The sequence below is a fragment of the Camelus ferus genome, chromosome 22, assembly GCF_009834535.1.
Source record: "Camelus ferus isolate YT-003-E chromosome 22, BCGSAC_Cfer_1.0, whole genome shotgun sequence".
NCBI lineage: Eukaryota > Metazoa > Chordata > Mammalia > Artiodactyla > Camelidae > Camelus > Camelus ferus.
The window spans coordinates 26,333,302-26,462,452 of NC_045717.1; the positions used below are offsets into that span (position 1 = coordinate 26,333,302).

The 129,151-nt window shown below is 59.5% G+C and overlaps 5 protein-coding genes and 1 long non-coding RNA gene across 10 annotated transcripts; 4 read left to right on the top strand and 2 right to left on the bottom strand.

Annotated features, from left to right (window-relative positions):
* Nucleotides 1–46,879: 46,879 nt before the first annotated feature.
* On the top strand, nt 46,880–80,920 carry TCF3 (transcription factor 3). The gene is given in 20 exon segments (XM_032466080.1): nt 46,880–47,164; nt 49,102–49,241; nt 52,514–52,586; nt 64,034–64,107; nt 64,217–64,295; nt 66,869–66,936; nt 68,178–68,307; nt 68,893–68,942; nt 70,145–70,201; nt 70,203–70,248; nt 70,327–70,493; nt 70,577–70,709; nt 71,134–71,192; nt 71,299–71,377; nt 72,183–72,256; nt 72,544–72,705; nt 72,784–72,886; nt 75,767–75,902; nt 76,065–76,300; nt 78,720–80,920. Coding segments are annotated over 19 exon segments (1,941 nt in total). The 5' UTR covers nt 46,880–47,164; nt 49,102–49,169; the 3' UTR covers nt 78,863–80,920.
* LOC116659075 lies at nt 61,263–65,995 on the bottom strand. Its single transcript, XM_032466084.1, has 2 exons — nt 65,854–65,995; nt 61,263–62,158 (listed from the first exon to the last, which is right to left on the bottom strand). Exons 1-2 carry the CDS (start codon nt 65,889–65,891, stop codon nt 61,348–61,350), a joined length of 849 nt encoding a protein of 282 aa, XP_032321975.1. The 5' UTR covers nt 65,892–65,995; the 3' UTR covers nt 61,263–61,347.
* On the bottom strand, nt 67,813–91,878 carry LOC116659076. 3 transcript variants are annotated; one of them, XR_004314379.1, is made up of 7 exons: nt 91,744–91,878; nt 89,818–89,917; nt 88,391–89,280; nt 86,860–88,131; nt 69,630–69,806; nt 68,773–69,112; nt 67,813–68,007 (listed from the first exon to the last, which is right to left on the bottom strand). It is a non-coding gene; the product is annotated as an uncharacterized LOC116659076 (long non-coding RNA). The 3 variants fall into 3 exon arrangements; XR_004314378.1 differs by lacking the exons at nt 86,860–88,131; nt 88,391–89,280; nt 89,818–89,917; nt 91,744–91,878 and adding an exon at nt 84,990–85,137; XR_004314380.1 differs by lacking the exons at nt 69,630–69,806; nt 86,860–88,131; nt 88,391–89,280; nt 89,818–89,917; nt 91,744–91,878 and having other exon boundaries at nt 68,773–68,967; nt 69,049–69,617.
* On the top strand, nt 85,235–88,571 carry LOC102505913 (cytochrome b-c1 complex subunit 10). The gene is made up of 3 exons (XM_032466085.1): nt 85,235–85,391; nt 87,726–87,873; nt 88,411–88,571. Exons 1-2 carry the CDS (start codon nt 85,342–85,344, stop codon nt 87,844–87,846), a joined length of 171 nt encoding a protein of 56 aa, XP_032321976.1. The 5' UTR covers nt 85,235–85,341; the 3' UTR covers nt 87,847–87,873; nt 88,411–88,571.
* Nucleotides 91,879–92,613: 735 nt separating the features above from the next.
* Nucleotides 92,614–102,750, top strand: MBD3 (methyl-CpG binding domain protein 3). Of its 3 annotated transcripts, none has more exons than XM_032466081.1 (7): nt 92,614–92,955; nt 97,403–97,562; nt 98,194–98,331; nt 99,104–99,194; nt 99,610–99,787; nt 101,074–101,277; nt 101,394–102,750. In XM_032466081.1, exons 1-6 carry the CDS (start codon nt 92,846–92,848, stop codon nt 101,270–101,272), a joined length of 876 nt encoding a protein of 291 aa, XP_032321972.1. In that variant the 5' UTR covers nt 92,614–92,845; the 3' UTR covers nt 101,273–101,277; nt 101,394–102,750. The 3 variants fall into 3 exon arrangements, with proteins under 3 accessions (XP_032321972.1, XP_032321973.1, XP_032321974.1); XM_032466082.1 differs by having other exon boundaries at nt 92,618–92,859; XM_032466083.1 differs by lacking the exon at nt 92,614–92,955 and adding an exon at nt 93,271–96,662.
* Nucleotides 102,751–110,958: 8,208 nt separating this feature from the next.
* On the top strand, nt 110,959–120,157 carry MEX3D (mex-3 RNA binding family member D). Its single transcript, XM_032466086.1, is given in 3 exon segments — nt 110,959–111,863; nt 117,906–118,381; nt 118,383–120,157. Coding segments are annotated over 3 exon segments (1,473 nt in total). The 5' UTR covers nt 110,959–111,766; the 3' UTR covers nt 119,283–120,157.
* The last annotated feature ends 8,994 nt before the right edge of the window (nt 120,158–129,151 follow it).

The window sequence follows — 129,151 nt, forward strand, 5'->3', positions numbered from 1 at the left end:
TTACGGATGTGGAAACTGAGGCACGGAGCGATGAAGCCTACTCAGGCTCACAGGCTGGCTCGTGGTGGACCAGGCGAGGATCCCGGGTGTCCTGTGTCGAGCTGCCCGCCAGTCCACGTTTCCTCCCACTCCCCGGACAGCAGGAGGAGGGCACGTGTGAGCTCACACTAAAAGGAGCCTAGTGCACACACTGCTTCAGGCTCCCTTGGCAACGGAGACTGCGCAGCTTCCCAGGTTCGTCCACACGTAAGGCAGTGGCTCCACAGCGGCCCCCCCGTGTGTGTGCGTGCGTGCGCGCGGGCGTGCGTGCCCTGTGGAGAGCGCACACATCCTTGTATTGATGAGCGCCGTGCTGGGTGAGTGCTGTCCTCCCTCCCAGACCGTCCCTCCGCCCTTCTCCACACTCTGTGCCCCAGGAGGCTGACCCATGAGACCCCTAGCTTCCCGACTTCCACTTGGGTTTGACGGACACGGAGCTTTTGCAGGAGGTCAGAGGGCAGGAGGAGAAGTTCGAGGATGCGCCTGTCCCTGGGGACCACGCCGCCCTTGTGAAAGCAATCACCACCGTTCTTTGCTAGACTTGCCCCAGTCTCAGCGTGCGTGCCTCTCCTGCGGAGACGCTAACTAGCCCAGGCCGGACCCTTCATCAGGTGCTGTGTAGCGGACACCTACCGCACGTCTGCAGGACACAGCCGTGTGGCTGTTACGCAGTACGTGGCAGTGTTCACCCCTCTTGTGATCAGGGCGGTCACTTGCTGGTCTCAGCAGGGGCTGAAGAGCTGCCAGCTGACCCAGGTGGGACAGCCTGCACAACTGGGGTGACGCACCTCCCTCATGCCACTCCTGTGACCAGAGTGTACCTGGTGTGGCCGACACCCCCTAGGTTAGGTGCTGGGGATTGAACCCAGGACCTTGTGCATGCTAAGCATGAGCTCTACCTCTTGAGCTGTATGCTCCCCCTAGGGTCACTTGTTACGCGGCAGTGGGTGACTGATACACGGGAAGACATGGTGCGTCGTTAAGGTGACTTCAGGTCTCTGGTTGGGTTGCAGCTGCTAACACCTCTGGGGTGAATGCAGATAACAGTGTTGAGCCCAATTAAAAAAAAAAAATTGAAGGGAAATTCACAGAACACAATTAGCCATTGTAAAGCGACAATTCAGTGTCATTTAGTGCATCCACGATGCTGTCCAAGCGTCACCTCTCTTCAGCTTCCAAACTTTCCCTACATTTCCTATGCCACTCACAGAACAATTCACTTCTTTTTTTAAATTTATTTTTATTTTGTAATATGTATCTTTTTTATATTATTTTCCACTATGGTTTATTACAGGATATTGAACATACATAGCTATACCTTGTCGTTTATCTATTTTACGTATAGTAGTTTGTATCTGTTAATCCCAAACTCCTAGTTTATCCCTCCCACTCCTCCCCTCTGGTAACCATAAGTCTGTTTCCTATGTCTGTGAGTCTGTGTCTGTTTTGTAAATAAGTTCATTTGCGTCCTTTTTTTTAGATTTCACATATAAGGGATATATATTTGTCTTTCTCCGACTTATTTCTCTCTGTATGATCATCTCTAGGTCCATCCATGTTGCTGCAAATGGCATTATTTCATTCTTTTTTATGGCTGAGTAGTATTCCACTGTGTGCACGCTATCCAGTCATCTGCTGGCGGCCCCTTAGGCAGCCTCCACGTCTTGGCTGTTGTACGCAGTGCTGCCGTGAACGCTGGGGTGCACGTGTCTTTTGAATTAGCGTTTTCCTCATTTCTGGGTATGTGCCCAGGAGTGGGATTGCTGGATCACATGACCTTACTTTTAGTTTTTAAGGAACTTCCAGACTGTTTTTGACGGTGACCGCACCAGGCTGCGTTCCCACCAGCAGTGCAGGAGGGCTCCCTTTTCGCCAGCCCTCTCCAGCACTTGCTGTTTGTGGACTTTTTCGACGGCCATTCCTGTGGGTGTGAGGCGGTGCCTCCCTGCGGTTGTGATTTGCATTTCTCTGATGTTAGGGATGCTGAGCATCTCCTCATGCGCCAGTTGGCCATGTGTGTGTCTTCTTTGGAAAAATGTTTATTGGCGTCTTCTGCCCATTTTTTTGGATTGGGTTGTTTGGGGTTTTTTGTTATTGAGCTGTATGAGCTGTTTGTATATTTTGGGAATTAAGCCCTTGTCAGCTGCATCATTTGTGAATATTTTATCCCAGTGCCTAGGTTGTCTTTTCACTTTGTGGTTTCCGTTGCTGTGCAAAGGCTTACAAGTTTAATGAAGCCCCTTTGTTGATCTGCAGCCTTACTTCTGTCGCCTGGACAGGCCGCCCTAGGAGGCCACTGCTGAGATGTATGTGAGAGAACGCTTTGCTCTGTTTTCTTCTAGGAGGTTTATTGTGTTATGTCTTATATTTAAGTCTTTAAGCCCTTCTGAGTTTGCTTTCGTGTGTGGTGAGAGGGAGTGTTCTAGCTTCCCTGACTTCGTGGGGAGGGTGTAGCTCGAGTGGTGGAGCGTGTGCTCAGCACGCAGGAGGTCCTGGGTTCAACCCCCAGCCCCTCCTCTAAGAATAAATAAATAAGCCTAATTACCCCCCTCCAAAAACTCCCCGACGAACTAACCTCAGCGATTTACACTGCGCTGCCCAGCTTCCCCAACACCACCTGCCAAAGGGGTTGTCTTTTCTCCATTGTGCGTCCTTGCCCCTTTTGCTGAAGGCGACGTGGCCGTCGGTGTGCGGGTTTATTTCCGGGCTCTCTAGGGTAGTTCACTTCTTATCAGCAAATGTGAAGAGGTGTCCCCCCCACCAAGCAAGTCTGAGACACCAGCTGGGTGTCCCAAACATGGCTCCATTGCGACAGCACCTGCCTGGAGACCAGGCCCCACAGGTCAGCCCCAGCCCCACAAGGCCGGCCGGCTCCAGATGCACTGAAAATCCCGATTGTCTCCTGTGCTACAAATCAGAGGTTCCCACGGCCCCCTCCTCAGGTTTGATTAATTTGGTAGATTGGCTCCCAGAACTCAGGGAAGCTGCGTACTAGCTCACTGGTTTATCATAAAAGGATCCAGCTCAGGAACAGCCAGGTGGAAGGGATGGCAGGCAAGGTGTGGGGGAAGGGGCGGAGCTTTTTGGCCAACCCCTCCCCGCACCTGCACGTGCTCAGCAACCCGGACGCTCTCAGCCCTGTCCTTTCAGCCACGATTGATGTTGCATGGCCACAATCGATTAAATCATTGGCTGCTCAGAGGTCTGGGGGGTGAGGCTGAAGCCTCCCACCCTCTAGCCACGTGGCTGCTTCCCTGGCTACCAGCCCCCACCTACCCTTTAGGGGCTGTCCTACTTTCCTAAAGGCACCGCGCTATCATAAACTCAGGTGCGGTTGAAAGGGGCTTGTTACGAGTAACAAGAGACCCCATCATGGCTTATCACTTAGGAAATTCCAACGTTTTTTGAGCTCTGTGCCAGGAACAGGGATAAAGATCAGATATACATGTAATTTCTATACCACAGCACCCCAGCTGAAAACCCTGGCCCCACCAGCAGCCACCCCTCATCCTCCCCAGCCCCTGACAGCCTGCTCCCTGTGTCTGCGGACTGGCCTGTTCCGGACGCCTCACATCCATGGACTCACACGCTGTGTGTCCTTCTGTGTCTGCTTCTCTCCCTGAGCATCGTGCTCTCAGGGTGCGTCCCCATGGTGGCGGGTGTCAGGGCTACTCTCCTGGCCATGGCTGAGTGATGTCCCGCGTGTGGAGGGACACGCGTGTGTATCCGTCACGTTGATGGGAGCGTAGCTGCGGCCAACATTCAGGAGTGAGTGTTTCCTTAAACATCTCTTGCCCATTATTTTGGGTAGAGACTTCCTGCATCATCTTAAGACAAAGCCCTCTCATGTTTTTCCTTAAGTGTTCTGCTGCTTTTGGGGTCACTCAGGGTAGTTTATGCATCTCCTACAGAACCATCCATTTCACCCTGGTTTTCAGGTTCGTTAGCATAGACTCCTCCACCGTTCTGTCTTTGCACATCTAAACGTCCCTGCTCGCGCTCCCCAGCCTCTCCCTCCTGATGTCCATCGGTTCTCCTCTCTGTCTGTCTCTCCCCCATCCCCGTCTCTCTCTCGACCCCACTAGCTGTTTATTTAGTTTCGGGGGTCTCACTTTGTTCTCTTTTCGGAGGCACAGCTGTGGGATTTACTTATCAGCTCTGCTGTGTCTCCCTTTTCTGCCTCGTTACTTTTGGCTTGTATCTTTATTAATTTGTCCCTCTGCTTTCATTAGCTCTGTTCCGGGGCTGTTGTCTTCTTGAGCTGCTGACGACTTGCATCCGCTGTTCCTTCTTTTACCAATGGGCTTGTGCCGCCGCCGTCTGTTCTGATGAGGGGAGCTTCAGCGCCATTACTTCTCAAGCGCCCCGGGCTTCCTCTGATCCGGGAGCTAGTTCTTTTGAAACCTTTGGCCTTTATTTCCAGTTTTATTCATCGTGGCTGACAAATGCAGCCAGCACTTTCCCCACCCTTAGGAAGCTGTTAGGCTTTCTTTGGCCACCTGTCGGCGGCTGGCTTTTGAACCATGGGTCCTGGAAAGAAGTCCACCCGTTGTCCCGGGGTGTCTGTGAGCGCAGCCTCACCCTTTAAGCCGTGCTGAGCCGCCTCAGGCTCGCTTCCTGTGTACTCCTGTCGGCAAGTTCTAGGGGAGGTGGGTACCATCCTCTCACGAGACATCTGCCCACTTTCGTTTCTAACTGAAGGCCAGGTGATTGACCCCGTTGTGCTGGTTTCGCGTGCACGGCCAGGGGACGCCGCTACACAGCTGCTCCTCCCTCACATGTGTCCCCGTCGTGGGCGCGGCCCGCCGAGAGCGGAGCTCCCCGGGCCGCACGGGCGGGGCCGCGCTGCTCAGCGCACCTGCCGGCTTTTCAGTGTATTTCTGCCGCTGCTTCCTTTACGTAACAGTCATGCCGTCGAGGACCCTGGGGCACACTGAAGTTTCTGACAATTTTGTTTCCCTTGGTCCTATATTCTCAACCACCACCCATGGCCTTCCTGCCCCCTCCGTTCTCTTTACCCTAAGCTCACGTTTGTCTGATGTCGGGGTTGTGTCCCGCTGGCCCTTCCGGCCCTCGTCTGCCTGCGATGGCTCTACTCCTCCTTTTGCTTTTCTTTGTGTATCTGTTTGCTTGTTTTTAATATATTTTACTTTTTTAGAGTAGTTTTAGGTTGATCGCAAAATAGAGCAGAAATATGGGATGCCAAATTATCCCTGCCCCTACAAACACACACTCACACACACTCACACACACACGGCTCTCCCACTGTCAACACCCCGCACAGGAACATTTGTCACAAAATCCACGAACGTACATCAGTGCCCAAAGTCCACAGATGACCGTAGGGTTCACTCCTGGGGTTGTACCTTCCAGGTATGGGTGTGAATTGCATATCACGTTTCCGCCATGGCAGAATCATGCAGATTCATTTGGCCACCCTAAAAATCCTCTATGCTCTGCCTCTTCCTCCATCCTTCCCCCCAACCATTGGCAATCTTGGACCTTTTTACCATCTCCAGAGTTTTGCCTTTTTCAGAGCATCACATAGTTGAAATCATACAATACGTAGCTTTTTTCAGATGGGCTTCTCTCATTTACCCATATGCATTTAAGCATCCTCCATATCTTTTCACGGCTTGATAGCTTGTTTCTTTTAGCACCGAGTGACAGCCCATTATCTGGGATTCCACAGCAGTTTATCCACTCACCTACCGGAGGACAGCTTGGCTGTTTCCACATTCTGGCCGTTTTAAATGCAGCTCTGCTCTAACCGTTCACGTGCAGGTTTTCACGTGGACGTGAGTCCTCCGCACACCTGGGTAAATCCTAAGGAGCACGGTTTCTTCATCTGAGGGAAGTTTTCTTCTGTCATATTGTGGAATACAGCTTGGTCTGGGACCACCAAAGCTCCGTTTTATTTATTTTCTGTTTGTTTTGTTCTTTTTTTTTTTTTTTACTTACAATGTTATGTTAGTTTCTGGTGTGCAGCACAGTGATTCAGCTATACGCACACACATATGTGCATATTGTTCTTTTTTTCTTTGTTTCCCCCTTGTTTTTCTTTTTTTATTTTCTTCTTTGCTTTTTAAAATTTTTGTTATTTTTTCTCTTTTTCCCTTGATCTTCTGCCCATTATTTTCCTCCACCTTCTGGAACAATCCATCAAACCAGTGACCGCCATGGTGTGAATTTCTGTCCCCGTGACTCTGATCTGTACCGCTTCTGACCGGAGCTGAGGTTCTGTCCTGTGCATGGTTTGTTCATCAGCCCTGGCAGCCATCCTTTGATCTTAATCTCTTAGCTTACTCATCTTTTTTCTGCAAAACCTGTCTTCTCTCTTTTCCTTGAGATGATACCGAACACTTGCCCTCTGTTTCTGGGGGCAGGCCTCTGGGCCGCACAGACCCTAGGGGCACCGCTCAGCCCCTTTGAGGTGTGAGATCTCCTCATAATCCTCACTTTCTAAGTCCTTATTCCATTACCTCAGGTTTGTAAAACTTGAGTTTTATTTATTTGTTTAGTTGAGGTATAGCTGATGTGCGTCGTTACACGGGTTCCAGGTGCGCAGCAGGGCGACTCGCGGGTTCTGAAGGCCACCCCCCCCCACCACGTGGCCGTGAGCCTTGGCCGCGCCCCGCGCCCCGCGCCCGTGGCGGGTTTGCTCCCCCCCTCCCCGCCCCTCCCCCCGCCCCCTCCCCCGGACCGCCGGTTTGTTCCCTGCGCCCGTGGGTCTGCTGCTTTCCTGCCGCAGCCACTGGTGTTCTCGGAGTCCGCTGGTTTCACCAAGCACAACACCCGCAAGCGCGTGCGCGTTGCCGCGGACGGCGGATTCCCGCTCCTTTCCCTCTCGCGCCGCTTCCCGCGCGCAGCTCGAGGCTCGGGGCCTCCGCGAGCCCGGCGCGCGCGTCCGCACGCCCCGCCGCCGCAGCGCCCCCCACCCCCACCCCGCCCCGGGCTGCCGCGCGCAGCTCCCCGCGCCGCGCGGCGCGGACGCGCCGGCCATCGGGCCGCCGGGCCCCCTCCGCCGCCTCGGCTCCTCCACCCCAAGTTTCGCCTCATGTCCGAGTAATTTTCCGTTGTACACGTACACCCCATCTTCTTTAACCATCCATCTGCTGATGGGCATTTAGGTTTTTCCACGTCTTTCCTATGAATACTGGGGTGCAGGTATCCTTGCGAATTAGCATCTTTGTTTTCTTCGGATATATACCCAGGAGCGGAATTGCTGCATCGTGTGCTAGCCCTGTTCTTAGATTTTTGAGGCACCTCCATACCGGTTTCCCCAGGGCCGCACCAGTTTACATCCCCACCAACAGGGCGGGACCGGCCCCTTTTCTCCACATCCTCGCCAGCATTTACTGTTTGTGATCTTTCTGGTGATGGGCATCATGCTTCCTGTTCTTGTTTTTAATCACCGTAAGTGAGGGCAGGTCTGAGATGACTGCCATTTGCTAGAAAACAGTGTTTGTGGATCTTGTGAAGTCTCTGACCGCGGCTCCGTCCTCCCTGGAGGAGGAGGAGGAACGCCCACCCGCCGCTTGTGGGGGCGTAAGCTGGTCCCGCCGTTTGGGAGCCTTGCCGTGTCTCCTTACCCCGTGTCCCCGCAATCCCGGTCCTGAGTCAGTGCCCCCGGGAGGTGGGGGCTTGTGCCCATAAAGACAGACTTGGACGTTCAAGATCATTCATAGCTGATTTGCTCCTGAGAGCCCCAAACTGAACATGTTACAAATGTTCATCCAGCCCAGACATCCATAGTAGGAAGGGTAAATGTCACAGGGCAAGGAGAAAGCAGAAGCCACCAAGAGGTCCTCTGTCAGGTATGGTGTCAAACCAAAGAACTCAGACACAAAGGAACACACGTACGTTCCATTCATATGAGTTTCAGGAACAGGTGGGACTACCTCCTGGTGGTGGAGGCTGGGCTGGGGATGACCTCCAGCGGGCGTAGACTGGTCGGGGGCACGACAGAGCCTTCAGGAGCGATGGCAACGTTGAAGGTCTTCAGTGGGATGGAGGCCATGTAGGTGTATCTGTATGTAAAGGTGTACCTGGCTATAAACAACATAATCCTCTGATGACTCTAAACTGAGCATTGGAGGTTATGCCTTTTGGCCCCAGGATGGGAAAAGGGGGCAGAGCTGGGGGAGGGTTTGGTATCGGTGGTGCTTTCTCTGGATGTGTTGGTGAACTCCTGTCTTGGCTTTCTGTTCACCCCAATAACCTAAACAGTCCTTTCAGGCATGGCTGTATCCAGCTTCTGACCAGAGCTGGGGGATTGCCTTGTCTCAGTATGGGGATTCCTCCCTGTGTTCAGCAGGATAACAGCCCCACAAAGACATCCCTGCCCTGGTCCCGGGACCTGAGGATGGGTCACCTCATATGGCAGAGGGGACTTTGCAGGTGGGGTTAAGTTAAGGCCCCTGGGATGGGGGTGACCCTGGATTCCCAGGGGGGCCCTTGTCATCACAGGGTCCTCATCAGAGGGAGGAGGGAGGTCAGAGTCAGAGACAGACGGGAGATGCTGCGCTGCTGGCGGTGAGGATGGAGGGAGGGGCCGCGAGCCAGGGATGCGGCGCCTCTAGAAGCCAGAAGAGGCAGGAGCCACTTCTCCCTGGAGCCTCCAGAGGACCAGCCCTGCCCACGCCTGGGTTTGCCCCATAGGGCCTGAGTCAGACTCCTGACCCCAGGACTATGAAGTTTTAAGCCACTGCGTTGATGGTGATTCGTTACAGCAGGCAAAACCCCTGGATTGAGGGCAGTCCCCTGTGCTTGGGGGAAGGGAAAAACTTCATTAGCTACAGACCTTTAATTCATGGTGCCCTCACCCACCCCTGTGCTCTCCCACTGGACAGCCTCCAAAGGCCCCGAGCTGCATCCCAGCCAGCTGAGGGGGTCTCTTTTTGGCCCTGGAAGATGCCTCCAGCTCCTCTCCAATCTCTGTTACGAGGAAACAGGTTCCCGGCTGTGCCCCCTCTGGTCCCCAGGTCAAGGTGGGCGTCCTGGGCAGTGGGCTGGACTCAGGAGGGACAAGGGCAGGCCCCTTGCCCTGGGCGTTTGACCTGCAGGCTGGGCAGTGGGGGATGGGCCGAGAGGCTGGGGGTAGGGAGTCGGGGACGTGGGGGCTGCAGGCAGGCTGGCAGCATCCATCTCCCAGGCCAGTCAGCGCTCCCCAGCAGGTCCATGCAGGTCGATGCAAAATTAATTAGAGTAATCAACTCAGCCGTACCACCGAGAGGACCCACATGGGTTTAGGCCACTAATTGGTAGGAGCTGACAGTCTGTCCCCCGTGTCTTCAAGGTATTAACACTCCTCCTCCCTCCGTAGATTAATTACCTTTTTACCTCTTCCACCCCATTTGCTGATCCTAGACCAGCCCTTCCTGGGGAGGAGGAATGAAGGTGTTGTGGGAAGGAGCAGAGAAGCAGACTCTGGGTCCCCGTGTCCCCTCCCCTAATGTGGGGAGAGACCAAGACCCAGAGGGCAGCAGACGGCTGCATCCGAGCCTGGAAGTGCAGCAGCCATGAGCCAACTGGGCCTTGGAAGTGGTGGCCACCAGCCCTGCTGCATGTGGGAATCACGAGGACAGTTGTCCACGTATCTGTCTCTCCTTATGTTCATCCATCCTTGTGTACGGTCATCCATCCATGTATTCATTCCTCCACTCACTCATTCCACCCACCCATCCATACTTCCATATATTCTTCACCCAACCACAGACCTATCCACTCAATCATCTATCCATTCATCCATCTACCGTCCACCCTCCATCCATCATCCATCATTCATCCACACATCATCCGTCTATCCATCCTTACATCCATCCATCCATCTCCCATAATGTGGTCTTCTCTCCACCCATCCACATATCCATACACCACCCATCATCCGTTCATAGACCCATAGACTTGTCCATCACCCATCCTCCATCCATCCTTCCACCCGCTCAGCCAACCTTCCAACTGTCCATTCCCCCACCCACCCAGCCATCTGTTTCCACATTGATGTGTGCACTTACTTATGTGCCTAGAGTACCTATGAATTCATTTGTCCATCATGGCTTCAATCATTCATTCATTCATGCATGCATCCTCCTACCACCTAGGCTTGTACCCATTCCACTGTCTACCCACTGGCTCCGTCCTCCCACCCTACCACAAGGTGACACTTAACTCATCACCTGCTATGTGCCAGGTCCAGTTCCAAGACCTTCACGTGCTTCCTTTCGTCTACCCTCCACCCACCCTTCCATCCTTTGAGCCGTCTCTCCATCCATTGTGTCCCCGTCCATATGTCTGTCTCCCCATCCTCCAGTCAACACTCACCTAGCCCCTCAGTGCAGGGGTGAGTCACAGCTGGGAAGGGACCCTCAGTCCTCTGCCAGGGCAAGGGCTGAGACTCAAAGCCCAGGAGACAGAATCTGAGAGGTGGGAGTGGGGCAGGGGGAGACAAAGTGGACATTTCAGCCAGAAAAGAGCCTTCATCACTGGGCGGTGGGGGGTGGGGCTCTGCTCTCAGGGGACAGTGGCAACAGCAGTGAGTTATAAAGTACAAGCGTGCTTACTTTATGATATGCAGTGGCAAATGATGTTTTCAGCCATACCGAACAGACTGCCATCTCGGTCCCCCTCCCCAGGGACGTGCGTTACTGGGATCAGGGGTCTCCTTCCAGACATAGGCTGGGATTGTGCAAGCGTGTGTGTCATCCGCCGTGTCTCTCCTGATATACTGCCCGACCCTGACATTGTTCCTGGACACCTGGTCCACGTGAGCAGAGTGTCTGTCCTGGAGCCGCCCCCCGCAGTGGACCAGCCTCCTCACTTGGGTTGCTTCTGGTCCTTGGCGACAGCATACACCCTGTTGCAGTGGACACAGACCGCAAAGAGGAGGTTCCCATGAGGGGAAGCACAGATTAACCACTAACACAAAAAGCCGGAATTCATGAATTAGAACCACAGCCTGTCAGTGTGGTAGAATGCTTTTCTCACAATAAGAGATGCATTTGTTAAAATCCATCAAACTTGGCAAAGATCTGTACGTTGCACTATATGTACATTTTACCTTGTTCTTTTTTCCTATTTAAAAAAATCTGGTGACGGGGGAGGGTACAGCTCGGCGGTAGAGCACGTGCTTAGCCTGCACGAGGTCCTGGGTTCAAACCCCAGCACCTCCATTAAAGTAAGTAAATAAGTAAACTTAGTTCCCTCCCCTCTCCAAAAAGATTTCTGTGTGTCTGTTGTTGTAAAATCTACGTAACAATATTTATCATCTTAATTATTTTTAGTGCACAGCTCGGTGGCGTTAAGCACACTCACACTGTTGTGCAGCCACCCCCACCCTCCATCTCCAGAACTTCCTCGTCTTCCCAAACTGAAGCTCTGTCCCCATGAAACACTCACTCCCAGCCCCTGCCCTCACCGTCTACTCTCTGTCTCTGTGGATGTGACTCCTCCGGGGACCCAAGAGTGGACTCAGACAGTAGTTTTGTCCTTCTGTGTCTGGTTCTCTCCCTAAGCATCACATCCCCAAGGTCCATCCGTGCTGTAGCAGGCGCCAGGGTTTCCTTCCCTTTTAGGCTCCGTGACGGCCTGCTGTGCGGGCAGACACATGGTGTTCATCGTGAACACTGGGGTTGTATCCCCGTCACGGCTGCTGTGAATCGTGCTGCTGCGAACATTTGTGTACTTAGGCTTCATTCAACACCTCTTTCCAAATCTTTGGGGCGCCACAGCCAGCAGTGGCGTTGCTAGGTCATGTACCTCGATTTTTCAAAGCGTAAGGAGTAACGACCCCCGTTGGCGTGCAGGACGGCAGACGCACACGCTGACACGAGGGAAGGCTGTGCACTTCGTGAAGGTGCTCTGGGGCTCGCCTGAGAAAACGTAGTGTGTGTCCGACGGGCTCTGACAAGGACGGCCCGCAGGAGGCCTGCAGGAGGCCCGCACCGCGCGCCCGGGCGTCCGCGCTCCGGGGCGTCCGCTGCCGCGCCGCCTCGAGGGAAGTGCGTCGGAGACCACCTCAGTGCCCCAAAGAAGACAGCTGGCTCAGCAGGCCACGATCTGTCCATGTCCCGGTGTTGTACGTGATGCCGGCAGAGCATTCAGCTACCTGGGGAAGTGCTCACATTGCACTCTTGCCAACTGACAAGGTCGGAGTGTCTCAGGTGAACCCGCAGACAGAAAGGAGAGGTCCCCAAACAGGAGAAGAGTGAACGGCCGCCCGCACGCGGCTCAGCTGTAACAAAGTGGCAAAGCCCGGGGGACTTAAAACAGCAGACGTTTATGCCCTCCCAGTTTTGGAGGCCAGACGCCTGAAATCTGGGTGACAGAGGGTAATTAGGATTATTTATTTTTCTTTTTTTTTTTAGAGGAGGCACTGGGGATTGAACCCAGGATCTCATGGATGCTAAGCATGCGCTGCGCCCTCCCCCTCCCAGCTGCTGGTGTCGCCAGCAATCCTCGGCTTGTGGCCACCTCTCTCCAGTCTCTGCCTTTGCCTTCACGTTGCCCTATTCCTTGTACGCTCCTGTGTCTTTTCCTGTCTCCTGTAAGAATGGTCTCAGGTGGGGGAGGGTACAGAGCTCAGTGGTAGAGCACGTGCTTAGCATGCATGAGGACGTGGGTTCAGTCCCCAGCGCCTCCATTAAAATAAAAAATTAAAGGAGCAATTTGAAAAAGCTAATCACCTCTCCCCTCAAAAAACTGAATAAAATTTTTTTTTAAAGAATAGTCTCGTTGGGTTCAGTGTCCACCCTAAACCCAGAAGGGTTTCCTCTCAAGACCTTTAACTAATTACATCTGCAAAGACCCTGTTTCCAAAGAAAGACATTTCTGAGGTTCCAGTGGCTATGAATTTGGGGGGACATTACATCCAACCCACGACAGATGGATAGGGCAACTCTCCTTTTATTTTCTCTGCCTTTACCACTATTTCCTTAAATGTGTATAAGGTAATATATTACTTTTGTAATGAGAACAAAGCTCAGATTCTTCTATACATAAAACTATATCACAGAGTTGATCTTCTATTTAAACAGAGGCTGAGGAATGGATTGTGGCTTTTCTGGGTAAATTAGGGTCCAGAGAAGACTGGTTTTCTGGGATGCAGTAATGTCTGGGGTTTGTAGAGCTTTCGGTCTCTGCATTAAATAGCCCCCAAGCACAGAACATCATTTGTTGCCCTTGGGTCTGCACTGTTTGCTCTTCCCTCACTGTCAGTGCCTGGTCTGGTTGCTTCCAGCTTCTCAGCACATACAGATCCCTCTCCCCTCGAACTTGCAGCCTGGAAACAGAAACTTAAACTTTGTCACAAACTATGTTTGTAGCCTAAGAGTCACTAGGACGCGAGTGAGGCTCCCTCCTTTGAAAAAACGTGTTTGTCAATTCACATGGGGATATTGCGGGCATGGAGTTTGTGTGCCTGGAGACTGTTAGCGGGTCCTTCCCCACTTTGGGCTCCTGTCTCACATTCAACCTCCCCCTCATACCATTTTCTGGCTGCTGCTTCCGTTACTCTCTAAGCTGAACCAGACTCAGAGGTTTGGCTGAGTCCCTTTTCCACACCAAGCCTCAGTTTTCATCTCTCTAAAATGGGGAAGGCAGCAGGACCCACCTCTGATGTGGCCATGGTGAGGAGTTTGGATCTGATCTTAAGAGCAATAGGGAGCCAGCGAGGGTCTTAGCCGGAGAGAGGCATGATCTAGCTGGCATTTCGGTCTCTCTGGCTGCTGTGACAAGAAAGGTGCAAGTTGTTGGAACTGCTGGGCAGGGCACAGCTGGGGGCTCCATCCAACAGCTGTGGATATGTTGACCCCTGGCTCTGCTGGTCAGCACACAGGCCAGGGCTTCTAAGGTAAGAAGAAACCTTTGCCCTTCAGACCACCCCAGGAATTAGTGCCCCTGAGCGGGCTTTGTTATTTCTGTTTCTATGTATGGATCTGTTACCCTGTTGGCCTGGCAGAGTCAAAGCTGATGGACAGAGAAGCAGGGAGACAGGGAGAGAGACACTGGGAAAGAGAGAAGCAGAGACTGTGAGCTGCCACTGTGTGACTCCAGATCACTTTCTCTCCCCCACCCTCTGGCCCTTCTCTCCCTGTCTCTGTCTCTGGATCCCCCGGCCCCAAACACTGGGAGTTGATTAAATGGCTTTGGAGGATGGTGGCTAGGCACCTACCCGGAGGCCTGCTGGTCTTATCCCATCCTGCCCACTTGGGAGGTGGAGGCAGACACCCCAGGACCACCAGCCTGGTGTCCACATGTGGACAGCTGAGCAGGAGAGCCTAGGAGAGCCCTCCGCCCTGCACCAGCAATTCCTTTGATTCCGGCCTCCCGCACCCCTGCTGTCCTGGCCTGCTCCACCAGGGGCCCAGGGCGATCTCTCCAACACCAACCGGCCACCAGGCACGAGACAGGGCCACAGGACCCAGAGGGTCCACCGCGGGGACACACACAGAGATGCTGGAACACACTGGCACACATCAGCACACACCACGCAGACGTCCACATCGAGGCACACACTGGCTGGCCGTCTGCACAGGCGGCCGGCTTGCACACACAGGTCCGGACGCCGACGCTCACAGGCAGATGGGCGCGCAGGTGCACGTGCGGCCCCGCAGCGGTCCGAGGGCGCACAGGCGCGCGCACGCCCACTGGGTCCATCCTCCCCAGCGCGCCCCTCCCGCCCCCTTCCCTGCCCGCTTCGATCTGGGCTGCGCCCGGCTCCTGCAAACACCGCGAAGCCATCGATCTGCGCTCTGGAGGCCTCGAGAGGGCTGCGGCAGCCAGCCGGCTGGGGTGGGGGCTCCCGGGGTCCCCTCCCCCGCCACACTCTTCCTGGGGAGCTCCTTCCGCCGGTTTCTGCGTGACCCGGGGCGGGGCCCGGAGTGGGTCTACGTCCCACAGTAGGTGCTGCATAAATGCGATGGAGGCGGAGCGTTTGGGAGGTCAGCCAGGCCCTGGGTGGTGAGAGGGGCGCCCCCGCGGTCAAGGCAGAGCCTGCCTCCCCTCCCAGTGTCTCCGGATAGAATCAGGAGGTTACATGTGAGTTCAGCTAAACAATTAATATTTAGTATAAGTGGGTCCCAAGTGCGCGGGCGGGGCGCTCCTCCTTCTGTGCGGATGGCGGCCTGTGCAGGCCCAGCCCCGCATCCCGAGATGCCCCGCGTGTGGGGGGCTGGGAGACAAGGCCCTTGTGGTCAGCTGCAGCTGCCTGCCAGCCCCCCTCCTGCGGCCCGGACACCCTCACGTGGAGACGGGGCTATATGCTAAAACTTGCACTGAAAACGTGTTTGCTGCTTCTCTGAAATTCACGTCTCACCAGGCCTCCTGTCTTTTTTCCCCTCTCTGGACGAGATGCTGGCTGAGAGCGCTCCTGTTCCACCCTCCAGATCTTCCCCATCAGTCAAGTCTTCAAGAGACTCTTACAGGAGGGGACACTGAGGCTGGCGAGGGACATGCCCCAGGTCACAGCCCAAGCAGGAGGAGGTGGCATTTACTTGAACAACACGTAGACAGTACAGAGGGAGGGGCAGAGGTGCCTTGAGACCTGCAGCCTTTAGGGGCAGGGATAAGCTCAGCCCTGTGTGGCCAGGGCCAGAAAGAGGGTTTCAGTCTGGGGAAATTCAAGGAGGAGGAGTCAAGGAAGGCTGCCTGGAGAAGGGGGCATAGGAACTGGAGATGGAAAGAAGTCGGGGCTGACCACCAGTGGGTGGAGCCTGTGGGCTCCGCCAATCCCAGCTGCACAAGCATAGCTGCCCCTTCCTCAGCTCCTCTACCCTCTTCCTCGGGAACCAGCACAGCTATTGGCTGCTGACGTCCGTAACTCCCTTCTCCCTTCCTAATAGCCCCTATTTCCATCCCCCCAAAAGTGCCATGACAGAAGCAGAGTCCATCAGAGCTGCCCATCCTGGGGCTGCAGGGATTAAATCTGAGTGGTCTTGTGACCCAAGATGATTCAATCAGAGCAAACCTCAGACCTTGAACTGCTTAGGAGCAATGAGGAGTGTGCCTCCCTCTGTCTCTCTCTCTCTCTCTCTCTCTCTCTCTTTCGCTCACTCGCTCACGCTCTCTCTCCTTCCGTCTTTCTCTGTCTCTCTCCCGCTGGGCCCGCGGGAGGAAAGAGGCTGTTGGCCACTGTCTTGGGGTTCTGCCGACCAGGCTATGCCCCTGGATCAGGCTTTACCTGCAGCTGCTACCTCTGGACTTCAGCCTGTAGGTCCACTCCATGGTTCTATTATTGGTGCCACTGGAATCCAGTTCCCTGTTTCTCACACGCACAAGCATCTACCTGCTAAGGGAGCCCCGCTTATCTTGAACTGGAGTCATTTTTTGAAATTCACTCCCATTGGCAGATCAGAGCCCTGAGACTCCAAGGGGCTGAGAACTCAGCCAGGGTCCCACTCAGAGGAAGATTCAAGCACGAAAAGGAGTAGGAGCTGTTGGGTCTGCTCATCTGTATGCAGACCCCACCCTGTGGATGGCAAGGGTCCAAACAGACCAGGCCCAGGATGCCAGGCTGCAGCAGGAGGGGCCAGGGGACTGGGACCCCAGCAGGAATGCAGACCAGAGCAAGAATAGAATTTTCCTGTAGAAATCTCGTGGCTTTTTCAGGATGGCAACTTGTTCAAAGTTGAACAAACACTCTGCAGACAGAGGACACTCAACCTGGGCCAGCGTGGGGGCCTCACGTGCACAGGGAGGTGAGGCCGGCTTAGTCCCATCCCAGCTGGGGGGTCCTGGGGGTGATTTCTGGAGGAGATTGCAGGTCCTAGTTTGGATTCTGAAGGGGGAGAAAGAGAGAGAAGAACAGAGACAGAGAGGGACAGGGACAGAGGGAGAGACAGACAGAGAAATGGAGACTCAGACAGAGACCCACACAGACTGACCCGGAGAAACAGAGACTTACACGAAAGGAGAGAGAAAGATGAAAAATCACCAAAGACAGAGGCAGAGAGAGAGACAGAGAGACAGAGAGACAGAGACAGAGACAGAGACAGAGAGACAACCGACAAGAGCGTACAGAGTGAGGACCGAAACCTGGCTGCAGGGGAGCCGGCCCAGCCTGCACGTCTGGCCGCAGCCCGCCTCTCCCCGCGCCGGCACCTCCCAGTCAGAGGAGAGGAATCCCCAGCCTGTCTGCCTCGCCGGCTATCGATCTGCCCTCGTGGCTGCGGCTGGGAGCAGGCGGGGCTCTGGGCAGCAGCCTCCATCCGGCCACGGGCCTCCCTCGGTGTGTTAATATCATTATGATTCACAGGGAGCACCCCCTAGATACCCCAACACCAGCAGGTAGGCAGGCAGGAGCCCAAAGGGGACCCAGCTTGTCTCTGTCCCTCAGGAAGAAAGGACCCGGAGATCCTCAGTGCCCCTACCCTGACTCACTGGGCTGCCTCAGGCAGCTGTCTCAGCCTCTCCGATCACCTAAAAGGTGTCTGCAGAGCCCCCTCCCTGCCCCAGTTCCAGGAACTGGGGGACCCAGCTGTCCACGCCAGTCTAGTGGGGCAGGGTTCTGCCACGTGGGCTGCAGCAGCAGTAACACCCGAATCTGTGCAGCTTTGGCCAGGAAGAACCTGGGCCAGGTGGGCTCCTGTCCCCCATCTCCATCCTTGGGGAGGGGCCCCTGGGGCCAGGCCACAGTCCATGCTCCACATGCTGCCAGGCATATCCTCCGACCCTCAGGACCCCTGGCCCACGGGCTCCAGCCTACCCTGGCATGTGCCATTAACCACTGGGCCCTCCAGAATTTTTTCCTGCTTCTCAAGTGTGATGCCTGGAGTGGGCAAACTCCCGGACTCTTCAAGTGGTTGGGCCCAACCTGGGGCCTTGGTGACCTCTGGCAATGGGTGACAGTCCCACCAACCCCTCCCTGGCAGCCAGGTCCAGGGCCTCGCACCTTGGGCCCTGGTTCCTGCCAAGCTCTCCAGTGCCTCTGTGGACACCCACCCCTGCATCCAACAGGTCTTGACACATGCGGGGGACAGGTCTGATCGGCCAGGAGGTGACCCAGGGACCGCCAAGCTCCAGTGAGCCGATACCATGTGTATGTGTGCCATGTGTGTGCATGGGGCCCACACCAAGACGGTGGCCGGCTGCCGGCCAGGACCAGGGCCTCACCGGCAGGTGTTGGGGGTTGTCACCACCCAGCCGGCCCCAGGGTCATGGGACTCGGCTCCAAGACACCCATAAAGCCTCTTAAACAGTCTCGTCTTGCCGGACTGTCATCTCCATTGATGCGTAGAAATCATCAGGCACCAGTCCTGCGACCCGTAAGCCAGCAGGTCCCCAGGCCGCGCCCGGTCGGTGGATGACACCCCTGGGCAGTCTCTCCCGCGGCCCCCCGCCCCGCACGCCCAGCCCAGCCCTGTGCTCCCAGCCTCTTCCCGATCGATTTTATGAAAGTAGTTAGGGGTTCGCAGGGTTTCCGCCAGCGCTTTTATGCCCCTGTTTAAAAATTCTTAATTAAGCAGGTTTTTTCTGTTTACACTTGAACTAATTACACTTTTAAAACCAACAATAAAACATTAGGCCCAGGCTATTAAAGGCTTCGGTGGAGGCCTGCGATGCGGCCCATCCGAGCAATTCAGGAACTGGGTCCTTCCGCGGGAGATAGGGGTGCCGGGTGGCGAGCCGGTGCCCGGCTTCACTCAAGAGGGTCCCTGAGTCTTATCCGCCTTCCTGGAGGGTGGGGTGGGGGACAGCAGGCGGCCGCCCGGGCCCGGCTTCCGCCCGCCCCCATGGCTGACGGAGCTATTGATCGCCTGGCCTTCCCCGCGGCCCATCCTTCCGGGCATCCCCGGAGCGCCACGGCCTGTGCCAGGCGGGGCACAGGGGGCGAGGGAGGCGTCAGGGGCCCAGGCGCGGAGCTCGGGGCCCGGCCCGCGGGGGCCGTCATGGCAGGCCCAGCCGCCCCCCCCCCCCAGCTGGGGGCCTGCGCAGCACACGGTAGGGGCCCATGGGGCATTTCCTGCAGGCTTAAGTGACCCCATGCTGTGCGGGAGGAAGTCCCCAGGCCTCTGGAGGTCGTCGGAGGCTGTGTCCCAGCTGGACCCAAGCCCTGGGCCAGCCTTGCCCCCCCACTGCGTGGGCACCTCTGCCTGGTCACTCACAGTGACTCTGCATACTCCAAACGCGCCCTGGACAGTGGCTCACGGGACTCCTGGACAGGGGAACCCTTCCTGACTGCAGCTCCCCCTGGCCCAGCCGGGAGGCCACCCAGGAGAGCTCCCACGCCTGACGTCGGCCTTTCCTGCAGGGCAGTTTCAGACCTGCAGAGTTTCTGCCGTGGGCCTCCTAGGCTGTACCCACAAGGGACCAGGTGACCTCTGGCAACCCTGGGGCCACTCTGAAAACAGCCAGCAGGGCCCCAGGGGCCCATTGGGAGCCTTAGCCCAGGCCCGCCAGGCCCCACGGAGAGTCCCAGGCCCACCCTGTGACTGAGCCCTCTCCTGAGAGCCCCTCTCCATTGTCCCGGGCCCCCGACTCAGCCAGCTTCACTGGCCTCAGGGTCCTTCTGTGTCCTCCATCAGCAGTGGCTCAGCAAGCCACTCATCTCTCAGCTAGAGACGCTGTCCACTTGCCCTCCTGCAGCTCCCACGTTCAGTCCTTCCAACACCCTCCATCCTGCCTCCTGAGTCTCCCTGGACCCGGCTTCCTCTGCAGCCTCCCCATGGTCTCACCTCCGCTCTCGCTCCTCTGGACCAGGCTGCAAAGGGCTAGAGAGTGAATAATTTCACCTTTGTGGGCCCACCAGTCTCTGTCAGGATGGCTCAGCTCTGCCCCCGGAGTGAAAGTATGTCACTGTCGGTGACATATACATGAGTGGGCATGGCTGTGGGCCAATAAAACTTTACTGATAAGAACAGGCCAAGGGCCAGAGTTGGCCCTTGGGCTATAGTTTTCTGACTCTTGATCTAGACCTCTGGGGGCTCTTTCTCACTTGCAGACCTAGTACTTACCTTCCCTGATCTAAGCCTTTCCTATGCCTCTTCACTGGTGGAGGACAAAGGTCCCACTCTCCTCGCTTGTCTTGGAAGGCTCTTCAGGGCTTTGGCCTAGCCTGCTTCCACCACTATTGCCTTTTACAGCCATGCTTTCTCTCTTAGTGATGTTGCTTCCTCTGCCCTCCAACTTCATCACGAAACTCCTACGCATCCCTCAAAACCCCAGCTCCAATGTAGTAGCTCCTCCCCCCAGCTGTGCTGATTGGTCCAGAAATGGGCGTGTGACCCACACTGGCCAATAAAAGTCCTTCTATGGGATTTTTCTGTCAGAGGCAGCAAGTAGGAATCCTTCCCTCTGTTGCTGAGAAGCCATTGGCTTAGCGCCATTGGGACACTTGCAGGGAGTCCAGCCTGAGGGACTGAAGCAGGCACCTCTGGTACTCAGACAACTTGAAAGCAAATTACTGTCACCACCAGCACATAGTAGGCATTTAATGGATGTAACAAATCCATAACTGCAGCTCCCTTTCCCTCCTCAGTCTCCCTCCACTTAATTTTTCTGCACAGCTCATGTCACTGTCTTGTACACCTTACATTTGAAATATCCTTTTGTTCCTTGTGTGTCTCTCCCACTAGAGTGCCTGTCTGTCCACAGCCGTCTCAGCACTCGGGATGCAGGACCAGAGGCGACACAGCTGGGGCTTGGCTGCAAAATGAAAATGCAGGACTGCTTGTTCAAGAAACAAGAACCAAAGTGTCATCGAAGCTACTAAAAGATAAAGCTTTCTCCTCTCTCCCACAGTGTCTCTCTCTCTCTCTCCAATTGTCATGTTTTTTTTTTCCACATGCTATTTCACGTCGTCACGAAATAAAGAAACATTAAAAGTTGGAATGATCAGCGGGAATGTTGCTGTTCATCTGCGCCATGCCACTCAGAAACGCAAACGGATACAAGATCGCGAACCTCATCTGTGCAGAATCCCTGGAGAGCACGCCGTTTGTATTGCAGAAATGGCACGTGCACACGTGTTTTGTTCTCACCGAGACTTTGAGACACAGCACAAAACCAGCCCAGCTGTTTGCATTTCCCTTCTGGACACGCTAACATCCGGCCGAAGCCACGGAGGCTGGTCGTGCACACGGAGCAGCGGAAACAGAGCGGGATTGTGCATGTGCCTGAGCTCACGCTCTGCTCCATTGTCCCAGACTTCACTGACGGAGCACAAGGTCAGAGATCAGATTATTAAGACTCTCAAGACGGCAGCAGCAGAGCGTTAAGCCAGGTGTGGAGCCCTGGGCAGCTTCATAAGTCGCCTGCCCACAAAGTCGGCCCTGCTAGACAGCCCTGGCTCACAGCAGGTGCTCAATAAATGCTGGTTGAGTGAGTGATGGGAGGAAGTTGGGGATGATCTAACCCCAGGGGCACAAACTGCTCCTGCAGCCTCAGAGGCTGTGAATGTGGCCTGGCTTCGAGGTCGGGTCAGGATGAGGGAGGCTGAATGAGGAGGTGTCCTCTGTGATGGGCTGAATAGTGGTCCCCAAAGACACCCTCCCCTAGTCCCGGGGACCGGTGGATACACCACCTCACATGGCAGACTCTGCAGGTGAGGTCAGTTAGGGCCCCTGGGATGGGGGTGACCCTGGATTCCCCAGGGTCACCGTGTCATCGCAGGGTCCTCATCAGAGGGAGGCGGGAGGGTCAGAGTCAGAGAGAGATGGGAGATGCTGCGCTGCTGGCGGTGAGGATGGAGGGAGGGGCCGCGAGCCAGGGGTGTGGCGCCTCTTGAAGCTGGAAAAGGCTGATTCCCCCCTGGAGCCTCAGGAGGGACCTGCCCTGCCCAGGCCTGTGAGACCCATGTCAGAGCTGTGACCTCCGGGCTTGAAAGAGAATGCATGTGTGCGGCTTTAAGCCCTCGGTTTGTGAGTCTGTTACAGCAGCAATAGGAAACCTGCACCCCACTGGGAGGAGAGCCCCCTATTCCGTCGGTCTGAACCACTAGCTTGCTATCAATCTTTGAGGAAAAGATGGTTCTGCCACTCTCGGCAAAGAGTGGGAACCCCGATCTGACCCCATCTGCCCCCCCGTCAGACGGGGAAACTGAGGCCAGAGTGAGCGTGGGGAATTTGAACGATGGTCTGGCTAAGCCGAACGCCACACACTCGCTGTTTCAGAGGATGCAGGTGAAATTCAGGGACTGTACTGGGCAGGCGCTGTGGGGAAGTTTAGAGGTTCCTCAAAGATAAACATAGACTTACCACGTGACCCAGCAAGCCCACTCCTGGATGAGTCCCCCAAAGAATGGGCAGCAGGGACTCGATAAATACTTGCACGCCCGTGTTCACAGCGGCACGATTCACAGCGGTAAGCACCCAAGTGTCCATCAGCGGATGATGTATAAACAGTTGTGGTCCCTCCATACTCGGGGACATCGCTCAGCCGTCAACAGGAGAGCAGCCCTGACACCCGCTCCCCCGTGGACGGACCCTGAGAGCACGGTGCTCAGGGAGAGAAGCAGACACAGAAGGACACACAGCGTGTGACTCCACGGATGTGAGGCGTCCAGAACAGGCCAGTCCCCAGACACGGGGAGGGGGCTCCTGGCTGTCAGGGGCTGGGGGGAGGTGGTGTGACTGCTCATGCAGATGGGCCTTCCTTTGGGGTGAGGATGGGGGAAAATGCTGGTGGAGAAGGGCCCTCCTTTTGGGGTGATGGGATGTTCTGGAGCTAGACAGAGGTGATGTCTGCTCACCCCCGCTATCGTAAATTATTGAAAACCACTGAATTGTTTGCTCTGAAATGGTTAGCTTTGCATTAAGTCAATTTTACCTCGATTTTTTAGAATCCAGGGTTTAAGCTGAGGCTGCAGCTGCTCCTACGGATCTTGGCCCTGGGGCTGGAACGGCTGGACCACGGGTTTAACCTCCCTGGGAGCCCCTGGCTGCCCCATCTCGCATTCCCCCCGGCAATGCCCCAGGACCCCAGTTCCTCCATGTCTTCTCCAAAATGTATTTCTCGCTCTCTCTTTTTTTTTTTTTTTGCCCTGTTTCTTAAAGCCATTCTGATGGATATGAAACTTGTAATATTATGGCAGAAATTGGAGGCTGCAGCTTTGAAAGCTCCTGTGACTGATCAGTGATTTCCTGGAAGGTAGGGATGCACCATCCAGAGGGGGAGTGGGTGGCAGAGCCTTCATGGAGGGGCCACCCCAGGGAGACCCTCCAAGTAGGGCAGAGGGACACCCGGTGGCCGGGCTGCAGATCTGAGTCTGACCCTCTCTCCCCCTGCCCACCTCCCCCCTAGGCTCTGGACTAACTGCCGGGGTCTGTGGGGAGGGTGAGCGCCGCCCTGGGAGCCGCGGCGGGGCGTGGGGGCGAGAGCAGGATGCCCCTGCTTTTCTTCTCGGCGTCGCCTCCCCACCGCCAGGGCAGGGCCCCCCCCGCACCTCGACCCCGACCACTGCCCACCAGTGTCCAGCGCCCCACCTTCCTTCTGTAGACACCATGGTGACCGGGGACACGCACGGACTCGGGAATGGACACTTGGACAAGGATGAGTACCTCACCTCCTGGGGGGCCTGGGGTGAGACCCCAGCTGTGCACCAGGAGGGGCTTGTCTGCTGGAACCTTGTCGTGGCCATTCCCAGGCCAACATCAAGGTGGCCCCGCTGCCCCAGGACTGACAACCATGACACTTGGGGAAGCGTCCACGGGGCTGTCTGATTGCTGGGGGAGGGGACCCAGAGATGTCCCCTCTGGAGGGGAGCTTGGGTCCAGTGTGACCTGGGGCCAGAGCAGCAGGGGAGCCTTTGGGGAGAAGGGGCTGCCAGTCAGCGTGTCACCCCCTCCCCAGTGTGGGAAGGGGACTGTGCCCGGACAGTGGGCAGGGCGGGCCGAAGCAGCCCCCAAATTTGTGCTGAGTGGGTGTGAACCCTGGACTCACTGTCCTCAGCCCAGAGCAATGAGTGTACCTAGAGAGGGAGGGGGTGGGGGAGGGGTGGCGGGGCTGTTGGCTCAGAGCCAGTAGGCACCTTGTGGCGGGGGCTGGTGGGCCCAGGGCCTGGAGGGGAAGGATGGGGGCCCCCAGGTGTCAGGCAGGAGGCGGGAGACCCTGGCCTGGGCTGGGGGGCCATGGCTGGAGAGGGGGAAGATGGGGGGCGGCCAGGTGGGGGGCAGGGGGCACAGTCAGGGGCTGGACGCATCTGCAGCCTGCAGCTGCCCACATTTCTTGTCCAGGCGTCTTCCCGAGTGGTGGGGGGAGTGCTTCTGAGAAAGGGAAGGAGTCCCTCAGGGTCTCAGGGTTTCTGAGAACTGTCTCCACCTCTTCTCAGAACTGCCTCCCCCAGACCCGTTCCCAGGCCCTCGCCCGGCACACGTCAAACCTCCACCTGCAGGCTCTGGGGAGGAGGTGAGCTCCCCGGCAGTTGGGGGGTGCAAGCAGCACGGAGAGGGGGGCCAGGCTGACCAGGCACGCCAGTCGGTGTGGCCATTTCAGAGCTGGGAAAACTGAGGCTCAAAGACACACAGACCTACCACAGGCCATTCCTGGGGCTTTAGAGAGGCACTGGGTCCCCTAAAAGGAAAGGACAGCCCCTCCGTCCTCGCCCCCCGCCTGTCCGCCTTCTACCCAGGCTCTGGAGGTGCCCCCGGGGCAGGGGCCCAGCCCCCGCTACAGGAGGTGACGTTCTAATGGCAGGGGCTCGTTTTACACAGGTAACCTCGTTCTCGAACCCTGTCTGCAAGCTCCGGGCTTCAGAAGTCTGCCTCACGGCATAAACCACCCCAGATGGGGAAACTGTGGCTCAGACAGCCCAGTGGCCTGACCAAGGTCCCCGACGGGCCAGTGGAGACGGACCGAGGACACAGGGCTGGCTGCCTCTGGCCCGTCTGCCCAGGACCCCGCTCAGCCACTCCTTGGCCATCATTTTCCAAAGTTGTCACTTTTATCTAACCACCAGCATCCTTCCTGCTGGACCCAGAAGGAGAGGCCTGTTGGCCCAAGTAAGCAAGATGCCTGGGAAGCCCCTTATGGCTGCCCTGGGCAGGTTTTTTGGGTTTTTTTTGGTATTGTTGTAATTGTTGTTTAGCCAGCACTCAGCCAGCCCCAGGTGGGGAGTCTGAAGCCCAGGGAGGGAGACTCCCTGCCCCGGCCCTCGGGCTGGGGCGTTTGTGTGCAGCGTCCCCGCAGAGGAGCTCGGGCGGCGGTCACACGTTGCTGCCCCTGCCTGCAGAGCCCCCACTAGCAACCTCTCTTCTGGTGTGGTCCCCACACGGCTCCACTGCACAGATGGGTAAACTGAGGCCAGTCAGGTGGGGGAGCCGGCCGCCTGGGTGGCTGTTTGATGCTGGGCCAGGAACAGTTTGCTTTGAGGTCTGGCCAGGCGCCCTGCAGCAGCCAGACGTGAACACGATGGCAGGTGTGCAGGGCTGGGCCTGAAATCTGTGTGTGAGCAATACCGCCAGGCAGCCCTGAGCCCCCGGGATCGAAGCTCCTGTCCGGGCTCAGGCGGCTGTGAAGGGGGTGGAGATGGGGACGCACTGCCTCCTGTGCCCCCCCGGGCTGGTTGGGGGATCCTCTGTGCTTCTTCCAACCCCCCTTAAAATTGAACCCTAATCTAGCCACTTCTCTCCACCTCTGCACCCCACAGTCCCACCTTGTTTCCTGCCTGGACCGTGGTCCCCCACCTCCTCCTTCCTTTCCTCCTGCCCCCACTCCCAGCTTCCATGTGGTACCCGAAGGGACTTTCCAAAAGACAACGGCATTGTTGTCCCCCCACCTGCTGGAAGCCCCCCACGGTTTCCTCCCTTCCCAGTAAAACCCAGATCCCCGCCCATCCCACCTACTTTTCCACCTGATGTTTGAGGCTCTGCCACTCTCCACCCCCTACTCTGCCTTCACCAAACAAGCCTCTCTGCTGTGCCTGCCTCAGGGCCTTTGCACATGCAGCTCCTGTCTTCTTGTCACCTAGCTGGCTCCTTCTCCTTTTACATCCTCTCCTTGGGGAGCCCTCCCTGCCCCCCAAGCAGAGCCTCCTAGGCCCCTTACATTCCTCCTCAACCCCCTGCCCCCACGCCTTAGGGCCCGATTCTGCCCCACAGGCCTCAAGGCAGTCCACATTCAGTTCTATCTGCCAGCAGCTTCAGGGACCTGGAGACATAGGTCTCTCAAAGCTCATTTCAGTCTAAATGCGCCCTGGGCGGGGGGTGGCTGCATTTGCTACATGAGCTCTGCCCTCAAAGAGGGGAGACCCCGCCTGAGTGCGCCGCGGCCCAAGCCGCCCTGCGTAGAGGCCACGGCCCCGCATAAGCTCTGCCTGCAGGCCACGAGCCCATGTGAGTCATGCCGCTCCAAGGCCACACCACTGCTGGGCTCTCCCCCTCAGCAGGTGCTCCAGCCCACTCTTGTGCCCCCAACTTCACAATGGTTCCAGGTTTGGAGCCTTTCTGGAGCCCCTTTCTACTTCCCCCACTCTCCAACCCTTTGTGGTGGGCTCGGTTTTCCCTCACCCACCCCTCCTCCCTCAGCCCTTCCTCCTCCAGGTCTCAGCCCAACACCCCACCTCCAGGAAGCCCTCCCTGAACCCTCCACCATTTTCTAATTAGACATTCATTTGTTTGTCTCTACCACAGAAAGAGGCCCCACCTCATGTTGTCACTGCAGGCTTCCCAGCGTCCAGACCAGGGGCTGGTGCTCAGGAGGTGGTCACAATACCTTTGTGTAGATAGGCAGGAATGCGGGATCACTCAGAGGGCTCTGGAGACCCCTGCCTGCCTCCTGGCCTTGGGAGGGCACAAGGTCTGCGAGGCTGGGCTTGTCCAGAGGGGTATTCTGGGAGCTGCCTGCACCCCTCACCTCCTAGGATGCCCCCAACCCTGTTCAAGCCCACTGACTCCTGTGGACTTGGGGGTGCCCTCTTCCCTCAGCAGAGTCTGGGGTGCAGGGCCTCCAGGGGGCCCTTCCCCTGATATAGCAGGTGTGCAATCAGTGCCACAGGTGATGGTCCCCAAGCAGGAGGCGCCTGGGGACACGGTTGAACTATGTTCTGGAGCTTGATGCCTGGTTCACACGACCTCTTCTGCCCTCAGCTGACATACCGGGAAACAGGTGCCTCAGAGCCCCTCCCTCCCCAGGATTAAATTAGGTGATATTTAGCACCAGGTGGTCCAATGACCCGCTGGGGGATGGTTACGTTATTGCCTTACTCCTTCCTCTGCAGTCTTATTGCCAGCCTCTCCTCCTGTGAGCACAGCCCCATTTCACAGATGTGGAAACTGAGGCCCAGAGAGGGGCTGCCCCCGCCCAGACTTCTCCAGCCGTCCAAGGCCTGGTGGGAGAAGATAAAGCCGTGAACCGTTATCAGCCAGCACGACGTGACGGATGAGCTGGAGAATCCTCACCACCGCTCAGCCGTGTATCGATCTGGTGCTCCAGCCTCCGTGGCCAGCCACGATTAATTTATGTGGGACTGGAGCACACTAATTAAGTCTGTTTAAGAGGAAGTTAACTTTAATGCCCTGGCCGCCCGCCTCACACACTGTCAGAGCTGCCGGAAGGGTCCGCAGGCCCTGGGGAGAGACACCAGATGTGGACCAGTGGTGTTGGGTCTGGAACAGTACCAGCGCTGGCCCCACCATGCACCCCCGGGCCACCGAGACCCAGCTCCTGACCCTCCAAGCTTCTGCTGTCTCCAGTGGTGCAAAAAAGGCTGGAAGCCTCCTGCGTGCGCAGTAGGAGCCTCGGGCTGGCCAGTGAGGCTGGCCCTGCTGTCAGGAGGTGATGCGGGCGGAACCACTGCTGTCCCGGAACCAGCATGACGTCACCTCTGAGCGCAAGGACAAAGGCTGGTACAGAGTAGGTGCTTACTTAATGCTTGGAGCATCACAGGTTCCCAGCAGAGCTTCTTGCTTCCACTTGCCCCCAGGGTGGAGTTATAAATCTGGGCGGCAAATCAGGGCCGCGGCCCTGCCTGCTTGAGGCTCCCAGTACCTTCAGGAAGAGCGCAGAGTCCTCTCTCCACAGCGGGTGGATTCCTGAGGGTGCCCGTCCACATCCCTGAGCCTTTGACTGGGGGTGCAGCTCAGTGGTAGAGTGTGTGCTTAGCATGCAGGAGGTCCTGGGCAGCACCTCCATTTAAAAAAAAAACAGCCACATCTCCCAGCTTATGCAAGCGCTGGTACCTCCGCCAGGAGTTCCCTTCCCTCTTCACTTAGAAAACCCTGCTTCCTGCCCTTCCCCTGCCCCCCCGCCCCACCCCCACCTCCCGCTCTCTGACCCCACCCTGACCTCAGCGCGGCTGGGAAGGCCTGCGTTCACCTCATCCCCACAGGGTCTGGGCTCACCATCCGGGGCTCCAGGTCGCTCAGTGACCACAGAGGTGCCCACAACTGACGCGATTCTCACGCAGCCCCATCGTGAGTTACCATCGTTGTTATGGCTGTGATTCGCACCTGCTGGGCAAGCCTTCGACCTTTGCTGAGCCTCTGTTTCCCCAGCTGTAAAACGGGCACTGCGGTCAGGGGCTGGGCCAGAACTAGGACAGCGGGCCGGGCTGAGGAAGCTGCGGGCCGGCCTCCCCAGGGCCCCAAGGACGCGCCCACTGAGGGAACCAGCTGAAACTTAGTTCGGGCCTAGGAGGGCTGAGTGCAGCCTTCAGAGGAGGGACGGGCAGAGGTGGGGGACTGTGTGCCCAGGCAGGGACATGACCCTGTGGGCAGTGGGGAGCCCTGGCAGGCTGTAATGCAGGAGAGGGCCCTGGTCAGAGGACTGTTAGGAAAGGCTCAGCTGGGGAGAGACGCAGACCAGGGAGCAGAACCCTGGCTTTGACATTTGCCTACTGCGATGCTTCAGTGTCCCCTTCTGTAGAAAGGGGACAGTGATTGTGTCCGTGACAGACAGTGACTGCGAGTACCGAGAGGAAGATGTCAGCTGTTGTTCTCATGACGACGGCCACACTCCGCCTTCGTCACCTCAGATGCAGCTCCCGCTGGCCAAGCAGGTCAGTGATGCCCTTGGGAGAAGGAGGGGAACCCAGTCCCCTGGGGCTGAAGGGACCTGGAAACTCTTCAGAGGAGAGGCGCCCGCCTCCCCCAGAAGCTGCTTTGCCTCCCTGGGGGAGAATAAAGGAGCAGAGCCTGAACATCACAGGATCCTGAGATCGTGAGATGCCCAAGTGCCCAGACCCTGGCACCCTGGCTGTGGGACGAGTGGCACCACTGGAGTTTGTGTCCCTTTACCTCTTGCCCCCACTCTCATTTCTGTGTCTTTGCCATCTCACTGCAGATTTTGAGAAATACCTTACTTTTTTATTATATATTTTTTCTTTAACGGTGGTACTGGGGACTGAACCCAGGACCTCGTGCATACTAAGCACACGCTGTGCCACCGAGCGATACCCACCTCCCCGATATTTTTTTTTGATGTAACTATTCTTCTTTTTTCTTTTTTTTTAATTGAAGTATAGTCAGTATACAACGTTGTGACAGTTTCTGGTGTATAGCGTAATGCTTCACTCATCCATGTACGTTTACAGATTCCTCTTCAGATTCTTTTCCATTATATGTTACTACAAGATACTGAGTATAGTTCCCTGTGCTCTACATTGGAAACTTGTTGCTTTGTCTTATTTTTAGATTTTTTTTTAAATAGTGGAATTTGGAGGAAGGAAGTGGGAGAGCTTTGCAATGTGTATTTCTTGTCCGTGGACCTCAGGCACTCCACTTGTGGTGTCTCAGAGTGGGGTCCTCAAAAGCTGAGCCCGAGACTAGGGCTGGGTGAGGTTATCCAGGAGGCCACGGGAGTGTGGCAGGGACAGACAGGAAGCAACGTCTTCGCAGGGCGGGCTGATGGGCTGTGGCCGTGCAGGCAACCCGGGAGGGGTCTCGAGGGACACACCTCCAAGAGGTCACTGCCAAGGACAAAGAATGGGCATTTATCCACCAGGTCATGGAGGGACATCGGGCCCTCACCTCTGGTCCCTCCAGAAGCACAGAGGCCCCAGGCTGGGAACAGGCGGCTACAGCTGTGCTAAAATTACAGGGCCCACGGAGCCAAGCTCCCAGAGTGTCTACTGTTGTGGGGCATTTGCTGAGTCTCACCCACACCCTGGAACAGACAAGGTCCCGTCCCTCGTTCAAATGAGGCTGCAGGGAAAACAGAAGACAAACAGGTAAACAAATACATCGCCAGAACAGGGTCACGGGTGTTAGAGATGTAACAGGGGCCCTTTGGTTGGGGAGGGTCAGGGAGGTCAGCAGAGATTTTCTCTGCAGGGCACTGGAGAGCCATAGATGGTTCTGGAGCAGAGGAGAGGTGTGATTGGATTTATGTTCCTAAATGCCCCCCACCCCACCAGCAGGCAGGGAGACTGGGAACGTGTAAGGATAAAGCCACCCTTGAGAATTTAGCCCTTGGCCACCAGGCTGGGCTGGTGTTTGCTTTCTAGAAGCAGGGCAGCAAGGAGGGGCGAGTGGTGGAGAGCCCAGGGGGGTCAGTTTGAGTTCTCCTCAGTCCTCCCTGATTGCTATGGGGCCTCCAGGCAGCTCACCTCCCACTCTGGCCTGAGTCTCCCCACTGGCCCAGGGGTGTTGGTGGGACTTTTCACTGGGACATTGGCTCCCCGAGCCCCGGAGACCCCCAGTCCTGGGCCTGAGCCCCTTCTCTGCAACCCCTGCCCTGCCACCCCTCGGCATCCCCTCTCAGGCAACATCTTCATTACGGAGCCGAGTTGTTTAAATAAATGAATTAATATTGACGAACCATCAGTGACCTAATAAATGATTAGTTAAGGCACACATACATCACGCCATGGGGAGGCCGGGAGCCCTTAATTACTGCTTCAGAGGGGCTGGAGGGGCCATGGCCACTGACCTGAACCCCTTCCCGGGCTTTGGCCCCTTCCTGGCTGCCAGCTCCTCTCTGGGTCTCAGGGGTGGGGCAGGAGGGCAGACCTGGCTGTCTCTCCATCTCAGCCCCCGCTCAGTGTCCACATGGCCACCCCCTGCCTCCCTGCCCACCCCCAACATCCCTTCCCTCCCAGCAAGCAGAGGGCCAGGCTAAACACATGGCTCTGTCCTCATCCTGCCATCACTCTAAAGCCACCTGTGGCTCCCCAGGGTGCCCCAGAAAAAACTCAAGACCCCACCAAGGCCCACAGGGCCTTCCTGCCACATGGCCTTGGCCCCTGCTGTCCCCTCTTCCTGGCACACCATCTCCCTCTGGGCCCAGGCTAGCGTGGCTCACCTCAGCCAGCAGCCCCTCTGGGTGGATCTAGGGGGTCTCTGGGATGGGGAGAGTCCAAGCCCAAGCCCGGGGTCAGCAGGGGGGATACCAGGCCCTCCCCAGGCAGCCCCGCCCTGCTGCTGCCTCAGTTTCCCCAGGAGGACATGAGGGGAGGTCCCTGAGGGAGGGGGTGATACCTAAAGGTCAGGTGGGTTTGTTTAATCTCTCCTCTCCCCCGGCTGGGGTCTGCTCACCATGGGTGCCTGCCCTGAGAGGGCCCCAGGCTAGGGGCAGAGCGGGACACAGATTCTCCCAGCCTGTGTGCTGGTCAGGGCTGGGCCAGAGGGAAGGATGGGGCCCCATATGAAACCCTCTCAGCTGCCAGAAGAGCCAGCTTGTTGGGGGTCTCCAGCCACCCAGTCTGGCAGTCTACAGTGGGATAACGTTGCCCAGAGAGGGCAGGGGCCCAGCCAAGGCCACACAGCACAGTGGCCACAGACCCTGCTCTGGGAAGGGTGGAGGGAGTCTGTAGAGTTTCTCGATTCTTTGCAGCCCTGAGATTGTGGGCCACCAGCCTCTCCTGCCCACCATGAGGCTCTTCAGGGCCGGGGGTTGGGGAACCGAGAAAGGCCATGGCTCGTGGGAGGGAGTTGGTGGGGGTGAGCCAGACCTAAAGGGTGGGGGAGACGTGTGGCTGCAGCATTGTGGAGACAGAGATGGAGAGGCAGGGGCGCGGAGAGAGACAGAGGGCCACGAGAGGGCACACGGTGGGCCCCTGGAGGAGCCCCACGCTAGGGGGTACAGGGGAGACCTGAGGAGGGCATAGTGGGCCCCTCCACCCCAGCCCTCCTCTGGCCCAGACCCCAAGGCATCCCTCACATGGTCACTCCTGGGCCGTCACTCTGCATCTGTGAAGACCCTGCTGCGTGTAAGGCCCTTCTGGCCGGCTGGTCCAGGATCCCTGCGGGAGGGCCAGGGCAAGCTCCCCTCCCAGGACCTCCCTCTACTGAGACCTCTCCTCCCGTGGGCAGGCCCCTTCCCTATGGGTGGCCCCAGTGACACTCTCAAGGTCACACTGTGTGGTTGTGGTCCAAACCCGGCTTATCTCCACTTTTGCCTGACACTGCTTCCTGGCTCCTCGTCAGAGCTCTGGCAGACACCAGACACCTCCTGGGATCGGTACCTCAGTTTCCCCACATTCAGAGCCTCAGAAATACATGTGGAAGCCCCTTCCTCAGAGACGACCCCGTGGTGAGACACGGATGAATGAGGGTTTAGCATCTCACCTTCTGGGCTCTGCAAACAAACCCCTCCACCTCCCTGAGCCTGTTTCCCCCTTTCAGATCAGATTAGTCACATTTCCTGCCTCACGGGGCTGTTGAAGGGAGGAAGGGGGTAGCTGGGGCATACAGTCGACACTCAGCAAGTGTTGGGAGTGACTGAAAGGTTTGGGGGTCTTTGAGGACGGGAGGGTAATCAAGAGGTGGAAGTCCAGCCTGAGTTGTTTGGATTTAATTTACTGCTATTATTATTATAGCTGAGTACTACTGTTCAGTCAATCGACAAACGTTCACTGTGGGCGCACTTGGAACTGGGCCTCTGAGGGCGTCTCTGGGGTGAGTGTGGGTGGATGTAGGAATCAGCTCGTTAGCTGCCGCGGCAGGTGCGCTCAGGTGAGGGCGGCCAGGGGTCCCCGCATGCGCACTCAGCAGGGGGACGAGGAAGCCCATGCGCATGCGCTCTGGTGAGCCTCTCCCCACCCGCAGAGGACTGTGAGGGGAGTGAGGGGAGCTGGTCCTGCGCGTGTGGGCCGGGCCTCGGGTGAGTGGAGCTTGCTCCCGACGCTTCAGAAGTCGGTGGTGTAGGGCGCCCCCAGCCCTGCACACGTCTGCGTGGCCCACCCTTCCTCCCGCCCGCAGGCCTCCCGGCTCGCCACCTTCTCAGCCCACTCTGGGCGGTACATCTGCCTCAGCCCTGCCCACCCGCCAGACTCAAGCGCCTCCCAGAGGCCCTTGCGAGTGCAGAAGTGGGTAGGGTTGGTGGAAGGGCTGGTCCCCCCAAACCGGTCCCGCCTCTTCCCTTTCCAAATGACCCACGGGGAAGCGCCCCGGGAATGATCGTGGGGTATGTGCGGTCTGGCTCAGCCCCTCTGGCTTGCGAGAGCTCACGCCTCAATTTCCCAATCTGTAAAATGGGGTCATAGACCCCCCCACACACCAGTTGTTGGGGCAACCAGAGAGGGCGCGCATGTAAAGTCTTCACAGGCATGCAGGGGCCAGTCACGAGCCACAGTTATTATTTATGATAATAATGCTACTTGATTACATAGGTTTCTGTATAGTTTTTCTGTATAGTGATTATTGGACTCACACATGAGGCACTCAATAAATGTGGCTGGATAAAGGCGCACCCGACTGTGCGCCCCAGTTTCCAAACTCACATAATGGGGGCACCAGTTATCCACCTCCTCGTCCAGGGAGCACTAGGCCTTCGGCACCCAGGAAGACCCCAGAAACGAGCCCCGGAGACCCAGTCCCAGCACCCTTCGGGGAGCCGTTTACAAGAAGCCTGCTTCCCCCGCGGCCCCGCCAGGCCGCAGTTCCCAGCCTGGATAATCTAATCGTGTTTCCAAGGCTGCAATCGATAACCAGAGGCCGCGCCAAAACGAGGCTCTTAAAGAGCCAGCGGCCCCGCCTAGCCGGTGGGGCAGGGGACCCCAGCTGCCCCTCAGCTCCTGCCACAGGAACCGGGAGACTCTGAGTAAAGAAAGGCTTTTGCTTCAGCAGTGCTTCCTCGATGCGACCCCCACCTGCTAGGCTGTGTGGCCCTGAGCCACCAGCTTGACTTCTCTGAGCTGGTGGTGCCTCCTCTGGAAAAGGGGGCCAGGGAGGCCCACTGCAAACCTCTTCCACATCTGCCCCTTCTCTGCCCAGGTATCTCCGGGACTCTGCTGCCCCCACCCCAGCCCTAGTGTCCCCACTCAGCCCCTCAAGTTCCCCCGAGGCTCCCTTGGCCCTGCCTCCCCTCCCTGTAGGCCAGGCTACCTGTCCCAGGATCTATACAAACACACTTAGCGATCAATGTCCTCACAGGCTGGGCTCATCGACCTATGACCGGGCCCTCTGTGGCCCCCCACCCCTCTGCCTGCTCTGCTGAGCTGTCCCCACTGCCGCTGAGGAAGGAAGAAAGCCACTTCTTCTTGGTGACTTTGGGGACCTTCCCCTTCCCAGTCCCAAAAGGGAAAAACCTGAAGGCCCCTGTGGGCTGTAACAGTGGACTCTTCAGAAGCAGTGACGGTGGAATATTCCAGAAGTGGTGATGGTGGCCTGCTCAGTAGTAGTAATGGAATCTTCCAGAAGCAGTGATGGCAGCCGGCTTAGGAGCTGGAATATGGACTTGCCCAGCCTGCCGTGGATGCAGCCCTGGTTTCCAGGGCCAGCTCTGACCAGTGCCTGGCCGGGTGGCCTTGTTCTCAGCCTTCCTCCCAGTTGCTTCACACTTAGTGAGTGCTCAGAACAGGCCTGGACCAGACTTAGGGTAGTGTGTGCCCTGGGCTCACTTGACCTCTGACCTTGCTGGCCCTACCCCAGAGACTCTGTCTCCCTCTCCAAGTCTCGCCACCGCACCCTGGCTGAGGGACCCCTGTCCTAACCCCCCAACCTGGACCCTCGGGCCTGACCCCACTTCCTTGTCATCTTTCAGGTCCAGGGTCGGGGCTGCCGGGGTGAGAGATTGATCGACCGGCTGACCCCGTGGCCACTGTTGCCAAGGAGATGGCCCATGAGGGCTGGGGGGGTTGGCCAGGGCTGGGGTGACAGAGGGACAGAGGCAGGGAGGAGAGGGAGGGAGGAGAGGAAGGGGACAGACAGACACAGGGAAGGACACAGGCACAGAGGGAGTTGGGGCACGGCTAAGGGGTACAGTGCTGACATCGGAGCCTCCGGGCAGCTTGTCAGCTCTGCTCACAGCTGTGGGGTGGGCCTGGGAACCAGCATTCTCCCCTCCCTGGAGTCCACCTTTGATGCACCACTGATGAGCCTGGACCACCCGAGGTCACACTGCCTTTCTCACCACGTTGGCCTCGCATCCATTCATGCCCAGGAGACTGGTCTAGGCGTCCTAGAAGAGGAGCCAATGGCACAGGGCCCCAGGGGATGAATAGGAGCTTGAGGGGTGGAGAGGGAACTGTAAGAAGGAGGAACACAGCCTCTCATCCGGCCAGGTGAGTAGAGAGGAAGGGGCCAGTGGGTGGGGTACCAGAGAGGGCCCCCACTCTGTGGGGCAGGCTCCCTGATGGTGGAACCGCTCCAGGGCTGGCTGACTGCAGCGGGGTTGTCGGAGCCAGGCATAATTTCTCATAATCATGGGGCCCATTAGGCATGCCCTTCAGCAGCCGGGCCTCTGAGCTGTTTGTCAGGTGCCCACCTGGATGCCCGCAGAGAGCACAGCTCCTCATGGGTAACAGGCAACATCCAAGACCAAGATCAGGGCAACAAAGGAAAGGAACTGGGGGCAGGGGTCTTGTCCTCAGAGGCAGTACTGATCAGAGGTGACATTGAGCCAGAACATGCCAGCAGATTCCTGGGGAGGCCTGGGGCAAAGGCAACAGCCACAGCAAAGGCCTAGAAGTTATTGTGGTCAGAAGCTCCCTGTGTAGGAGCCGGATGTTTGAAACAGGTGATACAGAATCTGTGGCCACCAACGAGGGGAGACTGAGTGGAGGCCAGAGAAGCAGGGGCGGGAAGGCAGGGAAGAGGCGGAACGGGCGTCAGGACCTCAGGGAGGACAGGTTCGGGGAGCAGCTGAACTGGTGAGTGGGGGTCTGGGATCTGTGGGACATCATACACAGAGTGTATCCTGCTTGGACCAGGGTCTCCAAGGGGGGACCCGAGTGTGGGCTGGGGCTCTGTGAGCACAGGTGCGCGCACGCGCGCGCGCACACACACACACACACACACACACACGAGCAGGCCTAAGCACACGTGCGGGTGCCCCATCTCAGTGAGCACGTGTGAGGACACGCAAGCAATAAACTTGCCTGAACATGTGGACCCCTGCTTGCCATGGCACGCACATGTGCCAGTGTGCCGGCAGCACGTAGAGCTGTCCACGTGTGACCACTCCAGAGCGCAGGCGAACAGAGCAAACGTCTGGACATGGCGTGTGTACATGCGTGAACAAACATGTCTCACAAGTGCAAACACAAATGTGCGCGCATGCGCACGGACACGCCCGTGTGCCAGAGGGCCCAAACGCGTGAGCACAGCTGAGAGCCACGTACACGCGAGCACAGTCCGCTCACACGTGCGAGGACACGCCGGGGCACGTGGGGACCTCCCCGGGCCGGCCGCAGCGCATGCGCACACTCAGACCCCCGCGGGGACAGTGCTTGCACGTGCGCAGATGGTCGCCGCGCTCCGCGAGCGCTCCGCGGGTTTCTGGGCGGCGGGCGCCCCCTGGTGGACGCCGCCTGTGGTCTGGGCCCCGCAGCACGTTAGTCCTCGGCAGCGCAGGGGAGGGTCTCAGTCCCGGGCGCTCCCACCGTCACCGGGTCAGGCCCTGGGTCAGTGTGGTCGTAAAGTGGTCAGATTAGGATGCGAATGGGACAGGAAGGTTCGGAGGGGTCAAAGGCAAGCCGGGAGGGATCAGCACGGAGTCAGGACGTGGCAGCCGGGTCGGGCCCCCATTTCTGACCTCACCACTGAAGCCTCTCCATTCCGCCCGTTGGCACCTACGCACCCGGGTCCGGGGGAGTCTGTCCCGGCTCGGTATCCCCGCACCCGGGGATCTCCCCGGGTCCCCCAGCGTCGGTGGGGGCCACGACGCCGGAGAAAGACCCGCGGCCCCTCCCCCCCCAAGGGACCACCAGGTGGCAGCACGCGCCCTAGTGCGCATCTCGGGCCTGAAACCCAGGACCCGGAGTACCCAGGGTCCAACCCTCAGCGGCCCCTGGGAGCGGAGCGGTCTGGGAGGACCTTGTGTGACCCTGAGCACCCGTCCTCACCGTTCTGGGCCTCGGTTTCCCAGCTTCGCGATGGGGACATAGACGTGACAAGGCTGGACACATGCGCGGGCTGGGTGGCTCCCAGAGTCGCTGGAGAGATTCTCCCTTGTAGGGGAAGCAGGAGCACACCAGACGGGGACACAGCGTGCGCAAAGGCCCTGAGGCTGGCAAGTGGGGGCTGGAGGGTGTATTGGGCTGGGCTCAGAGAGCCTGGGGGCCGGATGTGGGGTGCAGGGGGCCACGGAGGGCCCCCTGAGTTTCTGGCCTGAATGCAGGAGGTGGGGACAATAGCCGCATTCTGGGTCTATGATAAAATTCAAAGATTTTAAGACAGTGTCTGAGCCTAAATTCTCAATTGCCCACTGTGAAGTGCTGAGGATGGAACCACCTGAAGAAAATTCCAGTGTTCCGTTCCCCTGGGCTGCCAAGGCTGATGCTCCAATTTCAAGAGCAGAGACACTGAGACACTTGGGGGCCATGGTTCCCCTGACCCAAGGGGCAGGGGTGACACTGAAGGGCAGGGATCCTGTACCCAGAGACCCAGCCCCCCAAGCCTGTTAAGGAAGGCCCCCTCCTCACCCCTCAGCAGTTTCAGAGTTTCTGCTCCTTTAAAATAATGCAGCAAAATTAGCAGCTCAGTTGTCATTAATATGCAAAAATGCAAATCAGAGGGTGATTAAGCTGCAGCCCCGGCAGTGGAGGAGGGGGGATATATCTGCCAAGATGAATTCTGTTGTCAGCAAGGTTTGGCGGGATTGCTGTGCTGGCAGGGGAGGGGGAAAGAGTGATGTATCCTGGGCGGTGAGGGTCCTGGGGGTGGGTCACCAGCTCCCTGTCCCCCCAGCGCCCTCCTAACTGCCCACACACCCACTCCTGCGTCTTCCCCAGGGCCTGGTCCCTGGGGCCTCAATGGAGCACTGAGCAGGGTCAGCCAAGTCTGCTTGCTTTGTGACCTGGGGGTGGGGACCCAGGAACCTGGCTGAGGGTGGCCCAAGGCCTCAAGGCCTTTGCACAGGCCAGGCCCCCACCAGGATCACTCCTAGCCTCTGTGCCCTCTCCTTAGGACTCTCTCAGGCCACCCAGCTCGGACCCCCACGACAGGTTCAGATGTCTGTAAAGGGACTCCTTTATGCCTGTCACTCCTCTCGGACTGGCTGTGACCCCCTCACCACGGGGCCTGTGCCCAGACATCCTGGTGCAAAGAGGTGCCCACAAACGTTCTGCAGGTGGAAACTGAGGCTCACGATGGGGAGACTTGCTCAGGGTCTCCCAGGCTCCTCACTGGGGAAGGATGGAGACCACAGTGGGGGGAACAGAGGCACGGGGTGGAGGGGGGATTCTGATGCCCTGACGTGGGCCCAGCCCCTAGCCCGGACGGCCAGAGGAGGCAGACTTCCAGAGAGGGGAGCTAGAGAGAGACAAAGAGAGAGACAGAGACCAAGAGAGAAACAAGAGAAGAGGCCGGGACAGAGAGGGAGGGAGACACCAAGAGACCGTCCTGGCTCGGCCCCTCCCAGCAGAGGCTCCCAGCTGGCCCAGCGCCAACCGCCAGCTGCTGCCTCCTCCTCCCCCTCCCTCCTGCTCTCTGGGCGGGGGTTGGGCCCCAGGAGCCCCAGCTGCCACTGCCACACACGCAGGCCCCCAGGCCCGTTAGGCGCCCCACCAGCTGCCCTGGGAGCCTGTAGCCCCCTGAGCCGGAGGAAGTGCCTTTGCCTGGCTTGGGGCTGCTAAGTGGTTCTCTCCGTCTGGGCTTAGCCTCCCCCTCTGAGCCTCAGTTTTCTCACCATGAAATGGGGACCACTGTCCTCACCCAGCTCCTCTATTTAATGGGTGTCCCCTGTGTGTGCCAGACCCCGGTTGGGCTCTGGGGATGCAGGAATGGCCAGTCCAGGCTTGGGGGCACTGGCCTGAGGACCTGGGGCGAGGGCACTGAGCAAGCACATCAGACAGTCGTGGGCATGGATAGGGGTGAGGGGACAGGTCACAAACCAGCATAACAGGCTTGAGGTGAGCGACAGAGGGTGTTCCAGGCCAAGGGGCCAGCCATGCAAAGGCCCTGAGGTCAGGACGAATGGTGGTGTCCCAGGAGCAGGGGGCAAGAAGCCGTTGTGGCTGGAGGCGGTGCGTCAGGGGCTAGAACAGAGCCAGGCAAGAGCACACGCGCACGGTGGGCGCTTCTGACCTCAGTTTGCCCTTCTCCGGGTTCTCCCGTCCCTCCGGGCCTGCCTGGACCCCAGCCCCGGCTAGGGTCGTCTGTGCCCAGCCTGCCACTGCCACGCTCCAGGCGGGAAAGGAATTAGGAGCTGGTGGGTGAATTACTCCTTCTCACTCTTCACTCTGCAGACTTTACAGGTGAAGCACAGAGAGGTCGGGGCCCGCCAGGGGCCAGCTGGGAGTGAGAGGGGCCGACCCCCACCCAGTGGGAGGATGGGGAAGTCAAGGCCAGGAAACCTAGAGTTGGGTGGTTCTGGGGTTTGGAAGCAGCAGGCTCCATGCAAATGGGGAAACTGAGACCAGCGACCTTCAGAGAGGAGGCTCCCACGACCCAGTTCCTCTGCGTAGTCGTGGGGGCCGTCCCTGCTCTCGGGGAAGGGGCGGCCCCTCCCCACTCCCCTTGCACCTGCCCGTGCTGGGCGGTGGCCTCACCAGTCTCCTTTAGCTGATGAGAACTCACTTGGGCTCCGAGCTGGGAAGTAACCCCTGGACTCTCTCTGCAGTACTCCCGGTACTCGGCTCAGTCTCAGGATCACCCTGAGGGGGCCTCCCTGGGGCACCAGGGGACTCCCCCTGGGACCCTGGGGCCGCTGAGAGCCGGTCCCCTCCAGGGAACCCAACGAGCCTGGCACTGAGGGGGTCAGGGTGCCCCCCACCATGGAAACCCAACCCCATGCCAAGATTTCTCACACAGCTTCAGCCACGAGTTGAAAAACTAAACTTTCTTTTAATAATAAAAAAACAATACTGGCCTACACGCACTCACGTAGAAAATAAAACCCAGCCCCTCAGCGCCTCAGCCCACCTCTTGAGCACAAATACAAAGGAAGAACTGAAAGCGCCCCTCCAACCCCCCGCCCCCCGCCCCCGCCCCCGGAGAAACCGCTGAGCCCTTGGGGTTATTTCCGCCTGTAACTTTTCAATACGCACTTTTTTGCTTCACAAAAACTTTACTCCCAAAATGGCACTGTGAGTCTGGAACTTGCGTTTTATCTGAACAGTCCACTCCGACATCCTTCTGGCTCAGAACAGGCACGCACTCGGCTCTGCTGTCAGGCGGGACAGCATTCCTTGTCCCGCCCCCACCCCGGGTCGAGGTCTTCTCCCTCGCCCTCTTTTGGTGGGCAAGGGTTGTATTCGCTGCCCAAACCGTGTTCCGATGAACATCCCTGCTTGCGAGATAATTTTTATTAGATTCCTGAGTGTTAGGGCTGGAATGGGAGGGCAAGTTCAAAGGGGTGTAGGGTTTCTGGTTGTAGTCAGCACCCCTAGGGCTCCCCCAAACCCGCCTTCACCCTTGCAGGGTGTGATCAACCTCTTACAGTTCTGCCAACTATAAAGATGAAAGGTGGTTTGCTATTTATTTGTTTGCATTTCTTTGGTCATGAATGACTCCAAGCCCTTTCTTCCTTCCTTCCTCCCTCCCTTCCTTCTTCCCTCCCTTCCTTCCTTTCCTTTCCTTTCTCTCTCTCTCTCTCCCTCTCTCTCTCTCTCTCTCTCTCTCTCTCTCTCTCTTTCTTTTCTGGAGGTTCCTGGGATTGAACCCAGGACCTCGTGCATACTTAACACGCACTCTAGCACTGAGCTACACCCCACCCCCAAAGCTCCTTTTCTTCTTGTTTCTACAGTGGCCGTTTGATTTGCGTGTCTTCTTGTGTAAACTGAATTGTTCGTTTCTCTGCCCAGTTTTCCGTTTGGTTGGTTTTTTTTTCTTATTGATTTGTAGGAACCCTTTGTATATGAAGAACATGACTTCTTACTCTGTGACAATGTTGAAATGCTTTCTTCCCAGTTGTAGCACCTCATCTAACCTCATCGGGGGCTGTCACCCCTTGGAAGCTTTTGGTATTTACGCAGCCACACTTGAAGGTTTTGTCCCTTTACAGCGCTGGCCTTTGTGCCTTTTCCACCCCAAAAAGGCAAGGAGGTCGTGGGGGATGGAGGAGGCCAGCCTTGTCAGAGTCTCCTCCAATCCCTGGACCACAGGGAGGAGCTCAGTCGAGTCCACAGATCCCACCCAACACGCGCTCCCTGCCCACCCCACAGGACACACAGTGGACCGTCGGGGAGATTGTGGGAGGTGCCAGACATAAAAGCTGCATTGTGTTGACAGGTGACCCCATCGACCTGCCTCTTCTGTAAAACAGGCATGAACACTTCCTGGGGACCCTGCCCTCAGATGGTCCTTGGCACGGAACCCTTCCTGAGTTCACCACCTGGTCAGGGGGGCTTTACTCAAGTGACTGTGTCCCTCTGGGCCTCAGTTTCCCCATCTACAAAATGGGTGCCCCATGACCACCACCTCACAGGGCTGCGGTGAGATTCAGTGAGCTGACACCTGCAGGGAAAGTCGACTGGGCAGCTACTGGGTTCCTGAGATGACCCCGTCCAGTGCTACCTGTGGTCACACAGCCAAGACGCAGGGGAGTCGGGGCTTGACAGCGAATCTGTTGGTGAGTCAGGCCGAGGGGCCGGGGGCAGGATTCGCGCTCCGTCTCCTGCCTGGGACACCCACCTGTCTGGCCCCGAGTCTGGCCCCAGAACCAGGAGCCCGCTGCCCCTCGGCTGCCTCGCTGCCAGCCTCCAGGCCTTCGGAGCCCCTGCGGTGCACTTTGCCTCATGGGGTAACAGTGAGTGAGGAAACCTAGGCCCTGCCCTGGGGGCCCTCATCTGGCGCAAGTGACAGGGTGGCAGAAGCGGGGTACGGTTGCAGAAAAGACAAATGGTGACAGGAGCTATCAGCGGGACAGGGGCCTGGCCTGCTCTGGGTGCCCCGGAGGCTTCCTGGAGGAGGCAGCGCCCGAGCTGAGGGCTGGAGAATGAGGAGAAGGGAGCCAGGCACAGTGAGAGGAAGGGGGGTGCAGGAGGAGGGCACTGGAGGGCTGGGGAGCTGTGAGGTGGAAATGGGCTGAACTGTGGCAAGGGAGGAGGCTGGCAAGGGGACCCGGCTCCAGGCAGGGTGGCCGGGACTGGGGTCTGCGCTGTTAAATGCTAATGGCTCCCCCTGAGTAGAACCCACACTCCTTAGCGTGGCAAGATGCTGACAACTGGAACACCTCCTCCCTGCCACTTTTAGAAGCACCAGGGAACAGGTGAGAGAGCTTGGGAGGGCAGGCAGACCAGGTGTGGGAGGCTGGCCAGCCTCAGGCAGGGGCCTGAGCCTTAGTTTCCCCTTCTGAACCAAGGAGTGGTTCCCACTACCTCCTGCCTGAAGCTCAGGGGAGCTGCAGAGCCCTGGGGAGAAGGGAGTTGCCCCCAGTGTTCCTAGGGTGGAGGGGGCACCCCATGCGCCCCAGGCAGAGGTCAGTAGGGCCACTCTGTGGGTGGGTGCGTGGGCAGCGGGAATCTAGCCAGGCTCTGTGTCCCCTGCACTGCCCCCCTCATCCCGCACCCCAACGCCCGGAACTGGGCTGGACAGTGCCTGGGGGCTGGTCAGGGAGGCGCCCCATGTTTGCACAGGCTGCCCCGGAATGTGGCGGGACAGGCCCTGAGGCCCCTGAGTCAGGAGCTGTGGGCACCAGGCCAAGGGGGGAAGGGCCACCCTTGACAGGTGGCACCAGCCCTGGGGGGGATGGGCACAGGGCAGGGGGCAGACGGGTGGGGGCCAAGGCGGAGGCGGCTCAGCGTAGTCCGGCAGGGGCTCAGCCTGGGTCTGGGGTTCAGCCCAGGGCAGAAGCTCAGACCAGAATCGGGGCTCAGCTTAGGGCTGGGGTTCAGACTGGGCTCGGCGCTCGTGCATTCACTCACACAGCCCCGTGGGGCCTGGGCACTGCCGGGATGAGGCCTTCCTGCGCCCCATTCCTCCCCGTTACTGGCCCTCAGCCGCCCCTGCTCGGAGAAGGGCACCACTGCTGATGGACCCAGATCCCCAGCCCCACACCCAGCGCCTGTGGGTGGCTGCCTCCTCACCCCCACCTCCCAAGTGAGCCTCCAGTTACCCTCCACACCTACCCCAGCTCCACCCAGCTCACCGTCCCCTCGGCCAGCCCTTCTCTCCCCTCTGGACATCCCTCCTTCTCCAAATGCAGCCGCCGCCCCGGATCACACATCGCTCTCCTGCACGGATGGTCCCGTGGTGCCCTCACTGTTGGGAACTGAGGCCTCTGACCTTGACTCCTCTCCCCTCCATTTCTCTGGGCTCCAGCCTCACTGGCCTCATGGATAACTTGAGTACCCCACGCAGTCCCCCTCTGCTCCGGCCCCCCACCCCCACCCCACCGGGCTCCCTCCTCTTTGCCTACTGACTTCACTTGTCCTTCTGCAGACACCCAAGTGTTGCTGCCCCAGAGAATCCACCCCAGTGAAGGGGGGTGCCAGAGCCCCTTCTGCTGCCCTGACAACGGGAGGCATGAGGATGGGGTTCCAGCCTCCCTCAGAGACCTGCCCTCCAGGCTGCTGGGTCCCCAGGACAACCCTGGGGTGAAGGGATGGGGGTCAGTCAGTGGGTCCCCTCCGCTCTTCACGCCCAAGCTGGGAGCACCAGGGAGGGCGGGCTTGCGAGGAGCCGGTACGGAGGGGTCTCTTTGTCGTCCACTTTCTGCTGAACAGGGCTGGCACCTTCCCCCTCCTCTGTGGAGGGCAATAAGCCCCATCCCATACCCAGGGAGACCCAGGCCCCAGACCCAACCAGCAGGCCCTGCAGAAACCTCCCCCCCAGAAGCCAGGGAGGGCGACTGAATGAACGAGTGAACACCAGAGGGTCCGGGGTGGGGGTCACGGTGGGTGTGGCTGAGTCAGGGCCGGGCCGGTCCATCTGTGGGAGTCGGGTGAACCATGAAGCCCCCAGCTCCGGAGGTGGCTGCCCACCGCGCGAACACACGCTGGACCCATGGTGGAGCCTTCCTCCGGGGCTTGGAAAAGCAGGGAGGGGCCGGGATGGGTGGGAGAGCCTAGGGGGACCTGTTCACACACACCCCAGGAGAAGGTGCTTTGGAGACACACGAAAACAGACGTTGGGAGGGTGGCCCTCAAGGCCTAAGTCCAATTGCTTTCTCTCCGAGAGGATGACCAAGGTCTGCACACCCACTGTCTTCCAGAAGTTTCCACCACCATCCCCCCCCGTTCTGTTCCTGGCTGCCCCACTCACTGGCGGGAATCTGTCCTTGGCATTAGTTTTCCCAACCAGAAATAGGGTCATCCTCCTCCTGTGAGGTCCCCAGCCTGGGAGCCGTGCACAGTAGGTGTGGCTTGTGCTGAGGGAGGAGACGACAGGTGGGGGAGGTGGGTCTCCGGCTTCTGCCTGCCTGACCCCCGGAGGGCACCCATAGGAGAACAAAGGCTGCAGTGAGACGGGTGGGGGTGGGCGGGCTGTGGGCTGCCCTCGAGGGGCTGGGGCACCAGCCGCTGGCTGCCTCTCCCTGTGTCAGGACCCTGTAGGGTACACCCCGGCCTCAGGGCTGGGCAGAGGTGGCAGCCAAGTGGGGGCCCCCACAGGCTGCTCCACCCTGTGACTCAGCCCCACAGAGGGCCTCCCCAGGGAAGACAATGGTGGCTTGTGGGTGCTGGGAGGGCCTCCTGGCAGGTGTGAGCCCCAGGGTGGACTGGGCCCCAGGGAGGAGCTCTCTGAACCTCAGTTTCCTCATCTGGACAATGGGTTTAATCATTCAGGTGTGAGGACCTGGCAGCCAAACAAATGGATGGAAAGAACACATTTGGGACTAAAAGGGGGCCTCCGATGGCCCATCTTGCCTTGGATGATAGAGACAGGTCCCAGTCCCCACTATGCCCCAATGTCCAGCACCAAGCCTGGCACACTGTCAGTGCTTAATAATTGCATGGCCCATGAATAGATCATTTCCCCCCTTCAGTGAGTATGTCAACTCCAGGAACACTGGCCCTAACTCTATATGGTTTAGACCCTTAGCATTAGTGGGGAGAGGGTGTTGGCCTGCCCTGAGTCAGGCTGAGGACCCCAAGAGGCTGCATGGTCAGGGTTGGTACACAAGGAAAGGCTGGAGGCTGAGGGGGCCCTCACTCGAGAGACCCAGGCCTTCCAGTGGGGAGAGGCCACAGGAGGGAGGCACAAGCCCAAAACAGTGCCCTTCCAGTCTCCTGATGGGGAAACTGAGGCCAGAGAGTGGCAAGAATTTGCCTAAGATCACAGTGAGGCAGGGAGTGATGGGGGATTTGAACCCAGACCCCAACCATCACTCCCCTCCCAGACCGATGGCACATGGCGATGCTCTGACCCAGAGGGGAGTCAGGGTGAAAGTCAGGCAGTGCAGGTGGAGAAGGTGGGGGCTTTATTAGGAGACCACTGAGCTTCCCACCTGCTCCTGGGGTCTTTTGCACTCCCCTCTTCCCCCAGGACCCCTACTTTTCTTACTTCCTTTCAGCCCTGCTCCCTGGCCCTAGGGCAGCACTTAACTATGGTGACGAGGTGGAAGAGCATTCCAGGCAGAGGGCACAGCAAAGACGACAGCCTGGAGGTGGGGGACGAGCCTGGCAGGCTCTGGAACAGCCAGGAGGCCACGAGGGCCAGAGCCCAGTGGGCCAGGGGAATGGTGGCCTCTTCCCTGGTGGCCTGGGGGTGTAGCTTTCTCTCTGCAGACACAGAGGGGCCATGAAAGACTGTGCTATTTTAGTTTATAATAATTATTATTTCCTTTCTGAAGGGTCTGTGGTTCTCAAAAGCTGAAGGGCCCCTGGCTGTGGGAGGACCTTGAGGTCTAAGTGGAGACACAGACCACCGAGGGTCAGAAGGTCTGGCCCTGCTTTAGTCTTGCCCAAATACAGGTCCAAACCCCACTTCACAGATGAGTAAACTGAGTCTCAGGCTGGCAAAGGTAACCAGCAAGTCAGAGGCACAGAGTGGGTTCCCCGCGGGCCTCTCTGACCCTGAAACAGAGCTGGCATCGGTGGCCCCGCGGTAAAATGGGTCTGATTGAGTCCCTCTGGGACTAGGATGCCCGCTCGAAACACCCAGCACCGGGAACCGGCCCTTAGGAGCTCGGACACTACCAAGCCGAAGGAGGCTGTGCGGGCGGCCACGCAAACCTGAGAATAAAGCCCCAAGCCCCACCCCCACCGCGTCTCGCGGCCTCTTGCTCGGAGAGTCCCGCCTCTTTCTCTGCCAGACCGCGCGGGGGGCGGGGCGGGGGCGGGGCCTTGCCACGAACGGCCGGGGTCCCCGCCAATCAGGCTTTCAGATCCTCCAATTGGCTACAGCCACTCAGCCTTATACTTCCATCTGACGCCCCTCCCTCTTTCGTCACGGTATGCGCCCAGCCCGTGTGCGCCTCCGCGCTGGAAGATAGTCCCTGCCGGGGCCCCGCGCCATTGGCCAACGGACACCTGGTGCGCTCACTCTCAAGCGCCGGGCTCCGCGGTCCCGCAGCCGCGTCCCGCGGGATCTTGGGGGAGGGCGGCGGCGGCCGGGCGTGCGGGCGGCTGAAGCGGAAGAATCCGCGGGCGGTGACGGGGCGGGGCGGGAGCGGGGCGGGGCCTTGAGGGGGCGGGGCGGGCGCGGGGCGGGGGGCGGAACATGTCTCCCGCCGCAGGAAGATGAGGCAGCGGCAGTGGCCGCGGGCGTAGCGGGCCGGACCGATCCCAGCGACGCGGCCCTCGGACGCCGCGGGCTCCGCGCACGCCGCCTCCGTCAGCGCTTCGGCCGCTCAGGACCCGCGGGGCGGACACGCGGGGAGCCAGGCCACGCGCCGCCGCCCACGCGCGCCCCTTGGGGCCGAGACGCCCCTTTGTCCGGGGGGGCCGTTCATGCCGCCGCCCCCCGCGCGCTGCGGGCCGGGCCGCGCCGAGCAGGTGAGCGCGCCGGGACCCTCCCCCGCTCGGTGCCCGGCGGGTCGGTCCTCCCTGCGCGGCTCCGGGACGCGGGGCGGGGGCGGGCCGGGCGGGGGGCGGCGCGGCCGGAGTCATTGTTCTCCAACTTTGCGCGCCGGAGGGGGCCGGCTACGTGGAGGGCGCGCTCGGGCCCGCGCGCCCCCGCCGGCCGGCACTTCGGGAAACTTTGAGGATCCGGGCGGGGGCGCGGGGGGCGCCGCCGGGCCGCCCAACTTCGCTGCGGGGCAGCGGCGCGGGGGCCGCGGGCGCCCCCTCCCCCGGGGGCCCGGCCGGCGCCGGAGTTTGGAGGGGAGCGAGCGAGGGAGAGGGAGCGTCCTTTTGTCTACGGGGAAGGTGCGCCGGGCGCCTGCGGGCTCCGGCCGGGGGTCGGGAGCCTGGCCGGGCCGGGGGACGCATCTGCTCCGCGTTACGCGGGCGCGGGCGGCGGCTTCGGGGCGAGCAGCGCGGTGGCGGTGGCTGCACCCCGAGCTTCAAAGGGCTCCCGGGCCGCGCCGCCCGCACCGGCTGCGGGGGGTGGGGTGGGGATTGGTTTCCCGGGCCTCCTCCCACCACCCCTCCCCCCCAAAGGAAGATTTTCCTTGCTTTTCTTTTCCCTAAGTGGCTTCACACACCTTCCTAGTCCGCTTCGAGTCCCCAAAAGTCGCTGTGACACCCCAGAACTCCCTCAGCTCCCCTAGAAAAGCCTGTTTTAGCCCCCCCCGGGTCTGCCTTAAAATCGGTTTCAGCTACCCCACAAAGAAGTGCGGTTTCATACTCCTCAAAAAAGTCAGTTTCACACGCCCTCCAAAAAAGAAAAAGCCTCGCGAGGGAGGGGGTGCCCTGGGGCATCCGTTTCACACCGTCTCCAGTTGGCAAACAAAGCGGGGGTTTCTCCGCTTCTGAAGTCGGGTCTCCCTCCGCTTCTGAAGTCGGGTCTCCCTCGACGTCGGAACCCCCTCTACCCCCACGGCCTCCATGGTTTCTGCTTGCCGCCTCTGCCCCCACCTGGAGCCCCGGGAAGAGAAGCTGTCGGACCGTGGGACGGAGAGGCTGTTCTCATCCCTCTTCTGGTGTGGGATGGGGCCTGGCAGGTGGATCTCCCTCCCCGTTCTAGAATGGAGCCCCCTGCGACCATGTGGGGGAAACCCTGGTCTTGGGATCCCCTCCCCCCCAGGGCCGGGAGGCAAGGGATGTTTTCAAAGTTGCTTAAAAATAATTCCCGGATACATCGTGACAATAACTCTATGGTGTTTTTTTTTTTTTTTCGGAGTTCAGTTGTTTTTTGTTGGGGGGGTGGAGGTTAAGGGTGGAGAGAAGCGTCGTGGGTGAGTCCCTGCGCGAGGTAGCCGTCCATTTAGTCGTGGACCGGGAAAGGGGCTTCGCTGTCTTACTTGTGGATTTCTTTCACTTTGAGTTTGGGGGTGACTGGGCCTTCAACGTGCTCTGACAGCTGCTGGGGTGGGGGTTCAGTAAATTTCCCTTGGGGCGGGGCCGGGGCCGCCCCTCCCCCTTCCCGAGGGCGGGGCCAGTGGGAAGCCTGGGGGTGGTTGGAAATGGGAGATGTGGCGGGGAGAGGGGCGGGTTCTGGCCGGGCTGGGAAGGGCCCACTCCGCCCCGCATCCAGTTTAAAATCTGCAACTTGATTCCCTGGTGGTCGCAGAGGGAGTTCAGGGAATCTGCTCCAAGCGCTACCCCCACCCGTTGTTCAAACTCCCTGAGAGCTCTGGGGAGGGGTCTCCAGGGGCCCAAATCCTTGAATCCTGGCCTCCCTGTCCCCACTCCCAGGGTTTGGAAGGGACTCGCCTGGGAAGACCCCGGCCCTCAGAGCTGTTAGAGGGGCTTCTGAACAGCTCCTCCACTCCCATCTGTCCCCTCAACCACAGTCACTCATCCTCTCCTCTGCCCTGGCTGCTGCACAGGGCTGTCTCCAGGCCTGAGGAGCCCACCCACCCCGGCCCTGACCCCTGGCCCCGGTTGCCGCTGGAGGATGAACCAGTCGCAGAGGATGGCGCCCGTGGGCACAGACAAGGAGCTCAGCGACCTCCTGGACTTCAGCATGGTGAGCCGGTCCGCCCTCTCTGAGCCTCCTCCCCTCGGCCCAGCCCTCCACACCCCTGTGCCCCCAGGATCTCAGAAAAGATGTGTCTGCCAAGACACCCTCAATATCTAGACCTCAAACTTGCTGGGCTGGATGGGCTGGCGCCCCCACGTCAGAGTACAGCGCCAGGGGCCCTCGTCAGCTTCCAGAAGCACCTGTCACCCGTCTGTTTGCCCAGGCACAGGACGGGCCCAGCCCACTGCTTTCCAGATGGGAAAACTGAGGCAGAGTGAGGGAGGGGCTGCCCAGAGCCTCCACTTCTCCCTTGAGAGGGTCAGCCATGAGGCCCCAGCTTGGCTCTGGGCACGTAGTAGCCTTGCTATCTGACTATAAAACGGTGTAATTGGGGTTATTCACTCCACCATGGTGCAAAAATGGGGGTGCTCAGTGCCGAGGTGACCCGTGCAGGACCTTCCTTGAGTAGGGAGAGGGTGTGGATGGTGGGGGTGTAATTCCCAATGGTTTACTTACACGGCAGCCAGATGGTGGTGTCTCCAGGAGCTGGAGGCGCAGGTGACAGGAGGAGACCCCAGGAGCGGTGGGCACTGACCTGTGGGCAAGGCTGGCCCAAAGGAAGCGCTCTCTGGACAGTAGCTTCTACTGCGTATTGGGGTGCGGTGGCGGTGGGGAGGTTCAGAGACAGTGCTGGCTTCCAGAGGTCTCAGCTCAGATCAGCCCTGAGAGTCTGGGAGCTGGAGCACCCCTCAGAGGACTAGGGACCTTGATTTGCCCATCTGTGCAGTAGGCCACCTGTCACAGGTGTCGGGGTGGTCAGTATTCCTGGCAAACCGAGGCACCGTATGTGGACTCCCTAAATTCTGCCTGCCCCTCCCCCAGCGAGCACCATTTTGGTGTGAAACGGGGCTGGGAAGAATGCTTTCGGTCTGAATTTAATCCTCCGCTGGTACAAGGTCCAGGCCACTGTCGAAAACAAAAGTCCCCAAACTGAAACAACATCAGCCGCCCTGCGGAAAAACAGCCCATGGGACAGAGTGGCCGAGGCTCCGGAAGGGCCACGCTGGTATTTTTAAGCCCGTTTTATTTTTGCCTCCTCAGCTGAGTAACCAGGGGCGCAGCTCCGTTGTTTTTTGTTAAACTGACAAGTCACAGACTATTGGGCCGGAACAGACCAGCTTTGGGGGTCAGGGGAGGGGGCGGAGGTTCAGACCTGGCCCCTTCACCCCTTCCACCCCAGAACACCAGTTCCTTGTCTACCTGAGCCTTCTGTCCGGAGGGTCTAGGCTCCTCCCCCACCGCTCAGAACCGACAACCCATTTCATGGATGAGGAAAGCCAGGCTGAGGGGGCAGGGTGCTTGGTGTCTGTCCTCTGCGTAGACCCAGACCTGGATTTTCCTTCACCCACCTCATTGTTGTGAGCAGAAAGGTCGGGACGAGTCGTGGGGTCCAGAGTCAGGTTCCCCCCACCAATCATGGCTCATGTCCCTTCCTCCCTGCATGGCTGCCCCCGAGAAACTGAGTTCGTGTGTTTTCTTAAAACAGCTTGTTTTTGACTAAAAAGATTTTTAAAGGGAAGCGCTTCCTGGGGGCCGGTCCGTGTCGGGTAAACGGGGCGGTTGTCACAAGAACCAGGGCAAAGGCTGCACCTGGCTGTTCACATCCCACCTGTGCCTCGGCCCTGAGCTTCCTTACTGGGATGGTGGTTGTGAGGGAGCCGTGGTCCCCGGGCCTGAGGATGGGCGAGGGGCTAGGGGAATACCAGGGGCAGGGGCCCTGCTCCTCTGAGCCCTGCACGTGCTCAGCATGCCCATGTGCTTTTGGGTTTCACAACATCCCACGCAGTCTAAGCCCCGAGTCCATTTCACAGGAGGGAACACGGAGGCTCCGAGAGGGTGCAGGGACCTGTCTGGGCCGATCACAAGGCCTGCGGCGCCCACAGGACACGGCCCAGTGCCCCTCCGGCAAGTGCCACGTCAGCGGCCAGCCCCTGGCAACTTAGAGGGCAAAACAGAAACGAAATTGAACCCCTGCTTCCAGGGGGAGTTTGGCCACTGACGCCCAAGCCTGCTCCTCCCCCAGCGAAGGCCACAGTGTCCCCAGTTGGAAAGGGTTCCATCTTGAGGATAGGACTCTGGGTTGAACGAGTACAGCCATGCGCCCCGAGGGGACGCAGACCCAGGGAGCCCGCGTCCAGCCTGGGCGCACACCTTCCTTGAGCCTCTGCACTTCCCCTGCTGGGTGAGCCTGGGGTCTCAGTTTCCCCTTCTGCAGAACAGGGTGTGGGGGCAGAACCCCGCTTCCTGGGTCCCTCCTGGGGCTTGTGCTGTTGCCCTTAGAGTCCTGCCCACAGACCCCATGCCTATACCGCCTAGATGGCCGGGGAGGGTTTGGGGGGCTGTCACCCCCTCCCCAGGGAGCCCTAAGCCCCAAGCCACTTGGAATCAGTTGGGCTCGGAACAGAATCTCTAAAACGCAGGCCCATGGGGCCGGGCAGACGTATTTTGTTTTTTCGGTGGTGAGAGGGTTTGTTGATGTTGGGTTTTCCCAGTTAATGCTGTTAAGCTGTTTAATCTTGAGGGACTTAGCACCGTGGGTTTGGGTGAGCGGGCGGGGCAGAAGGGGAATGATGATCGCACACCCTTCGCACGCCCAGGAGGCCCACGCAGTCATTTATGAAGGGTGCAGCCTCCGACTTCCCGCCTCTCTGAGCCTTGGTTTTCCCTTCCGATGGGCAGCCCAACACCAGCCGCTGGAGGCTGCGGGAAGGGCCACCTGGGCAGCCGCTGAGCGCAGAGCCCCACATGAGGGGCAGCCTGCTGCCCTCCCAGGGGCGTGGCCTGGCTGTCCTCCCGCCACGTCCCTGCTACGCGGGGTCATCACGGGGAGGTGGACGCCGAGCCTGTTGGGGAAGGTCGTCCATGGCGGGACGCGTCTCCCGATGCTCACAGACCCACCTGGGAGTGTGAAAGATCTCGGTTCTTTGAAGCTGAAGCTTAAAACTTTGTATCGTTTTTAAGAGCAGATAAGCTGCATCTAGTGTCTGAAGAGGTTGGTTATTTTACCCTGAGAGACAAACGCAGTGGGCAGTAAATGGGGAGTTTACAATTCTGCCGGTTACTGCTGCCGCCCCAGGCTCTGCGTGGCGGGGCGGCCCGGGCTGGTTCTCGGGAGAGCCTTTTCCCGCCTGGGCCGTCAGGTCCCCTGGTCCCGGGGGCCTCCCGGGGACCAGGACCCCAGCAGAGCTCTGCCACCCACCTCTTGTTTCTCCCCACAGATGTTCCCCCTGCCGGTGGCCAACGGGAAGAGCCGGCCCGCCTCCCTGGCCGGGGCCCAGTTTGGAAGCTCAGGTAGGGCCCCGCTTGGGGCTTCACGCTTGTGCAGAAGATAACCGTGTTGGAGGGCCAGCTGGGGCAACAGGACGGGGCACAGGCTTGTGGCTGGGCGCCGAGGGAGATGTTTTAGGGGCTGACCAGGCAGATTGGGGTTGAGGGGTCTGGACAGTGTGTCCTGGCCCACATGTGGGCCTGGGGTGGTGAGATGGTGAGCCTGAGGGAACCCAGAGGACCAGCTGCTGTCACGGTCACGTGACCTGCCTTGGGGGGTTGGTGGGAGTACCGGGGCTAGTGTGGCGTCACCGGCCATGCTGCATCCACAGCCTGGGCCTGGCCCAGTGTGGGGGCGTCTGTGTCACTCATTAGGGGCCGGTGTGAGGTGGGGCTTGAGTCTCCAGTGGGATTCTGGGTCTCCAGTCCCTGGGAGGAAACTGAGGCCCAGAAGGGGCATGACATGACATCCCAAATCTTGCCTAGCTCGGGCTGTTTTTATTCAGGTATGTATTAGGCACTTACTGTATACAAGATCCAGCACTGGGATGATCAACCAGCTTGGTTTGCTGGGGATATAGCAGGGTGGTTCTGGGATCTGGGACTCCTAGCATTGTAACTGCGGGCATCCCAGACAAACCTGGGTGAGTTGGTCCCCCTACCTGGCACTGAGCGTGGATGACACAGCCCGGGAGGGCGGACAGCACGGCCTCAAGGAATACCCGGCAGGGGTCAGGCAGCAGAGCAGTGCAGAGAGGAGCCACACAGCCAGGCACACCTATGGGGTGCAAAGGCCCTGGGGCAGAACTGTGCCTGGAGTGTTGGAGGAACAGGAGGAGGCCCACGTGGCTGGAGCAGAGTGAGCGAGAGGGAGGTGGGGAGGGCCTTGTGGGCTCTCACCATGCGAAGGTGGGAGCCCAGGAGGGCTGGGGGCAGAGAGGGAGTCAGCTCTGGTTGTGGGGAGCATTTGGGGACCCCCTTGAAAGGCTGGCGTTCTGCACGGGCTTCAGTGTTTTTCTGGGGTGTCAGGACTGGGCCGTGGCCTTCCAGATCTCTGGGCTCCAATGCGAAGGGCCTATCTGGGAGTCTTCTCCAGGTTCCATTGGGGTGTCCACCAGGCTTTTGAGGGTGGTTTGTGCTCACTCATCCTCCCACAAAGAAGGGACACTGTGTTGCTGTCCCCAACTGCCCTGCACTGGCCTTCCTCTCTGTCTGAGGAAGTGGCCACAGGGTGGCCAGAGTCCTCCCCGAACTGTGGAAATCCCCACGGGCCACCCTGCCCCCTCACCCCTGGAAACAGCCCTTAGGAGCCAGCGGTGTTGCTGCTTCCCTGCCTCAGGCAGAGGTCAGGCCCCAGGGGCTTCCTGGAGGAGGTGGCACCGGTGCATTCTCCCCTTCCCCTAGGTCTCTCCCTGGACTGTTTTACCTTGTCCAGTGCTCACTTGGGGCCGGTAGCCCCTAGGGAGGGTGACCCTCCAGGACACCCTACAGCTGGTCTGGCCTGGCCTGAGTGGGACCTTGTGAATTTTGGGCGGAGGGGAGAACATGACTTGTGGGATCCACTAGCATTTGGAAACTCTTGCCCCCTTGAGGCGACACTGCCCATTTTGAGGAGGGGATAGCTCAGTGGTAGAGCACGTGCTTAGCATGTGCAAGGTCCTGGGTTCAATCCCCAGCACCTCTTCTAAAGATAAAAGAAAGAAAATTATCTACCCCTAAAAAAAAAAAATAATACCAGCCTGCTCTGCAGGCCCATCCTGACCACTTTAGATGGGGAAGGTCTGGCCTTGCACCCCCTCCCCTGCATCTGGCTGAGATTTTTAGCCCAGGAGGGTCATGATATGGTTGGTCCAGCCCAGGGGCCTCCTGTTCTGGACGTGCAGCCAGGGATTGCCTTCCGCGGTTCAGTTCAGGTGGTTAATGCTGCCTGAGCCTGCAGTGAGAAGGGGCCCAGGCCCAGGAGCCGAGACCTGATCTGCAGGCCTAAGTTTTGTCACGTGGAAAACAGGCGTGTCCCATGCAGGGATGCGGCAAGTTTGGAGGTATGGAACTGCTTGGCAAACGGTGGCAGGGCCCGTCTCAGTGTCTGCCTTGAGCTCCTGGTCGGGGGTCCTGGCTCCAGACCCAGGAGCCATTGGAACTGAGGCCCCTTTTGGGGGCTTTCCCAGCTCTGAGCTGGTTTTCCTTCCCCTCCCTCCCTGGTGGAGCTGGACAGCCCGGGATGGGGGCTGGGGAGGTCGCCCCCTTCCTGGGCCTGTTCTCTCTCATCAGTCAGCTGGGGCACCCTCCAGACGGGCAGTGTCGCCTTCAGGGGTTGAGAGTTTCCGAGAGCTGGTGGGTTCCACTGGCCACCTCCTCCCCCGACCCCATGTGCATCCTGGCCTGGCGTTTGCTCTCTACTCCTGTAAGCCAGGTTGCTCCTTTCAGTGTCCTCCAGAAGGGCGCTCTGTGTTCGAAGCGCCGCAGCACAGGCCCCCGTGGAGGGCTCTCTGGAGGTCAGCGACAGCGGGGGGTGTGCGGTTTTGTCCTCAGGGTAAGTTCCTGACTAGAACTGCTGGCTGCGGGTGAGCGTCGGGACAGACGTGTCCCTCTGGGGTCCCAGCAGCCGTCTTTCCAACCTCCTCCCGCTTGATGGGTGAAGAGGAACATGGGGCCCGTGCATGTTAATAACAGGTGATTATCTTTTTAAAAGCTGATCAGCCTGATGAGTTCTTTCTTGATGAATTTCCCATTACTGTCTCAAGTACCCCCCCCTTCTTTGGATTTGATCAACTTTTTATTTTGCAATCAGGATACATTCACGGGAAGTTGCAAAGAAACACACTGGGGGGGGGGGTGTCCTGTGCCCCCAGCCTCAGCCTCCCCGTCTGTCAGGTCCTGCACGTCCTAGTATGATAGCAGATCGGGAAGCGGACCTTGGTATGATCCATGGAGTTTATTCGGGTATTTCGTTTCATTCATGAGTTTCACCTGTACACATGTGTTGTTAGGTCCGTGCAATTTTCTCCTGTGTGTAGTGCCATGAAGCCACTGCCACAGCCGAGGTGCAGAACTGTCCCAGCAGCCGCCACCTCCCACCGGCTGCCCCTTTGTGGTCACACCCACTTACCACCCACCACCCCTCAATCTTCTCCACGACTTTCTCACGTTGGGAGTGTTGTATAAATGGAACCGTGCAGCACGCAGCCTTCCAAGGTCGGCTTTTTCTGCTGAGCGCAGTTCCCTGAGATCCAGGCTGTTGGCTGTTGCTGCAGGTTGTTCTCCTCCTCGCTGCCTGAGGAGCTTTTTGACAGCAGCAGTGATGGCGCTTCCAGCAGCAGCTCCTGCCACCGTTTCTAGAGCAGCATGTGCCGGGCAGCAGACCTGGGCCATTGCTTCTGGCCCTCGGTCCTTACAGGGTGGTGACATAGGCACGATCGTCATCCCAACTGCACTTACGATGAAGCTGAAACTCACAGTCCACCAGCCGTCCTGGCCAGCCACGCGGTGCTGCCCACCGTGGTGGCCGGTGCTCCTGCCCTGTGCCCTGCTGCTGGCTTGTAAGGGCTGTTTATGCAGGAAGGGTGCTAGTCTTTTGTGATCTTCCATTGCAGCTCTTCCCCTAAATTTTCATTTATAAGTGCTGCTGACAATGGAGACTCTCCATTTGTCTTGGTGGTTTGTAGGTTTAATTTTATGTTATCAAGCCTTTCTGTTTGTGGTGTTCTAGACTCGGTGCTGTCTCTGAGAAGTCCGTGAGAGCTGGGTGACATAGTCCATTCTGCGGCGCAGACGGGATGGTCATGCACGCCCCTGCTCTCATCCCGTCAGGCTGAGGAGCACACAGGAGGATGTGCTGGAGGGCAGGGGAGCACGGTTTTGCAGCTCTCGGCAGAGCAGGGAAATGAAAAATAAGTGGCAGTGTAGGGGGCGGGGACCTCAACAGTGACGGGATGAAGGGTGAGCTTGCACAGCAGTTCCTGGCAAGGGGTGCTTGTCTGGAACACACCCCTTGGGCCCTGGGCCCAGGGACACTTCGAAAAGCCTGGGAAGGGGCCTGTAAGAGCTTCTGGGTGATTCTGAGGGCCACCTCCAGTTAGAAGCACTTACCCTTTAAAGGCTGTGCCCTGTAAATGGTCACACTCCTTTTATAAAAATTGACTGCACACTGGGCACAGTAAAAGCTTGTAACATAAAAAAAGAGGCCAAAATATAAACCACATTCTTTGAAAACAGTCCAGTAAAACTAGAAATAAAAGACCAAAAAAGTAGAAAGAAGTAAAAGGCCTAACCACTTGGAAATAACGAAATTCTTTTTTGTCCACCTCTTGGGTTAAAGAGGAAGTTAAGGCAGTCAAGAAGGATAGACAGGGATCCGCAATAATGTAAACACATTGAGATTACGAGGCGCAGGCAAAGCCGTGCTGGGGGCAGAATCGTAGCCTGGCGGCCTCCTCCTCAGAGCAGATGCAGCGGAGAGAAAGGGAGCGAGCGTCCAAGTCAGGCAGTTCTAAACCGACGGAGTAATAAGTTCAAGAAACCCTTTCTTGGTTTGATATGCTTCAGAGCGTTTCCTAAATTGCCATTTAGCCACGAGTTTTTGTCCTCTTTGTCTGTTACTGCCCCAGTCCTACTGCCTCGCGGCAGTTACTGTAGTTTTGCGGTGTTTTTATAGTGTGACCTTAGTTGTTGTTTTTCAGGTCCCCCTGTGTTTTCCCACATGTTGATTCTTTTCCGTGATCTTTGGAGTAATTATGTCATTTCTCCTCCCACATCCCTCCAAAAAAAAAAAAAAAAACAACCAAAACCATTGGGATTTTGATGTTTTTATGTTAAACTTACAGATAAATTGAAAAAGAACTGTTTGTCTTTATAGTGCTGTGTTTTCCCACGTGAGTGCCTGGTGTCTCCTCCCTGTAAGCTTTGGCCCTTAGTACTAAGTTCTTAATAGAAATCTTGGAAACTGACGTCTGCGGCTGTTGGCCGCTTTGTGGGGCGTCCTCCTCCCTTGACCTGGCCATGCACTTCGCAGGGGAGCGCTCCGCCTGGGTGTCCGGGGCTCTCCTCGCTGGGGCTCGGGGGTCTTTCCCAGCATAGTCTCCACCTGGCTGCCCCCTGCATCTCTTGGATTGTTTTCATTTTGCCCTTGGCTTGGTTTTCCAGAGAAGCTGCCCCCAGGCAGCCAGCCCCGATCCTGGTGCAGACGCCGCGGCCCCTTCACGTCGGCCAGCGTACTGCTTGGCTTGTTGTCGGCCGGGCCGAGCCTCATACTGGCTGTTGATTCGAGATACATCTCTGACTGTCTGTGTTTATCACACTCAGGGCGTTCCTGTTGGTCCTGCACGGCCATCCACGCGGGCGGTTGGCATCACCGTGGTGCGTTTTGGGCCGCTCAGAGCGGCCTCTGGTTTCCCCCTTCACCCTGTCCTGACCTTGTCCGCTAATGGTTGTTCTCGTTGCGGACGTTCCCTGCATTTCAGGTCTGGTCCACATCCTTGAGCTGCCAGACCAGATCTGCCAGCATCAGTTTTGCGCCTTGCCTGCGTCCCTGTCCCTGCGTCGTGCGGGGTCGTCGTGCGGGGTCGAGGCTTCCTGCCAGGTTCTCAGGAGCAGCCCCCCGGCAGGCGGGACCCCTGCCGTGCGCCCCCCCTGTGCTGGGGGGGCTGCCACCACCCTGCTGGCTTCTGACGCTTTCCCCTGTGCCTTGTTTCTCGGGTGGCGGTTGGCCTTTTGAAAGTTTGTCCACTCCTCTTCTCAGTTCTAGCATTTTCTTAGGGGAAAAGTGCCCATCTCAGGCACATGTAAAAATGCCTGCTGTCGCGTTCTTTACTAACGTGTAAGATGCCCTGTCCTTGTTTTGTTGGGAGATTGAATCCACGTCAGTCCTGAACCTACTTAACCTTTTTGTTCCTTTGTCCGGGGCACTTTACCTGTTTATTGACTGTTCGCCAAGGATCTGCTTCATTGTCAAATGGTATTTATCAGCTGACTGCTTTTCCCTTCCTTCACTGCTTCTATTTTAATTCCTTCCTTCTTAAGTGTTTTTTCCTTTGACTTTTGAGTAGAAGTCCTGTCGTTTACCTCTGTTCTCTTGCTCAGTAACCGGCGTTGAGGGTTACAGGTCCCCTCTGAGGACCGCTCTGGCCACGTCCCGTTGGCTTCAGTAACGCGGACTGTAGTGATTTCTTAATGGAGGGTGTTTCCGCTCTCCCTGAAACGTGTGGACCCTTCTGTCTTTCCTGCTGAGGGCTGGTGGGACGCTTTGATGTGGAGCTGTGAGATGTTCGTCTCCTGCTGACCACGTTTAGACTTTTAATTTGTCCGACATCAAGGACCAAGAACGGTATGAGTTCCCCCATCACCACCCCTGTTGGCCTCTGTGTTATTCGGGGCAGGGGATGTTCTCTGTGGGTGCAGCCCATTGTCAGCAAAGCCACACCTCTTTTCCAGAGGAAGCTTGCCTCTGGAAGCCAGGCTTGTCTGTGACTGTCACGCCCTGCTTCCTCTGTGTCACTTGGTAGATCTTTGTGCATCTGCTTGTGTTCCTGAGTCCAGAACCGTTTTGCCGAGTAGGTGCTGAGTTTTCAAGGTTAAGTCTGCGTCTGTGTTACATTTTCAGCCTCTTTTTCTCCATTCTTTTCAGCTTTCCAGTCTGTATACTTCCCCCTTGCAGTCGTGTCTGGTGTGTTTTCTTGCACTGGGTTTGGAAGGTCTGTGCCGGTTTGCAGCTCTGCTGGCGGTCAGTCTAATGGTTTTAGAGAACGTGCTCTTTTGGCCCCAGAGATGAAACCAGGTCTTCTGTCCCGCAGGAAAGCGGCCTCCCACCCCTCCTGGTCTTCTGTCCCGCAGGAAAGCGGCCTCCCGCGCCCTCCTGGTCTTCTGTCCCGCAGGAAAGCGGCCTCCCGCCCCCTCCTGTTGGGTGTAAATACATTGCCACTTTTTAAAAACTTTGTCTTTGTTTGTCTCCTGCTGGGAAACACACATGTGCTATTGTGTTGATTCTGCCACTATTTGAGGAGGCTCAGTCTCTTCACCTGTAAAATGGGGACAGCAGCTATTCAGGGAATTCATTGGGACGAAATCCCACGAAGTGCCCGGAGTAGCACGGCACCTGCGGGCTCCGGTTCCTGCTATTGGGGGGATGGCGTCTTTAATTCCACTTAATGAAATTGAACCAGCAGGCCAGATGTGCTTACCCGCCCCACACCCATCACATTCTCCTGACTCGCATGGTCTGTGCTGGATTCTGCCCTCCCATCCAGAACGCCACCTCTGAGGATGTTTTCCAGCTAAGGGGACACTGGTGATGGGACCTTTGCACCTGCCTCTCCCATGAGCCGCAGTGGGTGGGGGACAAAATTCCGGGGTCCCCACTTACCACCCCCAAGTCGTGCCCTTCCAGGCTGTGCCGTCGTCTGCGCTCAGCGTCCCGGGAGCACACGTGTTCCCCCCAGCCTCCTTCGTGTCCCCGGTGGGCAGTGTCTCCAACTCTGGGCGGGGGCACCAGCAGACCCGCCCTCCGTGTGAGTGCCTCTTCTGCAGCATCACCGGGCTTCACTGATGCTGCTTTTTACATCTCTTGTGAATTTGCTGCAAAACTTTTCTTAGTTTTTCCCGATTTCTCTCTTCCTGAAGCCGCCTCTTTCTTCAGTCCCAGAGAACCCCCAAGTTCTGCAGTCTCCTTAAGGTTGCGGGGCGGGGGCCTTAGATGGGCCACAGTTCTCCGGGGTAAGCCCTAGGTCTGTGAGCGTGGTCTGTTCTGTGCTCGTTTCTTGCAGAGAGGTCCCAGGTGGGACCCTGAGCTCATATTTGGCAGTGGGGTGGGGGCAGGATCATCCCGTCTCTGCCCTTGAACGCTGCATGGGTCCCCCTAGAGACTGAAGCCGGAAGGGGTCTTTCTGCTGTGGCTTTGGTCACAAATCTGAAGCTCACAGGTGGGGACAGTTTCTGCAGCTGGGGGACCCTGCTTCTCTGTGAATTGCTATGTATTTGCGGGACCCCCACCAGAGGGGCCAGCTCTTCCCAGCAGGGAAGCCCCAAGGGTTGGGGGTTCAGGAGGGCTTGGGTTGGAGCAGAGCCCCTGGTTTGGGGGATCCTCTGCTCTTAGAAATGGTGAGGCCCACTTGAGGAAGGGCTGCGCCCCCTCACACTGGTGTCTTCCTGGCCCCTCATGGGACCCCAGGTGCCGCCGGGCAGTGGAGGGAGACCTGCCGGCCGGGGCTCCGGGGCCAGCCGGGCGTTGCTGGCGTTGCTCTGGATGCCGCCGGGGCGGCGCTGCTGCCTGTAGCGCTGCTGTCCTCGTTACTTTAGTCTTACTTTGGGGCCACTGTCCCATACAGCAGCCACTAGCCTCATGCGGTTTCCCAGACGTGCGTGAGTTGCAGCCTCCTCAAAGTGGCTGTTGGTCCCACCAGTGGCTCAGGCCACATTTCAGGTGGTGACTGTGTGTGACCACACGTGACCACAGGAGGATGGTGCTGGTGGAGAATATTGTGATCAGCTAGTTACTGGTGCCAGGAAGAGGCAAAAAACAAGTGTTTGTGGAGGCTGTTTGGGGGCCAGCCCGGTGTGGGCTGTGCTGGGGACAGGGGGCCAGTGAGGCGACCTCCCTGATGGGGGTGAAGGATCAGCTGGTGTGGGGACCCTGGGTGGGTGGGGGGATCTGCTCGCTTGTTGGGGCAGGTGGGAGTGAACTGGGGGGGAAGGGGTGGTTAGGGAGGAGTCTGGTCTTTACCCTGAGAGCAGTGGGGAGCCATAGGAGAGGTTAGAGAGAGGGAAGAGAGCCAAGTTTTCCTCCCAAAAGCTGTCAGGCAGCCCGGGGTGGAGTGTGGCCAGGGAACCTGGAAGGACACTGCTGCATAGACGCAGCTTGACCCTTGACCCCAGGCAGGGGACAGAGGTGAGGGCGGGACCAGCTCTGCCCTGAGGCCCCATGCGGGTGGGGGTGAGTGATGGAGAGGGGCTGGCTCCCCGGGTCTAGCCTGGGAACCTGGGTGAGGGGTGCTCGCAGAGCCGGGGCTGCAGGATGAAGCCCCGCGACCACTGTGGTCGTGCGGACAGGTCTGTGGTGGGGGTGGTGGGCAGGGCTGTGACCCCTTGGGTTTTGCATGTGCCACACCTTGGCCCCCTGCTGATACTGGGGTCTGTTCTCTGGCTGCTCGCCGTGGAGGAATCGTCCCCACACAGGGTCCGCTGACCTCCGTAAGGCCAGGCGTGTCTGCGGGCCTCTCGGGCTCTCTTGCAGCTGGTCTGCTTTCAGCAGAAGCTTCCGTAGACAGTGTGGGAGCCAACGCGCATGGCCGTGTGCTAATAAAACTTTATTTGTAAAAGCAGGCAGGGGCCAGACTCCGTCCAAGGGCTGCGGTTTGGACCAGGCCACTTGGTGGAGCCCAGGCCAGGCCAGGCCAGGCCAGGCCAGCCCAGGAGGGGACCCGCTGGGGCTGGGGCTCGTCCAGCTGTGCCGCCTTGTCATCGTCCCTGCTGCAGCCCGGGTGGTGGGACTGAAGCGGGGCCCCCAGCCCTCTGTTCCATCCATCTCCCGCCTCTGCTCCAGGCAGCCGGCTGGATCTGAGCAGAGGTGGCCTTTCCAGGTGTGCACGCCCCCCTCCACTGCACCTCTGGTATTTTATAAAGAAAGCAAAAGTTTACACTCCGACAGCAATGTCTTACCCTATTAGTACGTTTTAATTACAGTGTGAACAAGGGTTGTGTTACGAATATTCGTGATTGGGGTATTAAAATGCATGATTAGTCATGGGGGGGTTAATAACTATTAATGAGAGTGGTGGGGGAGGGGCTTCCTCTGCTTTGGTTGTTTCTAGGAGGGAGGAGGCTGGGGCTGGGTGAGGGGGTTTTTCCAGAAAGGGCAGAGCAGGGCTCAGTTGCCTCTGCCAGAAGCTTGTGGGGCCCTCATGGGGCGGGGGGTCCCTGGGTGTTGGACCCCAGAGCACCTCTCACCCTGGCCAGGCCCTGGGCAGGCAGGGAGGGCTGTGGGCGTCAAGATGGGGCCTGGCCGTGGTCTTGGACCTGACTCAGGGGTCCTGGTGCTCCAGGGGCATGTGGTGGTTGCCATGGGGGGGGGGGCGCAGAGGGGGTTGGGTCCCTCTGTGTGTGGGGGTGGGGGGTGAGGGGACTGCTCCAGAAGAAGAGGGGTGACAAGCTCGTGCATGTAGAGGGACACTGAGGCTCCCGGTGCTGGCACTTAGCCCAGCGTCACCCCCCTCACCAGCTGCTCTTTTCCCGAGCCCACGTGGGGCCCAAGACCATGGGGTGCAGACAGCCCAAAACTGGCAACAAATGCCCGATGGAGTCTTAAGAGACCACGGGAACTCCCCATTGGGCCCCCCCACCCCCCAGGGCAGCCCCCAGCCCCGCATCGTAATCACGCTGGAAATTTTCTATTAGAAAACAAAATCTAAACAAGATATGTGAATATTTATCAGATGGGGATGTTAATATGCACAATTATGCAAATTAGACAGCAATTAAACAGCAGTTCTCCAGGAGGATGATTAACACAAAGGCACCAAAATAGAAGGATGCAATTTGAGACAAGTTCCTGGTACAAATGGGGGAGCGCAGGGTGAAGGATTCTGGGATGTCCACCGTGTAGGGTCAGAGGGCAGGCGGGGCGTTTGTCCCCCTCCCCCCATCTCCCACCCTGCCTGGCTTGGGGAGCTTTGAGTCGGACGTGGACACGCCAGTCCTTCGGAGTAGGTGTGTTCATAACCCCATTTGCAGGGGAGGGAAACTGAGGCACAGGGAGGTAGAGGCCCAGGGCTGCTCCCTTTCTGCCTTTCCAGGCCCGTGCGCTGCGGCCCCTGGTGGGCAGTGTCAGAGCCCCCCACCCAGGAAGGGTGCGACCCCCTATGGCCTGCTGGGTGGGGAGATCCAAGCCCTGGGCGAGTGTTCAGGGAGATAAGGGCTCCACCCTGCCCGCCCTCCATCCAGGGTCCTGGTCCCCACCACGCTTAACCCTGCCACACCTCTGGCCTCCCGGCCGCTAGACGGGTGGGGCGCCTATCTTGCGGGGGATTGGATTCCACCTTTGGGGCGCAGGCCTGTGCCTGGCGGGTAGTCAGTGGCAGCTGCCGCTGTTACTTCAACAGAGGGGTGGCCCTGCCTCTGGAATTGGCAGCCATGCGAAGGGGGAGGCTCCTCATCCCTCATCCCTTCCCCTGATGCCTCCTGAGCAGGACCCAGAAGCCCCCAGACACCCCCGCCCGGGCCCACGGCGGAGAGACGAGTGCCAGGGAGGGCTTGGTCCAGAGTGGGGTGGGGGCCGGGGCCTCACTGGGCAGGAGGCGTTTGGCAGCAGCAGTAGCTGGTGGAGTTGTTCCTGAGCTTCGTGCCAGTGTGTGGCCATGGGCAGAGCCAGGGTGGGGTGAGGCCGGGCAGCCCCCGGGCCGGGCTGGGTGCAGGTGATGGGACTGGAGCCCATGTGGAGCGGGCAGGGGCGAGGGTGGCCCTAACTCTCCCTTCCTGCCCTGCAGGTCTCGAGGACCGGCCTGGGTCGGGCTCGTGGGGCACTGGCGAGCAGAACAGTTCCTCCTTCGACCCCAACCGGGTGAGGATCCCCTGGGGCCGGGGACCCTGGGTTTCCCTCCCCAAGCCCGTTTCGCCAGCTGTAAGTGGGGATGCCCCAGCACCCCTCACCCCGACCCGTCTCTCCACAGACCTACAGCGAAGGCGGGCACTTCAGTGAGTCCCATGGTGGCCTCTCTCCATCCACTTTCTTGGGACCCGGGCTCGGAGGTGAGTGCACACCCCGCGCCCCTCCCTCATGTGGTCCTGGAGCGCTGTCAGCACACCGAAGTGCCGGGACTCCCAGGCGGGTCACACACAGGAGAGGACACGGGTGGACACAACCTGGAGCCCCGGGTCAGTGGGGACCGGCCAGGTGCCTGCTGGAAAGTGGACTCGGGAGTCCTGATGACTTGGGGTGGTGGTCAGGGCCTGGTTTCTGAGGCCAGCCTGCCCACTCTCCTTGGGGCCCCAGAAGCCTGACTGTGAGTTAGGACTGGGACCTGGACAAGGCCCATCCCCTCTCGAGCCCTGGTTTCTCCACCTGTGGGGACAGGGATCTCCCAGAACCTCCTGCATAGGTGGTAGTGAGGACTCACCCAGCTCACCAGGCCCGGAGGCCCCCCTTCAACCCCGCCGAAGACATGCAGACTGAGGCTCAGTGGGAAGGGACCAGGCTCTGTCCTGGACTGCCAGGCCCTGGATGGTTGACTGTGTTCCTGCCCTTCTGCCCACGCCCCCCAGCCCCAGCCCCCATCCCTGTTCTGATTGCGAAGCTGGTGTCTCCGGGGGGTCGGGGGGCTGGGGGGGCTGCTGTGCACTGAGGGCGCTTTAGTTCCCTGCCCCGGTGGCCCTGAGACGTGAGGTCCTTCCATGTGAAGCTGGCCCACCTGAGCCTGTCATTACTGGTTCACAGGCTAAGGTGCGTCGCAGGGTGGGCGGCTGCTGGGGGAGACATGTGGACCACAGGTCTCTGGGTGGGACCGACCAGTGGGAAAGCTGGGCTGGGGGGCTGGGGGCCCAGCCTTTGTGGGCTAGACAGGTGAGGGTGGCCGGAGAGCAATCCTGTGAAGTCGGGAGTAGGGTGGCAGCACAGGCACCCGCTGAGTCCGACAGGCCTCTGTGCCCATCTCCCAGGCCACGAGGTGGCCTGGGGTGGCCTCTGCACCTGTAGTGACGCTGGCTCCCCAGCGGCTGTTCCTTCCTCCCGCCTCTTCCGGGCACGGGCAGTTCCCACGGCTGGGCCTGGTCAGCCCAGCCCAGCCCAGGGCCCAGCTGTGTCCTACACCCGCCACCTGCCCCTGTGGCCGAGAAGCTCCGAGAGGGCAGCCTGCTAGTGGGGAGGCAGGTTCGGTCTCGATCGGCTTCCCTGGGCCCCGGCTTTCTCACCACGGGTCGGGGTTGGTGTGGCCAGGGTGGGACAGCGGGTGGTGAGCGCCAGGGACCCTGAGGGCAGCGTCGCCTGTTCCCGTGGGGCCCCCAGCCTGGCCTGGCTCCTCGACGAGACCTGGTGGTTCTGCTCCTCAGTGCTTATCCTTATTTCACTCTCACACCCTGATGCACGAGCCCAAGTGCATGGGTTAGGGACCTGCTGTAGACCCACTGGGTCCCTTCCTAGAACTTCTGATTTCTCTTCTTGCTCCCCATCCTTCCTTTTAGGAAGCCTGTATTTGGTGCCTGCTGTTTGCAGGGTCTGAACCACAGCAGCCCCAGCCTGCAGGGAGAGTTACTTTCCTGGGAGGGTCCCAGAGCCCTGGCTGGGCCAGCCAGCTTTGCTCCCCACGCTCACCCTGGGAGGACGGGAGCATTGGTGTCATCCCTGTGCATTCACTGGAACGGGACGAATCCTCTCTGGCCTCTAGGTCTTCGTTTATTCATCATCCCAAGTGGTGGGCCCAGTGTCACCTGCCCAGACGGGTCATGGGAGCTTGAGTTGGTGGGCACAGCCTGTGGGGCATCCAGCGTGTTGGGAGGAGCACGGCCCCTCTTCCTGCCCTGCCAAACGGCATTTGCTCCAGGAGCCTAGTTGAAAGTGTCCTTTTAAAATAAAGGGGAAATATCCCCCCCGACACCCCCCCCCCCCCCAGTGTGAGTAAATCAAATTAGTCAAGCATTTTAATTCCCTGCTAACAGCAAGGCTGCTTAAAGTCCACCCTCGGTCAAGATTGGTGCTCAACTTAAACCAGAAACAGACTTAAATGGCTCAGGTACTGGTTGATCCAGAGAGCTGCTTCAGGCAAGGCTGGATCCAGGTGTTTGTGTAGCTGTAGGTATTTGTCCATTCGTGTCACCCAAAGCCTGGACCTTGCCCGCCCACACGGAGAAGGGGCCCCTTCACACTGAGTCGCTTGGATCAGTGTCCCCAGGGACATCACATGTTCATTCATGGCCTGACCCTGGCCGGGAGTTTGGTTAGGAGCCCAGGGCCTGGGCACTGAACCTTGCAGATGCCAGGGACCCCGGCCTGTCCCCCGGGAGCCCAGCACCCTGGGGCGTTGACTCTTCACGACCTTGACCAGAGGAACCTGAGGCTTGAGAAGGGAGAGGGAGCCAAGTGAGTGCAGTCCCGCCTCTGGGCGGGACGTGTGGGGCTGTGGTGGGCCTGCAGAATGCTCTGCAGGTCACTTGCAGACAGCGTCCGGCTAGACCCCCACTTGTCCCTCCGCCTGTTGCAAGGCCAACGGGGAGACCCACGTCCCAACACAGTTCTGGTTCTAGCGCTGTGCACAGTGGCGTGCCTGCTGTATTCAGACACGTGCTGGGCGCTAGGTCGGATCCAGGTGACCCTCCTTCCTTTCTTCCAGGCAAGGGTGGTGAGAGGGGTGCGTACACCCCCTTCGCAAGAGACGCGGGTGTTGGCGGCCTGACTCAGGTGAGGCCACTCAGCGGGTGGAGGGCGGGGGTCCCATCAGCACCCATTCTTCAAACCAGGGGCAGTGCAGGGGGTAGGGCCTTGGGGAGCCCCAGTGGGGGCCACGGTCACCGCGTAGCCCCTCACCCCCACCTTTTGTTCCCACCTACTTTTAGTTTTAAACAAATCCGTCCCAATCGCCTCCTGATCTGTGGAAGGTTCCTGGGCCGAGCCGAGTGCTGGTCACTCTCCAGCTGCAGCTAAAACAGGCCCAGGCCCTGGGCCAGGCTGGCCGGCTGGCTGTGGACGGGGTCGGGGGGGGGACACCGGGGAGGCCGTGGCCCCTGCCCCACGGCTCCCCTGCCTGGGGTCCAGCCTGTGGGCCCCAGTGCACAGCTAAAGGGGCTCCAGGAGACACCTGCCCACCCCGGAGTGGCAGACAGGAAACCAGGCCATCCCCGTGGCCCGGAGGCCCTATTCCTTGCTGCATCCAGCCTGGCCCTGCAGTCCAGCCCCAGCACCTCCTGCTCCTTAGTCCCTTCCAGGGAGCTGTCCCGCAGGCCCCCAGTCACCCGACCTGAGCTATGGGGCCGACAGGGACAGGCACCCACACAGTGGTCCCACGTGGCCTCCTATCCTGGTCACCCCTCGGGGCCCTCCTCCCCACGCCCAAGGGTTTTCATTCCTGTAACTCAAGTCTCAGGGCGCAGCTGGGTCCCTGACAGTGACACTCATGTGCTCACCGGGCCTCTGCGGGGCCGCAGCCATCACAGCTGCCGAGTGCCAGCCGGCACCAGGTCCACGCTGCCCCTGAGCTGGGGACCGGCTGGCAGGCCCCTCTTAACAGACAGGAGCACCGGGGCTGCGGAACTGGGCTGGAACCCCCGTCACTCATGCTGTTGAGGGGAGAGGGTTTTATTCAGACTTAACATTTGCAAGATTCAACTGTTTACCTTAAAAGAAACAAAAAGATAAGAGCCAAGTAAGACGAGCAGATCCCACCGATGCTGGAGGCGCGCTTACTACAAGCGGCGCTGGGGACGGGGCTCAGCTTCGGCCTGACGGCAGCAGTGTTTCTTCCTCCGTGTGTTTCTTTCGTGGAAATAAATCCATAGAGTTAGATCAGAAAGGTGCCGCGGGCGTCAGGAGAGAGCCGCCCATCCCTCCTGAGGGACGTCCCCAGGCCCAGGTCACTGTCACCCCGCAGAGCGGAGTTGGCCTGGGGAAGCGGAGGCCGGACAGTGATGACCCTACCCCCCTAGGCCGGCTTCCTGCCCAGCGAGCTGGCCCTGAGCAGCCCGGGGCCGCTGTCCCCTTCGGGTGTCAAGGACGGGTCCCAGTATTACTCGTACTCCGGCCACCCCCGGCGGAGAGCTGCGGACGGCGGCCTGGGTGAGTGGGGCGGCCGGGGGCGCCTTCCAGAACCGGGGTGGGCGGGGGGACGGGGGGGCGAGCTGGGGGAGGGTCACAGTCCCGTCACGCCCGGTGGCCACACGGTCCACACGGCCTCGGGCGAGGGGCGTTTCCAGGTAAAGACACGCTGTTTAACGCTGTTGACTCGAGGACACTGAGGGCATGGCCAGCGGCCCAGCACTGTCGCTTGAAGGAAGCATCCTAACACCATGTCTTCCCCGGAGCACACCTGGGACAGCAGGCAGCACCCCAGCTCTACACTAGGGGGGCCGCTTAGATAGCACAGCTACCCCACACGCACACAGCCGCTAGACGGGGCCCGGGGCCCAGTGACTTGAGGGCTGGGGCTTCGGGGCGCAGGTGCCCAAATGTCCCTCGTCCCTGCGTCCACTCCCTGCCCTGCGAGTTTGCACAGGGACCCAAGTCTTGTTTAAGCCGTCTTACCAGTAGCTCGGGGCTCTCCTCGGAGGCGCAGGCTGGGGGCCGTCTGCCCCATCCAGTGACGGCGCATCCCAGGCAGGAAGGGCCCCCTCATCCTTCCCTGCCTCCTCTTGCTCCTGACAGACGCTCAGCCCAAGAAAGTCCGGAAGGTGCCGCCGGGCCTCCCGTCCTCGGTGAGTCCTGGGACAGGCAGGGCCCCTGCCAGAGGCCATGCCATGTGTCAGTGGGGTACTGGGCTGTGAGCTGCTGTGGGTACGCGTGACCCCCCGGGAGTCCCACCTCAGACCAGAGACAGCCTCTGCGGGAGTCGGGAAGTTCCTCTGACGTCTAGCCTGGATCCTTCCTACTTTAAGAGAGAGTGGTGTGATCAGGGGTCCTAGGACAGGGAGCAGGCAAGACGTCCCAGGGGCTAGTCCAGACAGTTCCCACCCTGCCGTCCCCCCAGCTGCCCTGCTCAGAGCTGCACTGTGTCCTCACCCCGCTGCCTGCTGGTTGGCAGGGTGCCAGGCCCAGCAGATGGTGCCGAGCCACCAGCGGCTCCCAGCGCCCTGCTCCCTCAACTTAATCACGTTGGAAGAAAAGGCAATTTGCTGGATTCCCCAGCCTGGCTGCCACCCTCCCTGCCTGGCTCCTGCGCTGGGCCCGGCAGGAACCGCGAGACTGATGCAGCCCGCCCCGCTTGCGTCACCCCAGGTCCACATGCCCCCACCAGGAGGCACAGGCACTCTTCAGTCTCAACTCATGATGTCATCAACCCCATATTTTCCTCGCCTGACCACCTCCCCCTCAATTTCCTGCAACATCAAAGCTGAGACCCCCGGGCCCACTTTTGCCTTCAGTCACTCAGCGGTCATGCCCACTCCTTGCTCCACTGCTGGGCCAGGCAGCACCAGCCAATCAGAGGTGACGCTGACTGTAGAAAGCCTTTGCCGTCTCGCTGGTCTGGGGCAGCTGGGGCAGGCAGTTAACCCAGGGCCCCACCTCTGAGGACCCCAGGCCTTGTGTGATCAGGGTTGGGTCTTAGGGAGGTTCCAGTTCTGCGGGAACAAGGGAGAAGGGAGGGCTGGAGGCGGCACCGCTGGGGGTTGAGGAGTGAATAGGAGTTTGCTGGACTAAGGGGTGGGAAGGTATTCTGGGCAGGGGGTCCAGTCTACAGAGGCTGGGGTTGTGGGGCGGGTAGGAGGTGGGGTGAAGAAGGAACAGCAGAGCCTCCAGCACTGGGCCGTTTTAGAGGGAAGGGTCAGAGCGGCACAGGTGAGGGGCAGCGAGGGGGACTGCCTTCCTGGCAGAGGGGCAGCCTGCTACAGGGCCAGCTGAGGGCCAGGGGCCGGCTGGTCCTCACCCTGCTCGCCCCCGCCTGCCCACCCTCCCACAGGTGTACCCACCCAGCTCAGGGGAGGACTACAGCCGGGACACCGCCGCCTACTCATCCAGCCAAGACCTCCAGCAGTGCCTACCCCTCCCCCTTCTACCTGGCAGGTACGTAGGGGGCTCACCTAGGACACGGCCCTGGCTAGGGTCCCCCGTCTGCCCACCTCACCGTTCCCCTCTCCGCAGATGGCAGCCTGCACCCCTCGGCTGAGCTCTGGAGCTCCCCAGGCCAGGCGGGCTTTGGGCCCATGCTAGGTGGCGGCTCGTCCCCACTGCCCCTCGCGCCAGGGGGCAGCAGCTCCGTGGGCAGCAGTGGCGGTGGGTTCAGCGGCCTGCACCAGCACGAGCGCATGGTAGGCCCCCCAGGGTGGCCTGTGGGGCGGGGGTGTGGGCAGTGCCCGCATCTGACCCCGTCCGGCCCCGCCCCCACCCGTAGGGCTACCAGCTGCACGGAGCGGAGGTGAACGGGGGGCTCCCGGCCGTGTCCACCTTCTCCTCGGCCCCCGCGGCCGCCTACGGCAGCGTCTCCAGCCAGACGCCCCCCGTCAGCGGGGCCGACAGCCTCCTGGGTACGGCCCCTCCACAGCGCTCCCGGGGGGTGTTCTGCCGGGACGCGGCCCTCGTCGACGCTAACGTCATTCCCTTTCCTGGACCAGCCCCGTGCGGCGCTTTGCTTCCTGGGCCCTGCAGGTCTTCCCAGACGGCTTTCTGAAGAGTGAATCCCGCTTTATATTTGGGGAGACAGGCTCACAGAGGGGAGCTGCTCCCCCAGAGCCTGGCGGTCTGCCTGCCCCCAGAGCAGCCGTGGGGTACCATAGTGAGACGTCGGGAACTCGGGCTGGGACTGGGGCTGCCCAGTGCCGGGCTGGGGCATGTCTGCAGGGCAGCCAAGTGCAGGAGGGGGGCGCTCCGTCGGCGCGGGCATGTAAGCCCGACCTGCGTGCCGGGGCCACTGCATCCCCAAGGTTGGGCCTCACCTCTTCTCACCCACAGGCTCCCGTGGGACCACGGCCGGCAGCTCTGGGGATGCCCTTGGGAAGGCGCTGGCCTCAGTGAGTTGCGGGACATGGTACGTGGCAAGGTGGCTGGGCCTGTGACTCTGAGAGGCTGGCCCCTGACCTGCTGCCTGTTGGCTCTTTCTCCTTGTTCCCATCGCAGATCTACTCCCCGGATCACTCAAGCAATAACTTCTCGTCCAGCCCCTCAACCCCGGTGGGCTCCCCCCAGGGCCTAGCAGGTCTGTGCCATGCTAGGGGAGGGAGGCGGTCTGGTGGCTGCAGCTCCGGGTGGGCAGGGAGCTGGACAACCAGTTGCTTTAGAGCTCACCTTCCTATGGCCATCTGGGAAGGCTGCCTGGAGGAGGTGGCCTCCAAGCCAGTGCTTTCAGGTCACAGCATGGGCAGAGGCTAGGACGCAGGATGCAGCAGTTCCCAGTGTGAGCCGGAGGGGCAGGTGGGACCCAGCAGGGCGTAGGCCTCCAAGGGGCCAGGGCAGCCGTCCCGAGGCTTGTGCCCAGTCTCCAGGACACATACATGCTGGCGTTGATTAACCCCCGAGGTTTTAGGTCTCAGCTGCATACCTTGTATGTGGCTCTGCTGAGGGGGCAGGCTCCTCCGGTCCTTGGGAGGATGCACCTGGCATTCCGTGGGGTCTGAGAAGTGAGGGCCAGAGCTTTCTGGAAGGCCTGGGCAGTTGCATTAAAAAAGCCTGCAGGCCCTCACCGTGCCCTGGCCTGGGAGGAGCCAGCTCCCGGGCACCTGCTGTGCGCACGAGCCGTCTTCCCCGCAGAGGGGTCTAGGTGTGGATTTCGCAATTGGGGAAACTGAGGCTTGAAGACGTGACCTGTCCATGAGGTTCACATCCCGGCCTAGTGAGACTCACTCCCAGGGTTCCGTTCGGAGCTACCAGGCCAGCTGGGCTGAGATCCCCACTCGAGGCCTTCCCGGCTCTGCAGGCATGGGCGCCCCCGTGTGGCCAGCCCTGGCATCGCGGCCCCTCCTTCCCCGACCCCCTGCCCACTCAACGCCTCCTGCCCCTTCCAGGAACATCGCAGTGGCCCCGAGCGGGAGCCCCTGGCGCCTTATCACCCAGCTACGATGGTGGCCTGCACAGCCTGGTGAGCGTCCTGGGGGCCGGGGCGGGGCGCGCAGACAGGGACACCGGTTTCTGGGGTGGGAGGCCCTGGGGGGGGCAAGTCCGTGTGTCCTCTTTGGCCGCGCCCCACGTGACACTGGAACCATGTCCTGTGAGAGCCCTTGAGGACCAGCAGAGCGTGCCACAGGACAGGTGCTCTTTGACCAGGGCGAACTCAGTCAGTCTGTCAGGAATGAGGTCCAAAACTGGCCCTGCTGGGCCACGCGGGGTGCCGGCGGCCCAGACCCCTCACCCCCAGCCCCTCTGCAGCAGCACAAGATGGAGGACCACCTGGACGAGGCCATCCACGTCTTGCGCAGCCATGCTGTGGGGACAGCAGGGGACGTGCACGGGCTCCCACCCAGTCATGGGGTGCTGGCCCCGGGCTTCGCTGGCCCCGTCCTGCCGCTGGGTGGACGGCCCGCTGGCCTGGTGAGTGCGGGTCGAGGGCAGGCCGGGCAGGCGGGCAGCAGGGCCAGCCCAGCGCTGACGACGCCTCCTCGTCCACAGGTGGGAGGCGGCCCCTCGGAGGACGGGCTCTCGGGCAGCGGCAGCCTCATGCACAACCACGTGGCCCTCCCCGACCTCTCCCGGCCACCTGACTCCTATAGCGGTGAGCCCTGCGTCATTGGCCGGGCAGGGTGGTGCAGCTCAGGGTCACCTGTGCCGTGGGGGCCCAGTCGGCGGGCGTCACCCCCTAAGCCATATATCCCTCCTCTGGAAGACAGGGTCGGCAGAGGGACTGAGAACCTCCATGCGTGGGGCTGGGGCTCAGACCCCACGCCATTGCCAGGCCTTCCCGGCAGCCTGTGGGCTTAGGACTGTCCACCCCTATTTCCAGTTGAGGAAACAGGTTCAGGGGCCTGGTGGGGGTGGTTCACCCACCATACTCACTCCTCCCCAGGGAATCCCTAGCAGGCCAAGTGCTGGGGTCCCACAGGGGTGGGAGCCAGACTGTGTGAAGGCACCACCTAGAGGCCCAGAGAGGCCGGCAAGGTCCCTGGGTCGGCTCCCCTTGGAAGGGAGGAGGGCCCACCAGGTCAACGCTGTTCACCTGACAGGCGTATGTTGAGCATCCGCTGTGTGCCTGGCACCCCTCTAGGCGTGGGGGGCTAGAAGGGATTGACCAGAGAAGAGGGCATGTGGAGTGTGGAGGCTGGAAGGTGGTGTGATTGCATCGAGACAGGTGTTGGGGAGAAAGTGGGCAGGGGAGGAGCTGCAGGAGGTCTGTCATTTTTAAGTTAGTGGTGAGGACAAGATTGTGATACTTGAATGGAGTAGAGGAGGAGTGAAAGCAGGCAGGCACCTGGGGGAGCATGAGCAAAGGCCCTGGGGCAGGACCATGCCTGGTGTGTTGGGCGAACAGCAAGGAGGCTTGTGTGGCTGAGGCAGAGTGAGGGAAAATGAGAGGGCAGGGAGAGGACGAGGCAGGTCGTGCAGGGCCTTGGGGGCTGCAGGGAGGACCTGACTTCTACCCCAGGGAGGTGGGATCCTTGGAGAACTCGGCAGAGTGTGGGGCCTGACTTGGGTGCTCGTAGGAGGCAACCTCTGGTGGCCGCTGCGGGGCGGACAGACTGGAAAGGACTAGAGGGAGAGACCAGGGTAGAGGGGACGGATGCTGGGGGCTGGCCCAGGCAGGGGCAGTAGAGGGGTGATGGTGGGTGACTTCCAGGTGTTCTGAAGGCAGAGCCCACAGGATTTGCAGATGCAGAGGAGGCGGTGGGGTTCCCATCTTCAGTTTAGGGTACGGTCTGGGCATCCTTGGCACATGCTGGAGTTTAGAGTAGGGAGCCTGGATGGGGTCCGGATGGAGCAGAGCCTGGGTCTCTGCATCTCGGGGTGGGGGGGTGGCAGCGCTGAGGGACATGGAGGAGTGTGGACTGCTTGGGGTGCTGAGTTGAGGACCCAGACTGGACCAGAGCAGGTATGGCCATGCCAGTGGAGTTGTGGGGTGTTCGGCAGTAGCGGGAACAGGGTGAGGTCGAGAGGGTTTCAAGTCTGATGAGGTGACAGCACACTGAGTGTCCTGCAGTAGGCGAGGGGCCGGCCATCCACTTGACGGGAGCGGGGAAGAGTGTGGGAGTCTGGGGAGCGCACACTGGGGTTCGTCCTGGTTGTCATGGTGGCCTGTCCCAGGGTCTTTAACACAGACTCTGCCACCGTGAAGGGGACTGAGGCCTGGGGAGGGTCTGAGACTCCATACTGGGCAGTGGCTGAGCCTGGCTTCCACCGCCCCCGCCCCCACCGACCTTGTGAAAAACAATGCCGTGTCGTGACAGTAGCGTGCTGTGCGTCCCTGACCACGAGCCCCCACCCTGGAGCCCACCACACAACCCTCACTCCTGCCCGCACACCCCCCCATACCAGCCCCCTGCACCCCGAAAACCAGCCACTGAGTCAGTGCTTCCTGGGTTCCAGATTCTGTCGCTGCACACCTCGGCTCTCGCCCGTGGGCAGGTCCGGGACGTCTGTGCTTGTTACAGCAGCCAGGTCCCGGTGTCCACGGTGTGGGGCAAAGATGCTCTTCTACCCCCAACAGTGCCGAGGATGCCCGGCCCCAGGTCAGTGGTGCCGAGGAGCACCCCCGGACCTGGTCTCTTATCTGAGGGCACTGGGGGGCAGGGGGATCAGCTGCTGGAGAGCCCAGGCTAGCTCCCAGGGCCGCGTAGTGGGGTTCACGCTGCTGTGTGCCCTCCATTGCTGCTGAAGTGTTGGGGCTTTGTGAACTGCAGACCTGCTGGGTGGCCCCCCGGCCACCCTCCCCACCCCGCCCCCCGGGAGTGCAGGGACAGGCCCTGACCAGGTGCGGCACCAGGTCCTAGGTCCTTCGCTACCCTGGGCCTTCGTGCCTGGCGCGGCCCCCGGCGCAGGTGTGATTCCAGGTTGAATTTCTGGGCGCTCCTGTGCCCACCTTTTCCAGCTTTAGCCTAGTTGTTTTCCAAAGTGGCCACACCCGCGAGCAGGACTTAGATAGGAGCAGGATGTCCTTCACTCCTGACGTGCACAGCGCCGTCCGGCGGGCGCCCTCCTCTGTCCTTGCTGTCTGCTCTTCGTGATTCGTAGTTACTTTTTCGTTGCAGAGAGCCGTCCTTTGTTGGTTTATATGTAAGGAGTACCTTCTATCCTGTGACCTGCCCTCTTGCCTTCTTCGTGGTGCCTTGGTGATCGAAGTCTCTGTTTAGAGATACTCGTTTATTGATTCGTTTCTTTTGAGGACAGCTCCTTTAGTATTTAGGAAATAGTTCTCTGCTTCCGAGTGGCAGCGATGTTTCTGTGCCCTTCTTCCGAAGGTGGTGAGGTTTTGCTTTTCCCGTTTGGTTCTTTGCTGCCTGGGATTGGTGCCTGTGGGGGGGGGGGGATGAGGCAGGGGTCTGATTTTCAGTGGACGTTTCAGGTTCTTGCCAACGGAAGCCGGGCTGTCGCAGGAGAGCTGCACCCTCCCGGGAGGGACGGGGCCATGGTGTGGCCCTGACCCTGACCCTGGCCGTTGCAGAACTTGGGCGGGGCGCCGCCGCCTCCGGAGCCGGGGAGATCAAGCGGGAGGAGCAGGAGGATGAGGAGAACGCGGCGGTGGGCGAGCACGCCGAGGAGGAGAAGAGGGATCTGAAGCCCGCGCGGACCCGGACCAGGTGCCGCCCTCGCCCCCGCCCCCGCCAGGGGGCACACACACAGGGCGCCCCCTCCCCAGGGCGCACGCGCACACGCACAGGGCACCCACTCCCCGAGGAGGCCGTGGCGGGCCCCGCGCCCGGCCCCGCCTCACTGTCTCCCTCTGGCCCCCGGCCCTGTAGCCCGGACGAGGACGAGGACGACCTTCTCCCCCCAGAGCAGAAGGCTGAGCGGGAGAAGGAGCGCCGGGTGGCCAATAACGCGCGGGAGCGGCTGCGGGTCCGAGACATCAATGAGGCTTTTAAGGAGCTGGGGCGCATGTGCCAGCTGCACCTCAACAGTGAGAAGCCCCAGACCAAACTGCTCATCCTGCACCAGGCCGTGTCGGTCATCCTGAACCTGGAGCAGCAGGTGCGAGGTCAGTGGGGGCGCCACTCCCCTCCCCCACCGCTGCTTCCTGGAGCCAGCCTCCCCTGCAATGACCCCCCCAGCTGTGCCGTCTCCCCCTCCTTGTGCCTTTCCCCTGCAGTGACCTACCCCACTCTGCTCCCACCTCTTTCCCCCTCCCTTACTTTGACCTTCCCTGCTGTGACTCCCACCTCCCCCCAGGAGTCTGCCCCACTGTGGCCACCTTCCCCGCTGTGATTTCCCCCCCAGCTCCCCGTGACCTACAGTGATGTCCCCTCCTCACTGTGAGGACTCCCCCACGCCGCAGTGATGTCCTCTGCTCTAACCTCATTTCCCCTCCTGGGACCTCTCCCCGTCCCTCACTCGGACCTTTCCCTGCAGTGATCTCCACATTATGTGGCCATCCCCCACAGTGATCTCCTTCCGTCTTGACTGCTGGCCCTCTGCCTGGCCTGGCCCCAGTGTCCCCCCACACACACAGTGAGAGGAAGAGACTGCACTTCAGCCCTGTGTACCCAGGCACCTGGGCACAGAACTGCATCCTGGGCCTGGGGCCCTCTGCCTGCCTGGCCCTTCCTTCTCAGGAAGCGCAGAGCCCAGCTGACAGGGGCTGGCATTTCCTGGGTCTCAGCAGCTATCAGTCTGTTGCTCTGAGCAGACCCCTTGTGGGGCTTCTTGAGCCCCTCAGTCCCCATCTGCAGTTGGGGTTCACCCCCACCCCCGGGGCTGGGTGAGGATCAGGAAGGGTGATCCCTTCCCCCAGCTGCTTCCTTAACCTCCCCTCCTGCCACCCCGTTAACCCTTTCTCTCCTGCAGCACTGTCGCTTGGACCGGAGCTAGGGCCCTGGCCTGCCACCCGCTGTCCCCTCAGCTCTGAGGTTTCCGCGTCTCCATGGCGGTGTCCCCTGCGCCTGCCTCTCTGCTCTCTGCCTCCCGCGCTCCCCCTTCCCGGCCGCCCATCTCCTCGCTCCCACCGGCAGCCCTCCTCACCTCGCACTTGTGCCCGAGCACTGGAATGGCAGGGCTGCGACTGGGCCTTTCCTCCCCCAAGGCCTTCCTTGGGACTTGAGGGAAGAAAGGGGACCCAAGGCCTGACTGTCAGTTTGGTCTGCGTGCTTGTCCTGGGATCCGGGCCTCTGCCGCCACCGCCGCCACCCGGAGGGATCGCTCAGGCCTGAGGGCAGGGTGGGTGGGTGGGCAGGACCACATGTACATGTGGTGGGTGTCCTGAGTAAGACCGGCCCATCCTACCGGTCAGGACCAGGCAGAGAGGGAGGTCAATGCAGGGCCCCGTGCAGCACAGCTGTGGGGCCTGAGCGGGGGTTTGGGCTCCGTGGGTAGGCAGGTGGCCGTCTGAGCCCCCATGCCAGGCTCCTGTGTGTTGGCCCGACACCCCGCCCACCATGCAGCAGGCGCTCGGTGAACTCACAGCAGAAGTGCCGGGGGCCCAGGGAGCTGCTGCTCTGAGCCCTGGGGCCGGTGCTCACGGTGGCCGCAGCTCTTGGGCAGCCAGAGTTCGCCATAGGGCAGATGCATTTCTGAGGCCCCCTCCGGAGTGTAGGGTCTCGGGAACTAAGAGTCCCAGGCCTTTGCCTGCTAAGCTAGGGTCTTCTGGGCCTTTTATACCAGAGGCCGGTGCAGCCAGGCCCAGCTCTCCCTCACCCAGCAAGTGACTGCTCTGAAAGGGGAAGGTCGTCATCCCAGGAGGGGCTCCAGACCAGCCCTGGGGCACATGGAACTGGCGGGGGCAAGGGATGCGTCTCCGCTCCCTGGAGACACCCAGCTGGGGATGGAGGCCCCACTGACAGTGTCGTGGGGTCAGTCAGGCGCGGGTCTGCCCGGGTGTGTGACGCACACGGCGCACCCAGAGCTGGGTCCAGGGGTGCATACGCCTGCGGTCCCTGCGCCCCAGGAATGGTGCCTGTGCACACACACGCTTGCAGCCAAGGCACGCACACACACAGCCAGCGGGTTCCCTCCCCACGACCCCTGGTGGGGGACTAACGGAGGCCCCGGTGCTGTGACCCAGCAGTACGGAGGAGGTGCTGTCCCTGGAGGAGAAAGACCTGAGGGACCGGGAGAGGCGGATGGCCAATAACGCGCGGGAGCGGGTGCGCGTGCGGGACATTAACGAGGCCTTCCGGGAGCTGGGGCGCATGTGCCAGCTGCACCTCAAGTCGGACAAGGCGCAGACCAAACTGCTCATCCTGCAGCAGGCCGTGCAGGTCATCCTGGGCCTGGAGCAGCAGGTGCGAGGTAGGCGCCCGGCCCGGAGCCCCTGCCCCGTCCTCCTCGCCCGGCCTTCTCGTGCAGGGACAGGTGGAAACGGAGGCGGCCACGGCAGCTTCCTGCCTGACCATCCCCGATCCCCCACTCGCGTTTGTCCTCTCCTGGGGACCCTCTCCCACAGTGCTCTCCCCTCCCCCCAGAGCGTAACCTCAACCCCAAAGCCGCCTGCTTGAAGCGCCGGGAAGAGGAGAAGGTGTCAGGCGTGGTCGGAGACCCCCAGATGGTGCTGTCGGCTGCCCACCCGAGCCTGGGCGAGGCCCACAACCCCACCGGGCACCTGTGAGAGGAGTGCAGCCCAGACGGGTGACCCGACCTTGGTCTAACCCGGGACGGTCACACCAGGCGCCCGGTCCCGATCCCTGCCCTCAACCTGGGCCGGATGGTTCGTGCCCTACACGCACTGTGGTCAGCACCGAGCCACACAGACTGGAGGCCCCAGTGGTCGCAGCTCCTGAGGCGACACTGCCCCACTGCCCTGCCACTGGCCTGGTGGACCCTGAAATGGCATCTCGGCCCCCAGGGGGGTCTTTCTTGGGGAGATTGGGGGGGGGGGACAAAAACCAGAGAGAAAGTGAACAGGAAATATATACACTTTGTTAGAAAAGAAAAAAAAATGCCTTAAGTATAAAATGGGGAGAAGTTAACCGTGTTGCTCGCTGGAGGGAGGTGCCGCCAGAGCCGCCCGGCCAGGAGCCGCCAGCACGCCGTGCCTACGCCCAGTACTTTTTTTAAGGAAATAAAAGGAGCCTTAGTTAGATCTTTTTTATGCAGGAGGAAACTAGCAAGAAGGATGCCTTTGATCTGTCTTTTTTTTTTTTTTTTTTTTTTAAGTTTTTTTTGCATATGTTTTGTAAGCAACATTTTTTTGTATAAAAATCTTGTGTCTCTTGCTATTTCTGCTGCTGTTTCTAGGACTGAACGTTGCATTTCATGATCAAGCATTTTATTAAAAGTACTAAAAGGACCCAGTGTAAACCTGCGGTCCCCACCCCCGTGGGCACTGGACGCAGAGAACGGAACCGTGGGCCTTGTCCCGCGTGTTCGCTTCAGACGCGGGGTTTTGTTCTCTTCGTGTTGCTGCCTGTGAAGGGGTGGGTGGTCCTTTCCCGGGTGGGGGCTCCCTGCCCCATCCCCTCCCCCTCAGGAAGCGGGACACCCTGGGCTCAGGCAGGGCAGGGAGGTGGGTGAAACTGCCTAGGGTCCTCCTCCCCCAAACCCCTCCCCACGTCCCTCCCTGGGGCGCTCGGGCCTCTCCAAAGCGGGACTTACTAGGACCACCGTTGCTTGGTAGGCAGACGGCACTATCAGTTGAGGGGGACCCCACAGATACCCTGTCCGTCCTTCCTTCCTTTCTTCCTCCCACCAGGAGCCTGTTCTGTAAACTCAGCGGAGGGGCTGGGGCCTGGGGCCAGCACAGAACCCCCAGCTCCCCAGGTGACCGTCCCGCTGTGGACGGAGCAGGGAGAAGGTACAGGGCCCCCTGCCCAGAAGGGCCCTGGGAATGGGCATCTACCAGCTGCAAACCAGGCCTCCCTGAGGGCCCCTCTTGTCCCTTGTGGTTGGGGGACACACTTGTCCCCGGAGGCCTGGGAAAGCCCAGGGTGTTGCTCACCCTACGTGTCACCTGGGTGCAGAGTCAAGCCTGCTGGAGTCTTGGCTTCCCTCTCCTTACCCCCTCCCCAGTAGAGGCCTTGTGGACCCCCAGGCTGGCTGTGTTGCACCCCACCCGCATCTGGGTGATCTCCCCCAAGACCCCCCACCCTCATCCCCAAGCACGGGTCTGCCTGACCCCCCATGACTGGAACTGCCCAAGGCTGAGGGAACCCCGAGGCCAGCACAGGTGGGACATCACAGCGTGGGGCCGAGGCCACCTCTTCACCCCTGGGTCTGTCCCCCAGGCTGGTCAGGCCACTCTCTTGGTGACCCTCCCGGTGTGTGGGCCTTGCCTCTTTTGGGGAACCTGCCTCAGTTCCCCTCTCTCTGGTCTTGCCCACAGGCCCAGATGGGCAGGGGCCCAGGGGCCTTGCAGCGCCTGAGGCCTGCCGACTTCTGAACTGTGTGTTACATACATAATTTAAGTTTTATATATATATAAAGTGAGATTAACCCAGCATGGGAAAAGTAGCCTTGGGGGGAGGAAGAACCACAATTACTGGGGAAGTTGCTCAGAGTGCCTCAGGATAACTGACTTAAAAACTTTTTTTAAGAAAAATAATTTTATAAAATGTCAACACAGCTGGCTGGATTCTTTGGGATTTTTCAATAATCCTCTTTAAAGTCAGCTCGGAGACCGGTCATGTACATAACAGCACTGTAGCAATAAACGTGGCATTTTACAACACTTGGCTGTCCCGGATCTTTACGGATGGAAGTGGGGCCAGGCGGGTGCTCGCCAGGTGGCCTGGGCACACTCCACAAAGTACGGCGCTGGGGGTGCGAGCGCATGGGCATGCCTCCCGCGTGTGTGTCTGTGTGTCTCTCCTGGGGCCGCTACAACAGCTCTGCACAGCTGTGGGGGTGGGCGCAGGGTGGGGCCTGAAACCCCAGGGATCTGTCATCTCTGGAGTCCAGAAGTCCCAGGCCCTCCCCACCTCTTCCAGCTCCGGGGCCTGGGCACGACCCCAGTCTCCGCCTGCATGTCGGTCCACAGGTCCCTTTTACACCGATACCTGTCATTGGCTTAGGGCCGCAGACTCTCCAGTCGGACCTCAGCTCAGCTAGTCACGTCTGCAAAGATCTTATTTCCAAATACGTTTCCACTCAGGTGGGGAGGGAGCCGGTCAGGACTTGAATGCGTCCTTTTGAGGGGATGTCAAGTGGGGCATGACGGCGGTGGTGAGCGAGGCCAGCAGAGCCGTGGACTGACGCCCACAGCAATTCCTCCTCCTCTTGGAAGCAAAGCTACCTGGGCCAGCGGGGGAATAGGGCTCCCAGCCATGTGAAGGCTGACCAGCTCCTGGGGAACGGCTGCCTGCTGGTTTTGAACATTAGTCACGAATGCACCAAAACCCACTGAATGGGCGAACTCTATGGTGCGTGAATTCTCTCTCAGTAAAGGGGTTGAAAATATCTTAAAGGTGCCAAAATTGTCACAGGGTGAGGCACTGCCTCTGTCCCAGCAAAGGACAGCTCTGCAGAAATTTCTGGAAGGATCAACTGCCCAACTCAGCTCACAGAAATCAGGTGGGCAGGGAGCAGGCTGCAGGGAAGCTGGGGTGGTGGGTGTGTGCGCAGCGGTGGTGACCTGACCTTTCCACGGAGGCGACTCTGAGAGCTTGCTGCCCGCCAAGCCCCCCAGGGCTGACAGGCTGTGGAGCCAGGCAGGGAGCTGCCCTGCCACCCGCCAGCCAGGGAGGGAAGTGACATGCCAACGAGACAGTTCGGTGCTGCCGCTGGAGGGGGGTGGGGGTGGGTGCAACAAAGAGGCCCATGTCCTGACCTGTGAACAGGACCCTTTGGGAGACAAGGTCTTTGCAGATGTGATCAAATTCAGGATCTCAGGTTCATCCTGGATTAGGGTGGACCCAAGTCAACGACCAGTGTCCTTACAGGAGACAGAAGAGACACAGAAGGCACGTGAAGGCAGAGGCAGGAGGGAGGAGACCACAAGTCAAGGGATGCTGGGTGTCCTCCGAAAGCTGGAAAACGCAGGAAGGACCCTCCCCTGGAGCCTGCGGAGGGACCAAAGCCGTGTGTGACACCTGGATTTTAGACTTCCAGCCCCCAGAACTGGGAGAGGATAAATCCCTGACAATGTAAGCTGCCTAGCATTTGGTAAGTTGTCACAGCAGCCACGGGGAAGGAACAGCAAATGTGCCCTTTTTTAAACCTGCAGAACACCCCAGCGCAGCAGGAGCTCGCACACATTGCTGCTGGGACCACAGATGGGCGCAGCGACTCTGAAGGAGCTTGACGGTGCACCTGAAACCAGCACGACGTTGCCTGTCAATTACACCTCAGTAACAACAACAATAATTGTAATAACAAAGTTTGGCAGTTTCTTCAACAGTTAAACACAGGCCTCCCCTACAAACCAGCCAGCAGCCAGTCCACCCCCAGGCATCCACCCAAGAGACACGAAGACACAAGTTCACACAGAGACCTGGACACAACTGCTCACTGCAGGTTCCTTTCCAATGGCCCAAACCTGGAAACAACCTGACTGTCCTTTAACACGTCAGTGGGTAAACACACAGGTCCACCTGCTCCACAGAACACGACTCAGAAGTGGAAGGAAGGAACTGCTGACAGCTCCAGTGACTGGGACGACTCAAGACAATGCTGCTGAGTGGACGAAGCCAGACACGAAAGAGAAGATACTCTGTGACTCCCTCTATGAAACAGTCTAGGAAACGCATTCGCATTCGCAGTAGCAGAGACCAAATGATGGTTGCTGGGGGGGGTGGTCACAAAGGGACAGAAAGAAACTTCCTGAGGGTGGGGGAGCTGTTCACAACCGCCACAGTGGTGATGGCTTCACGGGTGTGCACATATGTCCAAATACCAAGTTGTATGATTTAAATATATGCATTTTTGTATGTCGAATATACCCCAATAAAGTTTTAAAAATTTAAAAAGACTCCATCAGCAGTTGATGGATAAACACAACATGCCCATCCACACGCGGGAGCGTCGCTCGGCCATGAACAGGAGAGCAGCCCTGACACCTGCTGCCACGGGGACGGACCCTGAGAGCGCGACGCTCAGGGAGAGAAGCAGACACAGAAGGACACACAGCGTATGAGTCCGTGGGTGTGAAACGTCCAGAACAGGCCAGTACTCAAAGACACAGGGAGTGGGTTCCTGGCTGTCAGGGGCTGGGGAGCGGGATTCGAGTGACTAATGATGGGGATGGGGTTGTTTTTGCAGTGATGATAACGTTCTAAAATGAGACAGAGGTGATGGTTACACAATCTTGTGAATGCACTAAAGGCTACTTAATTGTAGACTTTAAAATAGTTAATTGTATGTCATATGACTTTCAAGTCAATAAAAATAAGAAAAGGAGTTTGGTTTCCAAAAGGCCAGAAAGGGATTCCACAGGGAACGCAGGAGACCTGGGCAGAAGGCCAGTGGGGCACAAGGGAGGGTGACCGTTCCTGCTTCTCTTCCACCATCTCTTCTGGTCACAGAACCCAGCTGTTCTCTCTAAGGGATCCTCCCCAACGCCAGCTCACATCCTCACATGAGAGGGGCTGACTCTGTCCTGCCCCCACAGCAGGCTCACGAGAACTGCTTTCTGCGATTACTGGGGAAAGGGCATATTCCTGCAAGGGTTGCTGGAATGTCAACCCAGAGTTTCTGGGGGTCTCTGCTCAGAGAGAGTTCACCAGAGAGTGAGGGCAGCACAGAGGAAAGAACTGCTGAGAGACAGAGAGGGATTCATAATGAATTGCTAGACTCCTGGATCCAGCTGTGCCTGAAGACATCCAACATGCCATAAAACTTCCTTCTTCCCTCTTAAGCCAATTTTCGTTTTTGTAACTTGAAACAAGAAGTATTATGCCTCAAGAGCTGAAGTGCATCAAGCAGGAGCAATGAGGCAGAGCTTCAGAAATGGATGGATCCAAGATCTGCAGCCCCAAGGCTGCCCTCCTCTGCTCATCTTTCCAGGCAGGTCTTCTTCAATCTCATGGATCCTCTCTCAACAATCTTCAGGGTGGTTCCCTACATGTCACTTTTTAAGTTTCCGTCAAGGACAGAGGCTTATTTGGGTCTTCCCTGGTCCCAAGCTCAAAAACCCCCAGAGCAACTGAAAAGGACAAAAAAAATGTCCAACCCGGTAGCAATGAGTACCCTGCCCGCTTGCCCAGACTGTGGTCTCCCACCAACCTCCAATGGGTGGCCAGGGGCAGGTAGGAACCTGCAGCCCCTGGGAACCGCAGTCTTGGAGGGTGCCGAGAAGCCGATCCCAGGAGGACGGGCCAGGCTGGGCAGACAAACCTACGGTGTCTAGTCCTCATGTCCAAGCCAACATTCGACGCTGGCGGTGACTGTGGAAGGCGAGCCCGAGCGAGCCTGGGGCGGCAGAAACAAAGCGAGGAGAGCCCGCCTGTCCCCGGTCCGTCAGCTAACAGGAGGTATCCCGAAATGCTGACAGTGTGAGAAGCCAAGCCTCCCTCTGCGGCAGGAATGAGGAATTACTCTCAAACGAAACGTCCCCAAAATTTCCGACAGGTCCTCCAAGCAACAGACAACTAATGATGAGCAAATCGAGGCTTGGGGAAGCTCTGCCACCTGGCCAAGGTCCTGCGGACAGCGAGTCCAGTGACAACCCCTAAGTCCTCCAAGAGGGAGTTCAAATCGCCACCCTTCCCCTCTGTGCGACTCTGGACAAGCCCCTTCCCGTCTGGCCTCACTTTCTTTAATTGTAAATACAGTTCTGACACGCAGTAAGGACACAAACTCACCAAACAAATGTTGCGGGCCAGAAACAGCAGCTAGAGGTTGCACAGCTAGGGGGCCCCTCCGGCTGCAGGAGCTGAGAGGTGGAGTCAGCGTCCTCGAGTCACGTGGCCGGTAAGCCCCACCTCCCGGACACGCCCACTCTGGCCTGCGTTCATTCACGACTTCCGGGCTCCCCCGGAAGCGACTCCAAATGTCTTCCGAGTCTGCGCACGCAGCGACGCGGACTCCGAGTCTCGCGCGGTCAGCCCTCCCGGGCGGGGCCTCCCTGCGGGCCTGCGCGCTGCGGTGTCCGCGCTTGCGCAGTGCGCCCGGACCGGCGGGGCTGGGGTCACCCTGAGCTGGGACGGCGCCGCGATGCTGAGCAGGTTCCTGGGCCCGCGCTACCGCGAGCTGGCCAGAAACTGGTGAGGACCCGGACCCCTTGCCCTGCCCGGCCCCAGATCGGGACACTGAGTCACGGAGCGGCGGCGCAGTCTCTCTCGCGCACACGCGCGTGGCGGGTCCCCGACCCCGAGGCGGAGCCGCTCGCCCTGGGGGCCGCGATGGTGCCCACTCGGGAGGTGCCCACCCGGCCCGCGCCCCGCGCTCAGCTCTTGGGGCCTGGAAACTGACCCTGTACGCTCACTGCCTTTGCGTTTGTCTGACGTTGTTGTGAAGCCAGCGGCTGTACCTGTCCCCTGCGTTCCCCGTGGGAGGCGGGTGGGATTCGGGAGACTCCATGTGGCAGCCGGGATGGGGCTGCCCACGCCGCGCGGAGAGCTAGTTAACAGGGGCCTGTACTCGGCAGTCGTGTCCCCGAGCCCCGACAGGGAGATGACGGGTAGGGGCTGCCCTTGGACAGTGGCGCTGCTAGGGACCTTCAGGCGAACAGTGACAGTGGCGCTTTACAGCTGGGGCGACACTGGCCCCGGACGAAGGCGGCTGTCCCTGGCTTCGGGTGGCCCCTGCAGCCCCTCCCGCCCTGGCTCGGAAGCCCTCGGCGCTGCTGGTCCGCTCCCATGTGTACTGGTCAGAGCAGCGGACACGCTCATCCAGGGTTTAGTCAGTTGGCAAGCACTCACTGAGCACCTAGCGTGGGTGAGCACCTAGCACTGAACTGGATGCCAGAGACACAGAGATAAAAGGAACTTTTGTGGCTGACATTCTAGTCCGTGGACAAGGAAAAGTAAACCGATGTGACCCACCCTATGAGGCTGATGTCAAATAATCAAGGTTGGGGTGCAGCCCTGTCCCACTCGCCACTGGCTTGCAGGGGCCAGGAAGTAGGACTCATGCCCAGGAGGCACTGTGGGGCTGTGTCTCGGACCGCAGCTCAGCAGCTGGGCACCCTGCGTGTCAGCCCGCTCCCTGGGAGAAAGGGGAGGAATGGTCCTTGCACAAGGGACTGTCAGCATCACCGTTCTCTGCATCCTTCCTCGGCGCCCCAGGGAGGTCAGGTTCATGGCTGCTTTCCTCCCTGTGCCGGTCAACAGGGCCCCAAGGCAGGAGGCTAGGATGATGGGGCCTCCATGAGGGAGGCTCCTCTGACATTAATAGCTCTCAAAGTTATTGACCTGTGGGAGGAAAAATTCCCTTTCTGTTCCCCACACCCACCCCAGAGCCTGTTCCAAAAGCATCAGTGACCCCTGACCCCACCAGGCGCAAAGCTGAATTGTGTGGGCCTCTCCTCAGGGGGCGGGGGTTGTTGCTGGGGGGTGGGGGGTGGTTTTTTGATCCTATGGAAGCACAAGCCTTCGGCCTCCCCCCACCCCCACCCCAGGCACACGGTTTACTGCGACCCAGTGAGGAGGGCACCCATGTACAAACTGACCCTACACAGGCCAGCAATGGAACCTGTAAGAGCTGCCTTTCGCTGTGTAACGAACAGCCTACCAAACTTCTTGGCTTTGCATTCAGTATCGTTTCTGTGGGTCAGGAATTCGGACACAGCTGAGCTGGATCCTCTGCTCAGGGTCTCATCTGAAGGCTTGACTGGGGGCTGTTCCCAAGCTCACACCTGTGGTTGTGGATAGGGGGCCACCCTCATTTCTCTGCCAGGAGGGGCCCTCTGCAGGGCAGCTCACAAAGTGGCAGCTGGCTCCCCTCAGAGCAAACAGAGCGAGGAGGAGCGCCCAGGATGGAGCCACAGTCTTTATAACCCCGTCTTGGAAGTGACATCCCATGCTCTCCCCGTGTGCGGTTCACTAGAGGCGAGTGACTGGTCCTGCGGACACTCCAAGGGGGGTGGCTGTACGAGGGGGTGGGACCATTGGGGCTGTCCTGGACCCTGCCCATTGCGAGACCTAAGTGTGGTGTGTGGTGGTCTTGGAGCCCCTTGCCTCGGCTCTGCGTCTGGTGGGCTGTGTGTCTCAGGGCAATGACTTGCCCTCTCTGTGCCTTGCTTGCCTCATCAACAACTCACACCTCCCTTGGTCCCATGACTGTCTTAGGTTGAGTTGCTGTAAACTGCATGACACGCTTACGTGCAAACCTTAGCTATCCTCGTGGTTATAAGCTTGGGCTTTTCCTATTTTCAGCAGAAGTCCTCAAATAAAACCTGAAGCAGATCCCACATGAAAGCAGATGGGAATGGAGTGGCCTTGGGGTCATCGTGCCTGCCTGTGGGGGCATTAACAGGCTGTGTCCGCAGGCTGGGCAGGGCCCGGTGCGTGGCGGCCACCTGATAAATTAGCAGCTTGGGGTGGAGGGTCCAGATGTGCTACCAGAGGCAGGGGGCCTGACCTGCACTGTCCTTGCAGGATTCCGACAGCGGGCATGTGGGGCGCTGTGGGCACCGTGGGGCTCGTGTGGGCCACTGACTGGAGGCTGATTCTGGACTGGGTTCCCTACATCAACGGCAAGTTTAAGAAGAATGATTAATTAAACTGACCCCCCTGAACCCCGCTGGTAAGTTTTAGCAGCTGTTGGTGGGTGTAGCCTGTGATTACAAGCAGTGGAGAAGCAGGCCCCCCACCCTCGCAGGCGTGCTCCCCACACGGCTGAGGCAGCAGGGCTGGAGGGCTTACCTGGAGAATTCTGCCTGAGGGCGGAGTTCTGCACAGGCCTCTTTAAGCACCTCCTGCACAGCAGCAGAGGGGCCAGCTGGCAGCCTCCGTCTGTGGGACTGGGGAGTGGGCACTGCTTCTGGGTCTCAGCCTGCCCAGCCTTGGGTGGACGGAGGGATGCCCCATTTTACACATGGGGAAGGTAGAGGCTGGCCCCTGGATGGGCAGCTGTGAGCAGATGATGCCAGCGCTGTGCTGTCCACCTGACAGTCTGGAGGATGTGCAACCCCGCCTCCCGAACTCCTAGGCCTCACAGCCAGATCCCATCTCAGAGCCTGGCCGCAGCGTCTGCATCCCTTCCTCAGTGCCCAGTACCTTCCTTCTCCAAAGAACGAGGGAGCTGGGAGCCTGCTGCTTACCCTGCTCTGTTCCCCTCCAGGTGTCTGGCAGTGCTGCCTCCTTCCATCTGCCTCTGGAACAGCCCACGCACTCAGGATGGACCTGGAGGAAATTCACAGCACGAGTTAGACAGTTTGTGAAAATAGCTTTGGTGTGTGAACACACACAGCATTAAACTCACCTGAAACCTGGACGTGCTCACACTGGGGCTTGGTTACCTTGTCTGCAAGCCCAGGGGCTCCAGGGATCCTTTCAGCTCTAAAACTGTGCAAATCTAGGAGCTTCCCAGTGGCCGGCAAAATATTATTTAACATGCTTAATGGACGGTACCTGCACAGTGTTCTTATCTCTCGCTGTCTTAACAAGTTACTCCCTGATTTAGTAGCTTAAAACAACAAACTGTCTCACGGTAAGACTCTGGGAGTGATCTGTCTAGGGGGCTCTGACTGAGGGTCCCTCGCGAGGCTGCAGATGAGGCATCAGCCAGGCTGCCTCATCTGAAGGCCCAACGACGGGCAGGGGGTACGCCTCTGGGGCAGCCCCTCCTATGCTCCTCCCCATGGGGCCACCGCAACGCTGCCTGAGCCTCCTCCAGCAGGGTGGCGGCTCCCCCAGAGCCAGTGGGGGGAGCCTCCGTGCCCTTTGTGACCCACTCAGACGTCTCATGCCTTGGCTTTCTCCACATTTTATTCCTTAGGCTCACATCCCTATGTCTGCCTACTCTTGGGAGGAGAATTAGGTTCTGTGTCTTGAATGGGGAACTTCAGAAGGTGGAGATGTGTTAAACCATCACAAAGGACACAAAAATGAGCCGGCTGGGTACATGAGGACACGTGGGCACAGGCATTTCCCTCCTGGCACGCAGATCTCTTCAACTGTCGCCACATTCTTGAAAAGTCTGAGAAACATTCTGTTGGTGAAAATAGCTGTCTTATTAGTCTGCTGGAGCTGCCACAACAGGCCTGGCAGTTTAAACAACAGAATGAACTACCTCACAGCTCTGGAGCTGGGAACTCTGAGGTCAGGGCTGGGGCAGGGCCAGCTCCCGGGGAGGGCCCACTTCCGGCCATGCAGGCGGCTACCTTCTCGCCGTGTCCACACACGGCCTTTCCTTGATAGGTGAGCAGGTGAGGTCTATGAATTCTGTGGGATCAGGGCCACACCCTCCTGACCTCATTTGCCCTTGAGTATGTCTGTAGGGGCCCCATTTTCAGGTACAGCCACGCCAGGGGTGAGGGTTAGGGCTTTGATGTCATTTCAGAGGGGGACGCACACTTTCAGTCCAGAATGGCTCTGTGTGTTTCTAACACAAGCAGTGGCAGCCGCTGCACACGTTTCTGCACACATAGCTTTTACCCACAGCTTATTTCCCAGAGGCGCTGCCACTTGAGGAAGCGCTCAGCATCCTCAGGTTTTAAACGGCTGCTGAGTACCAACATTTACTCACCAGTCAGCTAGCCAGGGACATTCACTTCCTGTCATCCCATCACAACAGTGTCCATGGATGACTTATTTCAGACGTCAATGAACAGATGTCATTTAAATACCTGTAAGTGATGGAATGTGAAATAAGTTACTTTTTTTTTCAACGATTTCTAACTCACACAGGTGCAGACAGCCCTACAGTCCCCCCATCAAAGCCTGAAACAATGGCATGTGAGCCCCTATTCACGGTTTTTACGTATTTTTGTAAATGGTTTTAATGAAAACGTTTCTGAGTCTGCATCTGTGAAAGCCGGAGAAGTAAAATTCCAGTAAACTCAGGTTTGGAGTAAGTAGACTGTTTAAGCTTAAACTTACAGTTCCTTTTCAGTAACTTCAGTCTTTTTCAACCACTTTAATGTTCTGGGAGGAGCGTCAACCATCAAAAACTACATTAAAAAACCAAGTATAAAGGGCTTATGTTTTCCATTTTGTTTTGGACTCCAGAATGGCCCAGCACTGTGCAATCTGCCTTTAAAGTTTGGTACTTTGTTCATCGTGGATTTCTGGCGTTCATTCTGGATTGCTGAAGTGCTGCACTAACTCCCATTAATCCTGATGGGTGTTTTTGGCACTTGCACAATTTTGTGCCCCAGTTAAGTGCCATGCTTGCCTCCTATTGGCTTGCAGGGACCCTTGCCTGATGGCTGTGCTTGTCATGAGTGGGGGTTGGGGGGGGCAGGGACACCCTCTCCCCAAGAGAGGATGACCTGGCCCTGATGTCAGCAGTGCCAGAGGAGAGACTGCCTCCAAAAGTCTTATCAAGGCTCTCATCCTGGTTTAATTTCTATTTTTCACCTTGTGGAAATGAGCAGGACAGGGTGTCTGCCTGGGGACTGGGCCAGCAGGCCCGGGCAAAGAGACTGTTTCAAAGGAGCAGTGCCCAGCCAAACGGGAGGAGCTGCCCAGCTTCTGTCCCTTCCAAGTGTCCTGGCTTTTCATCTCTGCTATCTGCCCCTGGCACCTCTGGGTCACATCCACTCTCCCAGTCAGGCCTCTGGACCAGTCCCTCAAGGATGATCCCAGAGGCCTGGCTTGGGCCAAGTGACGTGGGGACCCACAGTCTATGCTTTGGGGTCAACCTGGGTCCATGGGGGTCAGATTCCCTGAGAAGTGAGGGCCAGCAGGGCTGGTTCTCGAGGTGGGACAGGATGCATTTCCAATAGTGGTTCTGTTTGTTTTTGGTGGGCAGATAATTAGACTTTATTTATTTTTAGATGAAGTACTGGGGGTTGAACCCAGGACCTTGTGTATGCTAAACTCCACCACTTGAGCTATACCCTCCCCCCAACAGCAGTTCTTGAGGTCAAATCCTATGATCTGACACCACGCCCCCTTCAGTATTTGACTGTCAAGACCGAGATGATAACAAAAGATTCGAGACTGGAGAAATCAGAGCCTTCCTTTACTGCTGGCAGGCAGTAAAGGGGGCAGCTGCTGTGAAGAACAGTGGCAGTTCCTCAAACACTTAAACGTGGGATCACCATGGGACCCAGTAGGCCCAGTTCTGAATATAAACCCAAGAGAAGTGAAAGCAGGGTGTGGGGTGGTTCTGGGGACTCTCAACACAGGGAGGCTAACATTCGTTCCCTTAAACGTCTTCATGCGGTCTCGCTGATGACAGTTCACACCTGTATCTTTGTAACTGTGGTTTTTAAGTTTTAAAAGTCCCACAAGCTGGAAGAAAACACATCAAATGCCAGCACTGCCCCCCATGGGGGGCCTGGGTTTGGGCCTGAATCCTGCGCACAGGAACCCCGTGTCCCAAACCAGCTCAGCAACGTGGTGGCTGCCGGCTGGTCGAGGTGCCTGCCTGGGCTCTTATTTTACCTGCGAGAGCAGAGAACCCAGGAGGGAAAGGGACACAGGAATTGTGAGAAGCTGCACTTACCTGAAGGTTTTAAGATAAACTAGTGACAGCTGCCTGTCGCAGTCTTTGGTTGCACACCCAGCACCTGTCTTCAACATAAGCACGGAACAGGGGGCTTCCCAGGGCTAGGAAGACACCTGCGGGGAGTTCCAGGTGCTCAGACCACCGCCCCCACCCCGCTTCCCTCCTTGGAGCCTGGGGCCTTTACGCCCGCATCTCCTCTACTCACCCAGGAACCGGACGCCAGGACAGACCCGTCAGGAGGTCCAGCCTCCTCCTGGCACTGGCCACAGCTCCAGTCACTCACTCAGCAATCTTTCCTTGAACACTTCCCTGGGCCGGCCAGGCCCTGCCCTGGTGACCAGCGCGGCCAGGCGAGGGTTAGGGGGAGGGGGAAGGGACACTGCGGGCGGGAGATTCTGGAAGAAGGTCCTGACCCCCAGGAGACAGAAGGTGGCTGGACTAAGGTGGAGGCGAGGAGAGGGGGACTGACTCCCGGATTCTGAGGTGTTATTAATCGCCGGGTGGGACCTGGGGTGTGAAGGTGGGTGGTCATGGACAGCGCTCCCAGATGTGGATGCCAGTGACAAGCCTAGACGTTGGGAGACCAGGGCGCCAAGTAAATGGCGGTCTGTCACTGACGGGCATCCCGGGACCCAGACAGGGCTGCGGGAAAGACGCAGAAGAGAGACGACCGCCCGCAGCACGGAGACGAACGGGGACCACTGGTAGCTCGCAGGACTCACAGCGCAGGCGCGGGGAGGACGAGCGTCGCGCCGCCGCAGGCCCCGCCCCCCAGCCGCGTGCTGATTGGCGCGGCCGCCGAGGGGCAAGGCGGACGGGGTGGGGCCTGCGCGGCGCCTGCGCAGCACGGGGCCCCGCGCGCGGGCGGGTGGGCGGAGCGGGCCCCCCGAGCGGGGGCTGGCGAGCGCGGGGAGGGGGCCGAGAGGGCGGCAAAGCCGGCGCGCTCCTAGCTGGGGGCGGAGGGAGGGGGCCCACGGGCCGGAACAGCCGTGGCAAGTGGCGGCGGCAGCGGCAGAGGCAGCTGAGGCAGCGGCGGCGAGCGGGGGTCCGCGCGGCGGCGGCGGCGGCGGCGGCGGCGCGGGCCGAGGAGCCGGGCGCGATGGAGCGGAAGAGGTGGGAGTGCCCGGCGCTCCCGCAGGGCTGGGAGAGGGAAGAAGTGCCCAGAAGGTCGGGGCTGTCGGCCGGCCACAGGGATGTCTTTTACTATAGGTGAATGAACGTGCCGGCCGGGTAGGGCCCCAACGGGCGCCTCCCAGCGGCCTCTGCGGCGGCCTGGGCGTCCCGACCCGGGCCGCGGCCTGGGCCCCGCGCGTGCGTCGTGCGTGCGTGCGTGCCGGCGCGCGGCGGGCGTCTGGCCCAGTGCGCGTGCGTGCCTGGCGTGTCCCAGGTCCAGTGCGCGTGCGCACCCCGTGCGGCCGCATGGCCCTGGGTTCGGTTCCGGGCAGGCGGCGCCCTTTGTTCGGCGGCCGCTGGGAAGCGGCCGGCTGGGCGAGGGGCCCCGGTGCGGGCCAGACGCCGCTGGGAGGCGGGGGTGGGGGCTGGGCTGTCCCTTTTATCCGCATGGGGCGTTCCCGGGTCGCGCGCAGCCTGAGGCGGGTGGCGAGCCGGGGTTTCGAGGAGCAGGGTTCGCTCTGGGGGGTGGGAGCGCTGCCTAGGAATGCATGTCCCTGGGCCTTTCCCAGGGAGGCCGGTCTCTGGGGCTGCGTATATTTTAAGAGCCGCTCCTCCCCCACCCTTGGGCAGGTTCCGAAACCGCCGCCTCTCAGTGGTGGGTCGTGGCCCCTTCAGTCGCAAGACGGGGGATGGCGGCACTTGGCCTGGGCGAGGTAGCAGGGACCGCTCCTCCCTTGATGGAACAAAGAATTATCAGGCAGCTGGAAGCCCAGTCCCAGAACGTCGGCCACCTGCTGTTTGCCTTTTCCTTCCTTTTTTTTCTTTCTCTGACTGATGGAAGATGCTTTTGTTTCTTAGCCAGCTTTGATGGCTCTCTCCGCTTTGCTTCAGGACCCTGATGAAAGGAAAGCAGGCAGGACACCTGCCACGTGCTGAATGCCCGTCAGGTGTTGGGGGTTGTGTAGCAGGTCCTGGGCCTTTGCTAGCCCCGTTTGAGAGGAGGGAAAGGACGGCAGCCTGTTCAGGATAGACTCAGGATCTAGTCTCCAGGATTGGTGGAGGGAGTACAGTCTGCATCTCTTAGGGACACGATTGTGTGTCCCCTTCATTGCAGCTGTCTATGACGTCACGCCTTCGCTGTCTGCTTAGAAAACCTAAGTCCTTGTAGTAAAGTTCTCCTGGGCTCTTGGAGGTTCAGGCTAGGAACCACTTGTCCTCACTTAATTCCAAGCACATTTATGTGCTCACTTCTTCCTTTTAGAACTAAAGACAGATTTCTCTGCCTCTAGTTATTTGTTAACTTAACAGACACCTCTGCAGTACCTGCTAAGTGTCTGGTGGTGTGGGGTCCTGGCCATTCAGTGGGAAGAAGACCGGGGCCCTCCCCTCCTGGGTGGCAGCTGATGACCCAGGCGTCACCCCACAGTTACAGGTGATGACATGGGAGGGGTGCAGGAGTCTGAGGGCAGCTGATGGGGGCACCTGGTTGAGCTGAGGCAGCCCAATGAGCGCCTGTCTGCGGTGCTGACAGAGCAGAGCCCTGGCAGGAGATCCAGGAGGAGCCGTCCAGATATCCCAAACAGCCTGTGCAGAGGGTCGGGAGCTGAGCCAAGGCCGGTGTGGCTGGAGTGACCCAGACCATCATCACCCACCTTTCGTCTCTACCTGCCTGGTCTTCTCAGGGCCTCAGCCTAGTGGGACACCACTCCAAGGCCCCAGCCCTGAGCATTAGGGTCTAGTGGTAGCGAAAAGCTCCAAACGGGCTGGACAGGTGAAATCCCAGGTTTCCCATGGCTCCACTGAGAAGTGAGGGCCTGAGACAAGAGAGCAGGGCTTGCAGGGTCCAGTGCCACTCCTAGGTCTGACCTGTGACTCTCCGGTCCCACCAGGTGGAAGGTCTAGGGAAATGTGATACGGAGCCCATGGTGTTTTCTGGAAAGTGGGTCCTTGGCCCTCTCACCACCCACTGGCCACCCTGCAGAGCCAGGCGACTAGGCAGGAGCACATGTGGTTCTCTTAAATGCAGATGGAAGGCAGGTCTCAGGCCATTGAGTCAGACAGACCTGGCTTGGGTCCTAGTGCTGCCTGCAGGCCTGTGGAGCCTTGGTGTCCTGGTCCAGAGAGTGGGAGGGAGCAAATGTGTTCCTTGCAAGATTGTCACCCTGGAGATGTGGTGTGACCTCACAGACCGCCCTGTGGGCACTGACCCACACCCCTCCAAGTGGGCAGTCTGGTCCTCAGGTTTTGATCCAGGCTCTGGCGGCCTGGGAGGTGGGGGTGGAACATCTGGTTGCAGCTGTGCATTTTCTTTGGGAAAATAGTCTCCCTGCCTGGTGTATTCAGTTGGACAAGAAATTGAGCACTTGTGGGAAGTTAGGCTCAGCTTGGCCATGACCGGCTGCATCTTGCCATGTGGGGCTCACTGGGCAGCGCAAGGGACAAGCCTCCTGACCGGAGGGGTGTCAACACCCACTGCCCCTTCCTCCTGGGGCCCAGGCTGCCTTTCAGTCCTGCATCCGTCTCAGGCCCTGGGCTCCATGCCGAGCACTGGCTCCCGTCCCCGAGGCCAGCCAAGCTCCAGCCTGGGAGGTTCTGATGTCCACAGGCCTTCAGGGCATCCCTGACTCAGCCCAGAGCACCCTCCAGCCCGGGGCTCCTGGCTGCCTGTCAGTACAGATCTGCAAAACCGGTCTAAAAATTGAGATATAATTCACATTACATACAATTCACCCTTTAAAAGCGTCCCGCTCAGCAGTTTTGGGGCTGTTCACACAGTTGTGTCACCGCTGTCTAGTTCTAGGACATTCGCAGTGCCCCAGAATGAGCCCTGTGCCCCTTAGCGCCCCTCCCCCGGCTCCTGGCAACCCCCAATCCACTTTCTGTCTGGGGTTCATTTTTTAACATCTTTGTCCTGGTAGGAGTCACATGCTATATGGTTTGCCTGAGTACACCGTCACCGCTGTCCCCGTAGAGCAGCTTCCTCAGCCTAAGAGGAGCCCCAGACCTTTCACTGTCACTGCTCGGCACCCCATTCCCTGGCCCGAAGCCCTGCTAACCTGCAGTCTTTATTTCTGTCTCCCTGTTCACATCCATCATTTTAAGCACAACAGCAGCGGATAGGGGTACTGGAGGCAAAGAAACGCAAGGAGTGTCTCTTGGGGTCCTTTCTGTCGCCGTACCTGAAGCCAAGTGGGGACCCAGGGTCCTTTCTGCTGCTCCAGGCACGCGGCTCAGGTCACACCAGCCAGCACAGAGTGTGGTAGAAAATAGGCTCTTCCACCAGAGTCCGGGGCTGTGGTGGGGGAGCTCCGAATCCCCGGCCGTGGGGGCTGCCTGTGCTGGGCGCCTGGTCCCTGGCTGAGCCACTGGCCCGGCCTGGTGGGGCTGTGATGGGCTCCACACTGCCCTCTACCATCCCTTGTCTGCGGAGCTGGAGGGGGCGTGCGCTTGCTTGAATTAGGGGCTCACCCTGAAAATTTTCAAGGGGAGGTCGACAAAACAAAGCTCCTTCTCAGCTTCAGGCTGTGAGTGACAGGGACGTCCTAGACGGGCGGGAGGCCTGCTGGGCGCCATGCAAGCGCAGGAGATGTAACGAGTGTAGTTAACTGGTGTCAGTGTGTTCATGGAGTTGTGTGGCCACCACTTCGATTAGAAGATCTGTGACCCCAAAAGGAAGCCCCAGCCCCTGACAACCAGCAGCCCCCTGTGTCTGTGGACTGGCCTGTTCTGGACGTCTCACATCCATGGAGTCACACACTGTGTGTCCTGCGTCTGCTTCTCTGACTGAGCACCGTGTTCTCAGGGTCCGTCCGCGTGGTAGCAAGCATCAGGGCTTCTCTTCTTTTCATCAGTGCATAATGTTCCTGTGTGTGGAGGGACATTTGGGCTGTTTTCACTTGCCTGTTGTGAGCCCTGCTGTTGTGAATAATCAGGTGTCTTTGGACATATGTTTTGATTTCTTGAGGATACTTGAGGTGGTTGAATTGCTGTTTGACCGTTTACGGATCTGCCAGGCTGCTTTACGAAGGAAGCGGCTGCACCAGTCCCCTGGCCCAGCTGTCGTTGTTAACGTTACCGGGCCCTGTGCTGGTCACTTCCAGCTCCGAGCTCACTGAACACGCGCAGCAGCTGGAGGCCAGTGTCATTTCCTAGAGAGCTGAGCGCGCTGGGCCACAGGGCAGGCGGGGTCACAGAGCCGCTCCTCCAGGTTTATGACGCCTGGTTTCAAGCTTTCCCAGCAGGTCACACCTGGGCAGCTCTTTGGGGTCCTGGCCCCAAAATTTAACATGAGATTTTACAGCCCAGTCCCTAGGACAGAACCTCAACGCTGTAATCACAAGACCGCTGTTAGGGATCGTTCCTCAAATACCTGCTATACTTGGATCTTTTCTCAAGAACACAGCCTAATTCCACTTCTGGAATGTTCCAGAAGTGTCAGCCGGGTGCCCAGGGCTGGGCGCCACCCTTCTGTAGGTTGGGAGATGCGCTGGGGGACAGAGACGGCCCCAGGCATCCTGCCCACCACCCGCCCCTCTGTCCGCAGCCCGAGCGGGAAGAAGTTCCGGAGCAAGCCACAGCTGGCGCGGTACCTGGGGGGCTCCATGGACCTGAGCACCTTTGACTTCCGCACAGGCAAGATGCTGATGAGCAAGATGAACAAGAGCCGGCAGAGGGTGCGGTACGACTCCCCCAACCCGGTCAAGGTGAGCCCGCCCTGGCTGTGGCTCTGGCCAAAACCACGGTGGGAAGGCTGACCTCTCCCGGTGGTGAAGCGTAGCTGCTTGCAGAGGAAAGCTGGGCAGTTGTGGAAACGCAGGCAGAGGGGAATGCACCCACCACCTGTTCCAGGAGGGGCTGCGGGCAGGCCTCCCCACACCCCGACTTCCGGGGGTCCGCTCCCTTCCCCCAACGGGGCCTGGGAGGCGGCAGGTCTCCAACCACGGCCAGTCCACACGTGGGTACCAGGGCCATGGTGTGTCTGCCAGTGTCTGAGGGACACATGTTCAGGGGTACTTTGTCCCCTATCCCTGCCCTGGCAGCAGAACAGAGCTGGTCGGGGTGCCCCCAGGACCATGCTCTGTGGAGAAGGTTGCAGGGGGTGGGGGGCAGGTGTGTGCCTGGTGACCCCGTCGCAGCCACATCATGGTCAACGAGTAGACTGGGCCTGGTGTTGCCTCCAGATCTATGGGTGCCACAGGGTATGCTGGTGACTGAGGAACATAGGGCCTGTTCCCCAAAGCCCGAGGGGGCACAGAGTCCTCGCTGAGCCGGAAAGCCCACTGCAGGCCCGCCCTGGTGTGTCAGGGGCCAGTGCCAGCGTGCGTGTCTCCCCAGGGCAAACCCGACCTGAACACGGCCCTCCCGGTCAGGCAGACCGCGTCCATCTTCAAGCAGCCAGTGACCAAGATCACCAACCATCCCAGCAACAAGGTGAAGAGCGACCCCCAGAAGGCCGTGGAACAGCCCCGGCAGGTAAGCCCAGATGCACGCCCTGGCCAGTCCCAGGCAGGCAGGCCCCGCTCCAGGTCCGCGGGCCCAAGCCCCAGTGCTGTGGTCAGGGCGGCCCACCCCAGAGCCTGGTCCCGCAGGAAGTAGGGCTGGCCCACCAGGCATAGGCACAGGGGCTGCCTTTGGCCCGCTGGTCTCTTGAATGGGTTGATCCATTTTATTGAGAGTGTTATTTAATAAGGTTCTCCAAGTGCAGTTTTGTAAGTTGCCTTTCAAAACCCAAGAGTCACCCGTGATTCCACATGTATTTATGAGAACCCAGGAGGTAGCGGGGTGTGGGATGCTAGGTAACTGTCCAGAAACACGTGCACCTGCCTCTGCCTGTCCCCCATTGAGTAACCCCCCCTTAGATTCTCTCCCTGAGGTCTCAGGGTGAAGCCTGAGGCTGCGGGCTTGTCGCACCTTCCAGGGGCTCCGGGGCCCCCTGTGGCATCAGGCGGTGGTCGTGGACAGTGGCTCGGCCCAGGTTTGAGGTGGGACCTGCAGACCCTGAACTTCAGTGTGAAGGAGAACCCCAAGCCACCTGGCAGCAAGGCTGGTCCTGGGTCTTCGTCCTGCCAGAAACAGGCTGACACTCCTCCGCCTGGGTGGCCCGGCCGTGATGGCCCCTGGGCCCTGTGCACCCCTGTTTCCCGGTCAGGGCTGTGAGCAGCCCCAGGGAGTGTAGGGTCAGCGGTCACATAGGGCAGGCAGCCTGGCCATCTTGTCAGCCTCACACCTGTCTGTGTCGCTGCAGCTCTTCTGGGAGAAGAAGCTAAGCGGCTTGAATGCCTTCGACATTGCAGAGGAGCTGGTGAAAACCATGGACCTCCCCAAGGGTTTGCAAGGTGACCTGGCTGCCCAGGGCAGTGGCGTAGGGTGGGCGTCTGTGGCCAGAAGAGTGACCATTAATAAGCTGGGCCACAGGGAGAGACAGGGGCAGAGGTCAGCAAGGGCAAGGTGCCCCTGCTCCCTCTAGCCTGGGACCAGCTGGTGAGCACTGACCCTGCAGATGGTGCGGGGTCAACCACATGGCTGGTGGCGGTGAACCAGCAGGACGGGGTGGGTCTCAGGGCCCTGAAAAGACCCGGGGGTCTGGTCCTGCTTCTGTGCTGTGAAAACAGCCCTGCCGTCACTGGGAACTCAGGGCTTGTGCCTCGTGGGAGTGACTGCAGGCCCACTCCTAAAGAGGGTGTGGCATGGAGTCTGGGGCTAAAGGAGCAGGGTGGGCACCCCGGTGACCACCCTCCCATTCTGCGGCAGGCGTGGGGCCCGGCTGCACGGATGAGACGCTGCTCTCGGCTATCGCCAGTGCCCTGCACACCAGCACCATGCCCATCACCGGGCAGCTCTCGGCCGCCGTGGAGAAGAACCCCGGGGTCTGGCTCAACACAGCCCAGCCGCTCTGCAAGGCCTTCATGGTGACTGACGAGGACATCAGGTAGCACCCGCCCTCCCTGCCTCCCTCCCCCGGGCTTGTGCCCAGGGGTCTCCCCACCATTGGGCCCCTCCAACGTGTCCAGGGTGTACAGTGGCCAGGGCTGCAGAGAAGCGTCTGCTGGGCGCTGCCTTCATGACAAGGGCTCAGTTCAGTCTGGCAGACACCTTCAGGGCTGAGGCAGCCTCACTGCGGCAGGGTTCTTGGCAGTGGGCAGTGCTCTCCACATGGGCGGCTCGCCTCTGCCAGGCTCTGCGAGGGTCGAGCCCACCGCTGGGGCACGTGAGGCCTTGAGGAGGACTGGAGGGCCTGGAGGACGTGCAGGAACAGGGAGGGTGGGGTCGGGGGAAGTGGTACGTGCCCCGGGCCTGGGTGCTGGGCCTGCACTGGTCAGGACCCTGTGGATGGCGTCCAGTTGCAAATGGAGCTGTCTGGGGAGGGCTTGCAGAAGGTGGCTGGAACTGGCTCTGGTCAGGAGGCATCTAGGAGCACCGAGACGGTGGGACGCGTGTCTTGTGGGGCTCTGAGCCCTTGGTGCCCTGCTGAGATGAAGAGTTGGGGCTCCGGCACCCTGTGCAGGGGCAGCAGGGCGGGGTGGGGCCCTGGGAGGTGGGGGCGCCGGGCTGAGACCGCACCTCTGATAGCTCATCCCAAGGGAAAGGGCAGGAGAGGGTGTTGAGAGCATAAGGAAAGAGAGCTAGGATGGGTCGTTAGGGCTGCACTGAAATCCTCGGAATGGAAGCCGGCCCTGAAGTGAGACATGCAGGCCCCAGGTCTGGAGGAAGACGGGTGCAGCGGGCGGGGCCCCCACAGGGCTGACGGGAGGGCCAGGCCGGCACAGACACAGACATCAGGTCCACGGCATGAGGCTGCAGGGCAGGGGCCCAGCAGTCTCACTGACTAGGCTGATGGCAGCTCTCTCGGCCTCGGTGACGGAAAACAAAAGCAGGGACAGCTCATCTCTCCTATGAGGACCCATCACCCCAGGATGAGAGATGCTCTGGCTAGACTTGAGGGCCCGACATTTGCTTGTCTTTTTTCTTTGCAAACCCCCTCGGGCATCACAGGCACCAGCCTGGACCAGGGACAGCGGCAGACGGGGGTGGGGAGGTCTGGGGTTCGGCCTGGCAGAGGTGGGGTGCGCTGTCCAGAAGGCCACGCCAGATGGAGAAGTGGGGCTCTGAGAGGTACTGGCCCTGTGTGTCTGCACGTCCTTCCATCCTGGCCTTGCGCCCTGGTCTCCCTGGAGACGGGGAGGTGCCCTGTCAAGCGGGTCTGTGCATCCCCAGGAAGCAGGAGGAGCTGGTGCAGCAGGTCCGCAAGCGGCTGGAGGAGGCACTGATGGCCGACATGCTGGCCCATGTGGAGGAGCTGGCCCGGGACGGGGAGGCGCCGCTGGATAAGGTGGGCGCCGACGAGGAGGAGGAGGAGGAGGAGGAGGAGGAGGAGGAGGAGCCGGACCAGGACCAGGACATGGAGCACGTCTAGAGCAGGTGCTTGGCAGTGACCGCAGGGGTCAGGGCTGGTCCGGGCACCTCCCGCAGAGCTCTGGTCTCCTTGGATGATAGGCCTGGTCAGGCACTGAGGGCGCCCTCTCCTGTCTCCGCAGAGCCTGCCCCGCCCTGCCCTGCCCGCGTTGGGCCGCCTGCAGGCTCGGCCCTCCCGAGCTGGGACCAGGCTCGCTGGCCCGGCGCCTCCTTGCCCTGCCCAGGCGTGCCCTCCCCGCCAGGCCTCGGGGGCGCGGCTGAAGGACGGTCTCGCACCTGCCGGGCCCCCACGGCTGTGTTACTCTGAAGGGGCCAGGTCTGTAGGCACCAGTTGCTCCACACCAGGCTCAGGCCAGCCTGGTCCCCGCAGCCACTGCCACCGGGCAGCCTGCAAGGTTCCCCATGGGCCTGGGGAAGCATTTTCTGGAACGGTCTCACTTCCGATCTGTGCACGTGATGGATGATACTCCGGACCACGTGTCCACCCTTCAGGAGAGGGTGCAGGATGGCTCTCCAGTGCCCCGAGCTGGGCAGAGCCATGGCGACTCGGAGAGTACCCGAAAGCAAACGGCACAACCCAGACGTTTTCCTTCAATAAACCCGTGGTACAAACGAGGCTGGACGTCCACGTGGCTGCTTAAGCTTCTGTGTTTGCTGCACATGGACAGGACCTTGGCCTTTGAGCCTGAAAATCTCACTGTCTGCAGCCAGACTGGCCCTGCCTGAGGGTCAGTGCCCTGGATGAACTGCTTATGGCCGGGAGCACTGGTGGCCGGACTCACTGGGCCAGGGCTCCGAGGCAGTGCTGCTGTCCACCAGCCTCCAAGCCTCAGTTTTGCCTGGGAGGGCAGGACCAATGACGCCCAGCTGGTGGGCTTGGGGCCTCGTGCTGCCTGGGGCCCAGGCAATAGCCTCCGAGGAACGTTGGGCTGGGAGGCCATCGGGGATGTGCTGTTGACCCCCACCTCCAGCGCCAAGTGCCCCTGGTGAGGGGGGTGTCCACTGCTCTGAGTGGAGCCTGGGCCAGCACCCTCCCCTCGGTCCCAGGATGCCGTTGGGGTGGCCCTGGCACTCCGTTGGCCCAAAGACATCGCCGTGGGCCAGTGCATCCCCACTGCCCAGCAGCCCTGCAGCCGTACTGCTGGGAGGGGCCCAAGTCGCTGCCTCCTTTGACCAGACACCCTGTGCTGTGGTGGGCCTGCCAGGCAGGGTGACAGTGGGAGCCCCTTGGGGCTGTGGCTTGCCCCTCCCTCCAAGGACACTGGCCCGGGAGGTTGGGCTGACCGCATCCTCCCAAAGTCAAAGCACAAAGCCCCAAGGACTGAGCACTGGCCTTTGGGGCTGCAGTACCCATGCCAGGGCCGGGCTGCCACAACCCCAGGAAGGCCCCTCGGCCCAGGCTGCAGCACTGAGGGGAAGCCTGGTGGAGCCGCGGGAGGCCCGTGTGCAGCGCTGAATAAAACACGTCCTGCAATGTGGTCTGGGGTCTCGGTTTATCCGAATCCCGAGCTTTTTGCCAGTGCCAGGGACCTTCTTGCACTGGGCTGGAGGACAGAAGGGGATGGTGGGGGGTTGACCTCTCCGGCGGGGAAGGGTGGACAGTGGTGTTGGCTTGCAAGCCAGGCCTACAGGCTCCTGGGCTCCTTTGGAGGCCCCCTGCCTCCTGAGAGACAAGGGCCTGTCCTAGGTCTCCGGGGTGGGGTCTGTGCCAGGTGCCCAGCAGAGGGATGCCTCCAGCCCAACTTGGGGCCCGGGGCGGGGGCAGCTGAGCTGGGCCTGCAGCCCCCAGGCGGGATCCCAAGGATCCTCCTGCCCTCAGACCCTGTGGCCACCTGGGCCACTGCTGACAGTGACTGGGGAGGGGTCCTGAGGACATCAGCCACACCTGTCCCCTCTCTGCCACTCCTGGCCCAGGTGGTCACTGCAGACTTTTATCCTACCCTAAAGGCTGGGGCCACGAGCTGGGAGGACCCTGGCCCCTCACCCCACCAGCCACCCTGGCCAGAGTCTGCAGGCAGCAGAGGGTCTGCCCTGCCCAGGGGGTACGGCCCCTCCCCGGCTGCCTGGACCCCCATCCACAGCTGCTCAGGGCCTTGGTTGCCAGGATCCCTTCCCCCGACTGAATAGGGGTCTCTGTCTTGCTCCCACCCCCCAGCGGCCCTTCCATGTGTGTTGTCTCTACAGGCAGCCCCACCCACCAGAATTAGCCTCAGTTTCCACAGGGGAGACAGGCTCATTTCAGCACCTTGCCTGGGCCACCAACTGGGAAGAGGTCAGGTCTGGCTGAGACCTTGGGTCTCCCTGACTCCAGTGCCCACGCAGCTAACCAGGCCCAGCCTCCGGCCACTGCGAGACTGAGTGGCCACTGACCTCGGGACCCCGGAAGGTGGGGCGTGGCCAGGCTCCTGGGTGGCTCAGTGCCTGGCTGATGGGTAGGTGCCCCCCGCCCGCCCTAAAGCCCTCCGCGCTGCCACTTCCCTAGCTCCAGGCTCTCCTGAATTTTCTCCAGAGTCCCCCACCAGCAGCGCAGCTCCAGCACCTCCAGTGCCACTTGCTGGGCAGCTGGGTTTCTGAGCCACTGGCCACCTGCCCGTGTCCTTTAACTGGTGCGCCGCGGCCCGTCCAAGGGGACCCAGGAGTTTCTGACCTACTCCTCACTCTGCTCTGCTTGGCCCTCTGGGACGCCCCTCACCTGCGTCTCCTGGGGCTGCTGTAACGTCACCATTGATGGAGTGGCGGAAACAACACGGCTTTGGAGTCAGGAGTCCAGCTCGGGCCCCACGGGGCTCAACCCAGGCCTGGGCAGGGCTGGTCCCTCCGGAGGCTCCAGGGAGAAGCGGCTCCTGCCTCTTCCAGCTTCTAGAGGCGCCGCATCCCTGGCTCGCGGCCCCTCCCTCCATCCTCACCGCCAGCAGCGCAGCATCTCCTGTCTCTGTGACCCTGACCTCCCCGCCTCCCTCTGATGAGGACCCTGTGAGGACATGGGTTTCCCCCGGGGAATCCAGGGTCACCCCCATCCCAGGGGCCTTAACTTAATCCCACCTGCAGTGTCCCCTCTGCTGTGCGAGGTGGCTGGTCCGGAGGTCCAGGATGACTGGGGCAGCAGCCGCCGGCCACACTGCCTTGAAGACCAGATTCCCCTCTGGTCCAGGCAGTCCTGGCCCACGTGGCCCAGCCCTGAGTCCTCTCCTCTTTCACCTCCAAGCTCATCCAGACTCCTGGCCTCTGTCCCTCTGTCTCCTACAGGGAGACAAACAATGGCTACAGAAGCCCTCGAGCTGCTTGAACTCAGGATCCACCAGGTTTGAGAGGGAGGGAGCCGGGGGTGACCCGAGGCCATGATGCCCCACGACAAGCTGGGAGCTCCTGGTCAGAGAAGAGGCAGCAAGATAGGCTGCAGCAGAGGGACCAACTAGCAAATTTCTAGAACAATCCAGCAGGACCGCCACCAGCCACATGTGGCTGCGGGAGTTCAAATCGGTTAGAACCAATTAAACGTTTCTTTGGCTGCACTGGCCCCTGGGGCTGGTGGCTACTGACTGAGCAGATGGGGAGCCTCTCCACCCTCCATTCTCAGCCCTGGTGGGGCAGGGGGTCCGGGAACAGCACCACCTGCAAGGTCAGGTTAAGGCTTGTCAAGATTCAAGGGGCTCAAAAAGCAGAAACGACCTCGTGTCCATCAACCGAAGATACGCAAACGTGGTCCCCCCCCCCACACGGAACATGACTCAGCCATGAAAAGCAGAGCAGCCCTGACACCCGCTCCCATGTGGACGGCCCCTGAGAGCACGTCACTCAGGGAGAGAAGCAGGCACAGGAGGGTGCTGTGATGTTCATTTTAGGCGTCAGCTTGACTGGGCTGAGGGACCCCAGACAGCTGGTAAGACATTTCTGGGTGTGTCTGTGCAAATGTTTCTGAGAAAAAAGTGGATTCAGGAGGCAGAGGCGAGAGTCCGGCCTCACCAGCGTGGGCATCATCTGGTCCACAGCAGCACAAGTGGAACAAAAAGGCAGGAGGGCAAATTCCCTCTTCCTGAGCTGGGACGCCCCTCTTTTCCCAGCCCCGGACCTCGGACCTCCTGGTTCTCCAGCCCTTGGCCTCGGACTAAAACACACTTGGCCCTCCTGGGCCACCAAGCTGTGGGACTCAGATGGAGGGCCCTCGGCCTCCGTCAGCACGAGAGCCACTTCCCATAGTAAACCTCTCAAGCACATCCACCTGCGTGCTGTTGGCTCTGTTTCTCTGGAGAACCCAGACTGAGGCAGCCAGACCCTGTGTGGCTCCCACGTGCGACACATGAGAGGCAGGGAGCCCTAGATGGGCGGCGGCCGGGGCTGGGGCTGTTGGGGCCGGGCTCCTTTTCTTGGCTGATGGCAGCGTTCTAGCATTGATAGCAGTGATGCTTGCACAGCTTTCGGGTTTACTAAAAACCACTAAATTGTCTACTTTTAAAGGGTAAATTTCAACGTGCACGATATCTCAGTTAAAAAAAAAAAAGACAATTTAAGAGGCTCAGGGAACCTGATATCTGTGCACAGATCCCGGCCAGCCCGAGAGGTGTGGGGAGCCAGCTTGGAGAGAGGCTGCCTTGGGGGAGGGAGGGCCCAGGGGGCTATGAAGGAGGACGGACACACAGTCACCTGTTGGGGACTCTCTAAAAAAGGACAGAAATTGGGGGGAGGGTAGAGCTCAGTGGTAGAGCACGTGCTTAGCACGCACGAGATCCTGGGTTCAGTCCCCAGTACCTCCATTAAAAAATAAAAAGAGGGACAAAAATTAACTTAGGCCAAGTGCAACAAACATACCCCAAGAGAGAAATCAAAGCAATTCTATGTACCTAAAACCCTAGAAAAGGCACAGCTGGTCCATGGTGACCGGAGGGGACTGGAGAGGGGCAGGGGACTCTGCGAGGCTGGGGCCCAGCGGTGTTTATCCAGCAAGTGGCGCTCACCCACAGGGCAGTGGAAACAGGTGCCTTTGTTGGCGTGTAAATTTTATCTCAAAAAACCCAACCTGATTCACAGAAGTGGCCTCCAGCCAATCCTCCAGCCGGCTTCCAGGGCACCTGCTATTTCGTTCGTCCGCCTTCCAGGGCAGGAGTGCTTCGGCCGGCTAGTTGGTTGGTTTTTAATGGGGCCGAGCCCGGGACCTCGTGCGCGCTGAGCGCGCGCCCTCCCCGCCGCCTCCCTGCACACGCCGTTTTCTTAGCCAGAGAAGACTGAAAATGGAAATTATGCAGGGAAGGCGTATATTCTTTGGCAATAAAGTTCTTTCCTTTGACTTTTTTTTTTTTTTTGGTGGTGGGGAGGTAATTAGGTTTATTTACTTTTATTTTTTTGACGGAGGTACTGGGGATTGAACCCAGGACCTCATGCATGCTACGCAAGCATTTTACCAATGCAGCCATACCATCGCCCCCAACTATTTCTTATTCTCTCAAAATGTGGCTGCAGAGGAGGCCGCAATGCCATCCCACCTTGGGCAACACTGGAGGGGCGCCGGGAGGCCGAACTCAGACCCGGGCTCCTGCTGAGCCTTGCTGCCCGCCCGTGGCCAGACAGCACCAGGCCCCCAGGAAGCGGCTGTCTTCATCAGTGTGGCCTCCACACATTTAAAAACTAAAAAACAGAGGGAGGTATACCTCAAGTGGAAGAGCGCGTGCTTAGCATGCACAGGGTCCTGGGTTCAATCCCCAGTCCCTCTATAAAAAACAAAGGGGAATAAAAACACCAATAAGATAATTAAATATATATATATAATTTTAAAATATGCAAAAGTAAAGAGAAGGTAACGCAGCCCCCCAGGTTCCCCCCGCAGCCCCTGCGCTAACCCTGCCGTCTTGTCCCCTCCACGCCCTCCGACTTCCCACCCTGCGGCATTTTATGCTGTTTCCATCCGCAGACATCTCCAAATGAATCTCAAAGGACTTCCTTTAAGTAAAAAGATAGATATATTTTTTTCATTACAGAAGGTTTTGAGATACACCAAATAGTCACATGAAGCCCAGAGGTGCCAACACCTGGCCTCAGGAATGGTGGTGGGGCCATGTCACCTCCCAGACTCCCTGTCCCCACCTCCCTGTGACAGTATTTCATTCCAAGTTTCCACAAGAACTGTTACACTCAGAGCAGAGTTGAGAGAACTGTTAAGTGTCCAGCGCCCCCACCCGCCCCCACCTACACCCACTGCAGATGGTTCTCAGCCAGATGACTGCACGCGGGGGACATGTCTGAAGACATTTGGGGTTGTCACACTGGGGAGGTGTGGTGTACTGCCTGTCCCCCTGAAAAACATGTCCTTTTCCCAACCTCTACGCCTGTGAAGGTGACCGTCTGTGGGAACAGGGTCTTGGCAGACATCGTTAGCTGAGATGAGGTCACAGAGTAGAGCGGCCCTGAGTCCAACAGCTGGTGCCCTCATAAGAGGGAACACAGACACGGCAGCAGGGGGGCAGTGAAGGCATGAGACCACAGAGGCACAGACTGGAGTGACGTGGCCACAAGCCAAGGGACACGCAGGGTTGCAGGCAGCCCCCAGGTGCTGGAAGAGGCAGGAAGGACCCTCCCCTGGAGCCCTCAGGGAGCAAACAGCCCGGTGACGCTGTGATGTCGCACTTCTAGGCTCCAGAACCGGGAGAGTAAATTGGTGTTTTAAGCACCAATGTGCTTGGTAACTTGTCAGGGCCACAGAAAACTAATAGGGGAGGCGGGGAGGGGACCCCTGGCATTGAGTGGGTGGGGCCAGGGAAACTGCTCCACACCCCACAGTGCCTGGGACGCCCCCCCCAGAGGGTGACCGGGTGTCCACAGCGCCCAGGGGGAGGGACCCTGCTCTGGGGTCCAGCACTATTTCCCTTGTGGCCTCATTCACGTCTGTTAACCACTCCATCTTTCTGTTCCTCCTCCCTCCATCTAATTACTGGTGCATTCCAAGCACACTCCGACACCGTTCTCTGCCACCCAAATACTTCAGCATGCAAATCACTTACAGAGCTGGGGGGTGGTTTACAATTCTAAAAGGACTTTTAAAATGCATCACCACAGGGCGATTCTGGACAGATCTGTGCAAACATCCAGTAGGTCAGTGTTCACACGTCCCTGACCGCACGCTGGGAAATCAAGACCCTGGAGTCCCCATCCCCCTTTTCTCTCTTCACTCCTAGTCCATTTGATGCCTGACAGCCACCTTTTAAAATCACTGTCTTTGTTCCTGATGGCCAGTTCCCCTGCCACCCACAATAGCCTTCGACACAGTCAAACCCTCTAGATGATCCTCCAGCCCCACTTACTTCACCGTCCTGTGGCAGAACCTGTTTCTTCATTGACTCACTCCCTCATTTTCCTGGAGTGCATCCTGCAGTATGCTAAACTAATGTGATGACCTGCAGGCCTAAAACGTCTCGATTCCTCCTTGATCCCCACTTGATGTGGACCTCTTGTGGTCAGCTTTCACTTTCCCTCAGAACCCAGGCCTTCTTCCCGATCCTTTGTAATGTGGCTTGGAAGTACTTGGGGCCCCAGGACCCCTAACATATGTTCCCAGGACAAGCTGTGGGGTCCCAGCTATTTGCAGGCTCTGGCCTCGCCATCCCTTCCATTATTTCATGGACAACTTCCCTGCACTCTCTCTCTGTTCTCCCTGGAACTCTTGGACTGTTTTTCTATTTCCTCTTTCCTCTTCTACTTTCCACCTCTTGTCTCTTTGCCTGACTTTCTGGGAGGTATCTCCCACTTGATTCTTCCAGGCTCCCGCTGAAGTCTGAACTCCCGCTACTGTGTTGTTCACTCCTAAGCCCTCTCTTGTTCACTCTCACCCTTTCTCAGCTTCTTGGTGGCCGGACATCTGTGTCCTGAGCAGAGCCCACCTACCCACCCCCCACCTAGGTGGCCTGGTCTTTCCCAGCCACAGCCATGGGCTGGCGTGGGAGCCGTTTCCCCAGGTTTCTCTGTAGTTCAGTCTCTCCGTAGTTCAGTCTCACCCTCATCATCAGATGCTGCCTCCCCCGCCCCACGGCCCCCAGGGGGAGGGAGGTGTGAGCTGAACCAGGGTGGGGGAGCCAGAAAGCAGGAAGGCAGGCAGGGAAGGGAAGGCCATCCTGGGTGGACAAGTGTCTGAGCCCAGGGCACAAGAGACCCGGCACTTGGCTCCTCTGAAGACCTCTCCACAGCGCCCGAGGGGCTGGGGGTGCTTTAAGGAACGTTTGTGCGTGTGCACGAGCTGATCCCCTGCAGGCCACTGTGGTCTCTTCCCCACCTGTCACCATCAAGGGCCCGATACTACTCTCCTCCCCTCACTGAGCACCTTTCTCAGCACTGACCCCATGCACCCAGTATGCCACCCTAGGTGGGGTCTCAGGAAGGGAGAGGAAGCAGGTGCCAAGACCTGGCCCTAAGAAAAGGCAGTGATGGTAAGGGCCCCCAGGAGGCGCTAGGGGGACTGGAGGCTGGCTAGGTGGGCCAGGGCAGGTCATGCTGGGCCTTGAATGCCAGCTACAGCCAGTGGAACTTTCTGTGGGGAGACAGGACAAAGCCCGGGGCTGGAACACACACTGGGAGCACAGCAGATCTGCAGGTCCAGGGCCTGCCTCCAGGAACCCAGTCTCAGCAGGAGGGGATTAGACATAAATTATGATAAAGTAACTAATATTTCCTAGCATTCAAGCACACAAAAGAGAAGTCTGGGACCCCAAGAGAAACTGGACTGGATGTGGCCTGGGGTCAGGAAAGACATTAGAGGGAGAAAGCATTCCAGGAACAGGGACCAAGGAGGCAGGGGACTGAAAGCTTCAATGGATAGGGGAGGTGGGGAAACCTGCCAGGGAAGCCAGAGTGTGGGAAGAGAAGTGACAGGAGGTGAAGGACCCTCTAGTCAGGGACAGTGTGGCTTAGGGATTACTCAGGTCGAGGGTAGGTTCCCATGTCCGGTGAGGCTGGCAGTGGACCCAGGGGAGAGGCCGACCCCTCCCACCTAGAGAGCCCATGCAACTGGCCTGAGGTTCTGCAGCCAAGCAGGGAACGGGCCAGGGTCCTCTTGGAGACTCCAGCACACCTGTCCAGGCTGGGTCCATCCTGCGCCCAGCCCATCCATTTACCAAAAGAAACCCCACAGCGGGCAGCCAGAAGGCTCCTCCGCCCCAAAGGAGAAAAGAAGGCCCCAAAGGGCCGCTGGGACAGGCCGGCTTTGGAGGTGGGCGCCGTGGGCTGAGCATTAGAGCGAGGCTGCGCACATCTGAGGACCCTGGCCCGCGGAAACCAGCCCAAGTCTGGAAACACCACCACGGGGCCCAGTCTCGACTCGGGCACACTCCCGTGCTGTGGGAGGTGGGTGCCCATGACTTCTCGGAGGGCTTCCAGGCAGGGTCCCAGGTGAGGGCGAAGACCCGACGTGGGAAGTGGGCGGGAGTCCGAAGCCCAGCCCTGGGGCAAGGGTCCTCGGGGGGAGGGACGCCGGCCCCGAGGCGGGACCTCGGGCGGGACGCCTTAGCACACCGAGGGCCCGGGGCGCCGCGGGCACCTACCTGCGGTCGCGCTCGCACGTGCCAGCGCGCCCAGCCCGCCGGAGCGCCCCCGGCGGGGGTGGCTGCGCCACGTGACCGCCCCGCCCGCCCCGCGCGTGCGCCCTGCCCGGCGCCCCATTGTTGGCGGCGGCCGCGTCACGGGGGCGGGGCCGCGGCCGGGGCGGGGCGGCCGGCGGTCGGAGGGAGGCGGCGGGAGGGCGGAGGGAAGGAGCGTCCGCGCCGCCGCCGCCGCCGCCGCCGCCGCCGCCGACGAGCCGCCGCCGAGGAGCAAGCAGAGCCGCGCCGCGCCGCCGCCGCCCGCGCCCGAGCAACCCCGCCGCCGCCCCGCCCCGCCGCTGGATGCCGGCGGCCGGCGGCCGAGCTCCCAGAGGCGGAGGGCGGCGGCGCGGGCGGCGGCGGCGGCGGGGGCGGCCGGCGGCCGAGAGGCGGGAGCGCGGGCCCGAGCGCTAGCGCCGCCATGCCCTAGCTCCACCGGCCAGCCCGACGGCGTCGGGGGCGCGCGCGGCGGCGGGCCCGGGGCGGCGACCGCCGGGGACCCCTGCCCAGGTCCCCCACCACCGCCGCCGCCGCCGCCGCCGCCGCCGCCCCCGCCCGAGGGAGCCGAGGAGGCCGCGCCCGCGCCCCGGCCACCGCCCGAGCCCGACGACGCGGCCGCCGCGCTGCGCCTGGCGCTGGACCAGCTCTCGGGGCTGGGGCTGGGGGGCGCAGGCGACGAGGACGATGAAGGGGCGGCCGCAGGCGACGGGGCGGCGGCGGCAGCGGAGGGGGGCGCGGACGGCGGAGCCGCGGCGGAGCTCGCGACCCCCGACGGGCCTGAGGCGGGCGCGCCCGGTGTGGCCGTGGCCCCTGGCCCCTTGACGCTGCTGGAGCCCGAGGTGAGCCCCCCGCCGCCGCCCCGGCGGTCGCCGCCCGACGTGTTCGCCGGCTTCGCACCCCACCCGGCGGCCCTGGGCCCCCCGACGCTGCTGGCCGAGCAAATGAGCGTGATCGGCAGTCGCAAGAAGAGCGTGAACATGACCGAGTGTGTGCCCGTGCCCAGCTCCGAGCACGTCGCGGAGATCGTGGGTCGCCAGGGTGAGTGGCCGCTGTCGGGGGCGCCGCCCCAGGGGTCCCGACGCGGCTCGACCGGGGAGGGGCCGCCCAGATCAGCCCGCGGCTGGACGCCAGACCCCGGCCACGCCCCGCGTGGGCTCGGGCCTCGGTGGCTGCCTGTGCGCCTTTGTCCTGCCGCTGGCCGCGGGAGAAAGTTGGGCGCAGCCCGCGCTCCTCCCCTCGGCGCTCGGGCCCCGCTGCCGCCTTTGTCTGGGCGCCTCCATCCCAGAAAGGCCCCTGCATGCATCTAACTGCTGGGGCCCTTGGCCGCATCTAGGGGAGGGCGGGGGCAGGCTGGCCAGTGGGCACTCTCTACCCAAAACAGGCAGGGGGCGGGTTCCCCGGGGTTTGCGGGTGCCTAGGCCTGGGGGCGGGGGCACTCTTGCAGGGTCAGGAGAGAAGTTTGGCGGCGCAAAAAGGGTAGGTACATTGGGACTTGCCAGCCTCGGCACCTTGCTGCGGGTAGCAGGGGGTGGGGCAGAATAGGATGAGAGAAGATCTCGATCCCGCTCTCGGCCCCCAGCCAGGGATTTGGGGAGATGCAGAAGAACCCACTGTAAAAGCCACTTCTGGGGTCCAGCCCCACAGCCTTCCCCCCGGCCGGCTGGCGGGCAGCAGGCCCAGGGCACGGGGGTCCCAGAGCAGCACTGTCGGAGCTCCCTGTGGCCGCTCCATTGTTCTCTTTGTTCGGGAGCCAGGCTGAGATTTGCAGGGTGACATCAGGCCGGCGGCCGCTCATTGGCCCTGGAGCTGCGGGGCGGGCGGGCGGGAGGGTGGTGGGCAGTGCCCGGCCCAGCACACACCCACCCACCCACCCTGTTAGCTGCCTGCCTACCAGCCTCAACTGTCTCCTGTCTTCCTGCCTGCACCTCCGAACTCCTAACCCTAACTCCAGGCTGCTGGCTCCCTGCTGGCCAGCCAGGTTCTAGAACTTGGGGTGGGGCCTGGGCGGGGCTTGAGGTAGGGCTGGGGGTCCAGGCCTCTGGGCCCTCAGTAACAGGACCTAGAGAAGCGTGTGGGGGGCTTGAATTGCAGGGTGGTCTGTCACCCTCATCACTGCAGTTTGGGGACCATGGGGAGGCCCTGGGCACCGCCGTCCACTAGTTCCCGGTGGGTGGGGCCATCAGGCCGGCAAGCCCTCTGGCTTCGGGTACAGGTCGGTTCAGTTATTCACTTGTCTTCCCCGCTTGTAGACACAAGGAGGGCCAAGTGTTGTGCTGGGCCAAGGGACCCACCACCCTCAGGAATGGGAGCTGGGGAGGGGGACAGGGAAGCCGTTCTCCAAGCCCTGTGGCCGCCTCTGTGGGCAGGCAGGGTGAGACCCCACACCAGACGTTTCCCCTCCGCCACCCTCTCCCTGTCCCTGTCCCCCATAACTGCCCTGTGTAACGAGACAGCTGCCCCAGACTGAGCATTCAGGAGCCTGAGGCCTGGGGGCTGTTGCCCAAGGTCACTATGCTGATCTGCCCAGAGGTGGAGGTTGAGGGCAGGTTACCAGTGAATATCTGCATCCTGGCCCCCAAGGGTCCAGAGGGGCCTTAGCCACCTGGGTGGCGGCAGAGTCTAGCAAGGGCACCAGATCACGGCCTTGTGCCGAAGGGTCTCTGGTGGCCAGTAGTCAGGCTCCACCCTGACCTCGGCATGTGTGTTGGGAACCCATTTACTGGGTGCCAGCTGAGTTCCTGCTGATGGCAGACAGCAAGGCCTGCCCTGCAAGCTCTCCCTGCAGCCTGGAGTGGCCCTGTGACCCTGAGCATGAGAGCTCATCTGTGACAGGGGGAGGGTTTCGGTGAGGATTCCCAAGCAAAATGCCAGTTCTCCTCCCAGCTCCAGGCCAGCGCACAGTAGCTACCCTGTGAGGGGGGCACAGGGCACCAGGAAGGAGCAGGAAGGCCAGGTCAGGATGGCAGCTTCAGCAGCCCTGCATGCCCCCAGCTCTGGAAGCATCTGTAGCTCCCGTCTCCACACCCAGTTCTTGAGCACACCCTGGAAGACTCTGTGCCCAGCCCGTCCTCTGTCACCCACCCCACTGTCCACTTGGTGGGACCCTGGACACAAAACCTGTCCCTTCTTACTGCTCTGCTTCCTTGGTGCAGAGGGGCATGCATAGCCTGCCCTGAACTTACCCTTTTCTGTCAAATCCCAGGTCCGGGACCGCTCCCCGCCCCAAGCCTCAGCCACCCAGAGCCACAGACTCGGGGTTGATCTTTCCTGACACCCCCTTGCTGTCCTCTGAGCCTCGGTCTTCTCAGTCCTGGAGCAGGCCCGTGCATCTCCTGGGCACGGGGCAGGTGGTTACAGTCTTTGGAGTTCTCTCTCATCCCTGAGGCTGAGAGGCCCAGAAGGTGCCCTGGACCCACAGAGAAGGAGCCTCAACATGCCCCACCTCGCTGAGCCCTGAGGTGTCCCCCGGGGACCACCCTGCCACTTCCAATCACCCACCTGAGAAGTGCAGCTAGAACCGGGCAGCTGGGCCGGGACTTGAACCCTGGTCTTTTGGGCTCTGCCTGCACTGCAGGGAGCAGGGATGAGCCAGGAAAGAACTTTCCACCTTCCAAAGCCCCCAGGTTGGGGGTGGCGGGGAGATGGCCCCTCCTACAGACAGGAAAAGAGGAAACCCAGAAGGACTAGTAAAGGCACTGGTGAAGGTCATTGAGGGGCTGGTGTGCCCTTGCCATGCCGTGACCTTGGGCCCTTTTCCTTCTGAGACACCCTGCAGCCTGTGCCCTCCTGCCTTGCCGCCCTTGCCCTGACTTTGGGGCGTGGCTGTGGCCGGGTGGGCCAGCTGCACAGCAGGCTCTCAGGCAGGAACCAGTGACCTGCCAGCCAGCTGGGGCCCCTACGGCGGCCCTTGGCGAGGGGTGGGGGCTGCTCTGCTTGTGCGTGGCCCACCCCTGAGGGTGTGGCATGCAGGCACAGCGGGATTGGTGGGACCCCTGCCTTGAGGTTCTCCCCGGTCCACTGTGGGACACAAGAAGAAAGGGGGTCCTGGGCCTGGGTTGGGGGTTCCTTACTTGGCAAATGTAGATGCACCCTGCCCTGCCTGCGTGGGGGTGACCACTGCCCCGTTTCACAAGTGAGCCAGCTTGGCCCCCAGGCCACCCTGCTGTGACTCAGCCTTGCTCTGGGGACAGCACCCCACTGGGCTGGGGACAGCAGTGGATAGGACTGACTTGTCCCAGCCCCGTCCTGCTTCCGGACTCTGTCACCTGCTGTTCCCTTAGCCAGGAGCTCTCCCCCAGCCCACACCGCCTCCCCAGGGGTAGCCGCCTCGGCTCCCGCACACAGCCTTGAGGGTTCCTTGCTAAGTGTGGCCCATGGTCACCCATGTGGGCTCCCTTGGGGAAGAGCCCATGTGGCTTGGTTCCCTGAGTGTCCAGCACAGGGGTGGCCTGGACCCCCGTTTGGGGTCACGTGAGCAGTGGGACAGCTGAGGGCTGCCTGCATCTAGCCTTCCCGCGGGGACCTGCAGCCCTGCCCCTCTCAGTAGGCTACACTGCTGTGGGTGAGGGCTGCTGGGGCCTGGGGCAGGCGGCCTCTGTGACAGTCACTTGCCTTCCTGGGCTCTCTGAGCTGCAATCCTGGGGGTAGGGCCCAGGAATCTGCATTTCTGCATTGCCTGCCAATTGGTGCCAGCCCCAGGGTCTCTCTTGGAACCCCAGTATCCTGGCCTGCACAGTCCCACCCCCGTGCTCTGCTGCCTCTTGGGGTCTTAGTGTGGGTGGGGTTTAGGGAGCCAGTGAGTGCCGCAGCTGAAGTGCGGTTAGTGAATTGGGCTCCGCTTGGCCACCCAGGGCTCCACCCAAGGCCACCCTATGGGCCAGAGCAGGATGGGTGCCGGCCAGTGGGAAACTGCCAGGTCCCCCGTGTGGCCAGGCACCCCTTCTCTGCCCCTTTCCAGCCCCTCCCCCACAACTGCCATCTCACTCAGCCACCTTTCTACATGTGGCCCACAGCCTGTGACCCTCCAGGCCCCCCCAGCACTTGGGGTCCAGGCCTCAGCCACCCCATATGATTGGGAGCAAGGCCCACTTCCTGCTGTACAAAGGGTCCAGATAGTGGGTGTTCCTCTCACCGGACTTTGGCAAATACCCTGCCCTTTCTCCTGGCCTCACTTCCCTCCCCTTGACTGGAGTTGCTGGAACCAAACATTATGGGAGAGATTTTAATCCTCCCTCCACTTGCCCTTAAGACTTGCAAAAGTGGGGTGCCATTCTGGGACTGCTCCCCAACGTGTGAGACTGGGTCTTTTTCTGCCTGCCTTTGGCAGGTGAGGAAACTGAGGCACAGGACAGTTCCCTCAAGTGCCCAGGGCAATCCCCAGTGCTCCGGCCCTTACAGCACAGTCCCCCAGCCTTGGGGAGTTCAGAAAACCAGACATACAGTGTGAGGAGAAACTCTCAGAAGTGTGTGCTGTGGCCTGGCCAGCATAGTCAGGGTGGGCTTCCTGGGAGAGGAGATGCTGGGCTGCAATTTGATGCAGAGAAGGGAGAAGACAGTGGGGGTAGGGGGTAGCAGTGAGGATAATGTTACAAATGGGGAAGGTCATGTGCAGGGGAGCTGCAGAAGGGGCCTCCCCAGCTGCCAGGTGAAGAGACCATCCCAGCAGGAGTGGAGGGAGCCACAAGTCAGGGTGCCTTTGGGGTTGCCAGTAAGGCCATGCAGCCATTAAGGGGGAGGACCCTGGGTGGCCATGGAAGGAGTGGCTGGGGACCAGGAGATGGGAGGAGAGCAGAGGCTTCCCACCCGCCTCCTCCCTGGGAGCTTTCTGACCCCGCCTTGCCTGTCCCGACTTTTCTCAAAGCACTGGGTGGGGGCTGACGCCTAACCCCTGGCCCAGGCCCCTTCTCCCCCGCTTCCTCCCGGGGACAGCTCGTCCTGCTGACTTTGTATCTTATGTTGCTGGAGAAGTTAGCCACAGTTACTCCTGTCAGTGCCACCCTCTGTTTGCATTGAAACAATATCCCTGTGTCCCTGGCCTCCCCAGAACTTGGAGGGGAGGGGGTCTCCCAGACTCCTGGGCTCGGGCTCACTACATCTCAGAGGCCCCGGGGTTGGGGTGGGGGTGTCAGGGACCGGGGCAGGCCCCACCTGGTGTTTCCATGTCTTGGGGCAGCTTCCCCTCAGCCTCAGGAGGGCTGCTTAGACACAGGGTGAGGCACCCAGTCCAGGACCCTGCAAGCCTGACCCTCTCCCGCATGGACACTGGCCCCCGTCCACAGGGTCAGCCCCCAACCCAACTTAGGCAGCAGCGATGAAGCCCCAAGGCTGGGACCCCTGGGGGCCTTTGCAGCGTCCTGACTGGGGGCCCAGGATCTGCTTTTGGGGGAGGGTCACTTGGTCAGAAAGAATTACAGGCGGCTTCTGCAGTCTGAGCCTGTTTCCCCACCCGTCAGACAGGGAGTTGGTGTCACGGGGTCTGTATTAGTGTCCTAGAGCTCGTAGAATGAGCTGCCTGGCTTGAAACTATAGAAACAAGCCCCACAGTTCTGGAGGGTGGAAATCTGAAATCAAGGTGCCGGCCCAGCCGGGCTCCTCCAGAGGCTCCAGAGGCTCCAGGGAGAGTCTGCTCCTGGCTGTGCAGGCAGCCCCTGGCATCCCTTGGTTTGTGGCCGCCTCACTTCAACCCTGGGCTCCGCCTCCTGTGTCTCTGCGTGTCCTTCCTCTATAAAGACTCCAGTCATTGGACTCAGGAGCCCCCTGCTCTGGCATGACCTCGTCTTGACTAAGCTACCTCTGCGAAGACCCTATTTCCAAATGAGGTTCCATTCTGATGTTCCAGGTGGACATGAATTTGGGGGGACCCCTTTCAACACATAGCAGGGTCCCTCCTTGCCTTTTCGCCAATTCCCGTTAAGGAGGAGGTGATGGCAAGACCAGAGGGGAAACTGAGGCCCAGGGTAGGAGGGAGGAACAGTGGTGGGCCTGAGATTACAGGCAGAGGGTGGGGGCTCCCCAGGAGGGGCTGTCCTGGGGAAGCGCCCCCGCCATCACCGTCTCACCCCGCCCCCACCCCACCCCTAGGCTGCAAGATCAAGGCACTTCGAGCCAAGACGAACACATACATCAAGACGCCGGTGCGCGGCGAGGAGCCGGTCTTCATTGTGACCGGCCGCAAGGAGGATGTGGAGATGGCCAAGCGCGAGATCCTGTCGGCTGCCGAGCACTTCTCCGTGATCCGCGCCACGCGCAGCAAGGCCGGCGGGCTGCCGGGCACCGCGCAGGGCCCGCCCAACCTGCCGGGACAGACCACCATCCAGGTGCGTGTGCCCTACCGCGTGGTGGGGCTGGTGGTGGGGCCCAAGGGCGCCACCATCAAGCGCATCCAGCAGCGGACGCACACGTACATCGTGACGCCCGGGCGCGACAAGGAGCCAGTGTTCGCCGTGACAGGCATGCCCGAGAACGTGGACCGGGCGCGCGAGGAGATCGAGGCCCACATCACGCTGCGCACGGGCGCCTTCACCGATGCCGGCCCCGACAGTGACTTCCACTCCAACTGGCACCGACGTCTGCCTTGATCTGCTTGGGGCGGCCACAGGTCTCTGGGCCAAGGCCCCCAACCCGGCGCGGCGGCCCCCGGCACCCACGGCTGCCCTCCGCGGGGACGCAACGCTGGGCGCCCCAGGGGGCCCTGAGGCCTTCTACGCTGGCGGCCGCGGGGGTCCACCCGTGCCAGTGCCGGAAGCGGGCCCCGCCAGCCCCTACGGCGCTTCAGGCAATGGGGGCTTCACCTTTGGCGGGGATGGTCCCGGGGCCCCCGCAGGGCCGCCCGGCCCAGAAGACTGTGACTTCGGCTTTGACTTCCTGGCGCTGGACCTGACTGTTCCCGCCGCGGCCACCATCTGGGCCCCCTTTGAGCGGGCTGCGCCCCTGCCGGCCTTCAGCGGCTGCTCGGCCATCAACGGCGCCCCCGTGCCACCCACCGCCGGTGCCCGGCGCAGCAGCGGGGCCGGCACGCCGCGCCACTCGCCCACGCTGCCCGAGCCCGGCGGCCTGGGCCTGGAGCTCCCGCTGGCCCGCCGCACCGCGCCCGACCCGCTGGGCGCGCTGCCCTGGCGGCCCCCGCAGGGCCCCCTGTCGTCCTTCTCGAGCAGCACCAGCTTCTCCACGGCCACCTCGCTGCCCAGCAGCTCCTCGGTCTCCTCGTGCTCCCCGCTGGACTCGAGTGCCTCGGAAGGCGGCCGCAAGGCCCCGGCGGCCCCGAACCCGGGCGCCACCGCGCCAGCCCTGGCGCGGGAGTGCGTGGTGTGCGCCGAGGGCGAGGTCATGGCCGCGCTGGTGCCCTGCGGCCACAACCTCTTCTGCATGGACTGCGCCGTCCGCATCTGCGGCAAGAGTGAGCCCGAGTGCCCGGCCTGCCGCACGCCCGCCACCCAGGCCATCCATATCTTTTCGTAGCAGGTCACCTCGCCGCGGCCGCGGCCCCCCACCCCCCGAGGCGGTCCTCGGGGCGGGCGCGCTCCTGGCGAGGCCGAGGCCGAGGCCGAGGCCGGGTGGGGAGGAAGGGAGCCGGGCGGAGGGGCGGCGGGCGCGGGCGGCGCGGCCAGTGTTTACAGACGAGCTTTAACTCCGGTCCCAGGCGTGGAGACAGCAACCCAGCGGCCCAGCGGCACCTCACTTCTTAACAAATGACAGTATTGAGTCGACAGGTTAAAATAAACCAGAGAGAAAAGGCCTGCTTGCCTGCTTGCACTTTTTATTTAAGACACCCCCCACCCTTGGGTGATCTTTTTAATACAAAACAAAAACAAAAAACACGGTTTTTACAACTCTCGGTTGTCCTTCTTTTGTACGTAGCGAATGGCTTATTGACAGCGTCCCCCCGGTTTCAGCCTCTGCAGAAACTCCCCCGAGGAGAATGGTTCCCTTCTTGGGGGCCAGACAGTTACCCTTCAGTATGTAAGCCGCGCACAGGCCGGAGGGGGGTGGGGGGCGAGGGGCATCCCGAACTTTCTAACTTTTTTTTAATTATTAATCCCCTTCTGCTGTGGTTTCTGTTGTCAGTTTTTAAATTTTTTTTATTGTTTTTTTTAACTTTTACTTTTTACCTCTTGTGTATATGTAGGGAATTTATAGGGAAATATGTACTTTATGGAATAAATTTTAAGAACTAAAATATATTTTATTTTAAATAAAGTAACGGACCTTTAATCTTACACAGCTAAATTACTGATTATATATTTGCTGAGCTGACCTAAGGGTTCAGAAAATTGTATCAAGAGTTTTATTTTTTGACTTCAAAGCCTTCTTAATAAAGTCTTTTTACTACACGTGAGCCCTTGGCCTGGTGTGGGGCGGGTGGGCATGGGGGAGGGGGTGGGTGGGGGCTCAGATCCAGCCCCTCACTCCCCAGTCTCCAAGACAAAGGAATTGAGCTCAGGATGCCTGATTCCAGGCTATTCCTCAAGACCGGTGCTGTAAGCATCGGGTCTACAGGGAAAGGTGGTCCAGTCCAGCCAGGTTTCCTTTTCCTGAGGCTCAAAGCCCCACGTCCCAGGGGAAAGCCAACCACAGGGACAGCCATGGCCTATGTGGAGGGGGTGGTGCCAGGGTGTCCCTTCCTGGGGCAGCTCCATGGTATGTGGGGGACCCTTCCCCAGCAGGACAGGGTCCACCTGACATTGTGCAGGTGAGGAGACAGGTCTGGGAATCTAAATCCCAGGATGGGTCCTGACCCCTCCCAGTCCCTGAAGGATGTCTGAGCGATGAACCACAGGTGTCCCCCATGTCCCCCACTCACCTAGTTGGGACCAGAGGACCATGGCCCATGGGGCTGTCAGAGTTCTTCAGGGCTGGGATTGGCCCAGAGGTGAGGACTGAGGGACCATGGGTTGGACCATTGGCAGCTGGTGGGTGACACCAAAGTTCTGAAGTTGGAGAAGAAGGCCCTGGAGTGCATGGAGGATAGGATGGGTGGGGCGTGGGGTGCGGTGACAGGGAGGGGCTTAGGACTGCTCCAGGAACAAGCCCAGGGGCCAGGGTCCCCACAGGCTGTTGGCTCGAGGAATGGGCAACGAGGAGTCTGAGGGACACAGGCTGCTAGAAAAGCTAAGATGACAAATCATCCTGGAAGGCTTCCAGGAGGAGGCCAGGGGCTCAGGATGACAGGAGCTCTGAGTGTCTGATGGGGCAACAAGAGGGTATGGAGAGGAATCAACCAGAGATGGACAGGGCACCCCATGATCAGTGTCCCCACTGAGTGGCGACCACATCAGATCCTCTGGCTCCAAGTAGTGGCACCTGGGGTACTGAACCCATCCCAGGCTGTGTGGACTGGGGTGAGTCTCAGGAAGAGCCCCCGACACCTAGGGTTCCAGCCCAGCCCTGCCTGGAATTTCCCCATCTGTAAAATGGGGTACCCCTAGGTCCACTTTCCTGGCTCTGGAGGCTCAGAGGGTTGGGGTGTGTTGATTCATGGCCCCCCAAAATATGCCCCCGGAACCCACGAATGGGCACTTATTAAGCAAAAAGCTCTTTGCAAATAGAAGTAAGGATCTTGCGATGAGATCATCTTAAACTAGGGTGGCCCTGAGTCTAACGCCGAGTGTCCCTGTAAGAGACAGAAGAGGAGAGACAAGCATGCAGAGGGAGACTGGAGACTCAGACGCAGGGAGAAGCTGGGCGACGAGGGAGGCAGAGCCCCGAAGGCTGGAAGAGGCAGGAAGGCTTCCCCGGAGCCTGCAGAGGCCGCGCGGCCCCATGCCTTGATCTCAGGCTTCCAGCCTCAGAACATGGAGACCAAATAACTATGGTTTTAAGCCTCCTACTTTGCAGTAATTTGTTACAGCTGCCACGGCTGACCAGGACGGGCAGGGGGCGGTGCCGACCCTGGGCTGGCCTGCAGCTCAGCAGGGGAGTGGTCATGGCCCCTGCTAACCTGGAGTGAGGTCAGGCCACAGAGGGTGGTGGGTGCAGCAGGGAGGTGAGGGATGGAGACTGCACCCAGTTTGGCCACAAACAGAAAAAGAGCAGCCCCCCTGCCCCTCAAGGGCCAAAGGTTCAAGGGCAGGTTGGGGGTGCCTCCTTGGGAGGGAGGAGGAGCCGGGAGCCTGAGCAAGGATCCTGGCGGGAGTGGGTGGGTGGGGTTGGTCTGGCGTCTGTAAGAAATTGAGGGGCCTCTGGGGAACTGCAGGTGAGTGGGATGGTCAGTTTGCTCCTGTAATAAGAGCGATGTCCCCTGGACCACCCAGATGTCTGGGAGCTTGGCAGGGAATGAGGTGGGGGGGGGGTGCGGTGGCTGCATGGCTGGCCAGCGGAGGGCCAGGCCCAGGGCTGGGGCCCAAATCCAGACTGGCCAGAGCCCTCTGGAGGGGTTTCTGAAGATGCAGTGGTTAATAGGGATGCCCTTCCCCCAAGCTGGCCATTTGAGGCCCTGGATGCAGCCCTGCCTGAAGGCAATAAGGCCAGCCTCTCAGTTATAGGCACCGATCAGCCCTTCCCCTGTGTTTCAGCCACCTTGAGTTGGAGTAACTCAAACTCGTGATCACCCACAGGGATCACATTCTCAGCCTGGGAACTGGGACACATGTCAAGATGTTCCAGGTGCTCATCTCCTTCCGGCTGAGGCCTGGCCCAGGGCTTGCACGTGAGCTCTCTTGCCCCTTGGCAATCGTCTGTCTTGGTTCATGGGTCCAGCACATCAGGGTGACCCTGGTCCAGCATCTGCTGAGTCTCATCAGACCCTGAGGGGCAAGCTGGGGTTCTCCCATCTGTGAGACCGAACCATCTGCGAAGGGGGCTCAGTGTGGGAACTGTCTGTGGTCCCCATGGTCATGTGTGTCCCTGGGGACATTCCTGGGGTGGGACTCATGCCTCAAGTCCACCGTGTGCAGGGAAACCAGAGCTCTAGAGACAGACACCTGAGTCCCATTCCTACCTGCCACCTTCCTGTTACAAGACCTCCGCCGTGTCACCTCTGCAGCTTCCTCTGTAATGTGGGGACTTAGGCAGGATTTGATCTCCTGTAGCTGAGCAGAGAGCCTGCCCGTGGTGAGGGCCCAGTAAGTGCTGGCCCGCTGTAGTCCCCACGCCATCCCCTACTGCCGTCAGGTGATGTCCTTACAGTCTGCACAGGACCAAGGCAGACACGGCTTCAAGACCAGGGAAACGCAACAAGCTCAGCAGAGAACAAACAGCGCCTGGTGGATGCTCAGCGTTTGTTGGACGGGTGACAAATGACGGACGGATGGATGGTGGACGGATGAAGGAGTCAGGGTCTCGGAGGAGGGAGAGATGAATTCTATCTGAGGATACACGGGAAGGCCAGATAGAGGGGCTGGTTGATGGCGGGTCGGGGGAGACAGCATGGCAAAAAGCCCTGGAGGCAGTGGGAGTGGGTGCATTCAGGGAACCACGGGTTGACAGAGGAGCGGGAGACGATAAAGGGGGACAAGGTAAAAGGCGAGTTGGAGCCTTGGGATTCCTCCTTGAGTCTCTCCCACCCCGTCAGGTGGAATTTAACTGTAAAATGAAATAGCCCAGGCGTCACCCAACACTCTAACCTGAGTATACTTCAGTCAGTCAGTATGTAGCCCCGGGGGCTGGAGGCCCCTCTGAGACAGCGCCTCTCTGCCGTGCTCCGGCCCAGTGTCGTCCACCAGGGCGCTCTGTGCTGGGGAGAATTCTAGGTCTGCACCGCCCAGCACAGAAGCCACCGGCCACAGGGAGCAACCCTGCATCTGAAACGTGGCTCGTGCAACTGAGAGACTGAGTTTTAAATTTTACTTGGCTTAAATTTTAATTTTGAGAGCCACAAACAAAAGACTTCACACTTAGGTGACTGGCTGTGTAGTCTTGGAGGTTCTCTTTTTTTGTGGGGGAGGTAATTATGTTCCTTTATTTGTTATTGTTATAATTTTTTTTTTAATGGAGGTACTGGGGCCTGAACCCAGGACCTTGTGCATGCTAAGCAGTGCACTGAGCTACACCCTCCCTCCCCGAAACACTCTTAAAGCCAGAGAAGCAGGAAGGCCCACATGCCCAGATTGTGATGAGAGAATGAGTGGGGGTCCTGGTCAGAGTGGCCCCAAAGCAACACAGGCCACAGAGAAGGGAAAACTCGTGGGCTGGTACAGTCAGCAGAATAATGGTCTCAAAGATACCTCATCTTGGTCTTGGGACCTGTGAATGAGTCACTTCACAGAGGGGCAGAGGGGACTCTGCAGGCAGGATTATGTTAAGGCCCCTGGGATGGGGGTGACCCTGGATTCCCCGGGGTACCCCGTGTCCTCACAGAGTCCTCATCAGAGGGAGGAGGGAGGTCGGAGTCAGAGAGAGACGGGGGATGCTGCGCTGCTGGCGGTGAGGATGGAGGGAGGGGACGTGAGCCAGGGATGCGGCGCCTCTAGAAGCTGGAAGAGGCAGGAGCCGGTTCTCCCTGGAGCCTCCGGAGGGACCAGCCCCGCCCACGCCTGTTTTTTAGGACTTATGACCTCCAAACTGTTAGAGAATAACTTTGCTCTGTTTTGAGCCCCCAGGTGTGCAATGATTTGTCACAGTGGTCATAGGACTCACACAGCTGTATTAAAAGTTGCCCCAACTCCTTGGAGAGATGGCTGATGCTGTACCCTGAGTAGAGAAAATACAAAATGAGCCTGGACATCTTGTGATGCCAGAAAATAAGGACATGCTGAAAACACCCCAGGAGGATGGGGGTGTGTCCAAGGGACACAGGAGTCCCCAACTGAAAGAACTCTCAGTGGCCAGAGTTGGAACTATCCACCCTGTAAGGTACAGGATGCCCAGTGGATTTGAATTTCAGATGCGTGATGGATCCTTTTCTTAGTAAATGTCTCAAACATTTCATGGGACATCCGTCTACCTAACATGACTGGCTATTTACCTGAAGTTCCGATTTAACAGGCATTCCTGTATTTTTATTTGCTAAGTCTGTTAGCTCTGTGAGGCGTGGAGGGAAGGAGAGAGTCATGCATTGATTTGCAGGGTGAAGGATGTGCAGGAGAGCCCCCTCCTCTGGTTCCTAAATTCAGCCCTGACCTCAAGGAGAGGACGCACAACTACAGGACATTGGGGGAGGGGCTGGCTGGTTGGTTAGCATGGAGCAGAATTCAGTCCCCACACGTTTACTGATATGGATGGATCGCAGTGATCCTTGCGCTAGCCAGGAGTGGGTTTGCTCTGGGACAGGAGCCGGAGGAAGCCTGAAGCCCCTAAGTACTTTTGCCGGGACGGGCCCCCAGGTGCCATCCCCAGACCTTGCGCTATTCCCGGCCCGCCCCATCGGCGGCCAGGATGAACCATAACTGCACGTCCTCTGTCGCCACCGTGTGGCCAGAGCTGCACACGACACCCTTTCCAGCAACAATTGTGGAGCCGGTTCTGCATTATTTATGTAAAGTGGACATAACCGCCCTTGGCCCCGGGCTGTGGGCTCCCCAGGACCCACACCGGCCCGTCATTTTCACCTTCCACTACCGACCGTCCCTCGCTCAGCAGCTCAGCGCTAGCACGCAGTGGATCCTCCCTAAATGTTTGTTGATTGAATAAACGACAGGGCACCTCCCAAACTGAGATATTTTTTCTTTACCCTCATCAGATCCCTAACCACCCGACCTACTGAAGTCCTGGGATGCTGCACGCATTTAAATACACACACTGAGTGGGAGGGAGACAGGTGACTCATGCTGGAGGCTGCTCTGGCTTGTACCATCTGACCATTGGGATTTATCCTGGTGTCCAGCTTGAGCAGGGATTGGACTCTTTCTCCAAGAAGTTAATGTAAGTTCTCCCTCTAGGCATTGTGGATATTCGGGGCTTGTTATTCTCTGGCTGGGTGGCCCTGGGCACTGTGGGGTATGAAGCAGCATCTCTGACCCCACCCACTTGTTGCCAGGAAACCCGCCCACCGCTTTCCCAGTTCTGACAATGAAAATGTCTTTATAGTGTCCCTGGGGGAGCAGGAACACCCCCTCCCAGTGAGAAACTTTCATCCTGATCCTCAGGGATTGGACCAAATTGGCCCTGAACAGGTGGAGTCCCCGTATCTCCCCACACCCCCATCCATACAGAGGGTTCCGCTCGAAAAATTGGAACATCTGATTTTGGTTTATTTCAAGCACTTGGGATGGATTTATGTCCCAGCTAAAATGGCTTATGCTTGATTTGTAAAACTTTTTAGTATGCGAACTGTCAGGTGTAAATCCAAGCAGAGGAGCAGAGAGTCAATTTGAAGGACCCGCCTTCAGCGGTAACCAATTCTCAAGCTCCCTAACGATCCCCAGCTGCTACTCACCACCTGCCTCCTTGCCCTCATATAGCTCAGGTTTCTCTACAGTAAACTGCATTTCTCCGCAAGGCAAGGATGAATGCACAGCATCACCACCAGACTTAAAATCAACACCAATTTCTTAACGACAATGACCTGGTGAGCAATTCAGTGTCCTCAGGCGTATTATTGTTATTTACAGTCAGTCTGTTTATATCTGCATCTGACGCACTCCCCCTTGACATTTGGCTCACGTGTCTTGACTGTGTAATCTAACCCAGCGGTTCCCGATCTCAGCTGCTCCTCGGAGTGAATGAGGAGTTTTAAGAAACAACAAAGCCTGAACCCCCAATTCTGCTGTAATTGGTCTTGACCACGTGGGGAGCAGGATTTTTTTTTAATTGTGGTAAAATACACATAACATAAAATGTACCACTTAAATCACTTTAAAGTGTACAATTCGATAGCATTAAGTATATTCATAATTTTGTACCTCCATCACCTCTATCTCATTCCAGACCATTCTCATTACTCCAAAAAGAGACCCCACCGCCATTAACAGTTATTCCCCTCCCCAAGCCCCTGACAACCACAAATCTACACTCCGTGTCTGGGGACTGGCCTGTTCTGAACATTTCACATCCTTGGAGTCACACGCTGTGTGTCCTTCTGTGTCTACTTCTCTCACTGAGCATCGTGCTCTCAGGGTCCGTCCACGTGGGAGTGGGTGTCAGGGCTGCTCTCCTCTTTATGACTGATTAATAGTAGAGTGTATAGACAGACTGTATTTTGTTATCCATTTACCCTCGAAGGACATGTGGGTTGTTTCCACTTTGGCTGTTTGAACAGGGCTACTCTGAACGTTTGCACACACTGTTTTGTTTTTGAACACCTATTTTAAATTCTTTTAGGGTAGACACCTGGCAGTAAAATTGCTGGGTCATATTGTAATTCTAGGTTTAATTTATGGAGGAACCAAGAAACAGAGCTTTTTAATTGCAAATTTTATTGAGATCATTGTAGATTCCCCTGCAGTTGTAAAAGATAACAGATTCCCGTGTAGTTTGCCCAGCCTCCCCCAATGGTCCCCTTTGACAAAGCGACAATCAGCGTCTCAACCAGGATATATATCCTCATCCGACTTCTGAATTCCCCAGTTTTACTTGCATCTGTGTGTGTGCGTGCGCGTGTGTACTTAATTGTCTACAAGAGCATCAGCTGGGCAGGTTCGTGCACCCCCACCACAAGGACCCCTCAAGCTGCCCTGTTATAACACAGCCCCTCCCTCCGTCTCCCCCCACTCAGCCCCGGCAACCACACAACTGTCTTCCATCACAAAAGATGGTATCCTTTCAAAAATGTTATACAAGCAGAATCTGACATTACGTGACCTTTCGACATCGGCTGTTTTTGCTCAGCATAATTCCCTGGAGTCATTAGGATTTCAAAACCTCTCCGGGGAGGCGGGAGTTGGGGTGCGGGTATTAAGGCTGACTGCTTACAGCTGCCTCTCTGTCTTCCTAGCACTTGATCTATTGAGGCAACTCACGTGCCTCGGTTTTCTCGTCTGTTAAACGGGGGAAGGAGAGCCCGCAGCTCGCCGAGGAGCTGCGCGGTTAGAGCAGACGGCGCCCGCCGCAGCGCCGACCTGCGGCCGGCGAGGCTTTGCGACGTCGCACACGGTTACCGCGGCAGCAGCCAGCCAGCCGGCCTGCCCGCGACGCCGCCGCCCTGGCCCCGCCTCCCTTGCTGGTGATTGGAGGAGACGTCCTGTCACATGCTCCCACGGACCAATAAAGAGGTGCTCCAGAGGCTGGGCTCAGCTGACGCTCCAGACTGGGGGGAAGACGGTGGGGCTGAGTAAAGCCGAGGGCTCCCTCGCTCTTCCGGGTTACACAGGCTCTCAGCGGCTTCCTCAGCAAAAGGGAGAGGAGAGGAGACGGGAAGGGGAAGGAAAGACATCTAGCCAGCCCTGGCGTGGATTCATTGCCATTCTTGAAGTGCCAGCCCTTGGACATACCCCAGGAGGTGGGGCTCGGCACGCACACAGGTCACCTCTCTGCAGAAGATTCCAGAAACTTTCAGTGTGAGGGCGGCACGGGCGCGCTGCCACCTCTCGAAGTTCTCATACCTAGAAATAAGAATCGGCCTGGGAGGTTACAAAATTAATATATTCTGTGGTTGGTTTATTTTTAATAAACCGCCATTGTGGGCTCAGGGCGTGGGCGATTCTCACAGATTGTTGCTGTTCTTACGCCCACAAACAGATGGAAATAAATGCTCTAGGTAGGTCACTTTGCAAGATACACAGTTAAACAGGCTGAGGATGTTTTGTCTTTTTTTCCCCCCAGAAACAAATGTTCTGGGCAGAAAAGGGGCTGGGTTAGTTTCATGTTTTTGCATATTAGTTTAGCTATTTCTGGGTAACACATCACCCCAAAACTGAGTTACCTGAAACATCTATCTATACACTAGAATATTACTCAGTCATGAAAAGGAGTGAAGCACTGACACTCTACATTGTGGACGGACCTTGAGAACACGGTGGTCAGTGAGAGAAGCAGACACAGAAGGACACACAGCGTGTGACTCCATGGATGTGAGGCGTCCAGAACAGGCCAGTCCTCAGACACAGGGAGGGGGCTCCTGGTTGTCAGGGGCTGGCGTGGGGGAGTGAGTGACAGCTCAAGGGGATGGGCCTCCTTGTGGGGTAATGGAATGTTCTGGAACTAGACAGAGGCTGTGGTTGCCCAACATTGAAAGTATACTAAATCCCACTGAACTGTTTACTTTAAAATGGTTACTTTCATGTTATGTCACCTCAGTAATAGTAATAATAATAATAAAGATAAAACCCACAGTGCACACTCGCATCTGCCTCCTCCCTTTCACCAGCTCCTCCCTTGCCTGCGCCCCATTCCTCCAGATTTCAGTCTTCCAGTTTTCCCCTCTCTTTTGTGCAGAACAATTTCTCCTCTACAGCCAGGTGTGTGCCCTCCCTGACTGGACCCACCAGCTCCGCCATTTTGTTCCTTTACCCCAT

Bases quoted from the DNA above. Each gene is read 5' to 3' on its own strand.
- MBD3 (XM_032466081.1), top strand. From the start codon at position 92,846: ATGGAGCGGAAGAGGTGGGAGTGCCCGGCGCTCCCGCAGGGCTGGGAG. The intron at 92,956-97,402 runs GTGAATGAACGT...CTCTGTCCGCAG, and splicing joins AGGGATGTCTTTTACTATAG to CCCGAGCGGGAAGAAGTTCC. The intron at 98,332-99,103 runs GTAAGCCCAGAT...GTGTCGCTGCAG, and splicing joins CCGTGGAACAGCCCCGGCAG to CTCTTCTGGGAGAAGAAGCT.
- LOC102505913 (XM_032466085.1), top strand. From the start codon at position 85,342: ATGCTGAGCAGGTTCCTGGGCCCGCGCTACCGCGAGCTGGCCAGAAAC. The intron at 85,392-87,725 runs GTGAGGACCCGG...CTGTCCTTGCAG, and splicing joins CGCGAGCTGGCCAGAAACTG to GATTCCGACAGCGGGCATGT.
- LOC116659075 (XM_032466084.1), bottom strand. From the start codon at position 65,891: ATGCACAGGGATGACACCAATGCTCCCGTCCTCCCAGG. The intron at 62,159-65,853 runs GTGAGCGTGGGG...ATAAAATACCAG, and splicing joins AATGCTCCCGTCCTCCCAGG to AGGTGCAGTGGAGGGGGGCG.